At 36.6% G+C, this 144,179-nt stretch overlaps 3 protein-coding genes, 3 long non-coding RNA genes and 3 pseudogenes across 11 annotated transcripts; 3 read left to right on the forward strand and 6 right to left on the reverse strand.

Annotated features, from left to right (window-relative positions):
- Positions 1-3,429: 3,429 nt before the first annotated feature.
- LOC147563341 (pentatricopeptide repeat-containing protein At5g48910 pseudogene) lies at positions 3,430-9,492 on the reverse strand (annotated as a pseudogene). 2 transcript variants are annotated; one of them, XR_015223838.1, is made up of 2 exons: positions 9,306-9,492; positions 3,430-9,190 (listed from the first exon to the last, which is right to left on the reverse strand). The product of XR_015223838.1 is annotated as a pentatricopeptide repeat-containing protein At5g48910 pseudogene, transcript variant X1 (transcript). The 2 variants fall into 2 exon arrangements; XR_015223839.1 differs by having other exon boundaries at positions 7,365-9,186; positions 9,306-9,434.
- Positions 9,493-13,182: 3,690 nt separating this feature from the next.
- Positions 13,183-17,032, reverse strand: LOC147563342 (uncharacterized). The gene is made up of 4 exons (XR_015223841.1): positions 16,906-17,032; positions 15,692-15,825; positions 14,972-15,012; positions 13,183-13,485 (listed from the first exon to the last, which is right to left on the reverse strand). It is a non-coding gene; the product is annotated as an uncharacterized LOC147563342 (long non-coding RNA).
- Positions 17,033-19,357: 2,325 nt separating this feature from the next.
- On the reverse strand, positions 19,358-20,337 carry LOC147563343 (pentatricopeptide repeat-containing protein At5g48910 pseudogene; annotated as a pseudogene).
- An 8,012-nt stretch (positions 20,338-28,349) lies between these two features.
- LOC147563344 (uncharacterized) lies at positions 28,350-29,420 on the forward strand. The gene is made up of 2 exons (XR_015223819.1): positions 28,350-28,829; positions 28,939-29,420. It is a non-coding gene; the product is annotated as an uncharacterized LOC147563344 (long non-coding RNA).
- A 15,848-nt stretch (positions 29,421-45,268) lies between these two features.
- LOC147563345 (uncharacterized) lies at positions 45,269-103,802 on the forward strand. Its single transcript, XR_015223847.1, has 3 exons — positions 45,269-45,465; positions 102,940-103,257; positions 103,350-103,802. It is a non-coding gene; the product is annotated as an uncharacterized LOC147563345 (long non-coding RNA).
- LOC147563346 (pentatricopeptide repeat-containing protein At5g48910 pseudogene) lies at positions 86,660-89,429 on the reverse strand (annotated as a pseudogene). The gene has a single exon (XR_015223830.1). The product of XR_015223830.1 is annotated as a pentatricopeptide repeat-containing protein At5g48910 pseudogene (transcript).
- LOC147563347 (putative F-box protein At2g02030) lies at positions 89,424-91,254 on the reverse strand. The gene has a single exon (XM_086636840.1). It carries the CDS (start codon positions 91,252-91,254, stop codon positions 89,668-89,670), a length of 1,587 nt encoding a protein of 528 aa, XP_086492966.1. The 3' UTR covers positions 89,424-89,667.
- On the reverse strand, positions 91,732-93,477 carry LOC147563348 (putative F-box protein At1g32420). The gene is made up of 2 exons (XM_086636851.1): positions 93,350-93,477; positions 91,732-93,234 (listed from the first exon to the last, which is right to left on the reverse strand). The coding sequence occupies exon 2, from the start codon at positions 93,216-93,218 to the stop codon at positions 91,968-91,970; it is 1,251 nt and encodes a 416-aa protein (XP_086492977.1). The 5' UTR covers positions 93,219-93,234; positions 93,350-93,477; the 3' UTR covers positions 91,732-91,967.
- Positions 103,803-122,200: 18,398 nt separating the features above from the next.
- Positions 122,201-136,732, forward strand: LOC147563349 (uncharacterized). 3 transcript variants are annotated; one of them, XR_015223835.1, is made up of 3 exons: positions 122,338-123,828; positions 126,083-126,139; positions 133,950-136,732. XR_015223835.1 is itself a non-coding variant. In XM_086636871.1 (3 exons), exons 1-2 carry the CDS (start codon positions 123,971-123,973, stop codon positions 125,891-125,893), a joined length of 1,722 nt encoding a protein of 573 aa, XP_086492997.1. In that variant the 5' UTR covers positions 122,338-123,970; the 3' UTR covers positions 125,894-126,139; positions 133,950-134,822. The 3 variants fall into 3 exon arrangements, 2 of the variants coding, with proteins under 2 accessions (XP_086492989.1, XP_086492997.1); XM_086636871.1 differs by having other exon boundaries at positions 122,338-125,477; positions 125,679-126,139; positions 133,950-134,822; XM_086636863.1 differs by having other exon boundaries at positions 122,201-126,139; positions 133,950-135,649.
- The last annotated feature ends 7,447 nt before the right edge of the window (positions 136,733-144,179 follow it).

A 144,179-nucleotide genomic window follows, 5' to 3' on the forward strand; every position in this document is an offset into this window, starting at 1 on the left:
ATAACATGCAGGGAGGTTCTCTGATTTCCTCATCTCCTTCCTCCCTCTGAGCATCTAAGAAATTTGAATAGTTGTTTTACAGAGTTTAAATATCATTTTGGACAGCTACCATACCTTGACTTTAGAGTTGAAATCCTTAAAACTCCCAACTTTTCCTTTTTTTCAATTTTTTAATATTATTGCTATTTCGTTAGGAATAAAAAAAAAAAAGAAGAGAGGTTATTTTCCAAATGGCCTCCTAGTTTATGACCAGTTTCTTGTCTGACCCTCTAATCTAACGAAAATACCCATATAGACCCCTTTTCTTCTTTTCCGCCACCAGTTTGTTAAGATTATTATATTCCCACTTTGCGCTTTCATCATCAGTTTACTCTTTCTCTATTTAAAACTACCGAAATCAAAATCTTCATTTTAACGTTAAGATCAACCCCAAGAAAATAAAATAAGTCGTTAGATTACTTTTCCCGCAAATGGTCGCCAACCGACGACTTTGTTGGACCTTCCAAATCTAGACAAAGTCGTCTGCATCAGAAAAGCCAGATCCAAGACGACTTCATCTGGATCTGGCAGGTTTGTGATGTAGATTGTTGCGGAAGCGTAAAAGTAACGTAATCCACCATTGTTATTAAACTAAACTAATGAAATAAAACTGATGAAATAACGATAAAAGCGATAAAACGATAAACTTGATTAATAATAAATGATAAACTTGATTAACAATAAACTTCATTCATAATATTCTCTGATCTAAATAACAAGGACATACCTGACTCAAACTAGGAACTTAGAAACTTCTAGATAGACTCAAACTAGGATTCCTAAATACCAAAGATACTCAAACATAGAAACTTCTAAACCTAGACTTAGTAGAAAATACTAAAACATAGAAACTCCTAAACTCTAACCCTAATGGTCTCGGCCAAGAGACCCTCTAACTAGTACGGTCGTGAGGCCCAATGACTTGGCCGTGAGGCCCATGTTGATGGTCGCCATCAGTTTGGTAAGCCAAATCGAAGACGAAGGAGGTCTTTTCGCCGACGAGAGTAGACAAAGAGAAGGGAGGAGGAGGAAGAGGAGGGGGAGGAGGAGCAGAAGAAGAACAATAAGAAGAAGGAGGAGAAGGAGGAAGCAGGAGAATGAGGAGAAGAAGGAGAAAAAGGAAGAAGAAAGAAGGAGGAAGAACTGGGTGATAAACACCTTCAAAAATAGAAGGCGCCTCTAAGTCTCTAACCTTACTTCCTCAACTTGCTTTGACCAAATCTTAGGTGAAAAATACATATAACAAACAGGAGCGTTGCCTATCTGTCTTCGTTATAATTTTATATACATCATGATTCATTGGCATAATGGTCATTGAAGGTGACATAATATACCAAATTAACTTTGTCTTTATATATATATAATAATTTGTGGATGATCCTATTGGTCACCCACTCTCTAATAAGATATTAGAACATGGTAATTACATTTTGATGGCAATTTAGAGAATAAGAAGTTTCTTTTTTTAATTCTGAATCCAAATCCAAAGTAAATAATGTGTAATTTACTTGTATAGTTTGAGTACTTGTATGTATTTATTTCTCTGATCAATTCAGATCTTAAAATAATTTTTTTTTTTCAAATTAACCTTGTTTTCAAAGCTGAAAACATATGTATTGAATATGAAGACTTGTTTCAAGAACTCAAGATAAACGCATGTAAAACAACTAAAATTACATATACAATCGTTTTAGATTTCAGATTCAAATCTAAACAAAAACAAACGACACCTAAGATAAATTTTTGAATAAAAGGTTGTAAAGTTTCATTGTAAATTTCACATACAATGGACCACGTTTCGCAAATACTAAATTTTATTGAATTAGAGATTGGAAACATGACTTTGCTTCCAATATTCGTCTCTTGACGTGCACCATAAGTCACATATATTTTTCATTGTTTATGGCGGTAAACCAAAGCAACTTAAGCATAATTAGGCAAGTTATTATACTCATAAGAAAAGGTAAAGTGTATTAGGTAGAGGAGAAAAAGAGGGGAAAGAATTACTTAAGAAACAAAAGGAGAAAAAGGGGTTCTCGCCCGACAACTTTAAAAAAAGAAATGAATTTGTCGGATCTGATTTGTTATGTGGAGATCCCACATTCGCACTGAAGCACCCATCCTATGGTTTTTACATGAATGAGTGATTAAATAACATTCAACGGTCATATTTTCTCATACAAATACCCCGTTCTGTTAATTTTGGGGGGCAAAACCGGGATCAACTCACCGAATTTTAATACTATATATATATGATACATATATCAATTAAGACAGAACTCTTAATTCTTAAATAACACTATAGAATTCTTTTTCTTGGTTTGACAATTTTCAATTCCCATCAATTTCCATGAAGTTGTTCAATTTTTTTGAAATGGGGAGTCGAGTAGAGGAAGTAATATTCTTTTTCTCATTTCTCACTGCCATGTTACTTGTCCAATTACCATTCAAAGAGGTAAATGGAAATCCAATTCCTACCATAATATTCATTTATCATCAACCTTTTGTCTTCCATGTTTTTGTTTTAGCTATCAACTTTGCCTTCACCGGAGCTGTCCTTACCATCACTCTCCGTCAAGACTACCCTAAGGTAGCTAGAGTTTGCAGACGAGTTGCCGTTGCTTTCACAATATCGGCTTTAGGTATATTTAGTTACGCTGTGATACATCTTGCTTATAGTTTTGCACAATCACATATTTCTTTTCTAAAATCACAATATTCATCTTCGTTCCTGTCCTTAGCAAACATCTAAGGTATATATACGTACATATGTATGTACACTATCTTTATAGCTACATAGCTTTCTTTTTTTATTGCCGATGCTATGCGAAGACCAATTGTGGATATAGGGAGAGTTTCATACGAGAAGAACAAAAAATAGTTAAGAGGAAGTTGATAGACCAAGGAAGTGGTTAAGACTTCTCTGCACCCATATGCTATATGAACTGCAAGTAGGGCAGGAGCTCATTTTTCCTTGAGCTTCTAAAGTTGCATGCTAGACTATCACAATTAAAAACTATTTAGGGATGTGGTCGAGAGGCCAGCTTAGGGTTTGCGCAACCTATCAGCACATCTCTTATATGAGGGGTGGTACATATACAGACGACTTACATACAATATACCAGCATCCTTAAAAAAAGCGGACACATGTTCGACTAATCAACCAACTAGTATTTTGCGATCATGTTAATAAGAAGCAGTTTTTCTGTTGAATCTTTCCCTACTTAAACCATGGATTAGTTTTTTTTTAATCTTTCCCTACTTAAACCATCGACTATATGGTGTGGATGTGGTGTACTTTAGTACCAGATACATATGTCTTTTACCCTTTTCGCTTGTACTAAAGCCCTTTCACCACACTTATATGGTAAATTTTTTCTTTGTTTTTAGTTCTGCATTTTGATTTTGCAGCGGGAGAATCTAAGTCAGAAACGAAAAATTGTTGGAAATTGTTTCGATATTTTTACAAAGTTCTCCGCATCATTAAATCGTCACACTTTTCCTAGATGTTCACAAAATAGACCAAGTTCAAATATCATTTAAACTAGTTTCCATAAGTAGCCTCATTAATTTCACAAAATAGAGTTAGTGTTTGTAGTTGTGCTCAACTACAAACATGAACTACCAAACTTATATCGAACGACGATTAAAATCAGATAAATAACTCCATTGCATAAATTAGATGCAACAATTTTATAAAATTATTCAAATATCATATGAAATCTTAATCTCCGCATATCTACAATTGCTTCCGCATAGCAACGGCCTTTTTTTTAGTTGATCCAATTTGTTGTACGCAATTTGTTCGCTTGATCATGTAAATTAGTTAATTCATGAGAATGAAAACACTATGTGTGTGACTTTGTGCAAGGTTATATAAAATATTTGTATGGTACTGGTCGGTTTTCTGCTTTATTTTTTCATCGTAGAATATGAAATTCATGTTTTCAGGGAGACTAGTAAGTAACTTGATGCAAATTAAAATAAAAGTCAATTCCAAACAATAGAAAACAAAAACTCCTCAAATTTATCGGGAAACTTGAACATTCAAAAAAGATAATATACTGACCAAGAGCAATGTACAAAGAAAGAAAAGAGCAAGGCAAACCCTAAAAGAGAGAAACCATCTTATTAACATGAATACCCAACAAAGAAAAAGATAACATGTGTTACCAATTTCTTCTTGAAAGGGTCAAATGACAAGGTTTATGGGAACAAAACTGAGGAGATCAACCAATCTGAATCCAAACGACCCTCAAATCCATTTGCAAAGTCGTTGAAACTGATGGAAAAACTACTCAGCTTCGATTCTTTCAAGAAGAAGTCTGGGACTTGAGATTAAAGGCTAGAGTTTAGATGTCATCAACTTCAACTTGAAGCAACAACCCAAAAGACAAAGAGAATAGAGTTTTCATCTATTTCACTTTCTATAGGCATTGTAGTTTATACATGAAAAAATCGTAAATATAAATCTCAAGTTCGGGTGATTTTCTTCTTTGATAGATTCATTCTCATTCCAGATACAGAGGTGGGTAGTCCAAAGCTACTAAATTTCGATACGAAAAAGAAAAACTTGCACGAGGAAGACACTTTTTTTATTTCAAGCAGATAATGAGCATCATAAAAAATGTGACAAAGAAGTAATTTGTAAGAAAATATATTACCAGTAATCCATACAAGAACACGATCCATATCTGAAATGATGAAATCGATTTGCATCTCTAATAACAATCTCACGATTATATATCTCCGACAGAAGCTTCATCACAGAATGACAATCACTACAAACACGAAGGTTCTTTACCACTCTGATGGTTGTTCTAGGTTTTGTACTGATAAAACCAAAAGCAATTGCCAACTTTTCACTATGATGTCCAAGTGAACTTTGCTTCACCTCTTCCTCTTCGATATCTAACAAAACTTGATTTGTATCAGGTTGATACCCAGCAAGCTTTAGTTTTTCTCCCATTTCGTCTAGCATTTCATAAATCTCTTTCTTCTTTACGTGAGTAATATCTCCGACGATGAACTCGTGAACAACCCCATCCAATTCAATAGAACTACACCCAGGAATTTTCTTTACGCCTCTTTCCCACATCATTTTCCTCATTTTGTGAACTCCATCCCAGTTATCAGAGATTGCGTATATGTTCGATAACAAGACATAACTCGCATTATCGTTTGGTGCCAGTTCGATAAGTCTAAGTCCAGCTCTCTCCCCCATTTCAAAATTTCTATGGATTCTACAAGCACCCAATAAAGCTTTCCACATAACCACGTCAGGCCCATATGGCATAGTTCGAATTATATCCTCTGCCTTATCAAACAAACCCGCACGACTAAACAGATCGACCATGCATCCATAATGTGCTATATCTGGGGTGATCTTGTAAATTTCTCGCATCTTTCTGAAATTTGTAACACCATCTTCGATCAAACCTCCATGACTACAAGCATTTAGAACACAAGAGAATGTTATTGCATTGGGTTTAACTCCCTTAGACTCCATTGAGGAGAAGAGTTCGATAGCTTTTATGCTTTGCCCGTTTGATGCTAGGCCAGATATCATTGAATTCCAAGTATCCACACTCTTCTTCTTTGTTTCTCGAAATGCTTGAATCGCTCCATCTAAGCACCCACATTTTGCGTACATGTTTATGAGTGCTGAACCTAGATTTTCATCAAGCACGATCTTATTCTTGTCGATGTAAGCATGAATCCATTTACCTTGAGCAAGAGCACCCAAATGCGAAACTGCAGATAGAATACTAATTAATGTAACTTGGTTCGCTAACTCCCCATTTTCTTGCATTACCCGAAAAAGTAGAATAGCTTCCTTGAATTCTCCCACTTGCACATAAAAACCAATCATTGTGTTCCAAGAAACAACATCTCTCAGAGGCATTTCATCGAACAGTTTATAAAGTGATTTTCTATCTCTACAATCTGCATAAGCTTCAAGCATGCTATTCCAAGCGACAATATCTAATTCAGTACTTTTATCAAACACCTTTCGAGCATCTAAAATCAATCCAGAGACCGAATAAAGATGGATCAATTTGTTTCTAATATACGCATTTGATCCAAGCCCAAGCTTGATTATCTGAGAATGAATCTGTTTTCCAAATTCGGGAGCTGGTAATTGGGTGCAAGCATTGAGAAGAAAAGTGAAGGTAAAATGATCAGGTTGGACTGATTTCTGAAGCATTTGATCGTAAAGAAGAATGGATTTAAGTGGGTTTTGATTCTTGAGGTTTCCTCTAATGAGGGTATTCCATAAAAAAGGGTAAGGTTCTTGAACAGAATTGAGGATTTTTTCTGCGTATTTGAGACTTCCATGATCTGAAATGGCATAGAACTCGGCAAGTCGGCTAGCTGAGTAAGGGTCTGAGATTTGAGAGGATTTGATAATTAGGGCATGGATTTGTTTGGCTTCATGAAGGTGAGAACAGAGGAGTAAGAGGGAGAGGTTTGTGTTTGGAGTAGGAGTTGGCTTCTTTGTGTTGGGGAGATTTGTGGCGGGAAAAGTGTTTGAAATTCTAACCGTTGAAGTCATTGGGGTGCTTGAAGATCAAGGGGCAAGGGGGACTGGGGAGTGATGACTACTGTATTTCAGAGAAGGAAAATGATTCTCTCTCTCTCTCCCGGAAAAAGGGATGAGGCTTAAGGTCTGAGGTGTACAGATCTGATTTTGCCAATATGGCATCAATTTGATAGATGAATGGGAGGATAAGATAAAGATGGCTAAATTACTGAAAAGAAATACACACCTATTACAGATGAAGGTGAATAGAGCGAATGAATGCGCGTCTGATCGAAGCAATGCGCGTCTGATCAACGCGGAGGAGAATAGAAGTACTCGGCTTTTAAGAATTGCCATGGATAAAGATGGTGGTAAAAGTGGACTACTTTGGTGGATTTGAATCAAATTATTGGTATTTTGTGAACTCTATTTCTGCTGAAACAAACCCTTTTTTTTTAACTATGAGATTGAAGGAAATATTTGAACATTGGGAGTTCAATCTTTTAGTCATCAACCCAAGAATGGTATACTTGAATCTGAAATTGATGTATTTATGGTCATGTAAAACTTTGACTGACATACTACTAACTTTGATGGAGGCGAATATTGGTGATAAAATGAGTGAAAATGAGGGTTCACTTGGTGTTGGATGTCATCCAAGTAGAACATACCATGATCATCAATGACTTGACTAAAATGAATCTTTTACAATAAACTGTTTTTATGAAAGGGAAAATCTCTTTATATAGTTGTAGAGAGATAGCTCGAAAAGCACATAAAGGTACTCCAATGAGTAATCTTCTTCTAGAACAAAGAATTTATATTAAAACAAGATCCTAAATTGATGTAATTACAAAATGTGGTAATTAATAAGAAAACAGCTACATAAAAAGTACTAAGTTACAACGCCAACAACCTTTACGAAGAAGGCAAACAAGGTAGTATTAAGTTAAGCGAAACAGAATGCAAACATAAGTTAAGAAAAGGCTAAAGTTTCTAGACAAAGTGAAGCTGATTCCTCCGCTACCGCAGTAGTATTATAGGGCATTTTGATTGTTAAGGGACAAAAGACTTTCGGAGAAAATAGTAGAAAAGCTATTACTGCGTATTTGTGGAACTGACGATGGGATTGTATTTAAATCAACCTCTGCCCAACTACCCATCTTCCAATTGTAGCAATAAGATATAAATTTATTCTTTCTTGGACCCCAAACAGATGATGTTACGAAAACCTTGTCCTGTGATCCTATGAAAGTATCGAATGTAACACGTTGACATTCCTCCATATAGAAAGGCAATGAGATATTTCTTACTTCACTCCATTTTCCGTTCTTCCTGCAAGAAGAACTATTAAACGTATCATTGATCTCCTCCTCTTTGTAATCATCATCTTCGTATATATACATCTTGAACGTACAACTGTTCAGTTTAACAGCCATAGCTAAACTTCCATCCACTTCAAATAACTTAACAATCTCATCACCAAATACAACCCCAGGGTGACAAGGAATGAAATCAGGGATTGTGACTGTTCTGAACTTCTCACTTCCTACATCAAATGCCACTAAGTACACGGGATGATAATCATGTTTTGACGCGGAACGACAGAGAGAAGTATTGGTCCAGTAGATAACACCATTCACGTAAACAAAATCCTCGTTTAGGATACACGGCGGGACCTCTGTGATCCTTCTCCATCTATAATTATTATTACCTTGTCCCCCAATGGTCAAAACCTCACAAATAAAATAAATGCCCGTGACATTGGACATCATTTGCCACACACAAACCAATTTGTGTTCATTAGTGGCAGGATCAAAACCGATTGCATGGTTGGATGCAAAAACATTATGGTCCAACTTGAAGCAAGGGATACAATTACTGAGATATGGTTGTCCAACTCTCAACGATGATTGAAACCAAGGTGACATTTCTCGGGTGCCGATATTGTATACACGAGTAGCATATTCTCTAGTCTTCTCGATGAGACAGATTAAACCGTTTAGAGGTTTCGAAATAACATCGTAAGAAGACGAGTCAATCTCTCTTACCGTGTCAACCAATAGCTTTAGTTTTGTGTTGTTGGAGTGGGGGCAGCCGCCACCATTGTATTCTTCTTCTTCTTTATCTTTATCTTTGTGTTCTTCAAAGATGAGTTGAGCTGTAATGTGGAATTCCTTATATGGCCAAGAGTCAATGATTAAGGTACCTTCGTAACTCTTTCGCGTTTCTTGTTGTTCCTCGGTGAGTGGTACAGGAACGACCATAAATAGGCGAGGACGTTCTTGTTTTGAACGGGTGAGGTGTATATCAATCAATACTTGATTTTTTTGAATGAATGAGCACCATCTTTTAGAAACAGTCTTGAAACGGCAAAGGGATTTCACTGGGAGCCTACTTAGTATCTCAATTACTAACCAATCACTACTACAAATACTACCAGTACTAGTACATCTAACGATACCAAAAGAAGAAGAAGAAGAAGATGATTTTTTCATCATAATAATACCTTTTCCTTTGGAGGTCTTCTTCTCTCCATTGCCATTAGGTTTAGGTTTCTTTCTTTTGAACGACGACAGTTTAAAAGCACCTTTCATACCTCTAAAAATCATCCCTACCACTCACTACCTGATCCATACCATAAATATATACACAGTTAATTAATAAATCATGTAGAAAAAGAACACTAAAACCCTTGATTTAATTAATTAGGAGAAATTCAATACCATTGTCAGTCACTCACCTTCCCTGAAGCAACTATTATATGAAGAAGAGAGTTTGAAAGAGTATAAAGAACTTAATTCCAGCTGAGAGGTTGATCGCTCGGGTTGGCCAGTCGGTCGTCAATTCCGCGTCTACTTGTTGCTCGGTTAGGTCCGAGCACTGAATTTTTAGGGTTTTATTAGCCCAAGGCCTTTGAAATCTTACCCTTCATTTTTTACGGCTCGGAATTCAATAAAATTGGTAACTTTTTTTTTGTTTTTTTTTTCTTTTTATGTTGAAAGAATAAAATTGGAAACTTGGTAATGGAGGAGTTGTGACCTTCCTTTATGTTGGGGGTGGTCACCGTTAAAATTCTATGTCCGTTAACCGACCGATCAATATGACCCCAAATATCCGACTATTACTAGTGACTGAATAAATCCGTCTTCATTTTCAGAGGTTATAGAACATCAGATTATATAGACTTAAGATGATCGTTCTCTCTCTGAATCCCTTCATTTATATCGTTCTCTCTCTGAATCTTTCCATCCATTCGAAGTTTTGCACCGAACATCGTACTACGAAAGTCTGTATAACTTAGTGTTATATTTTTTTTCTGAATCTTTAGTCGTCCTCACTAGTTTCATTCATACTTAATTATATATTGGTTTCGTTCATACTTGATGGTTCATTTCATATTTGTTGTTTGAGGGTTGTTTAACGCAGACGAAAATAAAGTTATAAGTTTCTGTAAATTGCCAGTGGAAAGCCCAAATTGAGACCGTCCAACTGGCCCGATAAAATAAACGGTCAATGGACACACAATTCTTAAAAGTGACTGTCCGAGACCGTCCGAATAAATAGGTGGTCACCAACATTTTGTGTCTGAGTCGACTGTCCCGATGAAGTTAGAACCCCAGTATCGACCGACCCGAACTGATTTACACCCCTATCTATAAGCACGGAATTGGAAATGGCCGTTAACCGTTCCCCGTGGGTTATCATGGACGAATTAATTATTTTAGAGTTATTTTGCGAAAGGGGCGTATATAAGTACCGGGTTTTGCGAAAGGGGCATGACTATTTATTATTTTGCGAAGGGGTAGTGGACTAGTGTTGACCAGTTAAGTTCTAACACCGTTAAATTTAATACCATTAATCTAACCTTATACTTAAAAATATATTATTACATTTAAGAAACTTATATGATTTTGACACTAAATTTCCAAAGGTGGAAAATTAAGACATCTAACTTGAAAATATTGTTCTTCCCGATTTTGTAGCGTGTTACACATTTAAACAATGAATTTCATAATTTATTAATCTAATACATAATGAATAAATAATATAATCAAGATATATTTATGTGGAGCATAAAAAGAAGTAAAATTTCAACTCGACATAATCATGAGAGAGAAAATGTAATGGCACATAAAGATAAACCTCAGCTTTACTCGGTCTACTCAAATTAAAGAGTTCGAAAGTAAAATGAATTTAAGAAGAGGATTCGTAAAAAAAAAAAAGATTGAAAACAAAAACAGAAAGTTGACAAAAAAAACCTAAGCTCCTCATTTGTCGGCACAATCTCTTTGTAAAACTCAATCAACAACACCTCTATCAAAAACTCGTAGAAGATCGAAGGTGGAAGAAAGAAAAAAAGAAAAAAAACTGAAAGGGCTCTTTCGTGGAAAAAAAAAGTGACGACATAATTAAATTTGATCAATAGATATTAATCATCTAAGTAGAGGGACAGTGATGTTAACTGTTCATGTAATGTGATGTTAAATCTATCATTTATTTAACGGTCAATGCTAGTCCACGACCCTTTCACAAAATAATAAATAGTCGTGCCCCTTTCGCAAAACCTGGTACTTATGTGCGCCCCTTTCGCAAAATAACTCATTATTTTACAGGAATATCAAGCCTAGGTAGCCCCAATTGATCACAACTTTGATAAATTGTGGTTTTGGATTGAAATGAATGACATACCCAGGTGGCACCTAAACAGTACCACTATCAACAGGTTGACAGCATATCTCGGAAACTACAAGCGTACTTATCAGGATGAAGTGCCACAATGGACGAATTCACCATTGCAAATCCTCTTCCTAAAAGGATGAACCTGAAGTTATCTAATACTCAATTAGTCTTGGTTGAATTACGTTTTGAAAAGTTACTCTATTTTTGTTCTTCATGTGGTCCTATAGGTCACACTATTAACTTTTGCCCTATACTGTTACAAGTTGGAAATATGCTTAAATTAAATTTGACCGAAGAACAAAAAGCATTGATTAAATTGGCCATGAAACCTAAATACGTGGACAGTTTTTAAGTTCATTTGTCCACCAGAGGTCATGGTAAAGGATGGCCAGCGCTTTGGGGAAAGCTAAATAGTTTCCGGGGTGTGAAATTTTAAAGGGAATATGCAAAATTTTGAAAAATTTCTGGGGAAGCATATTTTATGGGGAATATGGTTCAAAATAAAAAACTCTCCCCATCACCTCCCTCCACCTCACCTCACCTTCCTCCACCTCATCTTCTCTCTCTTCTCCGATAGGTCGCTGGCCGAAAAATTTTCCGACCGGCGACCATGAAATTTTTTTTTCTCTCACATCTCTCTCTCTCTAAACTCCGGCGAAGGGGGTTTCCCTTCGCCGGAGTTCCGGTCTGTTGAAGAACAGACCGGAACTGTTGAAGAACAGACCGGAACTCCGGCAAAGGGAAACCCCCTTCGCCGGAGTTTAGAGAGAGAGAGATGTGAGAGAAAAATAAAAAAAAAATAAAAAATTTCATGGTCGCATCGGAGAAGAGAGAGAGAAGATGAGGTGGAGAGAGAAGATGAGGTGGAGGGAGAGAAGTGAGGTGGAGAGAGAAGATGAGGTGGAGGGAGAGAAGTGAGGTGGAGAGAGAGAGAGAGCTGAGGTGGAGAAGCTATTTTGCTTTCCCCCTAAATAAAATTGTCAAACAAAATTGACCAATTTTTTACCAAGTCTTCACACCCCGGAAACTATTTAGCTTTCCCCAAAGCGCTGGCCTAAAGGATCGGCTCCTTTACCAGAACTAATTTCTCTCCAACTGTCGGCATTTTGGGATCTGCTCCTGACCGTGAGAATCCAGAATAGGAAATTGGTTATACTTCTTAGCTTAATGCCAATTTAGGAGTTGTTTTGCACCAAATTGATGCTGTGAAGAGAACTCAGTCTTCAACGGGACCCACCCATGCCACTCTGTTTCAATCTCGAGGTTTAGAAGCCACTAATACCGAACTGTCCCCTCCTGACCATAAAATCGAGGAGGAAGGTAGACGTTATACTAAAAGAATGGTCAGGGAACTTGTTGTCGATAACTCAGTGAAAAAGAAAGTCCATGAAGCAATGAATGTTCTTTGATGTCAACAGTTGGTAGTCCAAGTAGTTCTATAGTGTTGACATAAACTCTAGAAAACCCTGGAGGTCTCAGGTTCGAATCCCAGAGAAGGTGGAATCTTTGGTTATTTAATTTGGGAAACCGCCGGGAGATTAGGAACAACTTGTCAAAGAATGCTTTATACCAGCTACTGCCTTGGTGTTCATATCGGAAACAAAGTTATATACTATGTGTGATTTTTCTTAACAGTCTAGGTTATAGATCATCAGGTCCCCTGGAATGGAAGAGGAGGTGATCTTCTACTTCTTTCGACTAACGATATGAATATTTCTATTATCCATTCTGATTTGAACTTAATTCATGCCAGTATTTGTAATACTTATCTCAATAATTTGTGGAATGTGTTTGTCATTTATGGCCCTCCACGTATTCAGTATTGATAGTCTTTTTGGAATAATTTACTGTTTAGATTTTTTTGTGTTACTAATCGGTTATGTTGTATAGAAGATATGAATGCAAATTGTAATAATTCAGAGAAACGAGGGGTAAGCTTTTTTTTTTGTTGAAGGGGTAAGCTTAAACCATCCAAAACCTATTGATTACAGAAAAGCTTTTTACATGACATATTCTTGCTAAAGTGCAACAGCAACAAGTACATGACAAAAATAAAAACAAAAGAATCCTAATATAGTAATTATAGTACTAATGTTCAACTTTTGCCCTTTTGGCCGCCCTAATCCGTGTTCTTCGTGCAATCCGCTTCTGGTTACATATATGCTTCTGAAGGTCCTCCATTATTTGATTAATACTCTTCCTTTCTATAATTCTAAATTCGTTCTCAGTTATCAATGAGACTGCATAAAAATAAAAAGTTAAACAAGCCCTGAAAATATATCTATAATAAAACAGATAATAAAAAATCATGAAACTTACTCTGAATCTCGCCTCCGGAGTGACCATCTTTGGTTGCTACAATCATTGCCTCCTTGAGGGCAAGAATATAGTCAGAGTACGGAGTTTCATCTGAAAAATTATAATTTTGTAGAGCTTCGTGTGCGTATACTCCACCAGTACCTTGACAACAAAATAAATTTTTTCTCCGACAAAAAACTTTACAATCATTTGGACCTTCCTGAACTTTACCATCATTTGGACCTTCCTGAACTTTACCATCATTTGGACCTTCCTGAACTTTACCATCATTTGGACGCTTCTAAAATCGTGACACACAGTACAATCTCGGACTATTGCCAACACTAGGGGTGGGAAAAAGATCCGGAAGACCGCTATCCGACCCGTTCGACCGAGATAAAAAGTGTCCATGGACACCCGATGGTCATAACGGTCATAGTCCGACCGGCCCGAAAGAATTGGCGGACGGTCATGGTCAAAATTCTATGTCGAAGGACCGACCGCTGACCGACCGGTACGAGTGACCGAATAGGTTGACCGACTAAACTGTCCTCATTTTTAGAAGTTGACCGTTGAATTTTATAGACATATGAATATATGATGATCGTTGGCTATAGTCATATAGTCCTCTGGAAGACCAAACATTAGTGCATGGTTTAATTATATCTTGTCAAATGATGATCCACTGTGTTTTTTCTTTTTTATATTTACTTTTGATTTCTTGGCTAAACATCTTCATTTGTAAGTAATTTTGTTTGTGGTAATAAAAATAAAGTTCTGAATTAAGTAAATTTATTGGAAAGTCCGGACCGAGACCGTCCGGTGTCCGACTGGACCGGTAAAATAAACGGTCTTAGACGGTCAATGGACAAAGAATTCTTGAGAGTGACCGTCCGAGTCCGCCCGAGTAAATAGGTGGTCACCAACAGTTTATGTCCGAGTCGACCGGTTCGATGAAGTTAGAGTCCGATACCGACCGCTCCGGACCGATTCCCACCCCTAGCCAACACCCATAATATTAGTGTAACCAGCAACTATTATACTTCCACTGCATTGTGCATTTTCGAGTAACCTAAATGAGTTGGCTATGTCATTAGCAACCGATAGTACTGATGGACCGTAGTCATGTTTAGCACGATAGTCAGAGCACTGTAAGATGTAAATAACTATTGTCAAACCAATACCCGATAACTTTGAAGATTAATTAATAACACTGACACAATTATCAGTAACTTACTAAAATTAAGTTCAATGAACTTACAAAAGTTATGGCTGCATTCCGCACACGAAATAAGTCATATGCATGCCCAGAATTAACACAGAAAATACCATTGGGCTGAGAGAGAGCAAAGCACTCCACCCTTAAACAATGGAATGACGGGTGACCCAGTTGAATTGTTTCCATCGTGGACCATAAAAATACCAAACCTAGATATAAGTCCCATGACCGTTGTTCCACAAGAATCCATCTATATGAAACAAAAATAAAATCAATAAACCAGCAAGTAACAAGACAACAATTTAGATAACAGTTCATATCATGGTCAACAGTTCATATCATGGTTAATAGTTCATATCATGGTAAATAACAGATTCAATACTAGTTTCACACACAAATGTAAATGCAACCAAAAGTGATTTAGATGAGAATCCATTTTACAAACCCTAAACACCCTAAACAGGCAATTAACACCCTAAACAAGCAAATGTAAATGTAAGTGACAGATTCATATCATGGTAAATAACAGATGCAATACTAGTTTCACACACAAATGTAGATACTTTAGATGAGAATCCATTTTACAAACCCTAAACACCCTTTGCTGGCAATTAACACCCTAAAGAGGCAAATGTAAATTTAAGTGACAGATTCATATCATGGTAAATAACAGATTCAATACTAGTTTCACACACAATTGTATATACTTTAGATAAGAATCCAATTTACAAACTCTAAACACCCTAAACAGACAATTAACACCCTAAACAGGCAAATGTAAATGTAAATAACAGATTCAATACTATTTTCACACACAAATGTAAATGCAACCATAAATAATCTAGATAATAATCCATTTTACAAACCCTAAACACCCTAAACAGGCAATTAATAGCAATGGAGAGAGAGAGAGAGAGAGAGAAACATACCTGATTTAGAAGTTAGGATCGAACTTTTCAGAGAGAGAAAGAGAGAGGTTTAGAAGCAGCAGTTTAAGAGTAGAAGAGGGAAGGTTCGGAATAAAACTGCTATGATCCGTCCATGGGTGAAAATGATTTTTAAACTGCAAAAATAAAAATTCAACTTAGATTCATTATAGTTTAACAGAAACACAAACTATACGCAATGATAAACCCCATAAAAATTCATAGCACAAAACCCTAAATGTAAACTATGTAACCATAAATAATTTAGTTAACAACCCTAAACAGCCAATTAACAGCATCAAAATAACACAAGAAATGTGGCTGAGTTTGAGTTTTTTACCACCCCATAATGCCTACGATTCAATACTAGTAACAACAAGTAAATAACAGTTGATCCAATAAACTCAATAATGCCTAAGATTCAATAAACGAACAAGTAACAACACAACAATTTAGATAACAGTTCATATCATGGTTAACAGTTCATATCATGGTTAATAACAGATTTAAAACTAGTTTCACACACAAATTTAAATGCAACCATAAATAATTTAGATGAGAATCCATTTTACAACCCCTAAACACCCTAAACAGGCAATTACCACCATAAACAGGCAAATGTAAATGTAAGTGACAGATTCATATCATGGTAAATAACAGATCCAATACTAGTTTCACACACAAATGTAAATAATTTAGATAGGAATCCATTTTACAAACCCTAAACAGACAATTAACACACTAAACAGACAAATGTAAATGTAAATAACAGGGTCATATCATGGTAAATAACAGATTGAATACTAGTTTCAAACAAAAATGTAAATGCAGCCATATATAATTGAGATAAGAATCCATTGTACAAACCCTAACCACCCAAAAGAGGCAGCTAACACCCTAAACAGGCAAATGTAAATGACAGATTCATATCACGGTAAATAACAGATTTAATACTAGTTTCACATGTAAATAATTTAGATAAGAATCCATTTTACAAACCCTAAACAGACAATTAACACCCTAAACAGGCAAATGTAAATAGCAGATTCATATCATGGTAAATAACAGATTCAATACTAGTTTCACAAACAAACGTAAATAATTTAGATAAGAATCCATTTTACAAACTCTAAACACCCTAAACAGGCAATTAAAACCCTAAAAAGGCAATTAACAGCAATGGAGAGAGATATATAGAGAGAGCGAGAGAAACATACCTGATTTAGAAGTTAGGATCGAACTTTTCAGAGAGAGAGAGAGAGAGAGAGGTTGAGGAAGAAGCAGTTTAAGAGTTCAGAATAAAACCCTAGGGTTTGCTATGATCAGTCATTGGGTGAAAATGATTTTTAAGTCGGCTGATAGGCCGAGCCAGGCTTTTATATGATGGATGACTGGCCCCTAAAAAGAATTTAGATACTAACCTGCGTACTTCAATAGAAATGTCTTTTAGTGTTCCATACTCTAAACAGAAATATTTTGATATGACTTACATCACAATACCCAAAAACAATTAACACCCAACATTTGTAAACAACTGGGGGTATTTTATGAAACCATATCAATCCTATTTCAGAGCCCAGGACACAAAGAAATAACTATAAATAATCATTGAGAAATCTAAAATCAAAGAAATAACTATTAAATTTTCCAAAGAACATGATACAAGTGAAAGAACATAATACAAGTAAAAACCCTTAAAATATGATAAATAACCAGATCTGAATTTTTCAAAGGAAACTCCTCATCTTATTTTCTTACTCTCCTCCCTAATCTCTCTCTCTCTCTCTCTCTCTCTCTCTCTCTCTCTCTCTCTCTCTCTCTCTCTCTATTCAATTATGTATATCTCTACATATGAATAATATGAGATCTGATATATACATAGAAGAATAGAGAAAGAAAGAGAAGGACACATATTATTAGATCCCTCACTCTATCTTCTCCTCAGCAATATGTATCAAGAAAAACACAACCCCATAGTCCATCCTAGGAAAGGATGGAAGGTAGAAGAGAAGGGAAAAAAAAAAAATCTAGGATATGTTCCTGACTGACAAAAAAATCTAGGGCGTAATCTCTCTCTATATATACGACCGAGCAAACCCTAAAGTCGTCATCATGAGAGGAGCCCAAACAACTCCAAAATGGGTTGGGAATAGAAAGGCCGGGTTCGGGCTTGTCCGGTTGAAACTACTTTCGGCTGAAGCAGATCGGCCCACTATCTCTAGATTTTTTAATTAAAATTCATACAAACAACTAAAGTAGAATTTTAAAAAATTAATTAAAATTACAAAATCTCATTCAACAAATCTGCCATCAGTTCATCATGAATAACAAGTAGTGACCCTCAAGCCAGTTCTTTCACTACTCAACCTTTCATTTCCACTACTCAACCTTGTAACTATACGTGTATATATATAACTTGTGACATGGTAATCCATCATAAAAGGTACCTGTGTTTTTTTAACCTTGCAGATTCAACAAAAGATAGATGAAATGGCTGTTAAAGGTCAATACACTACTTTGCTCGATGACGAGGGGTTCACTATCAAGGCATCTCTCCACAGATGCATCTTCAGGCTAATTTCTGCTTGCTGCAAAGGTAAAGATCAATAAGATTTATAAATTATGTCTTAAAAATGGTGATTTTCATGGTCGAGTCATACTTCATTGTGATATTATTTCAGGTGATAAGCTTCTGAGAGCTACTGAACTTGTAAAACTTCTGTCGTCGAAGAAATCAGTGAAAGGAGCAATAAAGCTTGTTACTATCAAGGGTCTTCCAGTTTTGTCAGAACGGTTTAATTCCATACTGGAGGTGACCATGAATATACTATTTCCAATCTTCGATAGTTTTTTTTGCTTTTCGGTAACTAGCATACAACTTCTATCTTCTTAGACTTCTGCTTCTGCTTTATAGGAAAGAATGCTAAATGAAACCCTGGGAGCAATACCTTCATCTTCATACACAACCTCAAACAGGGCAGAGGAGATCACTTGTGTGCCTCAAAACAGAAGGGTAGAACCTGAAATTCAGATACCTCCTCCAAAATTGCCTTCACCTTCGGTTTCAAAGCAACCTGCAGCAGAAGTGGGGGCTAAACTGGGAGAGGATAGGAAGGAACCCAATGGAACTATCGGTACGAAAAAGATAGCACCTGGTACCAATCCTTTCTTCAAAGGGCCAAATGACAAGGTTGGTGGGACCGTGGGAACAAAACAGAAGAGATCAACCCATCTTAAATCAAAAGACCGTCAAATCCATTTGTGAAGTCGTCGAAAACTGATGGAAAAGCTACTCTCTTTGATTCCTGCAGGAAGAAGTCTGGGACTTGAGATTAAAGGTTGGAGTTTAGATGTTATCAGTTTCTACCTTGAAGCAACAACCCAGAAGACAAAGCGATCAAAGTTTTTATCCATTTCACTTTGTATATGAATTGTAGTTCATACATGAAAGAAAAACATAAAATGTAAATCCCAAGTTCGGGGGAATTTTTTTCCGATAATTTTTTTTGCAATCCAGATACACAAGGGCGGGTAGTTCGGAGCTACTAAATTTCGATACAGAAGAAAAAACTTGCATGAGAGGAACAATAGTTTTATTTCAAGCAGATAAATGAGCATTAATTGATCAGTAAAAACTTACAACAATGAAGTAATTTGTAAGAACAGATATTACCAGTAATCCATACAAGAACACGATCCATATCTGAAATGATGAAACCGATTTGCATCTCTTATAACAATCTCACGGTTATATATCTTCCACAAAAGCTTCATCACAGAATGCCAATCACTACAAACACGAAGGTTCTTTACCACTGTGATGGTTGTTCTAGGTTTTGTACTGATAACTTTTCACTATGATGACCAAGTGAACTTTGCTTCACCTCTTCCTCTTCACTATCTAACAAAACTTGTTTCGTATCAGGTTGACACGCAGCAAGCTTTAGTTTTTCTCCCATTTCGTCTAGCATTTCATAAATCTCTTTCTTCTTCGCGTGAGTTATATCTCCGACGATAAACTCGTGAACAACCCCATCCAATTCAATAGAACTACACCAGGAATTTTCTTTACGCCTCTTTCTGACATCATTTTCCTCATTTTGGGAACTCCATTCCAGTTATCAGAGATTGTGTATATGTTCGATAACAACACATTACTCGCATTATCGTGTGGTGCTAGTACGATAAGTCTAAGTCCAGCTCTCTCTCCCATTTCGAAATTTCTAGGGATTCTACAAGCGCCCAATAAAGCTTTCCACATAACCACTTCAGGCTCATATGGCATCGTCCGAATGATCTCTTCTGCCTTAGCAAACAAACCCGCATGACTAAACATATCAACCATGCATCCGAAATGTGAAATATCTGGTTTGATCTTGTAAATTTCACTCATCTTTCTGAAATTTTTAACACCATCTTCGACCAAACCTCCATGACTACAAGCATTTAGAACACAAGAAAGTAATTGCATTGGGTTTAACTCCCTTAGACTCCATCCTGGGGAAGAGTTCGATAGCTTTTATCCTTTGTCCGTTTGATGCTAGGCCAGATATCATTGAATTCCAAGTATCCACACTCTTCTTCTTCGTTTCTCTAATCTGCATAAGCTTCAAGCATGCTATTCCAAGCGACAATATCTAGTGCAGTACTTTTATCGAACACTTATCGGGCATCTAAAATCGACCCAGGTATCGAGCAGGTAATTGGGTGCAAGCATTGAGAAGAAAAGTGAAGGTAAAGTGCTCAGGTTGGTCTGATTTCTGAAGCATTTGATCATAAAGAAGGATGGATTTAAGTGGGTTTTGATATTTGCTGTTTCCTCTAATGAGGGTATTCCATAAAAAAGGGTAAGGTTCATGGACAGAATTGAGGATTTTTTCTTCGTTTTGAGACTTCCATGATCGGCAATGGCGTAGAGTTCGGCAAGTGGGCCAGCTGAGTAAGGGTATGAGATTTGAGATGATTTGATAATTAGGGCATGGATTTGATTGGCTTCATGAAGATGAGAACAGAGGAGTAAGAGAGATAGGTTTGAGTTTGGAGTTGGAGTTGATTTCTTTGTGATGGGGAGAATTGTAGCGCGTGTCTGAAATTCTAACCGTTGAAGTCATTTGGGTGCCTGAAGTTCAAGGCGAACGGCCCTACTGGGATAGAAGACCATTTTTTTTGTCGGTATTACTGGGAAATAAAGAAATTTTTCGGGTGTGAAGTTTTGAGTGAAAAAAAAAAAAAAATTAGAATCTTTTTTACCCCAAACAACCAACTCCTTTACTTTTTCAGCTTCTTCTTCCTTTCACCTACCACCACCATCTCCGACAACTTCCACCATCTCCGTCGAAATCCACCATTTTCGGCGAAGTCCACCATTTCGGGCGACATTTTTTTTTGTTCTCTTCTCCGACGAAGGGGAGGAGCCTCTTACCGTCCCTGATTGAATAAGTGATTCCAAGATCCCAGTTCTTCGGAGTAAAGCGGACTATGACCCTACCATTTGACTCTGTTGATCCGGGTGAGTGAACTACGTCACTGATCATACCCTTATGACTCTTGGTTGATAGATTTTATTGATGAATGACTAATCTACCCTTTTGCCTCGAGTATCCAAAATTCTTTTGCTGATCTCGTTGAGTAGAACCATTTAGACATGTAGGCCTCTTTTATAGACCTACCCGCATTGTCCCAAGGTAGAGGAGGTACTCTGCTATGACCGACCCACCTTCCTCGAACAAGGGCGTAAAGAATTTCTTAATTTGGATAAGCATTTTACTCAGAATTACATTTAGGGACTTTTACGCTAGTCTGACGTTTGTTATAGTAAACTATTTAGCCTAACTAACATCCACGACATAAAGCGTAAATAAGTAAGTAAATGTGCGCGAGAAAGTAAATCAAGTAGACATGGATCCTAGTATGACCCCTAAGCTAGAAGATCTAATCTCCATTGGTTTTCTTCTTGTTTCGCCTTTTGGTTCGTCTTAGATCGCCATCTTTGAACCTCTATTGATTTCTCCCATTCGCCTTTGGATTCCATCCCCGAGTTTCTTCAATGGACTCATAGACCCTAGACTCTAATTACAAGACTATAACGATTCCCAAATCGTATAAACTTGGGATTATAATTAATTACAATTTATGCACCCATCCGTGCTTAGAACAAGAATAAAGAAACAAATCTATGTCCATACTAGTTTCCCGCATTCACATCACATGTATTCATATAATATATCAAGGCTAAGAATTATATATGCATGATAATCCGGGAGATACTTTTGTCGACATCCCATGTCACATTACGGACCTTAAGTCTATTCTCTAAGAATTCGACAATTGGCGCGTTCCGGTTTTATCTTTTATGATTGTATAATCAATCTCAAGAAAAACTCCGTTTTTGGGTATTGAAAGTCCGGGTCAATTTTGGAAAAAATTGGTTTGACTTTTAACGATTTTGAAATCCGTTTTTAAGAAAAACTTTTCGAGTCTTCGGTTGACCCGATTTGATTTTGGTTATATTTTGGTGGGACCGGAAGAAAAGTTGAGACTTTCGTCAAAAACTCCCACTCGAGTCAAGACTCGTATAACTTTGGCCTTTAGACCCTTAGTCACCTTCGGAATAGCCCAAGACCAATTTTTAGTCAAGGCTCAAGACCCGAAAGTCAAGGCCCACTAGCTTGGTCCGGCCCAAAGATGGTCGGGTCAAGTGTAGGCACGACCCAAGACCAGGCCACACTAAGTATGGCCGAGCCAGAAGCATCTGGATGCGTCTCGGGCTCGACCGAGGTCTAGGGCGTGTCCTGGCCACAGCCAGGACGTTTGGCCTAGGTCTGCACGTGTTTGGACCTCAGGCCGAGCCTTACGGGTGTCTCGGGCGGTGCCCGGAACACCCTAGGTCGTCCGGATGCATACCCGATGCATCCTGCCCCTTGGCCGTAGCTCTTGGTGTCTCAGTTCAGTACCGAGACACCAAGGACGTTCCAGACGCGACCATCGCGTCTGGTGGAAGCTACCCAGACGTCTCGGATCACATCCGAGACGTGCTCGGGCTTCCCGAGCCACCAGACGCGTCTGGTGCTGCCTCGAGCATCTTGCTGGTAGCATACCTGGGATGCGTCCTCATCCCGGGTCAGCAGACGCAACCGACTCAGATATGCAGTCCGAGTTGGTCTCGGTCTTCTGACCAAGACGCGTCTCCTGGTGCTGCTGGCCGAGCCGCGTCTTCTGGACGCGTCCTGGCCAACATGCACATGCAGCTCAATTTTAGCAACTTCCATGTTTTTTTGTGTTGCTTCTAAAGCTTTAAAATCCCAATTTTAGAAACTTCTAAAAACCAAATTGTTTGTTTTTAAAACATTCATAATTCAAGAAGAACAAAACTTTTGAAAACACTTTTCAAAACCAAAAATCAATCAAATCGAGTCTTTCGAAACACTTTCAATCATCAATTTTGATTTTCAATTTGAAAACTCATTGAATCCCATTCAATATAATCAAATTGTAAGTTTAAAACACTTTTAAACTTAACTATCCAGCTAATCAAACCTGGATTAGTTCGATTCTTAGCAAAAATAGTTATTTGCAAGAGGCTCTGACGCCACTGTTGGGTTATGGTGGTGTCTACTAATGTCGTATAAGTGGAATCTCAGACATCTCATGTATTGAAATTAGTACGTCCCAAGATCATCATGCATAAACTAATAGTTAAACTAAAAGAAAAGTAGATTAATCGATATTTTTCCTCGAACCTTTCCAATCGATTAAGAAGACAAAGAGCTCCAATTGTCGCTCCTCTACTTGGTACACCGAACGGTGTATTTAATCTCCCTCCTTGAAAGCTCGCTAGCGCTCCAATGGTGGTTTGATAAGAAGAACACCTTCTTGTTTGACTAGTTGATAGCTTCGGAATTAGCTCACTTTCTACTTTCTACTTGATGTGTTAGAGTAAGAAAGCTTAAAGAGAAATTCCACACCTTATTCTCTGCCCTAAGAGTCTTTATATAGAACCCTAATAAGAATCCACCTCCAACTAGATTTCCTAAAAGACCCTTTAATAAGATTTAAGGAAATTGCCGAAAATAGTAACTAGTTGATATTTTCTCAATTCCTTGAGGAGGTGATGTCCAAACCCAGCCAAAATTGGCAGATTTAGTATTACTAACATAAGGAACCGACCCTCCAAAAATCAACCCAATCCAAGCCCTAAAAGTGCCCGAATCGGTTTAGGCCAAAATCTTATTTTCGGGCCTTTTTGCTATCTTTTGCCTAAATTCTCTTTAGGTCTGTGAGATATGTTTATGGAACACTCCCATGGTTATATCATACTCCCACTAGTCATATCATCCAATTAAATACCCATTCTTATGTGTAACCCGATGTAGGATCCGATCGAAGTTAGCCGCGAATTACTTCGTAATTAGACGGTCGTAGTTGGTTTCTTGCTAAACACTACTACCCCTAAATCAATCGGACTTGATGATCTTCTTCATCAATTGTCCTAGCCGAAAAATTGCTCGCATTGCAATCTTGGTCGAAGGACATCTCCTTCAATTTTCCTTTGTGTCTTTCGGCAGTGGAGATAGACGAACACATCTTCTTTCAATGCACCTACTCAATAAAGATTTGGTCAGAAATATTACTTTTGTTGGGAATTCGTAGAAATCTGACCGGAATTTGGTCTGATGAAATCGAATGGTGTGTGACTACTTTTCATGGTAACTTTGTACTCAGTCGTATCGGAAGTCTGGTATTCAACGGGTTCTTTTACCATATTTGGACAGAGCGAAATAATCGAGTGTTTCGAGGGGAGATAAAAACAGAGCAGCAGACCTTTAATGCTATAGTCAGTAATATAAAGGTTAAGGTGTTGTCTTGGAAAAAAAAACTCATTGGGATTGACGGGGCTCAACAGATACTCGAAAGTTGGAACTTGGCAATCCCATTGAGTTTTAAGGCAGCCACATTATGCAAGTGGACTGGTCCAGCTACTGATCAAACCCTTATAAATACTGACGGGTCCCTTGACGAATCAACGAGTGGGTTCGGTGCTATATTGCGAAACTCCCAAGGTGATACTATAGTAGCAGCAGCGGCTAGTACAGAAAGATCATCAGTTATCACTCACGACTTGCAAGGAATTCGGTTGGGGCTACAACTACACATTAAATTGGGGAAACGACGAGTGAAGATTGCAACCGATTCGTCTCTAGCAGTGTTAATGTTGAAGAATGAGGGGAGGAAACCTCCTTGGCAAGTTATCCGATTGGTCAGAGAAATCCATGCACTATGGAGGCAATTCGAAGAATGTGACATTACCCACGTGTATCGCGAAATCAATCAAGCGGCTGACTACCTTTCAAAAATGAAACATCAAACGGGGTTCGTGGAAATGAGGACGAATTTATTACCAGCAGATCTGGAGAAGATAGCAAGGGAAGATAAAAGTGGTATTATAAGAGTTAGGCATAATTGATTTTCAACATTGTTATTATTCTTTGCACGTTCGTCAACTTTGTTGGTTTTTTTAGTTTATGCGTATTGATTTATTAATTCGTTTTAGGTTTCCTTTGTAAAGGGAACCCTTCAACCCGCTGACAAATTCAAATAAAAAAAAAAAAAAACCTTGGCTTGTTGTTTTAGTTGAGCATCTCCAATGCAACACTCAACAAAAACTCAATTAATCCAATGTGTCAAGTATGAGTTGAGATTCTCTTTCTTAGGTGCCACTATTGAGATACTCAATTCAAAATTCTTCTCCAATGCAACACTAAAAAAACTCAACATTTACTTTAGATTTACTCTTGTTTCTTATTTTAATATATAAAACGATAATGTGGACCAATTGAAATACAACAATAAATGTTGAGATACTCAAAAGAAAATTCAATAATTGAGTTTTGTTTTGAGTATCTCAATTTTTCTTGTTGCCACATCAGATTGAGTTTTTAGTTGAGTGTTGCATTGGAGAGTGTTTTTTGTTAAAAACTCAAATAATCATATGTGTCAAATTGAATTTTTAAAGTTGAGTGTTGCATTGGAGATGCTCTAAGGCTTGAAGTTCAAACCCTGTCCCGTGGTATTTAAAAAGGAAACAAAAATTTTTGTTTGACAATTAACATGTATAGGTAAATCTTCAACAAAAAAAACATGTATAGGTAAGTCTTCAACAACAAAAATCATGTATAGGTAAATGATTGTATTTACCCTAGAATTATCTTTTCTAAAATTATTCATACAAATCAAATGTTTTCGTACTGTTTTAAACTTTTAACCCATAGTCAGTTCTATCTAACATATAATTTTGGTTCCATCTGAGATTTGCATACATCCATAATACTCTGTACTATATAATTTATTTGTATTGATAAATTTTTTCTCCAATGCGACTAAGGGGGGGGTAGTGGTTGGGGACATTGGGAGACATTTTCATGTCCCCCAATGTCCGTGTTATTGGTTGGGGACATTTGAAATGTCCCCAAATGTCCGTGTTATTGGTTGGGGACATTTCAAATGTCCCCAAATGTCCGTGTTATTGGTTGAAGACATTTCAAATGTCTCCAAATGTCTGTGTTATTCGTTCGGGACACGAAATTAGGGACATTTCAAGATAAATTGTTTTTGGGGACATTTGGAGACATTTTAGTGTAAATTTGGAGAGCTTTTGGAGAGAAAATGTCTCTCAAAATATGGAAGACACTTGGGGACATTTGAGTAAGGAAGATAATAAAAATAATTATTATTACCAAATCATATTATAATAATATTATCTTATTATTATATTACTACATTATTGTATTATTATTATTATTACTATTATTATTATTCTTATTATTATTATTATTATTATTATATTATTATTATTATATATTTGAGTAAGGAAGGTAATAAAAATAATTATTATTATCAAATCATATTATTATAATATTATCTTATTATTATATTACTATATTATTGTATTATTATTACATTATATTATATTATATTATATTATATTATATTATATTATATTATATTATATTATATTATATTATATTATATTATATTATATTATATTACATTATATTATATTATATTATATTATATTATATTATATTATATTACATTATATTATATTATATTATATTACATTACATTATATTATATTATATTATATTATATTATATTATATTATATTATATTATATTATATTATATTATATTATTATTATTATATTAATATTTAACTATATTAAATAATAAATATTTACCAATTGTCCATCAATGTCCACTGATATCTACAGATGTCTACGAAAGTCGAAAAATATATATTTGGAAATATTAATTAATTTTTTTTATTTCATATGGTAAGACAGTAATAATATTAAAAATAATAAATATCAACTAAATATCTATCAATGTCCACAGATATTCACGGATGTCTACGAAAGTCGAAAAATTTATTTTCAAAGTAGTAGGGCAAATTTATTTCGTATGATTAGACAATAATGATTACATTAAAATAATAAATGTCTACCAACTGCCATCAATGTCCTCAGATATCCACAGATGTCCACAAAAGTCGAAAAATATATTATTGAAACATGAGTACAAATATATTATTTCATATAGTTTGACAATAATGATAATATTAAAATAATAAATGTCTATCAATTATCCTTCAATGATGAGATAATAATAATAATAATAATAATAATAAATAATAATAATAATAATAATAAATAATAATAATAATAATAATAATAATAATAATATCACTACACATTTTGTCCATGGATTCAATATGTTGAAATGTCCCCAGGACATTTTGTCCATGAACCAAATGTCTTGAAATGTCTCTGAGACATTTTGTCTATGAATCAAATGTCCTGAAATGTCCATAAAGACATTTTGTTTACGGACAAATGTCCCGAAATGTCTTGAAATGTCTCTGGAACATTTTGTCTCTGAGTGTCCTCCAATGTCCTGAACCACTACCCCTTAAACATTATTGGTGAAATTTGAATGCTTAGGCCCCCCTAATAATGTATGCAACTTGTTCCAACATGGACATTTGATTGAGTCAAGTCAATGGATGAAGACAAGACCACACAAATGGACAAGTAGGAAATTCTAAATATCTTCCTTGAATTGAGCCTTTACCACATATTTAAACGAAAGTTGGGTCCTCCACCAAGTTGACGAAACTTCTGCTTCATTGAATTATGAATTGGTAAAAATTATTTTTTCAGAGTTCCCCTGTCTTTATCATCAAAAAAAAAAAAAAAAAGAGTTCCCCTGTCTCACTATGTACCACAAGTGGTGCATATAGAACCAACTAAATAGTAGTTTACGACGTATTTGCATTGGAGTTCCAAAAAGTTATGCAAACTATAGGTCAAGTTGGTACATTTTAAGACAACTAATATTAGTCTATTATAAGTGGGTTCTCCCCATTTTTAGGTTATGTAAGTTTAATACATCTGAGTTTAATAATTTTCTTCTATGCAGATTGTAGTAAAACTGAGTTCTCCTTGTTTTACACAAATGATAGTTTGCTTCATAAAATATGTATAAAACCAATATCTACTCCCTCTCTAGAATTTCAAATTGATTAGGAGCCTGTGGACCCAATGGTGAAAAGTGAAACCATCAATAATACAATAAAATATCAATAAAGTTGACTTAGACATTTCATGAAAATGAAATCATTGTGAAGTATAAAATTTTCCTATTTCTCATAAGCTGAAACAACACTAGCTTAAATTAGACTTGGGAATTCAATCAATTCTCCTATTTCTATGGAGTTATTCAAAATTTTCGAAATCAAATGTCGAATAGAGGAACTTATATTTGCTATCTCATTTCTCAGTGCTCTAGTACTTGTCCAACTTCCTTTCCAAGAGGTAAATGGAAACCCAATTCCTACCTTAATATTCATTGACCATCAACCTTCTATTTTCCATTTTTTTGTTTTAGCCATCAACTTTGCCTTCACCTTATCTGTTCTTACCATCACTCTTCGCCAAGACTACCCCAAGTTCGCAAAATTTGGCAGACGGGTTGCCGTTGGCTTTTCCGCGTCGGCTCTCATTATATTGAGTTGGGCCTTGATACCTACTTCCTTTAGTTTTGATACTTCCTCATTTCTTTCTTCGGCTACTCTCATGTAAGAGGTTTGTATCTACTGGATAATCTATTTGTACTTTTGGTAGGACTAATCAACTTATTTCTCTCTCAACTTATTTCTCCCTCGGTACTTACTGGTTCCCTGTTTTTTTATAGTCTATATCTTATATGAGGAGAAGAAGAAAGAGAGAGAGATAGAGTAGCTCATCTGCATATATTGATGGTGCCCATAACTTAGTCAAGAGAAAGTCAACTCACGGGAAGTTCTAAAGACGCCTCCTGTTATTGCTAAACGCGCCTCTTTTACATATGAGCCCTCACAAAATTTGGCTTAAGGGACGCATATAGCAGTAATGGGGGCGACTATGGATTTTCCTGAATGCATCTGATGGAGTAAGGACTTGATCATTACAAATTTACAACTAAGTTGGTTGAGTGAGATGGTGTCTTATAGATTGCTAAATCCATTGGTACCTTAGGTGTTTTGTGAACACCAACCTCCTGATCGACATATCGCCTTATTAGTTGTCCAAGGTTATTTCTGGTTTTTTTCTTCTTTATTGTATTATTTTTTGTTTTCTGGTCGCTTATGATAATATTTTTTCCAAAATATAGAATTTATGAAAATAGTTTTGTTATGGCTGAGCAAAAAGAGCAACGAAAAAACAGTACTTCGATTTATAAAAAGGCATTACTTCGAACAATCAAAACGAAGCCTGATCATTAGGTTGATTTTGGAAAGAGAGAGAATTTAGTAGTGGTGGTTGTGGGCATTGGTGGTGGTGATGGCTAAAAGTGGAGATGGTGGTGGTTGGATCGAGATGGGGGTGATGAATATTGGGATTTTGTGCAGACATTTGAGAGTCTATGATTGTCTCCGACATTCAAACCCAGACATTTGAGAGTCTCCGAATATCTGAGGCATTCAATTTCAGATATTTGAGAGTCTATAAATGTCTGAGGCATTCAAATCTGGACATTTACAAATCCCCGAATGTCAGTGACATTCAATTATAGACAAAATGTCAGCGGACTTTGGTAGACTTCATAGTTTGGTGGATTTTATGAAGGATTTAGAGCAAATTTGAAGATCAATTTGTTTTTACAAAACCAAGAGACATTTTGTCCATGCACTCAAAAATCCATAAAATGTTACTATACTAAATAATCTATATCCACAAATTGTCCATCAATTTTCAAAGTTGTCCACAGATATCTACGGATATCTACGAAAGTCGAAAAATATATTTTTGAAATGTTAGTACAAATATATTATTTTATGTGATTAAACAATAATAATAATTAATATTAAAATAACAAATGTCCACCAAATGTCCATCAATGTCTGCCGATATTCACAGATGTCTACGAAAGTCGAAAAATATATATTTGAAATGTCAGTACAAATATATTATTTCGTGTGGCTAAACAGTAATAATAATATTAAAATAAAATATCCACCAAAGGTCCATCAATGTCTGCAGATATTTACCGATGTCTACGAAAGTCGAAAAACATAGTTTTGAAATGTTAGTACAAATATATTATTTCATGTGATTAAACAATAATAACATTAAAATAGTAAATGTCTACCAAATACCCATCAATGTCCACAGATATCCCGGAATGTCTACGGAGTCGAAAAATATATTTTTGAATTATTAGTACAAATATAATGTGCACTACACATTTTGTCTATGGATCCAATCTCTTGAAATGTCTCCAAGACATTTTGCCAATGGGTCAAATGTCTCTAAGATATTTTGTTTACAAACTCAATGTCTTGAAATGTCTATAAGGACATTTTGTTTATAGACGAACACCCAAAATGTCTCGAAATGTCTACGGAACATTTTGTTTATAAATGTCTCCTAATGTCCCAATCCACTACCCCCTAAGTCTATATACCCTTCACCAAAATTGTGTTTCCAAAGCACCCGCCTTTGGGGAAGGTAGGGATACTATGCTTACAACAAACATACGCATAACAACAAAAGGTGACCTTTTGTCACAGATATAACTTTTTAGCCAGGACAAAATTTGATTGTCCTTATTTTTTTGTAACATGAATGATTGTTGTTATTGTTGTTGTTCTTGTTGATGTTTGTAGTTTGCTCATCTCCGTCCGTCAATATGATTGACCAGGCGGTATACCCCCAACCAAAATTGTATTTCTCTAAGCACTCACCATCCAACAAAGGTTAGGACAGTATGCTTCTGAGAAATAACCTTCACAGGCGTAACAAAAGGTAAACTTCTATCACAAATAAGACTTTTTAGCGACGATAAATTTCTGTTTTTTGTAGTTTGCTCCTCGCCCCTGTCACTTTGCAGAGTCTTAGTCGTCATTGGTATTGTTCTCGTTTTGACACTTAGACCCAAACCAATGGGTACAAATTTTTGTTTGTGAAGGCACCACGATGCCACTCAAAAGACCTCAACACTTACTAAGCTTGAGCGAACACCTGTAGCCTATAATCCTGATGATTTCCATATGGCGTGGGACTATTACACCCTTTTTTTACAACTTTTGTTATATCTGATGCCCCAAGCCTTAGCAGTACCAATATTGTCTCTGTTTTAGACACCAAGCCCAAGCCTAACAGTACGCGATTTTGTTATTGGGGAAGGCGCTGCCAGCCTGTCTAAAGGCATAGACATTGGCGAAGACACAATTCACCCCACCCATCTGAGTACGCATCAACATTGTGGACTCCCGACATGATCTGATATCATAGTGAGGTAGCAGAGTTTTCAAAAAAAAGACCATGTACCTGTTGGGCTTGGGTATTGGTGTCTAAACTAGGGACAATATTGATAACTGCTAAGTCTAAGAGCTTTATAGATGGTATCGCAACCGAGGACGACTCATCGTCGAGAAAAAAATACACCTAATGAATAAAGCAACCTTTATTGTTAGGTGTATTTCAAACGACTCGTCGCCAAAGATGTGGGATTGTGATAGTCTAACATAGGGTAGAAGAGAGTCCAAACTATAGGTCTACGCCAAGCTTAGTAAAAGGTCTTTTGGGTGGGATCGTAAAGTCTTCGCCAGGAACAAGACTCTATATCTATTGGGTTTGTGCCTCTAACTGTTGAGACTTCAGGCGGCACACTATCTATCTCTTCTTCCCAACCTATAGTAATGTAGCAAAAGTCCCCTCTCTTCCCAAACTTTTTCCAAGGGATCTTAATTTACTATTAGAGGTTTTTTTTTTTTGGAAGAAGGTAGAATTGTATTCAAGAATTGCTAAGGTTCAATTACAAAGGGAAAAGGAAAACACTGAAAAAAGAAGGAAAATTACATATCAGCCACTGCATCCCAATTGAAAATCCAACCCGAGAAAATGGTGGAAGAGAACCAAGGCTCATTAACACTCCAATAGTGCGTAAGTCCCTTGATAGAAATGATAACATTTGCAGCGGTTTTGTCCTTGTCCTCGATAATTCTTCTATTTCTCTCTTACCAAAGGCTCCAGATGATGGCAAAAGGAGCAACAAACCTGATGAAGCTATTTATAATTCTTGTTGTAGGAGTAGTTAAGTTGTCGAAGATGTCTTTGGTAAGATTAGATTGTAGCCAAACACTACTAAGTGAAGAAGTAACTTCTTTCCAAATATTTGCCGAGAACGAGCATCTGAAAAATAAGTGTTCTGGAGTCTCTTCCTCCATCTTGCACAACGAACATCGATTTGGAAACGAGAAACCTCTCCTTTGAAGAAGATCACAAGTTGGGAGAGAGTTGAGATAGGCTGCCCAAATGATAACAGAAATTTTTGGAGGAACAAAGCTATACCAAATAATTTTGCTAGGGAATTCTCTGCTAAGATTACCTTGGTTGCTAGCATAAATGAAGTTGTTATGATGATGATAAAGTGACGCTACAGAGAATTCTCCATTAACGTTTGGACTCCATTCTCTAGAGGAAGAATCTTCATTAAAAGAGAACATGGGGTTGGAAATTCTGTTAAATAGATTAGAAGCCTCTATGGCTTCCTCTTCTTTTCAAATTCTGGATAGCTTGAGATTCCAATCAAGAGAATTATTGATACTAACCCTCATATCCTTGATAGAACAATCTTTAGAATTTGAAAACTTCCAAATGTCATGGAATTCCTCTTTGAGAGAAGAAAAACTGCCCAATTATCTTCTCAAAATGAAGTTTTTCACCATTATTGGGGCCATTAAGGAATTTTTTGGGGCCAAAACGAACTGCCGGACACAATTAGGGGCCAAAACGGCCAGTTGGTCACAAATCGGGGGCTAAAACGGAATTAACCCTATATTGTAACTAATTCAACCGTATTGTCCTAAACCAACTTTCATTCTAATTCATTTTTGTGATCAAAACTCCGAATTTGGACGATATATATAATATATATACATCCTTTAGGAACTGGGTAAGGGTAGTTGAGGTTTACTCGGTTCACTCTGTGCCAAAAAATCATGTCTGAAACTGTAAATTAATAACTGAAGTACTTATAAGATTCATCAACAACATGTTTCATAAGAAAACTCATCTCTAAAGTTGAGCAGAAACCGCAAATAAAACAGACTACAACAACAAGATAACTTAATAGAGAAATGATAGAGAACAAGAAAATCCAGACATACTCTAGACATACATCCTATGTGGCTTGATGTGATTCGTTGCCTAGTGAATTAGAACCATCAACAACAAGAATCACATCAAGCCACATAGGATGTATGTCTAGAGTATGTCTGGATTTTCAATTTAATAGTCATACAAACCATCCAACCAGTGCAGAAACAGCTTCTCCTATATATCCACCCAGAGTCCATGAAATTAATCTGAAAAATTGACATAACAATGAACAAAAACAATAGCATCAACTCTAACTGAAAGCAAATAAGTACACGCGTGTTCATGGGTTCTTTTATCATATAATTCTATTTCAAAGGATCAAGTTCAATGGGTGTGGCAAAAAATGGTGAACTTTCGAGGACGAAGAAATGATACGTTCATATATAACATACCATATCCATATATGTAAGATATTTTATGTCAAATTGATCATAATGTATGCTATCACGAAACTTGGCATACGGCAACATGCTTTATTACTATCCTACGCATTAACTAAACTTGGCACTGAACTACTGTCCAATTCATGCAAGAATATGAATTTTAGGTAAGGAAAACAAATCACTTGTTTCATGACATAGTTAATTATCACAAAACCCTAGAATTTAGGGATGAATATATTAATTAGGAGATTACTCTTAAGTTTTGCAATCCATAACACAAGCTTATAAAGCATATTTAACCACTATGTATGACAACAAGTAATCATAGTAATGTATGAAATGATTCTCATGCTGCTTATAAATACATTTAATGGTATGTGATTGATATTTTATGTTCAATCAATTAGAGAAGAAATTAAACTGATTACAGATTGAAATAGCCCTGTGTGTATATATAGTCCTATTGTGCTTATTGCTCCAAGAAAAAAGATTCAAGATTATTTGACATGTAATATATATATATATATATATATATATATATATATATATATATATATATATCAGAGAGATTTGTTATGGCTGTCGGAAGAACACACTAATTAATTAAGGAATTAAAGTACTTATTGATATACATTCCTTTTTTATTAGCATAATTAATGCTTGGCTTTGATGATTAGTTGCAAACATATTCATTTCTAACAATGGTTAATTTTGAGTTGACTTTGATTGCTATTTTATGGTATCTAGAGTAGAAATGAAAGAAAACCCTAATCAACTAACAAAAAAGAAAAGAAAAAAAGAAACAGCTTACCATGCATCACAACCACCAGGTCCATCACCACCGCCAGGCTCGCCACCACCAGGTTCACCACCACCACCGTGAGAAGAGAAGTAACGGGTAATCAGCCAGACGAAGACTGCTATGATCAGGAGGAAACATATACATGGAACGAAGACTAGATTGGGCGATCCCAGCAGTAACGCAATGTTACGGAAGAATAGAAAGAAGATTGAAGAATTTCCAACTTGCTGTATTATACTGGCTATTATAATGGGTAAGTTAGTATTGTTCAAAGTTAACCCTAAAGTAATTACTCCTCCTCCAATAGTAAGTGCAGGTAAAAAGTCTTGAACAAAGTCAGGAAAATAACCCATGATGGATAGAACAAGAAAACCAGTAGTAGAAAGAAGAGTTAATTGAATTGTTGCCAACCCTAATTGGAATTCTCTTGATAATGAAGGAAGAGTGATGAAAGTAGGTATGAACCGGGTATTGACAGTGGGCAGTAAGTTGGCGGAAACCCTATAACAGAGACGATCAGAGACTCGATCATTTTGTAGCTTCAAATCAATGGAATATAGACTACTTGAATAAATTTGACGAAACCAATTGGAGATGCGACCAGACAAAAGAGAGTCCAGAAATGAAAAGAAGGAAAGGATCCAGCTGATGATGATGAAGAAGAAAGTTGACGAGTAGCCGATCGTTTGATCGGACTGTGAAGTATTGTTGATCATCGAATTGATAATCAAATTTCTTTTTTTCTCTCTCTCTCTCTCTCTCTCTCTCTATCTATCTCTCTCCCTAGATTCTCTCTGACATAGAGCCCTAAACAGTGTGCTTACGATCCAGTACTCTATGCTGTTGTATAAATTTGTATTTCTGCCACGTGGCGCTCTTCCATGTTTGCTTGCTCATTAAGCTACTTTTTTTTTTAAAGTCAATACTCTAGTCTTCGGTTATTTGCTCAGACCTTTTATGCCCCTCCAAGCCCTCCCCATCTAACTCAAATACATCTCCAGGACAAATCCATCCAAAATGAACCTCAAGCCCATTAAGTTATAAGAGCATCTCCAATGCAAAACTCAAAAAAAACTTTATTAGTCCTACTTGTCGAGTTCCAATCGAGATTCTCACTCTTAGGTGTCGAAAGTAGAGATCCTCAATTCTTGTATGTCTCCAATGCAAAACTCTAAACTTTTTTTATTTTACTTATGTGGCATGGTTATTTTTGTAAAAAAAAATAATTAATTATTTTGGAAATATACGAAGACTTGATTTCTATTGGTTGAAATTTCAATATTGATGAGTTGGACAATTAGAGATATCTCAAGAGGACACTCTATTTGGAGTGCCCTCTTGAGATATCTCTATTCCACCCTTGACACATCAACTTTAAGTTCTTAGTTGAGTTTTGCATTGGAGATGGTTTGTTAAGAAAAACTCCGAAAATCCTATGTGGCACTCCAAATTTCTAAGATTGAGTTTTGCATTGGAGATGCTCTAAATGCACCCCTTTGTTAGAGCATCCCAAAAAAATTTGCCTCCTTATAACAAAAAACGGGAGGTCCTTTTAGGATTTCTTAGGAAATTATAATGAGATTCAGTCTTAAGATTTTCCTAATCGACCGGGGGCACCCTTGTAAGTTCCAAAAGGGTGCCCTGTTTAAAGGCGCCTCCCAAGCACGGTTGACACTATTCAAATAACTTTGACTTACCCAACAAGTGAGAGTTTGGTATAGTTTGTTGAACTTAGATTATAAAAGTATAAATAAAATTGTTTAATTGGAGTTTAGGCTCTATTAGGATTTTGGTGGACTTTAGGCTCTCTAGGATTTAGGATGGCCTTTAAGGGGTTAATCAGGGGGTTATGTGCTTTTTTAAATCAATTCGAGGTAGAGAAATGTTATGTACACTTACCATTTTTACTTGCCACACTCACATCTCCTTTGACTTCAACAAAATTTACCTTAGATGCGAGTGTATATAACAAAAATGGTGAGTGCATTTAAAATTTCCCTTCGTTGTATTGACTATCCTAGTCAATTTTTAAAGAAGAAAAAGAATATTGACTTCAAAATCCTAGAGGCACCCCTTCTTTTTTATCTGTTTTTCTTCACCCATTATTTACAAAACTAGGAAGAAGATGACGGTTAAGATGAACAGAAATAAAACTTAGGGAAGATGACGGATAAGATGAACCGGAAGAAAACTTAGGGAAAAAGAAGATGATGAAACCAAGAAGAAAATGAAAAGATCTGATTTTCTTTTTCATCTTCTTCGTCTACTTCTTCATCTCTTCGTCTAGAGATTCATCGACTTCATGATGTCCATCATCTCCATTTTGGAATGGGGCGGATCTAAAAGTCTCGGCGGGAAAAATTGTCTACAGACCCTTTTCTATAAGGGAATGTCTTTAGCAACTTTCAATCATTGGGGCGTCCAGGGAAGACATGCGCTTAAGCAGAAACTGGAGGTGCTAGTGGGTGAGGCAGCTTCCAATTTTATTCTTCACATGTGATAGTTAAAGATGCTCCTTCAATTTTATGCCCGAACCACAAAATAATAAAGCATAAGAATTAGCCGCCAAGCTAATCTTCTATGTGTGGTTCCAATTTTATTTGATATCTCTGGAGAGCCGTAGCAACAACAAAGAATTAATTATTTTATCTTTTCTTTTTGTGCATGGGCTTTTGTTTTTCTTTCGATGCAATTTTGAAGAAAATTGAAATGAAGGAACTCTAGATATCGTGATGTACTCGAACTTTTGTTATTAAGAACAATATATGTAATAGGTTAGTTTAATCCATTCAAAAATGTGGAAGAGATAAATGAAATGAAAGGTTACTTACTTCGCTAATGGAGGCAGTCAATCAATATAGATTGACCGAAATCTGATTCAAATCCAGTATAGCACCAATAGGGATCAAATAAGACATGATACCGTGGAATTATATGAAATATACGATCGACCAATACTTATCGAATTTGAAAAATAGTTTGATCCTCTTATTCTCCAACCGAGAGCTCCATGAATCAAGATCGTAATACATATAGATAAAAATGGTCCAACAGCATCAAGAAATTTGGAAACATTTGGGAACACTTCCTTTGTGATATGTGATTCTGCTACCCCAGAGGGGATGAGAATGGTACTGCAACTCAAAACCACAAAATATATGGACTAAATAAAATGGAGGTTCTTTGATTTCATCTCTTTCTTTAGATTATATAATTAAGAAATTCGAACAGTTGTTTACTTTTCTTATTCAGAGCAAGAACATGTTACAGATTTTAAAATTCATCTTGGACAACTACCTGCCATTGACTTTTACAATTGGAAATCCCTACAACACTCTACCTTGATTTTTATTTTGTTGAATGTTAGTACTATTTCATTAGACAAAATATGAAGATACTTTGAAGCTCATGAGTTCAACATCCAGTTAGACCCATTAGAATTATACCAGTCTTGAGTGATAAGGTTTGTTCTAATGAACTTTGATGATTGGTCGAATAACTAGTTAATTAGTCTTTATATTTATATGATCAGTGTTAAGTTTGAGGTTATTCAATTCAAAACAAATCGGCAATGAGTGGAGAAGACTTGAACATTATATTCTTGCGTGCTACATAAGTCTTATTCCACATTAGATTAGGGAGATGCTAGAGTGCCCAGTTTTTTGGGCATTTTAATGCCCAGCTGATGTGGAATCACTAAAAGACAAGGTTTTTTCAAAGTTTGACTAGGGTGTGGACCGCTTTTGTTTCTAAATGAGGAAATATGTCACCCTCTAAGTACCAATTTCTAAGTCACTCTATCATTTCCCCATTAGACTATTCTCAGACGGGAAATGCTACAATGACTTAGAGGATGACATAATGACGTGGAGTACACTAAAAAACAAAAAAATTTCAAAGTTTGACTACCATGGGGACCGCTTTTGTTTCCAAATGAGGAAACATGTCATCCCTAAAGTACCAAATTCTAAGTCACTCTATCATTTCCCTTCTCACACGCCCCCTCATGTGTGGCGTGGTTAGCCTAACACGTTTTTTTTTCGGTAACGTGGAGCACATATGGTTTTAAGCCTATCACGTGTGACCCTATCTTTGATCCCATGTTAAGTTTGTGGTCATCCAAATCAAAATCAATAAGTAACGATCCCATACGCTCCATACATAGAGTGTGGTCCACGTTGTATAGAACCCAAACTTGACAATTTAGTCGACAATACTTGTTAAGTTTCTTCGGTGACCCTATCTTTGATACCATGTTAAGTTTCTTCGGTAACGTGGAGCACATATGGTTTTATAGAACCCAAACTTGACAATTTAGTCGACAAAACATTATGCCAAAAGACACAATCATCAAACCCTCGTCGAATGATATGACAAGTTGGTATCCACGTTGTATAAGAGTGTGGTCCACAAGGTTACCCTTGTGTTAGCGACGATCCCATGCGCTCCATACATAGATCGCATGCGGTAGAGAGGGTCGAATCAACCACAAAACTCCTACAATCCTCCACCAACCCCATCACATACAAACAATCAAAAGTGATATGACAAGTTGGTGTCCACGTTGTATAAGAGTGTGGTCCACAAGGCTATCCTTGTGTTAGCGCCGACTCCATACCTCGATCGCATCCGGTAGAGAGGGTCGAACCAACCACAAAACTCCCACAATCCTCCACCAACCACATCACATACAAACAACCAAAAGTGATATGACAAGTTGGTTTCCTCGTTGTATAAGAGTGTGGTCCACAAGGCGTCCCTTGTGTTAGCGCCTATCTCATATGCTCCATACCTTGATCGCATCCGGTAGAGAGGGTCGAACCAACCACAAAACTCCCACAATCCTCCACCAACCACATCACATATAAACAACCAAAAGTGATATGACAAGTTGGTTTCCACGTTGTATAAGAGTGTGGTCCACAAGGCGTCCCTTGTGTTAGAGCCGACCCCATACGCTCCATACCTCGATCGCATCCGGTAGAGTGGGTCGAACCAACCACAAAACTCCCACAATCCTCCACCAACCACATCACATACAAACAACCAAAAGTGATATGACAAGTTGGTTTCCACGTTGTATAAGAGTGTGGTCTACAAGGCGTCCCTTGTGTTAGTGCCGACCCCATACACTCCATACCTCGATCGCATCCGGTAGAGAGGGTCGAACCAACCACCAAAACTCATATAACCCTCCACCAACACCATCACATCACACACACATAATAGCACCGCACCACAAATATTGACTCTAATAAATAATCACAAATAAGTTCACCAAACCATTCAAGCTAACAACACATGACAAGTCAAAAGGGATGATGCTCATAATATCACGTGGATCACAACCTCAAACAAACAAATAACAATAATAGTTAACAAATATAGACTCACCAATATAAGGTATCATCTACCTAGGAAATACATTGCTTAAAGAATGGAAATCATGTGAATTATCTCAATAAATTCGTTCATTCGAGATTGTCTTGACACCTTACACAAAAGAAACTATCATAGCTCCTCACTCGGAACTCCGATTGATACACCGTTTGAAGCATTAGAAAGTATATGAATACCCCTTTACAACCGTATAGGAAACACACCCAAATTCATTAGCTATCAATACCAGATTCAGTTTTAATATAAATTAAAATACAACAGGGATTATTCTAACACCTCGTACGAAAACTATTATAACTCCTCACTCAGTACTCCAATTAATGAACCGTTTGAGCCAATAGAAAGTAGACAAGCAGACCTTTCTATCCATATAAGATATATACCGAGATTCATCATCAATCAATACCAGATTCAATTTTAATCCAGACCAATATACAGTAGGGACTGTTCTGACACCTAGTACGAAAACTATTATAACTCCTCACTCGGAACTCCAATTAATTCACCGTTCGAACCACTAGAAAGTAGACAAACAACCATAAGATACACACCGAGATTCATCAATCAATACTAGATTCAATTTTAATCTAGACCAAAATATTGCCCTATATAAATGTTTTACGGAATTTAAGATAGAACTAATATCTAAATCATTCAATCATTCTTTATAAAACTTATGTGATTAACAATACTAAACCTATCATGGAATAAATTGAAAAAGCCTACAAAAGAATTAGGAGATAGGAAATCAACCTTTTTTTGCCTTAGATGACATCAAGACCACAATTATGCCTCTTTCCCTCTCTAGAGAACTCCATCTTCGGCCCCCCAAAAGGGGCCCCCTACAACTTAAGGTGCTCCCCTATTTTCCAACAAGTTGCTGGGGTTGTTCAATAGCGGAAAAGATAAGGAGGCACCAGATCAATCATTCCAGCTAGCATCGAAAAGGAGGATTTGATGGATCATATTTTTCCTTTGAATTACTCATATATATCCTATGAATTTCATTTCGCAGTTGTACCTCTTTTCTTTATTCATTCTTCTTTCACTAAGGAGTGGCTTGTTGAAGATTAAGAAGATATACCAACTATATCGTAAACAATACATAGATTTCTTCAATTTGTTCATCAAAATCTTTTCCAAAGAATATCATTTCTCTTTCTCTCTCTAAGTTTTGTTCTAGATCTACAAAAATATTCTACACCTCTTTTTATATAATCAACTCAAGCAACCCTATTTTTCCTTCTAACCCACTTCTATTTATGATACTCAAGCCCACACTAACTTACTCTTCATATTAGGTCCAAGCCCAAATTGACTTAGAGTTTTGTTATTTACACCTAATCTGATATAAATAAGAAAATAGGAGTGTTACAGAATATCTGGTTCAAGATGGGTAAATCAAGTGATCATATCCATCGTATTACGACGAGCCATTTCACGAGAAAATATTGAATCTTTAATAGGGTCAAATTTGGATGATTGAAGATCGTATGGAGGTGGGTTTGATTCAGAAATTGAGATGGTTTTGTGGGGTTGATTGGATTGGTTGAATTATTTTTGAAGACGGGATTGAAATTCCGTCAAAAGATGATTCTTTTTCTAAGATGGTGATTTGGGTTTGGTTTGTATGAGAGAAAGAATGTTGTTCTGGCTGCCATAGTTTCTATGGTTTTGACTTTATCTTCAAGTTGAAGATGAATAGAAAAGGTGAAGAGAAGAAGCGCATGGAAGAAGAGAAGTGGACTTTGCGGGTCAAAATAGGTTGATCGAGTTTGCCGGGTCAAATGATCAATTCTTTCTTAGTCAAAACGAAGACATTTTCGTAATTTAATATTCATGGGTAATTTGGTCATAAAATTTAGTTTTTCACATAGTTCTGACAGAATTTTTAATAACGGAAGGAGGAAAACAAAATTACAAATTAGTGTGGTGGGTAAACTCAATTACCAATTAGTGACAAGGGGGCAAACTCAAAAAACCCTTATATGTTTGATTGCTAGAGTCAAAATTAACTTTGAAGTTTCTAATTGAGTTATGGTCCTTCTACTAGTAAATCAAACGAGTGTATCATTTTCGCAATAGATTAACTTCATGGATGAAGGACTTTTAATTTAATCTAAAAGAGAAGTGAAAATTTAAATATAAGCTTTTTAAATTAGTGATTTTTAGATATATATATGTATATATATATATATATATATCTAAAAGGGAATAGGGTATATGGGTTTTAGGCCCAAAATAAAATTCTAAAAGGGAATAGGGTCATATCTTTCCAGAAAAAGGAATTTTAGTCTTTTTGCCCTTTTGGACCCTGTTAACCTCTTATCGATGAAACATGTTCCATCCAAATCCTTCCACCATTCCCGCCAAAACTTCTTGAGAGTCAGGCGACAAAATCGAGCAACCCAACAAAACACATCTTTTATCAACCAAAAATTAGAAAATACTCTGGTCACATTCTCTCTTTCTTCGTCTTTTTTTTTTTACGATTTCATCTTCAAACTTATGTTTCAGCGTCTGTCCCATTTCACAAATTGTTTATTACAAAACATATTTTGTATCATTCAATTCATGTGTGTTTTGTTCATAAACATGTCGTTTCATATTATGTTTTGTATTATGATTTTCCATATTGTGATTTAGAAAACGAGATTTCCAGTCATAATAATGTGCAATTTGAAACTTATCTTTTTTGTTAATGTGTTTTTTCATCTACTGAAGTATGTTTTTCGGTAGACAACCAAAAACTGTTATGTTATATTTTCAACCAAACAACTGATAAGTTTCAAGCTAAAAAATATAAATTTTGTTGTGCGGTAAAATAAATATTTTCATCTGCCAAACATATATTGATTACTGATAGTTATATAAAACATACACAATAATGGAAATAAGTTGGAACATAATGTGTTTTATTATAGCAATAATAAAAATTTTCCTTTGCATTTCAACGGTGCCCAACCATGGATTTTCAATTCAACGATGCCCAATCATGAACTCGCCAACTGTAGTCTTCTACAGGGAAAACTGCAGCGACACGCTTTAAATCATTCTTCACAAACCTGAAATTGTGACCTGTGTTTATACTTTATTGACGAAGGAAGAACCCAAATGCCTCTACTGAGATTGATGATTCGTGGGATAATCTCTGAGCACTACTGTAACTGACAATATAAAATGAACTATTATGATAACATGAAGCATTATGATGATTACAAAAATGAAATATTTAACACGCAATACTAGAAATGTTGAATGAATTGTCCAACTTATGGTACATGAAGATGAAGAAGTGAATGTTCGATCTCTTTAGAGGTCAAGGGTTCGAGACACACGCTGAACAAAAAAGAAATGTTCCTTCTCTACGAAACCCTAAAGTTAATCCATATAATTACCCTAAACCCTAATTTTGACTATTAGATTGTTGGATTGGGTAGGATTATGATCAAATGTTGCAGGAAAGTTGAAGGTCTAGACAATGTGGTTGACATTGTTGGGACTGCTGATGATGGGGCAAATACCGTTAACATCTCGACAGGGGCTTCGATTGGATCATAATCGAAGTTAACTAAACGCAGTAACGGCGGTTTCTGGGTATTTTGCTTCTTCAATATCGTCTTTTACTTGTTTGAGAGGGTTTCTAGTGAGTCTCCGTACTTAAAAGTTGTTCTTCTAATCGCGGATTACTAAATTAAATCAAAGGAGCTTAAATACATCACTTACTAACTTGCCCAGAATCAATAAGAAAAAGAACAGAAGATATTTATTTTTAAGTATGGTCGCCGACCAGACAATTTCACCGGCAACCTTTTGACGGGTGGTGAAAATGACATAGCATTGCCTTTAACCAAATATGATCATAAGGAATTGATTAAGTCAAGCTTGTAAACATTACCTTTAATAATAAAAGACGCTGTCTATAAAAACTCTCTTTTTGTTCTAGTCTCTTATATTTTTCTTTTGATCTTTTTTCTCTTTTCATCTTCATCATCTTCTTCATGATTTGTTCATTTGAGGAGGACCTACATTAACGGAGGTTTGTATTAAGATATGTTCCTCACGAATAAAAGTTTATTCGTGAAGAATATATATAGTTTGTTCTTTAGACAAAAGTTTTCAGAACTTCAAAAAGGAAATTAATGAGGTCAATTCCGTTTTGGCTCCCATATTGTGACCAACTCACCGTTTTGGCCCAAAGGATCGATCAATTTTTTTATCCAATTATCCTCGGGTCTAAAATGGAATTATTTCTGAAAAAAATGATAAACACACAAAAGCCACATAACCTATTTCTATCTCCTCCACTTCACCTTATCTCTCCTCCATCACATGTCCTCTCCACCTCACCTTTCTTCTCCGGCGAATGGTGACCGGCCGGAATTTTTATTCCGGCCGGTCACCTTTAACATAAAAAAAAAAAAATTTGTTCTCTCTTCTCTTCTTCTTCCACTCTCTCTCTACCTCCACACATTTATTATGATACATTTGTGTATTTGTACGAGGAAAAAATAAATATTTAAAAAAAGTAGACTTTTACCTACTTTATGTTAAGTTTGATCCTTAAACCTAATATATATACTTTTTAACTTTGAACTAATCGCTCACGAACCCCGTTGAAAAGTTTTTGCCGCAAAATAAAAGAAGGGTCATCTCGTTAATTTTTCTAACTGAGGGATTTTGACGGAAGCTAGTCTTATACTTTAGGGGCCAATTGAAGAATAGAGGAGTCCGGAAACAGGCCAACCACTTCCACTTTCTGAATTTTTCTACAAAGACTACACAAACGGACAAATAGGAATTAAGTCTCCTCCTTGAATTAAGCCTATACCAGATATTTAAAGGAAAGTTTGGTCCTCCACCAAATTGACCAAAAGTCTACCTCATTGAGTTTTGAATTCGAAACATTAACTTTTCAGAGGCAGAGCTCTTTACAAAATGTTTACATGCAAAAATTGAGAAAGTTATTCAAATTAGGTTAAGTTGGTATGTATTAAGACAACCCATATTATGCTATTATAGGTCCCTTTTCTCTGCGTTTTTAGGTTATGCAAGTTTTACTATATCTGAATATAGTAATTTTCTTCTACACAAATTGTAGCAGAATTGAGTTCTTCCTGTTTTACACAAATGATAGTCTGTTTCGTAGAATATACAATATTTAAAATCAATATCTACTCCCTCTCTAGAATTTCAAATTGGGAGCGTGTGGACCAAATTGTGAAACTATCATAATACAACAAAATATCAATAAAGTTGACTACTTGACTTAGACATTTAATAGAAATTAGTCAAATTACACCATTATGAAATATTAAAATGCAATACAAATATACCAAGTATGTTAGACCATTAGGATCACACATAATAGTTTTCATAAGCTGAAAGAACTCTAGCTTAAATTAGACTTGGGAATTCAATCGACTCTCCTATTTCTATGGAGTTGTTCAAAATTTTCGAAACCAAAAGTCGAATAGAGGAACTTATATTTGCTATCTCATTTCTTACCGCTCTAGTACTTGTCCAACTTCCTTTCCAAGAGGTAAACGGAAACCCAATTCCTACCCTAATATTCATTGATCATCAACCTTCTATTTTCCATTTTTTTGTTTTAGCTATCAACTTTGCCTTCACCGTATCTGTTCTTACCATCACTCTTCGCCAAGACTATCCCAAGTTTGCTAAATTTGGCAGACGGATTGCCGTTGGCTTCTCGGTGTCCGCACTTGTTATATTGAGTTGGGCCTTGATACCTACTTCCTTTAGTTTTGATACTTCATTTTTTTCTTCTGTTGCTCTCATGTAAGAGGTTTGTATCTGCTAGATAATCTGTTTGTACTATTATTTTTCTTTTCATTAGTATCTATCTGTTATAACTAAAAGTCGCGGAAGCTATCGAACCTATCCTAGAAATTGATCCGATTATGAAGATTAATCGAAAAGCTAAGTCAAAATCAAATATGCGAACAGAATTTAACGAGGTTCGGCTTTAAAGCCTACGTCCTCGGGCGAACAAGAAATCTTTATTGAAGGATAGATGAAGACGACTAACACAACCCGCAAGTTCGTCCCAAGATGGTACCGTATAGTAATAACCTTCTATACTAAATCTTCGACGACCGAGAAATTTAACACCGCTCAAAAACTATGAAAAATTTCTCTCACTCTTGCTCTCTCTCTTTAGCTCTCTCTAAAGAAGAGTTGTTGTTGCTTGTGTTGGTGTGTTGATTACAAAGCACTCAACCCCTATTTATATATATTATAAGCCAAAAAATTGGAAACTGCCTATTGTGCCAAAAAATTGGAAACCATCCCAATTTGGAAACTGCCTATTGCTGCCTCTTAAACCTCCTCTTCAATTTTTAGAAACTGCCTCTTACAATTCTCCACCTCGTACACAATTTGATATACTTCAAATTTTGGACGAACACCAGGATACTCCTTGTAAGATATATCTTCCTTTTGTAACTTCATCCGACTGCACCATATGACCATGGTTGCCTACGTACCCTTTTACACGATCAAGCCTACCGTAGTTCTACCAACCCTTCACATAAAGATTACCTTGTCGCCATTACGCCCTTTCGGGCAACTTAACACGAGCCGATTTGCAGCAATTCCAGACAATGCTGAAACTTGCTACACGTCACCACTTTAGTCAACATGTCCGCGGGATTCTCATCTGTGTGTACCTTCATGAGAGAAACATCACCTTCCTCTATGACATCTCGTACAAAGTGATACCTGACATCGATATGCTTAGTACGAGCATGATGAATCTGATTCTTCGCCAAGTGGTCGCACTTTGACTATCACACCATACATCTACGCACTCCTGCTTAATCCCTAGGTCATCCAGAAGACCCCACAACCACAATGCTTCCTTCACACCCTCGGCCATAGCCATATACTCGGCCTCCGTAGTAGATAACGCAACTGTAGATTGTAACATCGATCGCCAACTAACTGGAGCACCATGTACCCTAAATACATAACCAGTAGTAGATCGTCTTCTATCTAGATCGCCAGCATAATCCGAGTCAACATAACCGCTTACCTGACATGTGTCTCCACCAAAGCACAAACCCGTATCAACAGTACCCTTCAAGTACCTCAAGACCCACTTCACAGCTTCCCAATGTGTCTTCCCCGGGTTTGCCATAAACCTACTAACCACACTGACCGCCTGTGAAATATCCGGACGAGTACACACCATAGCATACATCAAACTGCCAACTGCACTAGCATACGGTACACGATCCATATGATCCTTCTCCACCGTAGTAGTGGGAGATTGTTTTCCCGAGAGCCTGAAGTGTGGTGCCAAAGGTGTTGACACCGCCTTCGCATTCTGCATCCCGAATCGAGAAACTACTCGTTCGATGTAACCTTTCTGATTCAAGTACAGTTTCTTACTTGACCGCTCTCTTTTAATCTCCATTCCCAGTATCTTCTTTGCAGCGCCCATGTCTTTCATCTCAAACTCTTGACTGAGTTGAGATTTCAACTTATTTATCTCCACCATGCTTCGAGAAGCAATAAGCATGTCATCCACATACAAAAGGAGATAAATAAAGTCACCTTCGCGAAGCTTCTTGATGTATACACAACAATCATAGTCACTTCTGCGAAAACCATGCTTTAGCATGAAAAAATCAAATCGTTTGTACCATTGGCGAGGGGATTGTTTCAATCCGTAAAGAGACTTCCTCAAACGACATACTTGATTTTCTTTACCCTCAACCTTGTATCCCTCAGGTTGAGCCATATAAATTTCTTCTTCCAAATCTCCGTGCAAGAAGGCGGTTTTAACATCGAGTTGTTCCAGCTCAAGATCACTGTGAGCAACAATACTCAATAGCACCCGAATAGAAGTATGTTTCACGACCGGTGAGAAAATCTCATTGTAGTCGACCCCTTCTTTCTGTGCATAACCCTTGGCCACTAGTCTTGCCTTATACCTTGTACCCTTGATTTCGGAAGAATCCTCTTTCTTCTTGTACACCCATTTACAACCAATAACAGACTTACCTTCGGGCAATGGGACAACCTCCCATGTCTTGTTCTTGTGAAGAGACTCCATCTCTTCTTGCATAGCAACCAACCAACTCTCTCTTTCCGCCGCGGTAATAGCTTGTTTGAAGGTGACCGGCTCGTCGTCTTCCACCGAGAGTGCATACTCAACCACATTTGCCTGCCCGTAATGCCTAAGAGGTTTGTCTGACCCTAACCTCTGTACCGGCTTATATAACCGTTTCGGCCTAGTGTGTACCGAAACATCCTGCTGTTGTTGTTGTAAAACTTGTGTACCTTCCCCTTGAACCTCCTCATGATCGGGTTCATCAATTTCCTCATCCTGAGTATTATCCTGATGCTCCACCTGATCATGATTCCTAGAAACCCGTTGGTCTTCGGCTTCTACTTCCACTACTTGAGCTTTAGTAGACCCAACATCACCACAACTAGGCACCGTAGCTTTCGCCATAGCTACCATAGATGACTCATCAAACACCACATCTCTGCTGATTACAAACTTCTTGTCTTCCGTACACCATAGCCGATAACCCTTGACTCCTGTAGCATATCCTAAGAAAATTGCCTTCTTTGCTCTATTGTCAAGTTTGTTACCTTTAACATGGTAATAGGTCGTACAACCGAAAACCTTAAGTCTCCCGTAATCTGCATGTTCACCTGACCACACCTCGTAAGGTATGTCGCCATCTAAAGAAGAATGTGGAGACCTGTTCACAATATAACAAGCTGTAGCAACAGATTCTGCCCACCATTCTACGCCTAATTCCGAATTGGAGCGCATACATCTAGCCTTCTCAAGTAGTGTACGGTTCAATCTCTCTGCGACTCCATTCTGCTGAGGTGTGTTTACTACTGTCCAGTGCCTCACAATGCCTTCCTGATTACAGAACTCCTTGAATGCCCCATCCGTGTACTCGGTCCCATTATCCGACCTTAACGTCTTCAGCTTTCGACCAGTTTTGTTCTCAACCATTGCTTTCCACACCAGGAATGTGTTGAATACCTCATTCTTATGCTTCAGAAAATAAAGCCAGACAAATCTCGAATGATCATCAACGAATGTAACAAAATACCTGGAACCACCCTTGGAAGGTAACTTTGCCGGTCCCCAGACATCGGTGTGTACGTAGTCTAACACCTCTTTGCTCCTGTGCTTGCTTGTAGAGAACGTCACCCTGTGTGCCTTCCCGAACACACAATGCTCACAAAACTCCATGCAAGGCTTCTTCATGTCCTTCAACAAGCCTTTCCCGCACATCAAAGATAGACCCTTTTCTGACATATGCCCAAGGCGCATATGCCAAAGCCTCGTACTAGCCGTTGGATCCCTTCCACTGATTCCTACTGCTACATCTCCCGTAATTGTTGTCCCCAAAAGTTTGTATAAATTACCGTAACGAGTACCTCTCATTACCACCAAAGAACCCTTAACGACTTTTATGGAGCCATTCTCTATAATTATCTTACAGCCGTTCCGCTCCAACACACCAAGGGAAATTAGATTTTTCCGCAAATCGGGTATGTGTCTTACGTCCGTCAATGTTCTCACCACTCCATCGTGCATCTTGATCCGTATTGTTCCGAGTCCCACAGTTTTACATATACTATCATCACCCAGTATAACTGTACCACCATCTATACTCCTATAGGTAGTAAACCACTCCCTATTTGGGCACATATGGTGTGACGCCCCTGAATCAAGCATCCACTTATCGAAGATCTTCTCAGACACCTCTGTCACCGAGAAACATTCGTCCGCCTCTTCTGACACATATCCCGCCTCTTGCATCTCTTGTTTCTCCTTGTAGCCTTCGTTCTTTTGCTTCAACTTTCTCTTTGGACAAGCCGCTTTAAAGTGGCCAAGCTCACCACAACTAAAGCACGTTTTCTTGAAAGAGCCTCTAGATTTGGATCTAGATTTCCCGCCCTTTCCCTTTCCCCTTTCATTACTCCTCCCCCTCGTTACAAACAACCCTTGTGCTTGTTCTTTGTCTACTCCACCCGACGCCATACTGCTAGTAGCAACCTTACGAAGGTCATCCGCTAATAGCGAATTTCTCGTCTCTTCCATGCTTAGACTATCACCAACAAGCATCAAAGTTTGAACAAGGTTCTCATAGGATTTAGGCAATGAAAGTAACAATATGAGGGCTTGGTCCTCATCCTCAACCTTAACATCAATATCCTTCAAATCTGAGATAATCCTGTCAAACCTATTCACATATTCCTGAATAGAAGAACCCTCTTCCATTCTACATGTGAATAATTTGGATTTTAAGTAGACCCGATTCGTTAAAGTTTTCGTCATGAAACTGCTTTCTAGCTTTAACCACACACCCGCCGCCGTTGTTTCTCCGTCTACTAGGAACGCCACGTCCCTCTCAAGACACAACACAATGGTAGCCCGTGCTTCGAGATCTAACTCCTCCCAATCCTCATCTGACATATCTCCTGGTTTCTTTCCCGTCAACGTCTTGTGTAATTTCTGTGAGATTAACAGATTCTTCATCTGCATCCGCCAATAAGAAAAATCGTTTTTCCCATTGAACTTCTCTATCTCATATTTCCCTGATTTGACCGTACCACTTCTTGATCCCATCTTCTCTTCGTTCAATCTCAACAAGGCTCTGGTACCAATTGTTATAACTAAAAGTCGCGGAAGCTATCGAACCTATCCTAGAAATTGATCCGATTATGAAGATTAATCGAAAAGCTAAGTCAAAATCAAATATGCGAACAAAATTTAACGAGGTTCGGCTTTAAAGCCTACGTCCTCGGGCGAACAAGAAATCTTTATTGAAGGATAGATGAAGACGACTAACACAACCCGCAAGTTCGTCCCAAGATGGTACCGTATAGTAATAACCTTCTATACTAAATCTTCGACGACCGAGAAATTTAACACCGCTCAAAAACTATGAAAAATTTCTCTCACTCTTGCTCTCTCTCTTTAGCTCTCTCTAAAGAAGAGTTGTTGTTGCTTGTGTTGGTGTGTTGATTACAAAGCACTCAACCCCTATTTATATATATTATAAGCCAAAAAATTGGAAACTGCCTATTGTGCCAAAAAATTGGAAACCATCCCAATTTGGAAACTGCCTATTGCTGCCTCTTAAACCTCCTCTTCAATTTTTAGAAACTGCCTCTTACACTATCTCATTGGAATATTACCCTTATTCTTTTGTACTCTCTTACTTACATTCCTTTCCTTCTAAATTACAATGATTATAGAGGGACTCCTTGGTAATACTCCCAAGCGTACTCCCCCTCACAGGACAAGGTCATTTTGATCTTTTTACAATTTTTATCTGAAAAGCCAAAATTACCTTGTCCCGTGAGGGGGAGTACACTATGGAATATGCCTAAGGGAGTCCCCAATTCATTTTCTTTTTAAACTATCCAAAATGGAGTAAGGAGAAGAAGAAAGAGAGAAACATAGTAGCTCATCTGCATATATTGAAGGTGCCCAGAATTTAGTCAATAGAAAGTCAACTCATGGGAAGTTCTAAGGAGGCTCCCCATTATTGCTAAACGCGCCTTTTTACACATGAACCCTCACGAAATCATCATAAGGGGAGCATATAGCAGTAATGGTGGCCGACTATAGATCTTCCTGAATTCATCTGATGGGTACTTTAGGTGTTTTGTGAACGCGAGCCTCCAGACAGATCGGCTTGTTAGTTAACGAAGGTTATATCTGTTTTTTTCGATGGTATTATCTTTTATCTTCATTTTTCTTTCCAAGATGAAGAATTCTTGAAAACATTGGTTTGATGGGCTGAGCAAAAAAAAACACGACTTCGAAAGAACAAAACGAAACCTAATAATTATTGTCTATTAAATAAGGGGTAAAACATGTTCGTTTCTGGACTCAAAATTAGATTGTCCTCTAAGCCCATTGGGGGCAAATCTGATTGACAAAAGTATATATATTCCTTTCTTGACTCAGTATGTTTGTGACAAATTATCCTATTAGGCGTAACAAAAGGTATATTTTGTCACAAATAGGACTTTCTAGCCACGATAAATAATTGTTCTTGTTATTGTTTGTAGTTGGCTCATCTTCCTCCTTTCCTCCCTAAATCTTATTGACCAAAGCTTGTATACCTCCAACCAGATTATATTTCTTAAAGCACCCACACCATTCGACAAAGGTTAGGACAGTATGCTTCTGACAAATAGCTTTCATAGGCGTAACAAAAGGTAAACTTCTGTCACAAGTAACCCTTTTTGGCCGTGATAAATTTGGAATTTCTACATTTTTTGTACTTTTCTTCTCGTCCTCTTCTTCCCTCTTACATAAATAATACCTCTCCCTCTGTAACTTGGTGAGCCTTAGCTGTCATTGATATTGTTCTTGCTTTGACACCTAGGCCCTAACCCAACACGTACAAAGTTCTTCTTTTTAAGAAGGCGCCAGGAGCCCATTAAAATATCTCGACACTTACTAATCTTAAGAAAACACCTATAAGCTATTTTTCTGGCTCCCTAGCGGTGTGAAAGTCATTCTTGATTAATTTTTTTGGAAAATCTAATGCCCCAAGTCTTAACTGTTACCGACATTGTCCCGCTTTAGACACCATACCCAAGCCCAATAACACATTAATGTTTCTTTTCTTTTGGAAAGGCTTCATGTACGCGTCTAAAGGCATCAAAATTGGCGAAGACACAATTCACCCTACCCATTGAGTACGCACCAACATCAGCGACTTGCGACATACTCTCATACTGTAGTGAGTTTGCAAAGCTTTAGACAAAAGCAACACCCCGTACATGTTGGGCTTGGGTATTGGTGTCTAATAGGAACAATATCAATAATTGCTAAGACTTAGAAAGTCATAGATGGTATTAGAGCCGAGAACGGTTCCTCGCCGAGGGTGTGGGGTTGTCATAGTCCAGCATTGCGTGGGAGAGAGTTCTAGAGCTTGGACTATAGGTGTACGTAAAATTTAATTAGTAAGCATCGAGACATTAATATTTTGGTGGGATCGCAGACCGTTCGCCTATTAGGCTTTTGTCTGAATGTCTAAAGTGAAGACACTATACCTATTGGGCTTTTGTCTGAATTTCTAAATTAAAGACGCCATACCTATTGGGGTTGTCGTAATCCAATATTAGTAACTGCTAAGACATGAGGCGCCACACTATCTATCTCCTCTGCCCAGCTTATCCTAATGTAGCAAAAGTCTCATCTCTCCCCAAAGGGATCTTAATCTACTACTATAGATTGAAGCATTCAAATAATTTAGATCAAGTAACCAAAAAATGGGCATCTATATATGCACAAAACAAAGTGTATATATATGAGAGAAAACATATATGGATATCAAAGAAATGCATGAGATCAAAGTCATGTATGAGTAGATTAAAAGTTTGGGGCTGCCTTGCATATGTTAGGAAACCAGATCCTAAGAGACCAAAATTAGTTGTTAGAGCCTACAAGTGTGCTTTTATAGGTTATTCGCATAATAGTGTGACATATCGATTCTTAAATCTAGACACTTTTGAAATTATAGAATCTGTAGACGTAGAATTCTTTGAGCATTTGACGAGGTCTAGTGCTAATGATAACAGTATAGTAGATCCTATAAATTTGTCTAATTCTGAATCTGTAATTAGTGGGAATAATATGGATGAAAATCCAAAATCTCGTGAACCTCCTGAATTAGAACCAAGGAGAGGTAAGAGGGCAAGAACTGAACGTTCATTTGGTCCTGACTTCATCACTTATCTCATAGAAGGTGATAGAAGTGAAGTAACAGACGTTACAAAGTTTGTTTTGAATATTGATAATGATCCGATTAGCTTTTCTGAAGCTATGAATTCCAGAGATTCTAGTTTCTGGAAAGAAGCTATAAATGATGAAATGAATTCTATCTTATCAAACCAAACTTGGGTATTGTCTGATATAATCGAGCTTTGAAGTTTCGTGTACAACATCATATATTTTTCTGGTTTTCCATTTCAAATTATTAGCAATATATTCCAACATCAAGAAACCTGATAATATATGGAATTTTCATTCCAAACTAGAAGAAAACTATTGGGAGCTAGTTAGCAAGGCAGTAGGCACAGACAAACACTAAACAAATGATTCAAGAACTAAATATGTTATAGTGATTCAGACATGTTGTCCTCTACCAACTTTAATTCTACTCCATCTTGGTGATTAAAACTCGGAATTTGGGTGATAAATACACCCTTCAGAAACAAACTAGGTAATGATTTGGCCCTTACTCGGTGTAGTAGGTTTTAGGGTTCACTCTGTGGAAGGATGTAGTCTTAAACTCTAAATCAATAACTAAAGTACGTACGTATAAGATTAATTTAGAATATGCTGCATAAGAAAACTCATTTCTAAATCTGAGTCAGATAGATAGATATTGTCTATGCTCAAGTTGAGCAAGAGCTACAAATAAAACAGACAACAACAACAACAACAAGATAACTTAGTCGTCATACAAACCATCTAGCACATGAAAACATCAAACTCAAATAGCTCTATAACAAGCATTAAAGATCTCATGTTTGTGAAGTCATGAAAAACCAGTAGTGTGCAAGACTACTGAGAAAGTTCAAAACCAAAGTCGACTGCTCCTATCCATCCGAAGTCCACGAAATTAATCTGAAAAGTTGACATAAAATAATGAGCAAAAGCAATAGCATCAACTCTAATTGTAAGCAACACACTCGGCACTTATGGTTGATGGGTTCTTTTATCTTCCAATTCTATTTCAAAGGATCAAGTTCAATGGGTGTGGCAAAAAAAGGTGAACTTTCGAGGACGAACAAAAGATCTGGTCATATATAACATGCCATATATGTAAGATATTTATGTCAAATTGATCATAATGTATGCTATATTGAAACTTGGCGTACGACAACATGCTTTATTACTATCGTACGCATTAACTAAACCGCACTGAACTATTGTCCAATTCATGCAAAAAGTTACGCGTTTTACGCAAGGAAAACAAATCACTTGTTTCATGACATAGTTATCACAAAACTCCTAGAATTTAGTGATGAATATGTACAGGAGATTACTCAAAAGTTTTGCATTCCATAACATAAGCTTATGAAGCATATTTAACCACTCAATAAATAAGACAACAAGTAATGTACGAAAATGATTCTCATGCTGATTAAACTGAATATATATAGATCAAAATAGCCCCATATAGTCTTATATATTGTGCTTGCTCCAAGAAAAAAAAATCGAAAACTTATTTGTCTTGTAATTTTTTTTTATCAACAAATAAAAAAAGAAGACGAGGGCTAAATGATTATTATGCTTTCTCGTAAGAACACACTAATTAAACAAGATTAATTAAGGAATTCAAGTATTTATTTACATTCCTATTTTGTTAAAATAGTTAATGCTTAATTGGTCTGATCATTAGCTGCAAACTCATTCATTTCTGAAAATGATTAGTAATTAATAGTTAACATGATCTATATTGGGATAATTTATTTTGTAATCTTGGTGATGACTCTTTGTCATCATTTTTCCATGAAATCACTACTCTATTATTCACAAAAAAGGATGAAAGAGAACCCTAATTATTTAACAACAAAAAACAACAGATAGCTTACCATGCATCACCATCACCACCAGGTCCACCGCCACCTCCAGGTCCACCACCACCACCGCCACCTCCAGGTCCACCACCACCACCACCACCACCAGGTCCACGGGTAATAAGCCATATGAAGACTGCTACGATCAGGAGGAAACAGACACACGGAATGAAGACAAGAAGATAATTGGATCCTAGCAGTAACCCAATGATACGGAAAAATATAAAGAAGATTGAAGAATTTCCGATCTGTATTATAGTGGCGATCATAACAGGCAAGGTAGTAGCATTCAAAGTTAACCCTAGGCTGATAACTCCTCCTCCAAAGGTAAGTGAAGGTAAAAAGTCCTGAACAAAGTCAGGAAAATAACCAATGATGGAAAGAACCAGAAACCCAGTAGTAGAAAGAAGAGTTAACCTAATCGTTGCTAACCCTAATTGAAATTCTCTTGAAAGTGAGGGAGAAGGTATGAAGGGTATGAATCTGGTGTTGAGGCCAGGGAGGAAATTAGCAGAAAGATTGTAACCGAGGAGGCCACCACGATGATGATGATGATGATGATGATGGGAGTCACTGCCGGAGTCGGAAGATGGGCGAATATCATTTTGAAGCCCTAAAACGATAGAATATAGAGTAGTAGAATAAATATCATGAATCCAGTTTGAGATACGACCAGACAAAAGATAATCTAGAAATGAATACAAAGAGAGAAACCAGCTGATGAAGAAACCTAAGGAGCTGCTGATTGGCGAACGGTACTGTGATGAAGTGTTGTTGTTGATCGGTTGGGGATTTGTTATTGCGTCTACTGGAAATCTATTTAGATTCTCGCCGCCGTTTCCCATATCTTATTTGTTACAGATATGCTTACTCCTAGATCTTCTCAAACACTAATGTCTGAAGTTTCTCTCTCTATCTTTATAAGTACAACAGGGTGCTTCTTCTAGTAGTGAGTAGTAGTGACCCATCTTTTTTACACATGAGTGCCAAGAGAGAGATGGGGCGCCTTTAGAGGAATCCGTATGTATTGTTGACCTAGAATATTTCAACCCTATTTCTTTTTTTTTGAAATAAGCTTTCAATAATATAGAATAAGGTTTCTTACAAAGGATGTACCCGACTAGGACCAAACAGGAAAAGAAACCAAATGCTAGAGTTATCTGAAAGGACAGAAGAAACTAACTTCCGTCAAAAAGGCTAAATTGCCAACTGAGCCAGTTTATGTGCCTCAACGTTAAAATAACGGGGGCAAAACTGTATTTTCACACGAGCTTGAGAAACCCTAGTATTTAGGGTCCTTATCTCACCCAACATTCTCCACGGGATTTCGAGCGAGTTGTCTGAAAGGAGATCAACCATGATCTTCGAATCACCTTCAATGATATATGATCCCTCACCCAGCTCTTCCATTAAATCCAACCCCAGACTGAAGCTCATCATCTCACTGTGGAGAGCTGAAGTCGCCGGAAATCTAAGTGATTTTGTTCCTAAGACCCGACCGTCACTATCCCTCGCAATAGCTCCTGCCGCCGCCGATGGAAGTTTGTAGGCTCCGTCTACATTGATTTTAACTACCGATCGAGGAGGAGGCATCCAAAGATCGTCCTGCATGTGAACTAAATCCATTGATGAAGGGAGATTGGAAGGGTTAGTATTTACCTCTTGTTTGATCGTCCACCAGCATCGCATTAGATCAGGAGATTTCGAGCTGAAGGTCAATTCATTGCGAACTTTCCACCATCCCCAAAGCAGATGAGTATATAGCAACCAATCTATAGATCTACTTCCTTCATTACTTAAAATCTTATTCAAGTTAAAGATCGGATCTTCCGAAAGAGCTAGTAGTATATTATTGTTAGTAATCATGATTAGTTCTTTGAATTTGGGGCAAGATCCGAAAAGGTGCCTGATATTTTCCATTTCATTCAAGTTACAAAGCTTACAAATAGGAATAACAGTAGGATTATACTTACCAATGTTATCTAAAGTTGCAATCCCATTATGTATAAGCTTCCATATAAACTGTTGGATCCTAGGGTTCATGGTCGAGTTTTTCCAGAGTTTAGACCAAGGAAAATCGTGAATACCATTCGAAAGATTTGGTCTAGGCCTAAGCTGTTGATAGCATGATTTACTAGTGAATCGACCATGGTCTGTGGGGGTCCAAATTAGTTTATCTTGATTAGATAAATGATCAATATAGACAGATGCTATGGCTTCAATTGAGTTTTGCTCAAAATATGTATGCAGAATATTATAGTCCCAATCAGTATTGTCTGTGTTTCTAAGATGTCTAACCTTATATATATTGCTTGGGAGGTTCTGAATAGTACTAGGGATTTTATTAGGCATAGTTAATAGCCATGGGTCCGAAACAATATTAACTGTGTTACCATCACCTATAGACCAAATAATATGGTCCCACATAAAATCTCTAGTATGAAGAATTGCTTTCCAAAAGGAAGTAGAATGGTTAGGAATATCCACAGTCCAAAAGTTACCTGACTTTATGTATTTAGACTGAAGTAGTTGTACCCACTTTTGAGTTGGGTCCGAGAGGATTCTCCATGTCATCTTTGCTAGCAGGGAATCATTTACTTCTTCAAGAGAACGAATCCCTAAACCACCATTCTTCTTAGGAGAACAAATAGTCTGCCAGTTGATAAAATGAAGCTTCTTTTCTGAAGTTGAGTGGCCCCACCAGAAGCATCTCTCTACTTGTTCAAGTCTCTGAATTATAGTTTTTGGTACTTTTTGGTAGCTGAATGAGTATGTACCATATGCTCCCAGAATTGATTTTATTAAAACTGTCTTGCCTGGTTGAGATATTAGTTTTGACTTCCAATTTGATAGAGTATTCTTGAACTTATCCGTTAACCAGGAGTAACTATCTATTCTGTTCCCAGGTTTCAGGAGAAAGGAACCCAAATACTTTGCCTGATTAGTCATGATAGGAGCTTGAAGGGAGCTAATAAACTGAGATCGAACTATTTGAGGAACCCTTTTGCCAAAGTAAATGGAAGATTTGTTAAAATTAACTCGCTGACCAGAAAAGTTGGAGTAGGTGTCAAGGATCTCCATAATGATGTGAAGCTGTGTGGTATTAGCCCTCCCAAAAAGGATTAGATCATCCGCAAATAGTAGGTGAGATATAGAGGGGCTATTCTTATTAATCTTGTAACCACTGTATAAACTGTTAGCTTCATAATAAGAAATGAGAAGGGAGAGTGACTGAGATACTAGGAGGAACAGGTAGGGTGACAAAGGACAACCCTGCCTGATTCCCCTAGAAGCAACTATACTCCCATGAAGTGAGCCATTAATCTGAATGGAAAACTGAGGAGTAGAAATGCACGACAAAATGAGACGAAGAAAGTTACCTGAAAGACCAACAGCCCGAAGGACTTGGTGCAAGAAGTCCCAATTGACCCTGTCATAGGCCTTGGCCATATCAATCTTGAGTGAGAACCCACCATTTCGAGCCTTAGAATTATGCATTGAGTGAATGATTTCCTGGGACATTACAATATTGTCCATAATTTGTCTAGATGGGACAAAGGCATTCTGTGTCCACATGATGCATTGGTCCAAAAAGGGGCTGATCCTGTTCGCCACTATTTTCGTGATGAATTTATATATTGAGTTGCATAGTGAGATCGGCCTGAAATCCGTGGCCATACTCGGTTGTCTGATTTTGGGAATGAGTGCAATAGTGGTAGTGTTTATAGCCGGATCTATCTGTCCCGAAGAAAATACATCCTGAATATACGAAACAAGGTCCGGTCCTATAACGTCCCAACAATGTTGATAAAAGTGAACCGGTAAACCATCTGGACCAGGACTCTTGATGGATCCCATTTTCATTACTACTTCCTTAATTTCCTCATAATCAGGCACCCTTGAGATGTAGCCCATTTCAGTGTCCGGGATCACATGATATGCATTTAAAATCTCAATTGGAGCTTGGGTCACTGACTCTGCTTGAAACAAATTCTGAAAAAAAGAAATCAATTCATTAGTTATTTCTTGCTCATTAATTGAAACATTACCATTAGATAATTTTAGCTGGGTGATTCTATTTTTTACTCGACGGTTTGACATCGATCTATGAAACGCTTTTGTATTCCTATCACCATTGTGGGTCCAATGTTGTTTAGACCTTTGTTCTAGTTTTGTCCGATGGACATCCTCCAAAAAAAGTAGTTGTTCTTGAAGCTCACTTTCTATAGCCAGGGAGTCGTCTGTAGGAGGAAAGGACTGTATGTCAAGTAAACGCTTCCGAATTATGTTCAGTCTATTAGAGAGAACTCCAAAAGCCTTTTTACTCCAATTAGTAAGACCACTCTTAACTAGGCAGACTCTTTCATGAAAAGGGCCAGTTGTTTCCTCCCAATTATGCTTCAAAGTATCCAAAAACTGATCATGCTTAGTCCAAAAGGTTTCATATCTAGAAATAGTATTCAGAATTTTACCTTCGACATGAAATTTAAGTAATATGGGGGCATGGTCGCTATTGTATCTAGGGAGGTGAAAGAGGCCTGAGAACGGATGGTCTAAAAGCCAGGAATGGGAACAAAGGGTCCTGTCTAAACGCTCTCGCGTTAAATGAAAAGAAGATCTACCATTGGTCCAGGTGAACGCCGGGCCATTAAACCCAATATCTATAAGGCCCGATTGAGTCACAAAGTCCTTGAAAGTCTGAGTAAAAGGAGTATTCGAACTCCCACCCCATTTTTCCGAGGGATAAATGATATTATTAAGGTCTCCAATACAGCATACAGGATTATGATTATTAATAATTAGGGGCAATAGATCGTCCCAAAAGGTACGACGATCAGTCACTCTAGGAGGACCGTAGATACATAGTAGATCCCATGTAGGGGAGTTTTGAAAATTAGAGATAGTAATATGAATAAGATTATTAGAGGTAAAATTAACATTTCAACCCTATTTCTTGTTCTTATTCTTTCTTTCTCTCTCCTAAAGTACCTTCGTCCTATTTTTATCACTTTTTCAACTCTACTTTATATACCTATCTTGCTATTTCTTTTTCTTTTTTTGTTGAAACCTATCTTGCTATTTCTTAAAAGGAAATGTTGAAGTGGCTAATCCTTGCTGGACGGATTGTTTAGTGACGGAAGAAATCTATCCAATAAAAATTTGCCACATCAGCGTTCGTTCGGTGATGTAATATTTTTTGGATGAAATATCACACCTCATGGGAGAATTATCAAAAGAGAGAGAATTAAAGGTGAGAGAGAGAGAGAGAGAGGGGGGGGGGGGGGGGGCAGAAGTGTTGAAAATGTGTGAAGAATATGAGTCAGTATAAAAGAGAAAAGAGATCCAGGAGGTAAGGTGGGGTAAAGGGCTAGGTTCCACGAAATTAAGGTGGGGTAAGGGGCTAGGTTCCACGAAATTATGTTAACAATGACAACGTAAGTACTCACAACGTGACATGTGTCCGCCATCCGAGGAAATTGTATAAAATCATATCTTATATGCTAAGTAAGGTTTAGCATCATTTGTTCATGAAGTGATTTGTGAATGACATCGTCAAAATGAATTAACAACGTCATTGAATACCTCACACAATATTCTAGAGATTACTATATGTCTATCATTTTTTAGTGCAGCGGTTGAACATCTCTTTGCTTGAGCCCACGAGATCATGAGATCAAGTCTCGGTGTAGGCTCGCTTCTAATCTAAGTAGGCTCGAGAAGGGTAGGCTCGCTGCTTTGTTCATAGTCAAATTATATTTTTCTATAATGAAAATGCAAGTGATGGGGTTTGAATCTAAGACTCTTATGTCTCAACACAGGGTAGTCTCTGCTGAGCCCTATTGAGCTAACTCATCTACAGGGTAGTCTCTGGGCAACTAACTCATCTACAGGGTAGTCTCTGGGCAACTAACTCATCTACAGGGTAGTCTCTGCTGAGCCCTATTGAGCTATCGGCCCATAAGAGGTTATTTCCCTTGGGCGCCTCAAGACATCCTGCTTTCTACTATTTCTTTTTTTGTTGAAATAGATAAGAAAACGAGAGAAGCTGAGAAGAGAATGCTCATGTTCACTCCCACAAGGACCCTATGACAACAAAGGATGGGAAACCCTAGCTGGTCCCTTTCTCAGGTGAAAAGTGCTATTGGCCTAAAAAATGGGGCTGACCACAGACAAAGTGTTGATGTGGCTGGTTTCTATTGACCGAGCCACATGGAGAGATAAACAATCAAACTAATGGGAGTCCCATATCAATATTTGGCTTGCGATGATGATTGCTTCTATTTTTGGGGCCAAATGACATTTCCCTTATGAAGTCGAGCGTGTGATGTCAGGTGACGATTACCTCGTCAAATTTTTAGGTTTCGAATTCGCCTATAAATCATACCCTACGTTGCATATTAATATTGCCATACAATATTCAAACATCAAGCATTAAAATGTTTGGTTAAGCTATAAGTCGAGATAATCATTTTCGTAAAGAGTTTGACTTAATAGATCCTTGTGTCATCATACATAATTGTGTGCACAAAATGTTGGTTTAATACGTGACATGCTGATGCGTCTTCACTAAAAGACAAAAGAATTCAAAATTTTACTACACGATCTACTCTTTTAACTGATAGTGTCATCAGGTCACAAATTAAGTCAAGATCTTTTATATACTTAGTATTTCTCAAAAAATAATGTTAGGTCGACAAGTAAATTCTCGGAGAATTTCTCTTTGAGCTTTTAATTAAACAGGTTAAAATTATTTTGAAAATAATTGAAAAAGCAACAAACATTTCATAATTATTATTTAGGTCGAAATATATAAAAACAAAAGACCATTTTGTGTAACTAATTTCTCAATTTTTTCTTTAAACTTTAATTGGATATAACATTGTCATCAAATGTCAAATTTTGATAAACTTCTATATTTAAAAATGAATTTTCATTAGCTTAATAACAAGATCCACGTTCAAAATTATTATTTTTTTTCTAGAAATAACTAGGTTTTTTTTTTAGTTTTTTCTGCAAACTGGGTTTGCAAAACGTAAATTCCAAACTGCGATTGCAAAACATATATTGCAATCTTGATTAGCAAGTTTTGCAGAATGTAATCTCGAGTTGTAGATCTTGTAACTCGATTTGCAAATTTTGCAAATTAACTTTGTAGATTTTGCAAATCTGCAAATTAAAATTGTGCAGTCATGCGAGTAGTCAAAGCGAATAAAATCGAAACGCTTAAATAAGTGTTTGAGGCGATCCAAACTAGGATGTCCTAATCGTTTGTGCCAAAGGTCAAGCGACTTATGGAGAGTAAGTGCTGAAGATTTATGGCGTAAAATATAGAGGTCGCCAACCTCATCAGCCTGTCCAATCAGGTGAGTTGTCAAAACCTCTGTAAAGACACATAGGGACGGTGAGAAAGTCGCAAGACAGTTTAAAGATTTACATAATTGTCTTACAGAAATCAAATTAAATTTGAAGTTAGGGATGTGATAAACATTTTTGATATGTAAGGAGTCGGGAAAAACTACTTTATCGATATGTTTAACAAGAAAGGTACTCCCATCAGGAATTTGAACGTAAAGTGATGGAGGAGCAAGTTCGTACGAACTAAAACATTGTAAAGAGAAACAGACGTGGTTCGAAGCACCACTATCGATAATCCATGAAGTAGGATGAATAGAGAGAATAGTTCCCGAAAAAAGTGTCGTAGCTGTAGAGCTAGGGTCATCAGTATCTGTGGCAGGAAAGAGAATCGTTCTCAATGAAGGAGAAGGAGCAGAAAATAGGAGTCGAAAAAATTTAGTTGAAAGACTAGAGAGAATAAGTTTTAAAAATCTTGTAAGTAAAACACAACGTACGACAATGGTCGTAGGATCATTTCTGAAAAGATAATCATGGTTGGGAAAACCAGAAAAGTCAAAAATGAAGAAAAGTAGGAAGAACAAAAGAGATTTAGTTACGTTTGACCTGAAATGCATTGTCGAAAACATATGTAATGAGAAAGTACTGAAAGGATTTGGAAGAAGGGACAACTCAAATAATGTTGTCGTTATAGTCGACAAGAAAGTCATTGTCAAAAAAATGTCAGTGAAGAATTGAAGAAACGACAACAAAAATAATGTTGTTGTGTTTAAAGTTGGCAAGAAAATCATTGTCGGATATTGAATGAATAAAAGAGTCTAAAAAAAATGAGGCTAATAAACACTACGACGGTTCTGTACAAGACAAAAACGTGACAAAGTGTCTCAAAAAAAATATCAGTGAAGGATAAACTCTTAAGGACACCAGAGAGATTTGGAACAAGGATCCCGACCCTTCACGGTGATTCGAAACCATTTTTTTTAATCATTGTTAGATAATATTTATATTGTTTCCTAGTTCAGTTAAGGGAAACTAGGAAACCCTAAACCTTCTCTATAAATAAGAGAGGATTCTAGGAGTTAAATCATTCGATTACTATTCGATTATTGTAACGAATCACCACAGTTGCGGTTAATAAAGTATGTAGCCATTCAGGCTTTATCCGAGGATGTAGATCGTGAATATCCGACCGAACCTCGTTAAATGTGTGTCGTCTAATTTATGTTCATCTATCTCCGATTATTATATAATCGTAAATTTAACATGGTATCAGAGCAGGTAGTTCAATCCTGATTCAAGCTTCCGCAATTTTCCAATATTTTTTTTAAATGTTGTGATTATATAATCGATCAATCTCTTGGTCGACTTTTTTCAACACCAAGTTTGTGTCTTGTGACTTCTTTTTTTTCAAGCTTCATTGAGCAACCGAAACCACCTGAGTTGACACAAGAAGAATGCATTTTCTCTGTCCAAATAGAGCACCACAAGAAACAACACTAGCAAAGAAGTACTCCCTCCCATGGTCACACTATTATTAGCAAAATAAGAAGAAAGGCCCGTATATCCAATCCAGCCGAGCCATTTTCCTTTTCGGTGGAGAACTAGAATTTGTTGCTACATTAAGTGATCATCTTCTTTGTTCATATCATAATTGGGATATCAATCTTCAAGTCATGTTCAAGACCCATCATCAAGTGAGTTTTTTTCAGCCTACTGAAGTCGTTGATTACGTAGGTTGTTCCGTCTAATCAAGGCGATTCAAGTCACAATTTTGGATGTGATATCACTATTTTTTTTCAAGTTGGACACTTCACATCTTCCGTGCTCCAACTTGCGGGAGGGTATTGAGATACGTGTGTAAACACGTGATATAAGAGGCGGATCGAGATGAGAAGATCCGACGATCAAGACTATTGCAAGATATTTGAAGATGTGTGAAGATCTAGAATATTCAGTTTCATATATTATAATATTTCTTGTAATAAATCTAATATTATTGTTAGATAATATTTATATTGTTTCCTAGTTCAGTTAAGGGAAACTAGGAAACCCTAAACCTTCTCTATAAATAAGAGAGGATTCTAGGAGTTAAATCATTCGATTACTATTCGATTATTGTAACGAATCACCACAGTTGTGGTTAATAAAGTATGTAGCCATTCAGGCTTTATCCGAGGATGTAGGTCGTGAATATCCGACCGAACCTCGTTAAATATGTGTCGTCTAATTTATGTTCATCTATCTCCGATTATTATATAATCGTAAATTTAACATCCTGAATTTTTTTTCATCATCATCAAATTAGTTAGGATTTCACATCTGGTTGCACATAAACATCATCTAAGAGGATATGATAGGACTCGATCAAGTTCACTTGTTGTGAAATTCATCTTTGTTGAGCAAGACAAGGAATAGATAGACTGGGTTTGATTCTCTTATAAACACAACTATACACATTGAAGCATCAATAAAAAGACCAAAAGAGAGATAAATTGAAGAAGGCGATGAAAAAATCGGTTGGTGATGGTGGTGGAACTTGATTTCAAGCAATAGCTGACTTAAATATGTTGAAATATATTTCTATATGTTAAGATATCTCATATAATAATATTAGGAAATATCAAATATTAGTAACTAGTAAGAATTAGGAACTTGTAAATATATTAGCATAAAACTATTAGAAACTAGTATGATATTAGGAACTAGTAAAATTAGAAATTAGTAGTGTTGTAACTCTATAAATAGAGTCTTATATTTCTTTTGTAAACCATCAAGGAATAAAACAAGTTCTTTAATCAATTTCAACTTGGTATCAGAGCCAAAGGTCTTAAATTTGTTTTGTGAATATATATTGATTGAAAGAGAAAGAAGCTTCATCTTTATATTTTTTTTTCCAGTTTAGTTAAAGTGAAAGGCTACTGATGCTTCCGCAATAATGACTCGCAATAAGGCAAATTCAAATTTTTCTAAAGTTGTTGGTCAATCTGACAAAACTACTTATAAGTGTACTCACTGCAACAAAATTGGTCATACCAAAAATCATTGTTATGAACTGTTAGGCTATCCAGAATGGTGGGATTATAATCGAAAGAAAAACTCTAAGAAGACCCTGGATCCAATTGTTAAGCATGCTTCATCGACAGTAGCCACTACAGGTAATGTAGGCAAGACTTTAAATATGTCTACACATGTTTCGGATAGTACTTGGATAATTGATTCTGGTGCTACAGATCATATGACTTTTGATTCCAGACAGGTTTCAACCATTAACCAATTCACAAAACAAATTTAAGACCCTATTTGACTCTTATGATAATTCCACCAAGCAGTTCTGTCATTTAATGGCTTCCATAGGTGAGACTAAGCTTGTCAATGGATATCCAAATATTCGACAACCGATCCGCATCTGTATTCGAATTTAAAAAAATATCTGAAATTTCGGATATCCGATACGAATTCGGATATCTGCTTATCAGATATCGGATACGGATACACTAATATTCGATCCGATAAATATCCGTATCCTATAAGTAATATAAAAAAATAACAAAAATTTAAGTTTATTCATAATAATATATAAAATGTATGGTTGAAATTTATCATTTAAACCTAATGGTTAAAAATTTCAATTTAAAATTTTGTCAAAGTATCTGATAAGCTATCCGATATCCGTAAGTAGTATCAGATTCGGATAATCATTTATAATATCCGTTGGATAATTAACAGATATCGGATACGGATATGCTTATGTCCGATCCGATAAGCTATCGTTTACAGTCCTAGGTGAGACTAAGATGGATCATGTAGCATTCATGTTTTATTGATTTCTTGTACTTCTTTTGTTACTTTATAAATTTTATTTGGTCTTGATAAAATGATATCTATCTAATCTCTTCATTTTGTAGGTTTGATGTTGAGGCAGACTGGGATCTGCAAAGAATTATGGCACATGACCAGTCACAGTTCTAATTTTGTCCTTCATCCTTGAGAAAATCGTCAGAAGTGTACCAACAAAGAAATCAATAAAAAATCGGGTGGAGACGGTCTCGAATTCAAGTAACAAGCGACTTAAATAGTCGATGAGATTTAGAAATTGAGCTGAATCAGAGAAGAACCAAATTGGTTGGTGATGGTAGTGGTCGGACATGATTAATCGATGATGATAACAGGAAATAGATCGGTGAGTTTATAGAGAGATGAAGACGAGAGGAAATGATTTACTGAAGAAGAAGATAGTTGACTGAGTTTAAAGAGAGTGTTATAGAGTCGGTTAAGTTTAGAGAAAGAGAAGAACCGGAAAAAAAAAAGATAATTTAAGAAGGGGTAGTTTTGAACAAAAGATAAATATAAAATAACCTGATTACTAATTATTTATATTATTTTAAATTTTATGTATAATTACCAATAATATTTGGATAACTTTAGTAAATGGAACAATATACATGTTTTTTTATATGAATAAATTTTTTGACCCTAAGAGCAACTCCAGCCCCAGCCGGGCGGAGGCCATAAATTCGAATTTATGGCCTCCGCCCGGTGCTCCAAGCCCAGCGGGGCGGAGCGGAGGCGGAGCGGAGGCGGAGCGGAGGCGGAGCGGAGGCTAGAGCTCCTCCCTCAGTCGCCCCTAACATTAGGGGCGACTCAAGGGAGGCCCAAGTGACCGTTGGGGTCCCCAACGGTCACTTGGGGACAGATCTTGGCCGTTGGTTTATCCAACGGCCATATCTGCTTGTTTTTTTTTTGTAATAAAAATATCAAACAATTAAATATAAAATAAAAAATAACTTAAAAATCAAAACCACCGTGAATAATATCCAAAACACAAAACTAATAATCCGACGATCATAAACACATTACTAATAATCCAACGACCAAAAGTTATTCATTGTCATCGTTTGATCTCGTATTCCATAAGTGTTCAATGAGATCTGCTTTCAATCGAGAATGAGTATCTTGGTTTCTAATTCGACCTACACGTTCAAGCGCTTCGTCCGATAAGTCTTCTCCACGCTCTATCGGACCCATTTCACATCCCTCAATTTGATTATAGCATTTGAACTTTCGTCTTCAATAATCATGTTATGCATTATGATACAGGCCTACATAATATCACTCATGGTCTTTACGTCCCACCAACGTGACGGTCCCCGAATAATTCCCCACGAGCTTGCAGCACACCAGAAGCTCGTTCAACGTCTTTTCGAACCGACTCTTGTCTTTTGGCATAATATGCTTCTTTTGGACCATGGGGATTAGCAATAGTTTTAACTAAAGTACCCCATGGAGGGTATATCCCATCAGCAAGATAATAACTCATATTATATTATGTGTCATTAACTACATAATTAACTAGGGGACTCTCATTGCTTAACAGTTTATCAAAAACTGGTGAACGTTCAAGAACATTAATGTCATTGCAGGATCCAGGCATCCCAAAAAATGCATGCCATATATGGAGGTCTGACGATGCAACTGCTTCTAGGATGATAGTTGGGGTTTTGACATGGCCAGTGTACGTAGGATCCGTGCCATGAGGCGGGACATTTACTCCATTCCCAATGCATACAATCAATACTCCCTAGCATTCCAGGAAATCCTTGCGATTCACCAAGTGCTAGGAGTCTAGATATATCTAAATCATTCAGATCTCTCAAGTATCTAGGGCCGAACACATGGATGACTCCGATTAGAAATTCTCTTAAAGATTCAATGACAGTAGACTTATCAATCCGACAATATTCGTCTTGTGAGTCGGCCGCACATCCATATGCAAGCATCCTCGTTACAGCTTTTATTTTTTGATGAGGTGAGCATCTCTTTTGCCCAAATGCATCAACTCTTTCAGTAAATCTGGGGTTGTATCCCCCAACAGCATTTAGAATACGCAAAAATAAACCACGATTCATCCTGTAGCGTGTGCGAAACAATGTGTCATTATAAGTTCGAGTTTCATTGAAATAGTCTCTCATGATGTTTTCATGACCGAGTTGTCTATTATGATCTATAGTTTGCGACCCAAAACAGAACCAACATGACGAGAACGTCTTCGTGTAGCGTTATTTTCCATTTTTTCTAACATTCTACGATCATCGTCATCTCTTTGTCGAGCCCATTCATCTTCTTCAAACATCAACATTAATAAAGTAAAATTGGAATTCATGGGATTCAAAGGATTTATGGGATTCATAATATTCATAGGATCCATGGTAGAGAAAGAAGAAGATGAAGTTTGATGAGAAAGAAGAAGATGAAGTTTGATGAGTTTGTAGAGAAAGGGAGATGTATTTATAGAGAAATATGAGATATTTAATATGGTGGTTGGATAGTTAATAATATTTAATATGGTAGAAAAGAGTGAAATTCAAATTTTCGGCCTCAAGAGAGGCTAGGGCTGGAGCTGAATTTTAGAGGCTGAGCTGAGACCAAAAATTTTGGGTGAAAAAGTGGTTTTTTCGGCCTAAGACAGGCTGGGGTTGGAGATGCTCTAACAATAATATTTTATTTTTCTTGAATTAAGAAATAGTGTTAGGTAGATAATTGCTTTCTGAAAGAAAAGAAAAAAAAGTACTCCTTCTCATCCGCCCGGTGGATATAAAACTTTTTAGGAGCAACAATTAGATGAACTTACACGCATAAACAATTTAGTAGTGATAGATTGTTTGGGAAAAAAATTCAAACCACGGGCCAAAATTTCTTCTTGATCTAGGACACAAATCAAAAATCAACTTCAACTGTTGATTTGAAATTCCCTCCAAAATCTTCTTAAGATTTCCCTTCCTAGATCATTTTCCTAAACAATTAATTATTTTATCTCTGTTTGTTCACGAACTTTTGTTTTTCTTTCGAATGATGTAGCATATTTGAAATTACTAGATAGTGTACTCAAACTTTTGTTATTAAGAACAATATATGTAATAGGTTAGTTTAATTAATTCAGAAATGTGGAAGAGATAAACGAAATGAAAAGTTACTTACTTCACTAATGGAGGCAGTCAACCAATATAGATTGATCGAAATCTGATTCAAATCCAATATAGCACCAATAGGGATCAAATAAGGCATAATACCGTAGTCTTATAATGAAATATAGGATCGACCATTATTTATCGAACTTGGAGAAAAGTCGGAAGAAATAATTCGATCCTCTTATTTCTCCACCCGAGAGATCCATGAATAGGGATCCTAATACATACAGCTACTGAGCTACAAATGATCCAACAGAAGCAAGACTTTTGAGAAACATTTGGAACACTTCCTTTGTGATATGTGATTCAGCACCCCCAGAGGGAATGAGAATGGCTACTGCAACTCAAAACCACAAAGTTTATGGACTAAATAAAATGGAGATTCTTTAATTTCATCTCTTTCTTTGGAGTATCTAATTAAGAAATTCGAGTAGTTGTTTACTTGTTTTATTCAGAGCAAGAACATGTTACAGATTTTAAAAGTCATCGTGGACAGCTACCTGCCATTGACTTTTGGAATTGGAAGTCCCTACAATCCTCTACCTCACTTTTCATTTGATTTTTTTTTTGTTTAACATTAATGCTATTTCATTAGACAAAACATGAAGATACTTTGAAGCTCATGAGTTCAACATCCAGTTAGACTTATTTGAATGATACCAGTCTTGAGTGATGAGGTCTGTTCTAATGAACTTTGCTAATTGATCCAGTAAGTAGTTAATTGGTCTTTTATATTTACACGATTAAAAGGCCAAAAACAGTTTTGAAGTTTCTAATTTGAGTTGTAGATAATGGGGCAATGCCCGGCCACAATCCGGGCGGAGTATGTAGCGGGCTAATATTTAGAGAGAGAAAGTGTTGTTTGAGTTATGGTCTTACTGGGCCACAATCCCGGCCGGAGTACTTTCTCCCTCTAAACATCAGCCCGTGGCACCCGGGCCGGGATTGTGGTTGGGCACTCTATGAGGGCTGTTTGAGTTATGGTCCTTCTACTAGGCCATCAAACCTTTGGAAACATTTTTAACTACATTCTAGTACCCTTCTAAAGTAAACCTGTTCTTTTTTTTTTTTTTTTTTGTTGAAAGAAGTAAACCTGTTCTTGTGTGAATAAATTTCCTCAAAAAATACTTCATAAATGAAGGACTTTTCATTTAATTTTATTTTATTTTTGTTTGTTGAGCTTTACTTTTATTTGATCTGGAAGAGTAGAGAAAATTTAAACACAAGAGTTTTAAACTAGTGATCTTTTGAAATATATACATATATAGTCAATAGTTCTAATGTTATATAAGTAGTGGTGTTTAGGCCTGAGTCAGACCCGAATTAATTAAATTATGTAAACAAAAAAAGTTATTATTGCTAAATGCATGATAATGGCTTGAAATGCTAGAAAACCAACAAAAATTCCCCAAAACGTGTTACATCCTTGGAGCTTGACAGGTACATATTTATTTAGGTGATGTAACACAAATGTCTTTTTTTTTTTTTTTTTTTTTTGGAAGTCGACTACGATCTACGTATGTCGTTACATTTGGCACTTGATACATCATAGATGTGATAAGCTCGATAACCGCCCACTCAAACACTAACAGGACCGGGCCTATAACCCAACTAGAACATGGCCTAAAGGCCAACAACATTATTTACACCTTAATAATTCCAATTCAAATAACCAAAGATTCCACCTTCTCTGGGATTCGAACCTGGGACCTCCAGGGCTTTCTGGAGTTTATGTCAACACCTTGGAACCACATGGGCTACCAACTGTTGACAACACATATGTCCTTTGAAGTTTGAACCCATCACGTTTGACCGTCATGTAGTGTTAAGTTTGTAGAGATTAAATTCAAAACTAGTTGACAACTTTATTTACGTGGTATTTTTCTCACATCACATAGAACAATTATATGACAATTCTAATAGGCTCGGTTTTGGGGAATAAAAAAAATAAAGACTAAAGTGTCGTTTGGCAACCAAAAGTAGAAGTACTTTTGCTTGTAGTAGAAATTCTTTTGCTTTAAAAAAGTAACAAAATTTCAAAAGTATATTTGCCAAAAATGTTACTTATAAGTAAAAAAGTCAAAAAGTTAGTTTGGTAACTCAATTTACTTTTGATAATTTTATTTTTCTTTCTCATAGAGAGACTTGATTTTAATTTAATTTGTTTATGATTTCCACGATTACTCTCGTATACGAAGTAGTGGTGATATTGGTGGTAGTGGTGGTGCGATGAAGGTATGGTTATGGGGCGTGGTGGTTATTGAGGTTTGATGGTGGTGGTGGTAGAGGTATGATGGTGGGAGCGATGGTGGTTGTGGTGGAGGTATGGGTTGTGGTGGAGGTATGATGGTGGCGATGGTGGTGGTAGAAATACGGTGGTGGTGATGGTGGAAATACGGTTGTGGTTGAAATACGGTGGTGGTGGTGGTGGTGGATAAGGTACGTGAGAGGTAGTGACGGAGTTATGGTGGTGGTGGTATGGTAATGGTGGTAAAGGTGGTGGATAAGATATGTAGGTAGTAATGACGGAGGTATGGTGGTGGTGGTGGTGATGAAGGTATCGTGGTGGTGAAGGTATGGTGGTGGCGGTGGTGGTGGTGAAGGTACCGTGGTGGTGCTGGAGCTACGAGGTGGTTGTTGTCGAGGTATGGTGGTGGTGGTACGAAGGTGGCGGTTAAGGTGTGGTGGTGGTAGTTGAGGTAGGGTGGTGGGGGAGGTGCAATGCTTGTTGTGGTGGTGGTGGGGATAGAATGGTATGGTGGAAGTTTAGTTGTGGTAGTGGAGCGAAGATAGACAAAAAAATCGTCAAGTAAAATTCATGCATGTCTCAAACAAAAGTTACTTAATTTACTTTGAAGTCAAAAGCTAAAAAATTTAACTTTAAAAGAAGGTCAAATTTTAACTTAAATGAAGTCGGTAATTTTTGCGTACCAAATTAACTTTTTGACTTTTCTACTTAAATAAGCAAAAAAGTAACTTATTTTAGTGTTGTCAAACGAAACCTAAGTCAACCGTGGGAACAAATTTATGGTTCAACCCAAAAATTCACTTGATTGAACTTTGCTCCCTAATCTTCATCTCAAACAAACTTATCTCTTTCTACAATCTCAGATAAACTTCAAATCTAAAAATTCTCATCATCTTTTTAAGAATTGTAAACAGATCTGAAAATTCTCATAATTTTTGAGTTCATTTAGCAATTCTAGATCTGCAATTGTAATCCCTTTGAAAAGTGGAGTTAAGATTTTTTTAATACTGTTGCTTTTTATAGAGGTTTAATGAAATCCATCTTCTCGTCTCCCTTTCTCTCTCTAAAACAATTAATCTTGTCATTTTGTTGTTTGGTTTTGTTTCCTTGGGCTCCTTGTTTTGAACCTCTAGTCTTGGTCCTCTTCTTATTTAAATAACAGATATTAAAGTTCCTTCGAAGTTTTACGATTTAACCTTTCATCTTCATAATTATTTTCTTTTCTCATTCTTCTCCAACAATCATACGGTTTCAATCTGTTTTTCTCAGATCTGTTCTCACTACTACTTCTTCACTAGATATTTTCTCTTACAGCATTAGGTTTTACTTAGTGAAATTACAATGAAGTGAACGAGAGATAGAGAAGAAGATAGGAGACAGAAAAGGTGGCAATGGTGGTTGGTGGTCGGAATTTGTAGTGATGAGAAGATGAAGATTAGGGAACAAAATTCAATCAAGCAAATTATTAGGTTGAATAATAAAGATGTCAGGCAAGTCAATCTTAACTGACTTAGTCTTTATGTCTCGGAAACTTTTCTTTATTCTCCAAAATTGCGGCCCTCTAATATTGTCGTGGTTGAACAAATCCATCATATTTTTAATCAGAAAAATATAATTCCTTTTCTAGAGATAACTAATTTTTATCTACAATTGCTATATCAATTGTTTTTTTAGATGTCAACTAGTTATGGCCTCCATGACCTAAGATCTTGTGAAGATTCCATGTTAGAATAAAAGATATAAACTAAAATAAATGACACAATAGTTTACGTGGTTCAGTCGGATGATCACAACCTACGTCCACGGAGAAAACCATTAATGGCTGCTTTATATTATCTCCACAATCGTGGGATTGATTGGTTACAGACTCAGACTCAATGCAACTCAATGATAAAATACATAGAGGTCACTTCTATTTATAGAGTGACTTGGGTGTCTTATTATCCTAGGAATCTATCTAGGATAAATACAAATAATATCTTCTACATCTTGGACCGTTGACTTTGATATCTTCGGATCTCTTCTATATCTTGGACCGTTGACTTTGAAATCTTCGGATCTCGATCCTTATACTCTAATACTCCCCCTCAAGTTGGACTACGGAACATGTGAAGTATCCAACTTGAAAATTGAACTTGGAAAAGATGATTGTTGCTCGTATATGATTAGATTCAAAACTTGAACTTGATTTTTGTTTTCCGTTTAATGTCGAACAATTGTCAGTGGTGCTGAATTCTTTGTCGTCAACTTGAACTTTTATTCGCACATAAACTTTATATAATATTCTTTGTCTTTTGTAAGCTTGCATAACATTCTTTTCTTCTTTTATTCTTTTCCTCTTTTCTTTCTAGAGCTTGAATAACATTTGGTGAGGAGGAGGTCAGCTTCAAATTTATCAACTAATGAGGAGATGATACCATATGTAGTTGATGATGGAAGAGAGGAACCGATAGACATAATGGATTCATCTTGAGGACCCATGAAGAGGATGATGAAGACAGTGTCACAAATAGAAAGAGAAAGGTGACATAGAAATTTGTCACAACTATAAACAGTTGAGAAAAAGTATTAGTAATAAACACGACGTTTCCTGTATAGAGCAGAAACCGTGATAAAATATTCACAACAGCAAAGATAGTGCCGTAAAAGAGACAGTGACAGAACTAAATAAAATATCACGAATATTGTGAAGAACAACCAAGAGGTAATCGGAACACGATTGATTAGCCTCCATAAGCGAGAAGAGGAGAGTTGAAGCCAAGAATAAAAAAAATATATAATCTCTATGAAAATCACACATAGTGTGAACATCTTGACAAATGTGAAGATGTAGAATACATCTGTGAGGTAAAAATCACCATGATTGGATGGAGAGAGAAGCATCCATAGATGTGGTGCTCTTATTAGATCTATTGATATGCTATTGATCAGTGATCTTGACTAGATTGTTATATTAATGTCGATTCATTGTTGGTGCACAAAGAACCTCACTGATTTAAATATTAAAGTTTAGTTATGAATCTGACTTTAGGTTTTCGTTTTCATGATGAGATATCATGTGGAAAGGAGGTTGCACGATTGAATACCCAAAAACTTGGACTTTGATTTGGCTTATAAAGCATGATGTTCATAAAGAGAATTGATAACTTGATTCCTATGATTCAGAGAGATGGTTTAATTACAAACACATAAAGACATATTCTGATTGCTATTAATATTAAAAGGCATAGTTTGTTTTCTGTGCACAAAAGAGAAAAGAACTTCTGCAGAAGTCATCTTTTGAGAAAAAAAATTATCAATGAAAGTCTCATAAAGAGACGATGACGATGATCGCATAGTTCGAGTGCTATGGAGAGAAGTAGGATCTTATTAAGTAGTTACTGAAAAAGGTGAAGAATGGAACACTATAAACGATAAGAAGACAACTTAGATGAATAAGCCAAAGTGAAACAAATTTGTAGAACTTGTTCCAGATTTGCTTATAAACTCGAGAAGATGAGTATATAGTGATAAAAACATCATAGGAAGTCGACCGATTGAATTAGATTATATCACAACAAAAAGTTGGAAATTTAGAGATTACGAATAAATTGACAAAAAGTCGATCGATTGATAAAAGATCAAACTCATTCGAAAGTTAATGGATTGTTCATAGCCATCAGAGATTGCTCAGTATCAATGCTAATGTAAAGAATGTGGATTTTCAAAGTTGAACTAAATGACCTTACAAGAACCCATTGCTGCACCAATGAATAGTACCTTGGGAGAAAAACCAGAATACTCTTCTCAATGTATATGTGCAATATCAATTCATGAATGAGTTTATGCACTTCAAGGTTTATCATGCTCACAGAAGAGGCGGAAGTAACAAATGAAGTTGATGATAAAACCCTAGAAACGATCATCTCGATTTTGAGATGATGATAATCACAAGGTAGCTTGGAAAAGGAAAAGAAAATCGGCAAAGCGAATTGATTAATCATACAAACCCCATGTGAACTTGTCCAAAACGATCGGAACGACCGATTGATAAAAGAGAAGACCGGAAAAAAATCGATCGGCAAAAGAGAGAGATAACTGTCATAAAACGAGAAGAAGAAATTAATTGATGTGTCACCGAGTGAGGTAAAATCAATGGTGGGACAGTGGAAGTTGTCCAGAAACACATGAGATACCGATTGGTGATAGGGAAGATCGGAAAAACTATCGAAAAATAAATAAATCTAGTGTTCATTGCAGCAGCTGGGTTTGTAAATGTTTTATACCAATGACTAACACCACCAAACCTTCTTCGAAAAATCAATCATCATCGCTGCTACTACGACTAATAGAACCAGATACTACTACGACTAATAGAACCAGATTTATCTGAACTCACTGAAACACTTTTCAGTGCACCATCAAAGGACGAACATGAACCAAACCAAAAAGAATGCAAAGGATATTCTCTAACTACAAAAGAACAATTGAAAAAATCTTTCATAAGGAGATTTTCCTGAAGCCATTAGAGAAGCAGCATCAGAGAAGACGAAGTAATCAAAGTCACTTTAGCTAACCTCCATATGGGTATCTTGCCATTCTTTATAGATTATAAGAAGGATACAAAGTACTGCTAATGAATAGTAGCAGTGAACCAAAACCCTTTGACACCATTTGTTACAAGAACAAAGACAGTTTAGAGAGAGAGCAGAGTGGGAGTCAGAGACTCTACGAGATTTGTATTAAATTGTTCCAGGCATAGAGAAGATTCAACGACCGTTTAGCTTGCATGATCGAACAACAAAGTCGTATAATTGACTTGTTTCGTTACAGTTACCAACACAGCTAAAACACATGAAAGAAACAAAAGAAGTTTCATTGAAACATTTTCACAAACACTTCATATACATAGAAGTAGGGTTACCTGTATAGGCATTTGAATTCTGAAACTCTATTTTTAAAACATTGAACTCCCACATGTGGTCATGCCGTGGCAACAAACCAAGAGGTTGTCGATTAGAACTTTTCTATAGATCTTAATACTTTAATAAAAGTAACAAACCATATATAAGAAACTGCAGAATCATATGGAGATCCTTGGTATTGGACTATCCAGAAACACTTGGATTTTGATTGATGAAAATCTCAGAAAGAGTTTATGATGATGATGGTTCGCAAGTGGATATTAGATTGACACAAAAGCGAGAAAAAAAAATTGAATCGCAAGGAAAGTACATTGGATAATACGGAAGCTTGAAGGAGATGATTGATGAAATTATTATTAGGGTTTTAACTTCAAAGTGTTGAGTTTAACCGAGTATAGTATAACCCTCTTCTGGGATTGACGGAAGTCGAGAGAGAGAAGTCGAGTGAGACAGGAAAGGTTTAAGAAAATCCCTCTTAATCTTTGATAAAAAAACGAGAGAGACAGAGAGGTTTAACCGAGAGAGAGAGACTTATAATCTGATTCTCTTGATTTGAGTATAGTGCAACCTTCGGCTAAGAGATTGAGCCGTTGATAAATACATATGAAATGATGAGAGAGTTGATGATAGAGAGAGACTCGAGATTGAGTCAGTGATAAATACATCAATTAAAAAAAAATTGTGGAACGTGGAAGAGAAACCTGCTCTTGATACCATGTGAAGATTTCATGTTAGAATAAAAGATATAAACTAAAATAAATGACACAATAGTTTACGTGGTTCAGTCGGATGATCACGACCTACATCCACGGAGAAAGCCATTAATGGCTGCTTTATATTACCTCCACAATCGTGGGATTGATTGGTTACAGACTCAGACTCAATGCAACTTAATGATAAAATACATAGAGGTCACTTCTATTTATAGAGTGACTTGGGTGTCTTATTATCCTAGGAATCTATCTAGGATAAATACAAATAATATCTTCTATATCTTGGACCGTTGACTTTGATATCTTCGGATCTCTTCTATATCTTGGACAGTTGACTTTGATATCTTCGGATCTCGATCCTTATGCTCTAATAAATCCTTAAAACTCCCAACTTTTCCTTTTTTTCAATTTTTTAATATTATTGCTATTTCGTTAGGAATTAAAAAAAAAAGGTTATTTTCCAAATGGCCTCCTAGTTTATGACCAGTTTCTTGTCTGACCCTCTAATCTAACGAAAATACCCATATAGACCCCTTTTCTTCTTTTCCGCCACCAGTTTGTTAAGATTATTATATTCCCACTTTGCGCTTTCATCATCAGTTTACTCTTTCTCTATTTAAAACTACCGAAATCAAAATCTTCATTTTAACGTTAAGATCAACCCCAAGAAAATAAAATAAGTCGTTAGATTACTTTTCCCGCAAATGGTCGCCGAAGAAGAAGGAGGAGGAAGCAGGAGAAGGAAGAGGAGAAGAAGGAGAAAAAGGAAGAAGAAGAAGAAAGAAGAAGGAGAAGGAGGAAGAACTGGGTGATAAACACCTTCAAAATTAGAAGGCGCTTCTAACCATATTTCGTTAACTTGCTTTGACCAAATCTTAGGTGAAAAATATATATAACAAACAGGAGTGTTGCCTATCTGTCTTCGTTATAATTTTATATACATCATGATTCATTGGCATAATGGTCATTGAAGGTGACATATACCAAATTAACTGTCTTTATATATATATATATATATTAATTTGTGGATGACCCTATTGGTCACCCACTCTCTAATAATATATTAGTTATATTAGAACATGATAATTACATTTTGATGGAAATTTAGAGAATAAGAAGTTTTTTTTTTGTTAATTCTGAATCCAAATCCGAAGTAAATAATGTGTAATTTACTGGTATAGTTTGAGTACTTGTATGTATATATTTCTCTGATCAATTCAGATCTTAAAATAAATTTTTGTTTCAAATTAGGCTTGTTTTCAAAGCTGAAAACATATGTATTGAATATGAAGACTTGTTTCAAAAACTCAAGATAAACGCATGTAAAACAACTAAAATTACATATACAATCGTTTTAGATTTCAAATTCAAATCTAAACAAAAACAAACGACACCTAAGATAAATTTTTGAATAAAAGGTTGTAAAGTGTCATTGTAAATTTCACATACAATGGACCACGTTTCGCAAATACTAAATTTTATTGAATTAGAGATTGGAAACATGACTTTACTTCCATTATTCGTCTCTTGACGTGCACCATAAGTCACATATATGTTTCATTGTTTGTGGCGGTAAATCAAATCAACTTAAACATAATTAGGCAAGTTATTATACTCATGATTTAGCAAAAGAAAAGGTAAGGTGGATTAGGTAAAGGAGAAAAAGAGAGGACAACTTTAACAAAAGGATTACTTAAGAAACAAAAGGAGAAAAGGGGATTATTGCCCGACAACTTTAACAAAAGAAATGATTTTGTCCGATTTGACTTGTTATATGGAGAGTGCTTAAGTGAATAAATAACATCCAACGGTCATATTTTCACATACAAATACCCCCTTCTCTTAATTCTGGGGGGCAAAACCGGATCAACTCATCAACTTTTAATACTCCTATATATGTTCCATATAACAATTAAGACTGAACTCTTAATTTCCTGGTTTGACAATTTTCAATTCCCATCAATTTCCATGAAGTTGTTCAATTTTTTTGAAATGGGGAGTCGAGTAGAGGAAGTAATATTCTTTTTCTCATTTCTCACAGCCATGTTACTTGTCCAATTACCATTCAAAGAGGTAAATGGAAATCCAATTCCTACCATAATATTCATTTATCATCAACCTTTTGTCTTCCATGTTTTTGTTTTAGCTATCAACTTTGCCTTCACCGGAGCTGTCCTTACCATCACTCTCCGTCAAGACTACCCTAAGGTAGCTAGAGTTTGCAGACGAGTTGCCGTTGCTTTCACAATATCGGCTTTAGGTATATTTAGTTACGTTGTGATACATCTTCCTTATAGTTTTGCACAATCACAAATTTCTTTTCTAAAATCACAATATTCATCTTCGTTCCTGTCCTTCGCAAACATCTAAGGTATATATACGTACATATGTATGTACACTATCTTTATAGCTACATAGCTTTTCTTTTTTTTTATTGCCGATGCTATGCCAAGACCAATTGTGGATATAGGGAGAGTTTCATACGAGACGAACAAAAAATAGTTAAGAGGAAGTTGATAGGCCAGGGAAGTGGTTAAGACTTCTCTGCACCCGTATGCTATATCAACTGCAAGTAGGGCAGGAGCTCATTTTTCCTTGAGCTTCTGAAGTTGCATGCTAGACTATCACAATTAAAAACTATTTAGGGATCGATGTGGTCGAGAGGCCAGCTTAGGGTTTGCGCAACCTATCAGCACATCTCTTATATGAGGGGTGGTACATATACAGACGACTTACATACAATATACCAGCATCCTTAAAAAAAAACGGACACATGTTCGACTAATAAACCAACTAGTATTTTGCGATCATGTTAATAAGAAGCAGTTTTTCTGTTGAATCTTTCCCTACTTAAACCATGGATTAGTTTTTTTTAATCTTTCCCTACTTAAACCATCGACTATATGGTGTGGATGTGGTGTACTTTGGTACCAGATACATGTCTTTTACCCTTTTCGCTTGTACTAAAGCCCTGTTAATTTTAATGTTATTTTATTTAAACTCAAAATTGATTTAATAATTAAGTTATTAGTGAGTTAAGTTAGTGGGTAGTTATTTTCTTTAGTTGATTAAGTTAGTGGGTTAATGGATGAATTAGTGGAATCATGTTACTAGTGGTCTTAGTTAGTGGGTAGAATTTGGGTCTATAAATAGACCAGTCTTTGTAGTTTATTTTTATCAAATCAAATCAAGTCAAGTATTCAATTCAAGTTAATATCTTCTTTATTCTTCTTTGTTTGTGCAAGTATTTTTAATTTCCAACATTTGGTATCCGAGCTAGAATTATTTTGTGATTACTAACCGAATTACAAAATGAATGGATCAATCCAACCTCAGCTTCCGCGATTTTGTGGGAAAAATTTTGATCAATGGTGTATCCAAATGAAAGCATTATTTGGCTTCCAGGAAATTTGGGAGGTTGTCGAATTTGGGTATGTAGAGCCAGTTGATCAGGCAGCACATGAAGCTCTCTCTCAGGTCCAAAAAGATAGTTTGAGAGAGAACAGAAAGAAGGATAAGAAGGCATTGTTCTTTCTCTATCAAGCTGTTGATGAGATTGTCTTCGAGAAAATCTCAAGAGCTGAAACAGCTAAAGAAGTGTGGGGCTTGTTGCAAAGATCCTACAAGGGTGATGAGAAGGTAAAAAATGTAAGGTTGCAGACTTTACGAGGTGAATTTGAATCTCTTAATATGATTAACTCTGAAAATATTTCTGATTATTTTTCTAGAGTTCAATCTATTGTTAATCAATTGCGGGTTAATGGTGAACATTTAACTGATCTTCGTGTTATTGAGAAAATCATGAGATCATTAACAGGTCGTTTTGACTATGTTGTTGCTGCAATTGAGGAAGGAAAAGACCTCTCAACTATGTCAGTTGAAGGTTTGATGAGTTCATTATGTTCTCATGAACATAGGATAAACCAGAGAGCTGCTGCAGGGTCTATTGAACAAGCTTTTCAAAGCAAAGTGACTCTGCTTGAAAAAGGTGGTTCTAATGGTGAAGAGAGCCATGGTAAGAAATACAAAAAAATTGGAAGGTATGAAAAATCTAAAGTTAGATGTTTTCGTTGCAAAAAATTGGGTCATTATAAATCAGATTGTAGAGTTAAACTTTCCAAAAAATATTCTGAGCATGCTAATTTTGTTCAAGATGATGTAGAAGAGGAAGAAACTCTTTTATTAGCCTGCAGAATCGATGAAGATGATTATTCGGATGAAGGTTCAGATAAAGACTCTGGTGAAGATTCAGAAGAAGAAAGTGAAACATTTTTATTAGCCTGCAGTCTTAATGAAGATGATCACTCAGACAAATGGTACTTGGATACAGGGTGCAGTAACCATATGAGTGGTAAGAAAGAATTATTTCACCAATTAGATGAATCAAAACGTGGAAACGTGAAATTTGGAAACAAATCCAAAGTGTCAATTATGGGTAAAGGTAACATTGTTATTTCTTTGAAAGATGGTTCATATGATTATATATCTAATGTCTATTATGTTCCTAGTTTGCATTGGAATTTATTGAGTTTGGGACAGCTTTCTGAGGAAGGAATCAAGATAACAATTGATAAAGGGATCTGCAAACTAGAGAACAAGGATAATGAGATCGTTGCTATGGTGAAAATGACAAAAAATCGTATGTTTCCATTATCTTTACAGACTCCATTGCATTTTTCTTTTAATGCAATTGTTATGGATGTAAATTGGTTATGGCACTTTCGTTTTGGTCATCTTAACTTTAATAGCTTGAAGTTATTGGCTCAGAAAAATATGGTTACTGGATTACCCGTAATAGATGATTCTAACAGTTTTTGTGAGGGTTGTGTTCTTGGAAAGCAACACAGGGATCCCTTTCCAGTGGGAAAATCTGGCAGAGCTACAAAGCAGTTGGAACTGGTGCACTCTGATATTTGTGGTCCTATTGAGGTGGAATCAAGTGGAGGTAATAGGTATTTTATTACTTTCATTGATGATTACAGCAGAAAAATCTGGGTTTATTTTTTGAAACAGAAGTCAGAGGCATTTGAAGTATTCAAGGAGTTTAAAATCTTTGTTGAGAAGCAAAGTGGATATTTTTTGAAGGTACTCAGAACAGATAGAGGTGGTGAATATACCTCTAACCAATTTTCTGATTTTTGTAAGGAACAGGGAATTAAACATCAGCTTACTGTAAGTTACTCACCTCAACAAAATGGAATTTCAGAAAGGAAAAATAGGACAATTGTTGAGATGGCAAGGAGTATGATTAAAGGTAAGAACTTACCCAAATTTTTATGGGCAGAAGCTGTTGCTTGTTCTGTTTATGTTTTGAATAGGTCTCCTACCAAAAGTGTTTTGCATAAAACACCTGAAGAGGCATGGAGTGGTTTTAAACCAAATGTGGAAGGGTTAAGAGTATTTGGGTGTATTGCATATGCCCATGTCCCGGATGAGAGAAGAAAGAAATTTGATGACAAAGGTGAAAAGTGTATTTTTGTTGGTTACAGTAATGTTAGTAAGGGATATAAATTGTTTAATCCCAAAACAAACAAAGTTATTGTAAGCAGGGATGTGGAATTTATTGAAGATGGAGTGTGGGATTGGTCAGTTGAAGAAAAACAACAAATGGGTATCAATATTGATACTGAGACAGTAGCTTCAGATTCTCAATTAATTGAGAATACACCAAATTCTCTTGATACTCATGATACTTCAAATTTAGAGTTGCGTCCCAGTTCATCTCGTACTCGAGTTATGCCATCAAGGTTTGATGACTATGTTGTAACCAATGATAATGATGATTCTGACGAAGATTTTGCAAGTTTTGCATTTTTTGCAGATTGTGATCCTATCACTTTTGAAGAAGCAGTAAAAAATGTGGGGTGGATTTCAGCTATGGATGATGAAATTCATTCCATTGAAAAAAATGATACTTGGGAATTAATTTCTCTTCCTGCAGGAAAGAAATCCATTGGGGTGAAATGGGTTTTCAAAACCAAGTATAAACCAGATGGTCAAGTAGACAGACTGAAAGCGAGATTGGTGGTGAAAGGGTACAAACAAAAACCAGGTATTGATTATTATGAAGTTTTTGCACCTGTAGTAAGACTTGATACTATTCGTATGGTTATTGCTTTGGCTGCCCAAAATAAGTGGAAATTACATCAAATGGATGTAAAATCTGCTTTTTTAAATGGGGTACTTGAGGAGGAAGTCTACATTGATCAACCTCCTGGTTATGTTAAAAGAGGTCAAGAAGAAAAAGTTTTAAGGTTGAAAAAGGCTCTTTATGGATTGAAACAGGCACCGAGGGCTTGGTACACTCGTATTGATACATATTTTCTGGAAAGTGGTTTCGAAAAATGTCCTTATGAGCCAACTGTCTATATCAAATTTAATTCTCATGGAAATATCCTTATTGTATGTTTGTATGTAGATGATTTGATATTTACAGGGAGTGATACAACTATGTTTGAAGAATTCAAGGAGACGATGACTAACAAATTTGAGATGACAGATTTGGGACTTATGTCATATTTTCTCGGTCTTGAAGTCTTGCAAACAGGGGAAGAAATTTTTGTATCACAGAAAAAATATGCTGCAGATATCTTGAAACAGTTCAAAATGGAGAATTGTAATGCAATTAAGACTCCAATTGAATCAAGACAGTGTTTAGACTATAACGGTAAGGGTGAATTTGTGAATCCAACTTATTATAGAAGTTTAGTTGGTAGTCTTCGTTATTTGACTTCTACTAGACCTGATATTGTGTTTGGAGTGGGATTGATAAGTAGATTCATGGAAAAACCTAGTCAGATACATTTGCAGGCAGCAAAAAGAATTTTGAGGTACATCAAAGGTACCCAAACTCATGGAATTTTGTACTCACCTACTGACAATTTTAATCTGGTTGGTTTTACCGATAGTGATTGGGCAGGTGATATTAATGACAGGAAAAGCACTTCTGGTTTTGTATTTCACCTTGGTTCAGGTGTATTTTCTTGGTCATCAAAGAAACAACAGGTAGTTGCACTCTCAACTGCAGAAGCTGAATATATAGCTGCAGCCTCATGTGCCAGTCAAGCTGTTTGGTTACGACGTCTACTCGATGAATTTAGTAAGAAGCAAGAATCACCTACAACTATATTTTGTGACAATAAATCAACTATTGCCTTAACAAAAAATCCAGTATTTCATGGAAGAAGTAAACATATCGACATAAAATATCATTACATTCGTGAGCTTGTGAAGGATAATGAGATTGATGTGAAGTCTTGCAAATCAGAAGAACAAATGGCTGATATTTTCACTAAGCCATTAAAGGTTGATTCATTTTACAAGTTGAAGATCATGATGGGCGTTATACCGTTTGAGTTTAAGGGAGGGTGTTAATTTTAATGTTATTTTATTTAAACTCAAAATTGATTTAATAATTAAGTTATTAGTGAGTTAAGTTAGTGGGTAGTTATTTTCTTTAGTTGATTAAGTTAGTGGGTTAATGGATGAATTAGTGGAATCATGTTACTAGTGGTCTTAGTTAGTGGGTAGAATTTGGGTCTATAAATAGACCAGTCTTTGTAGTTTATTTTTATCAAATCAAATCAAGTCAAGTATTCAATTCAAGTTAATATCTTCTTTATTCTTCTTTGTTTGTGCAAGTATTTTTAATTTCCAACAAGCCCTTTCACCACACTTATATGGTAAATTTTTTCTTTGTTTTTAGTTCTTCATTTTGATTTTGCAGCGGGAGAATCTAAGTCAGAAACGAAAAATTGTTGGAAAATGGTTCGATATTTTTACAAAGTTCTCCGCATCATTAAATCGTCACACTTTTCCTAGATGTTCACGAAATAGACCAAGTTCAAATATCATATTTAAACTAGTTTCCATTAGTAGTCTCATTAATTTCACAAAATAGAGTTAGTATTTGTAGTTGTGCTTAACTACAAACATGAACTACCAAAATTATATCGAACGATTACAATCAGATAAATAACTCCATTACATAAATTAGATTGCAACAATTATATAAAATTATTCAAATATCATATGAAATCTTAATCTCCTGATATCTACAATTGCTTCTGCATAGCAACGGCCTTTTTTTTAGTTGATCCAATTTGTTGTACGCAATTTGTTCGCTTGATCATGTAAATTAGTTAATTAATGAGAATGAAAACACTGTGTGTGACTTTGTGCAAGGTTATATAAATATTTGTATTCTACTGGTCGGTTTTCTGCTTTATTTTTTCATCATAGAATATGAAATTCATGTTTTCAGGGAGACTAGTAAATTGATGCAAATTAAAATAAAAGTCAATTCCAAACAATAGAAAACAAAAACTCCGCAAATTTATCGGGAAACTTGAACATTCAAAAAAGATAATATAGTGACCAAGAGCAATGTACAAAGATAGAAAGAAAAGAGCAAGGCAAACCCTAAAAGAGAGAAACCATCTTATTAACATGAATACCCAACAAAGAAAAAGATAACATGTGGTACCAATCCCTTCTTGAAAGGGTCAAATGACAAGGTTTATGGGAACAAAACTGAGGAGATCAACCAATCTGAATCCAAACGACCCTCAAATCCATTTGCAAAGTCGTTGAAACTGATGGAAAAACTACTCCGCTTCGATTCTTTCAAGAAGAAGTCTGGGACTTGAGATTAAAGGCTAGAGTTTAGATGTCATCAACTTCAACTTGAAGCAACAACCCAAAAGACAAAGAGAATAGAGTTTTCATCTATTTCACTTTCTATAGGCATTGTAGTTTATACATGAAAAAATCGTAAATATAAATCTCAAGTTCGGGTGATTTTCTTCTTTGATAGATTCATTCTCATTCCAGATACACAGAGGTGGGTAGTCCAAAGCTACTAAATTTCGATACGAAAAAGAAAAACTTGCACGAGGAAGACACTTTTTTTATTTCAAGCAGATAATGAGCATCATAAAAAATGTGACAAAGAAGTAATTTGTAAGAAAATATATTACCAGTAATCCATACAAGAACACGATCCATATCTGAAATGATGAAATCGATTTGCATCTCTAATAACAATCTCACGATTATATATCTCCGACAGAAGCTTCATCACAGAATGACAATCACTACAAACACGAAGGTTCTTTACCACTCTGATGGTTGTTCTAGGTTTTGTACTGATAAAACCAAAAGCAATTGCCAACTTTTCACTATGATGTCCAAGTGAACTTTGCTTCACCTCTTCCTCTTCGATATCTAACAAAACTTGATTTGTATCAGGTTGATACCCAGCAAGCTTTAGTTTTTCTCCCATTTCGTCTAGCATTTCATAAATCTCTTTCTTCTTTACGTGAGTAATATCTCCGACGATGAACTCGTGAACAACCCCATCCAATTCAATAGAACTACACCCAGGAATTTTCTTTACGCCTCTTTCCCACATCATTTTCCTCATTTTGTGAACTCCATCCCAGTTATCAGAGATTGCGTATATGTTCGATAACAAGACATAACTCGCATTATCGTTTGGTGCCAGTTCGATAAGTCTAAGTCCAGCTCTCTCCCCCATTTCAAAATTTCTATGGATTCTACAAGCACCCAATAAAGCTTTCCACATAACCACGTCAGGCCCATATGGCATAGTTCGAATTATATCCTCTGCCTTATCAAACAAACCCGCACGACTAAACAGATCGACCATGCATCCATAATGTGCTATATCTGGGGTGATCTTGTAAATTTCTCGCATCTTTCTGAAATTTGTAACACCATCTTCGATCAAACCTCCATGACTACAAGCATTTAGAACACAAGAGAATGTTATTGCATTGGGTTTAACTCCCTTAGACTCCATTGAGGAGAAGAGTTCGATAGCTTTTATGCTTTGCCCGTTTGATGCTAGGCCAGATATCATTGAATTCCAAGTATCCACACTCTTCTTCTTTGTTTCTCGAAATGCTTGAATCGCTCCATCTAAGCACCCACATTTTGCGTACATGTTTATGAGTGCTGAACCTAGATTTTCATCAAGCACGATCTTATTCTTGTCGATGTAAGCATGAATCCATTTACCTTGAGCAAGAGCACCCAAATGCGAAACTGCAGATAGAATACTAATTAATGTAACTTGGTTCGCTAACTCCCCATTTTCTTGCATTACCCGAAAAAGTAGAATAGCTTCCTTGAATTCTCCCACTTGCACATAAAAACCAATCATTGTGTTCCAAGAAACAACATCTCTCAGAGGCATTTCATCGAACAGTTTATAAAGTGATTTTCTATCTCTACAATCTGCATAAGCTTCAAGCATGCTATTCCAAGCGACAATATCTAATTCAGTACTTTTATCAAACACCTTTCGAGCATCTAAAATCAATCCAGAGATCGAATAAAGATGGATCAATTTGTTTCTAATATACGCATTTGATCCAAGCCCAAGCTTGATTATCTGAGAATGAATCTGTTTTCCAAATTCGGGAGCTGGTAATTGGGTGCAAGCATTGAGAAGAAAAGTGAAGGTAAAATGATCAGGTTGGACTGATTTCTGAAGCATTTGATCGTAAAGAAGAATGGATTTAAGTGGGTTTTGATTCTTGAGGTTTCCTCTAATGAGGGTATTCCATAAAAAAGGGTAAGGTTCTTGAACAGAATTGAGGATTTTTTCTGCGTATTTGAGACTTCCATGATCTGAAATGGCATAGAACTCGGCAAGTCGGCTAGCTGAGTAAGGGTCTGAGATTTGAGAGGATTTGATAATTAGGGCATGGATTTGTTTGGCTTCATGAAGGTGAGAACAGAGGAGTAAGAGGGAGAGGTTTGTGTTTGTAGTAGGCGTTGGTTTCTTTGTGTTGGGGAGATTTGTGGCGGGAAAAGTGTTTGAAATTCTAACCGTTGAAGTCATTGGGGTGCTTGAAGATCAAGGGGCAAGGGGGACTGGGGAGTAATGACTACTGTGTTTCACAGAAGGAAAATGATTCTCTCTCTCTCTCTCTCTCCCTCTCTCTTCCGGAAATAGGGATGAGGCTTAAGGTCTGAGGTGTACAGATCTGATTTTGCCAATATGGCATCAATTTGATAGATGAATGGGAGGATAAGATAAAGATGGCTAGATTACTGAAAAGAAATACACACCTATTACAGATGAAGGTGAATAGAGCGAATGAACGCGCGTCTGATCGAAGCAATGCGTGTCTGATCAACGCGGAGGAGAATAGAAGTACTCGGCTTTTAAGAATTGCCATGGATAACGATGGTGGTAAAACTGGACTACTTGGTGGATTTGAATAAGTTATTGGTATTTTATGAACTCTATTTCTGCTGAAACAAACCCTTTTTTTTTTGAAGTATGAGATTGAAGGAAACATTTGAACATTGGGGGTTCAATCTTTTAGTCATCAACCCAAGAATGGTATACTTGAATCTGAAATTGATGTATTTATGGTCATGTAAAACTTTGACTGACATACTACTAACTTTGATGGAGGCGAATATTGGTGATAAAATGAGTGAAAATGTGGGTTCACTTGGTGTTGGATGTCATCCAAGTAGAACATACCATGATCATCAATGACTTGACTAAAATGAATCTTTTACAATAAACTGTTTTTATGAAAGGGAAAATCTCTTTATATAGTTGTAGAGAGATAGCTCGAAAAGCACATAAAGGTACTCCAATGAGTTACTAAATCTTCTTCTAGAACAAAGAATTTATATTAAAACAAGATCCTAAATTGATGTAATTACAAAATGTGGTAATTAATAAGAAAACAGCTACATAAAAAGTACTAAGTTACAACGCCAACAACCTTTACGAAGAAGGCAAACAAGGTAGTATTAAGTTAAGCGAAACAGAATGCAAACATAAGTTAAGAAAAGGCTAAAGTTTCTAGACAAAGTGAAGCTGATTCCTCCGCTACCGCAGTAGTATTATAGGGCATTTTGATTGTTAAGGGACAAAAGACTTTCGGAGAAAATAGTAGAAAAGCTATTACTGCATATTTGTGGAACTGACGACGGGATTGTACTTAAATCAACCTCTGCCCAACTACCCATCTTCCAATTGTAGCAATAAGACATAAATTTATTCTTTCTTGGACCCCAAACAGATGATGTTACGAAAACCTTGTCCTGTGATCCTATGAAAGTATCGAATGTAACACGTTGACATTCCTCCATATAGAAAGGCAATGAGATATTTCTTACTTCACTCCATTTTCCGTTCTTCCTGCAAGAAGAACTATTAAACGTATCATTGATCTCCTCCTCCTCCTCTTTGTAATCATCATCTTCGTATATATACATCTTGAACGTACAATTGTTCAGTCTAACAGCCATAGCTAAACTTCCATCCACTTCAAATAACTTAACAATCTCATCACCAAATACAACCCCAGGGTGACAAGGAATGAAATCAGGGATTGTGACTGTTCTGAACTTCTCACTTCCTACATCAAATGCCACTAAGTACACGGGACGATAATCATGTTTTGACGCCGAACGACAGAGAGAAGTATTGGTCCAGTAGATAACACCATTCACGTAAACAAAATCCTCGTTTAGGATACACGGCGGGACCTCTGTGATCCGTCTCCATCTATAATTATTATTACCTTGGCCCCCAATGGTCAAAACCTCACAAATAAAATAAATGCCCGTGACATTGGACATCATTTGCCACACACAAACCAATTTGTGTTCATTAGTGGCAGGATCAAAACCGATTGCATGGTTGGATGCAAAAACATTGTGGTCCAACTTGAAGCAAGGGATACAATTATTGAGATATGGTTGTCCAACTCTCAACGATGATTGAAACCAAGGTGACATTTCTCGGGTGCCGATATTGTATACACGAGTAGCATATTCTCTAGTCTTCTCGATGAGACAGATTAAACCGTTTAGAGGTTTCGAAATAACATCGTAAGAAGACGAGTCAATCTCTCTTACCGTGTCAACCAATAGCTTTAGTTTTGTGTTGTTGGAGTGGGGGCAGCCGCCACCATTGTATTCTTCTTCTTCTTCTTTATCTTTATCTTTGTGTTCTTCAAAGATGAGTTGAGCTGTAATGTGGAATTCCTTATATGGCCAAGAGTCAATGATTAAGGTACCTTCATATCTCTTTCGCGTTTCTTGTTGTTCCTCGGTGAGCGGTACAGGAACGACCATAAATAGGCGAGGACGTTCTTGTTTTGAACGGGTGAGATGTATATCAATCAATACTTGATTTTTTTGAATGAATGAGCACCATCTTTTAGAAACAGTCTTGAAACGGCAAAGGGATTTCACTGGAAGCCTACTTAGTATCTCAATTACTAACCAATCATCATTACGACTACTACAAATACTACCAGTACTAGTACATCTAACGATACCAAAAGAAGAAGAAGATGATATTTTCATCATAATAATACCTTTTCCTTTGGAGGTCTTCTTCTTTCCATTGCCATTAGGTTTAGGTTTCTTTCTTTTGAACGACGACAGTTTAAAAGCACCTTTCATCCCTCTAAAAATCATCCCTACCACTCACTAACTGATCCATACCATAAATATATATATACACAGTTAATTAATAAATCATGTAGAAAAAGAACACTAAAACCCTTGATTTAATTAATTAGGAGAAATTCAATACCATTGTCAGTCACTCACCTTCTCTGAAGCAACTATTATATGAAGAAGAGAGTTTGAAAGAGTATAAAGAACTTAATTCCAGCTGAGAGGTTGATCGCTCGGGTTGGCCAGTCGGTCGTCGTCGTCAATTCCGCGTCTACTTGTTGCTCGGTTAGGTCCGAGCACTGAATTTTTAGGGTTTTATTAGCCCAAGGCCTTTGAAATCTTACCCTTCATTTTTTACGGCTCGGAATTCAATAAAATTGTTAACTTTTTTTTTTTGTTTTTTTTTCTTTTTATGTTGAAAGAATAAAATTGGAAACTTTTTTTTTGTTAAGGAATAAAATTGGAAACTTGGTAATGGAGGAGTTGTGACCTTCCTTTATGTTGGGGGCCGTCACCGTTAAAATTCTATGTCCGATCAATATGACCCGTCTAAATACCCGTCTAAATACCCGATTAGTACTAGTGACTGAATAAATCCGTCTTCATTTTCAGAGGTTATAGAACATCAGATTTTATAGACTTAAGATGATCGTTCTCTTTCTGAATCCCTTCATTTATATCGTTCTCTCTGAATCTTTCCATCCATTCGAAGTTTTGCTCCGAACATCGTACTACGAAGGTCTGTATAACTTAGTGTTATCTTCGTATATATACATCTTGAACGTACAACTGTTCAGTTTAACAGCCATAGCTAAACTTCCATCCACTTCAAATAACTTAACAATCTCATCACCAAATACAACCCCAGGGTGACAAGGAATGAAATCAGGGATTGTGACTGTTCTGAACTTCTCACTTCCTACATCAAATGCCACTAAGTACACGGGATGATAATCATGTTTTGACGCGGAACGACAGAGAGAAGTATTGGTCCAGTAGATAACACCATTCACGTAAACAAAATCCTCGTTTAGGATACACGGCGGGACCTCTGTGATCCTTCTCCATCTATAATTATTATTACCTTGTCCCCCAATGGTCAAAACCTCACAAATAAAATAAATGCCCGTGACATTGGACATCATTTGCCACACACAAACCAATTTGTGTTCATTAGTGGCAGGATCAAAACCGATTGCATGGTTGGATGCAAAAACATTATGGTCCAACTTGAAGCAAGGGATACAATTACTGAGATATGGTTGTCCAACTCTCAACGATGATTGAAACCAAGGTGACATTTCTCGGGTGCCGATATTGTATACACGAGTAGCATATTCTCTAGTCTTCTCGATGAGACAGATTAAACCGTTTAGAGGTTTCGAAATAACATCGTAAGAAGACGAGTCAATCTCTCTTACCGTGTCAACCAATAGCTTTAGTTTTGTGTTGTTGGAGTGGGGGCAGCCGCCACCATTGTATTCTTCTTCTTCTTTATCTTTATCTTTGTGTTCTTCAAAGATGAGTTGAGCTGTAATGTGGAATTCCTTATATGGCCAAGAGTCAATGATTAAGGTACCTTCGTAACTCTTTCGCGTTTCTTGTTGTTCCTCGGTGAGTGGTACAGGAACGACCATAAATAGGCGAGGACGTTCTTGTTTTGAACGGGTGAGGTGTATATCAATCAATACTTGATTTTTTTGAATGAATGAGCACCATCTTTTAGAAACAGTCTTGAAACGGCAAAGGGATTTCACTGGGAGCCTACTTAGTATCTCAATTACTAACCAATCACTACTACAAATACTACCAGTACTAGTACATCTAACGATACCAAAAGAAGAAGAAGAAGAAGATGATTTTTTCATCATAATAATACCTTTTCCTTTGGAGGTCTTCTTCTCTCCATTGCCATTAGGTTTAGGTTTCTTTCTTTTGAACGACGACAGTTTAAAAGCACCTTTCATACCTCTAAAAATCATCCCTACCACTCACTACCTGATCCATACCATAAATATATACACAGTTAATTAATAAATCATGTAGAAAAAGAACACTAAAACCCTTGATTTAATTAATTAGGAGAAATTCAATACCATTGTCAGTCACTCACCTTCCCTGAAGCAACTATTATATGAAGAAGAGAGTTTGAAAGAGTATAAAGAACTTAATTCCAGCTGAGAGGTTGATCGCTCGGGTTGGCCAGTCGGTCGTCAATTCCGCGTCTACTTGTTGCTCGGTTAGGTCCGAGCACTGAATTTTTAGGGTTTTATTAGCCCAAGGCCTTTGAAATCTTACCCTTCATTTTTTACGGCTCGGAATTCAATAAAATTGTTAACTTTTTTTTTTTGTTTTTTTTTCTTTTTATGTTGAAAGAATAAAATTGGAAACTTTTTTTTTGTTAAGGAATAAAATTGGAAACTTGGTAATGGAGGAGTTGTGACCTTCCTTTATGTTGGGGGCCGTCACCGTTAAAATTCTATGTCCGATCAATATGACCCGTCTAAATACCCGTCTAAATACCCGATTAGTACTAGTGACTGAATAAATCCGTCTTCATTTTCAGAGGTTATAGAACATCAGATTTTATAGACTTAAGATGATCGTTCTCTTTCTGAATCCCTTCATTTATATCGTTCTCTCTGAATCTTTCCATCCATTCGAAGTTTTGCTCCGAACATCGTACTACGAAGGTCTGTATAACTTAGTGTTATATTTTTTTTTTCTGAATCTTTAGTAGTCCTCACTAGTTTCATTCATACTTAATTATATATTGGTTTCGTTCATACTTAATGGTTCATTTCGTATTTGTTGTTTGAGGGTTGTTTAACGCGGATGAAAATAAAGTTATAAGTTTCTGTAAATTGTCAGTGGAAAGCCCAAATTGAGACTGTCCAACTGGCCCAATAAAATAAACGGTCAATGGACAAACAATTCTTAAAAGTGACTGTCCGAGACCGTCCGAATAAATAGGTGGTCACCAACATTTTGTGTCTGAGTCGACCGCCCCGATGAAGTTAGAACTCCAGTATCGACCGACCCGAACCGATTCACACCCCTATCTATAAGCATGGAATTGGAAATGGCCGTTAATCGTTCCCCGTGGGTTATCATGGACGAATTAATTATTTTGCAGGAATATCAAGCCTAGGTAGCCCCAATTGATCACAACTTTGATAAATTGTGGTTTTGGATTGAAATGAATGACATACCCAGGTGGCACCTAAACAGTACCACTATCAACAGGTTGACACCATATCTCGGAAATTACAAGCGTACTTATCAGGATGATGTGCGACAACGGACGGTTTTTGGGAGAGTGGGAGTTGAATTCACCATTGCAAATCCTCTTCCTAAAAGGATGAATCTGAAGTTATCTAATACTCAATTAGTCTTGGTTGAATTACGTTTCGAAAAGTTACTCCATTTTTGTTCTTTCACGTGGTCGTATAGGTCAAACTATTAACTTTTGCCCTATACTGTTACAAGTTGGAAATATGCTTAAATTAAATTTGACCGAAGAACAAAAAGCATTGGTTAAATTGCCCATGAAACCTAAATACGTGGACAATTTTTAAGTTCATTTGTCCACCTGAGGTCATGGTAAAGGATCGGCTCCTTTACCAGAACTAATTTCTCTCCAACTGTCGGCATTTTGGGATCTGCTGTGACGCCCCGTGTTCCGAATCACGGTTTGCCAGGCAGTTTATAAAAGAAACTCGGCCTAATACTAACTCAAACCAGTTTCAAATATAAACCCAAGCCAAAACTCTAATCACGGGTTACAAATCGAGAACAAACACAGCGGAAAATCAAATATAGTTTAAACCTTTCGAAAATATGCTCGGAATATATATGTAACCCAAAAATAGTTTTCATAAAGATAAAAACAATTTGAATTCATGTATATGAAAAATTCACAGACGAGACTGAATTTGGACAGAGTCTCCTCTATAAATTGAACATATCAAACCTGAAAAACCTGTCAAACATTCATACATATCTCATAAACTTCTAAATATCAATAGCATCAAATAAAAAGTGATAATGTGCATACTATTTACATGTGTACAATCGCAAATAAGTGAGAGAACGATCCTAACTATTCTAGATGATACATATATAATATTAACGTTGTGATTATGTTGAAAATATAATGGAAATTACAATCTTACATAATGTGAACCGTCGAAGTAAACTATGTCACTCCGGGTCACCAATACCTGCAACTGAACAACAACAAATAGGAATGAGATAACCCGAAGGTCAGCTCAGTAGGATACCTAGACATCCTACCCGAACCACACACATCAACATTTTAATACATTCATAGTTATAAGTGTTACATATATACAGATATATACAGAGATATCAATATGCACACGAAGCAAAGCAATATAGCAAGATAATTCTTCTAGCTTACCAAGATCACGACTGAATACGCCCTCAGTCGGGGTCACCTACTATTCGGCTAGGAAGAACCGTTCGGCCTTTGTTAGTGCGTAGGCAGGCGGCGCCTTATCGAACGTTTGACTACTGCAGTGTACACATGGATCCACGTAATACCCCGGTAAGAGCTTCCGTAACTCTCCCTTCGTCATCATCGCCCATCGGGCTGGCTTGTGATCTCAATACGCATCGAATAGTAAATCTCACCCAAACAATGATACGCTTAGAATATGTCATGACTTACCCAGACGACTATAAGAGCATCGTCGTGTAGCAGAGCCATATACCCACGGCGATACAATTATCTCATCTTGAGGCGCGTCTTATCTCCGGCCAGATCTGACGCTTCCTCGCAAGGTAACTCATTGACCATTCGAAGAATACCCAAACATATACATGAACCTATAATAGTATTAAATGATCTGATAGGCTCCCAAAGCTACAAGAACAGAGCCCTCCTAAAGGTCCCATCAACCCAAAGGAGAAGAGCGTTCTCATGTCTCAAGGTAGGGTAAACCCAGTTTAAAGCCAAGCTTTTACAAGTGTCCACTTTCAGGGAATTAGTATTTTCTTATTAGGAAAACTCGGGTAAACACCCTCTCTTATTTCGGTGAAAACATTGTAAGTATCAATCACAACAGAATTCAAACCACACACACCAGTGGTTTAGTAGAATAAATAAACAAGCATGGCATTGGGTCAGTCCCCTAATCACTCCAAGGGTCGGAATACCCCAACTCTCATCCTCTCCGGACCCCATTCCGGGTAAACTAGAATGGTCGTTACCAAACGGCTGGCCACGCACCGAGTGTAACCCTTGACATAATTCATGGCTAATCTATAATAAAACAGAAATAAAAAATCTACCCCAGTCCGAGATCTTTTAGGTCTAATCTTGCTAGAAGATTGTTGTTTCAGGGGTTCCTGAGATTTTTTTAAGGTGTTTTGAGATGTATGAAGGTTGGTAATCTTGATCGAATACTTTATAATCTTATTTTTGAAGAGAAATATCTATTTTGGGTGTTATCTTGATTGAATCATCATTAAATTAGGTAGACCTCTGAAATAGATTAGAGAAAGTCGAGAGAGAAAGATAAGGGTGCTCGGACGCCTTTCGCAAAAGAGAGAAAGAGTACGAAGAGCAATTGCGTGGATGCCTTCAGTCACTTTCAACTGACCATCTGTCTAAAGAAAGGCACCCAAGTGACGCTAAAGTCCCACGTGGACAATCTGATTCGGCCGATATCTCTATTTCAAATTTGAGCATGATTTTACCTCAATTTTTTAGGCAAATTCTCGTAGCTGTTGAAAGTGTACGCCAAACCCTCCATGAGTGTTTGACTAGTGATTACATACTTAAATATGTAGGTTTTTGTGGAAATCAAAAGCTAATAAACCAACTTTGTTAGTAGGGGAGTACCATCTCCTAATAAGATAAACTGCACAAGGATAATTTATTATCTATATATAAAACAGAAGGGAAAACGAGACAAACATCCTTTTTCAATTATGGATATTGTTTAGGGGTCAATTTTATATTTTTATCCTCTCTGAAAAATTTCTGCTTTTGGTCCCCATTTTATATTTTAATCTCGGTCGTTCATTTTAATTAAGAAAACTTTTAACTATCCAGATCACCTTTTTGATCCGCGCCCTTTTACAACTTCGTTTCTTCTTTGTGAAAGCCCTAACGCCTTTCTCCCCATCTCCCCTTCAGTTTTCTTTAATTATTTGTTTTCAGTAACCCCCCTCCATTTGTAATCTTCTTTAATATTTTCTTGACTCTCCCCATTAGTCACCTAAAAAAATAGATTTTTATCTAATACTCTTTGCCTGCATCACCAAATACTTTCACTTGTTGAAGAGATAGGTATGCACAGAGTCAGAGACCAAAATCAGACCCATTATCGACGTGAAGGAAGAGAGAATTTGATCTTGTTTGGCGTTAAATTAAAGCTTTTCAAGGATTAGGGGTTCACGATACTTCTCATATTCTTTTTTATTTGTTGTAATTTTCTTTTGAGTTCTTCTAAGGTGTAGTTTGAGTCTTCTTTATTTTCTAGGTTTTGATAAATTTGATGAATCTTCTGTCTTCAGGATCTACTCTCAATCTGCCACTACACAATCTGCCACTACAGTCTTTTAAATTTAGAAGATGAACATGTCAAAGGAGCTCCTAAGATAGATTTTCTATATCTAGCCCGTTTAAGTATTTATTTAACATCTATTCATGATTTAAGTAGTCTGTAGTTATGCGTGTTTAGGAGAAAGGTTTAGTAAGTTGAGTTTATTTTCGTATGCTGCAAGTAGATAGGTATATACTTTTAACAACAAAAAAAAGTAGATAGGTATATATGGTGTTAAAACAAAATAATGACATTAATTTGGTCAGACATAAATATTGCAGCAAACTTTACTCCACTTTCATAGCATTTACGCAAGTCGAGTAATCAATTATTTTGCATTGTTTGGCAATTTATCCACGTTTGATTTTCCTGCTGAAATTTGAATCATCGATCACAAGATATTCGATTTTCTTGTATTTTATTTTTCTTGCATCTATAAAAACTATACATTTGATGGTCTTATTTTTCTTTAGAAATTTTAAGCTGAGTTGTCTCATCATGCTTTATCATGGGTTCTTTTTTTAAATTGGTTTCTCTTTGTGATAAATTTGTTTTTTTTTTCTTGAAATTGTCAACGTGTCTAGAACCTTTGACCTATAGGGTGGAAGACTAAACCTCTTACCACTCCAACCAATGGTTGTTGACTTTGTGATAAATTTGTTTCACTCCACGTGCATAACTACTTTTCTTTCCTCTCTAACAATGCAACTATGTGGAATTTGTTAATAACAATTAAATGGCCATCGTGAAAATGGGCGGTGATCAATTTTGTATCCAATTATCGACTAAAAATGTGTCACCACCAAATTTTTTTCACATGAAATCAATTTCATTTTATTCATTGGCAAATGTCGTTCATCCTGAGAAGACACTGTTTAATTGTATAGATAAATTTTATTGTAATTGAACGTAGTTAAGTTAGGTTTGATTTTATATTGGTTAATGTATATAGTGGTGGCATACTTTTATTTTTTTATGAGATAATGGTGGCACACTTTTTGTTGAAATAGGCTGCTATTTATAAACTAAAATAAAATATCCTTACAGTACTTTTTAATAAGAAAATAAGGCACTTGCTTCCATATCTTTTCTTTTTTCTTTCTTCTCGCCCACTTCGCTAAAGCATCTGCTTGAGAGTTCATCGTTCTATTTATATATTGGAAGGAGACACCCTCAAAGCTTCTCGTCATATTTCTAATGTTCTGGATGTGGATCTTTGATTGCCACCCTATCGAATGCTTTCGATCTTTGATGTGTTGTATGAGGTTGTAGCTGTCACTTTCGATGATAATGTGCTTGTAATCTCTATGTATTGCCCATTCCATACCTTTGCAAATAGCTATAGCTTCGCTCTCTTCGCTGTTTCTAGCTCTAGTGTAAGCGGCCGCGGCTTCAATGAATGTAGCCTTGTGATCGTGAATAATTAATCCCGTGCCTATGCTTTCATCAATCTTCGTGAAGGAGGCATCAACATTGATTTTTAAGAACGGTTCTGTTGGGGGGGACCATTTTCCGGTAACTTTATTTTTTTCCTTTATAATTTCATTATTATTTTCCGGGTAATTTTGTATAGCGTTGATGATGCTTGATGTCTCGGTTTTGGTTCTTTGGAAGCAACTATTGCATCTAGTTTTCCATATAATCCACAGAATGGGTTTTATTTGGATTGTTTCATCTATAAGTAGAATTGTTCCACGCGAAAATCCAATCTTTTATAGATTCAATGTTGCCTGAAATGATATTAAAGTGGAACCAGATATTCCTGGCCACCGGACAATGAAGAAGTGCGTGTTCCATTGTCTCTATTTCATTGCATATGTGGCAGTTCATATTGTTTCCTATGTATTTTCCTATTCTGCCTTTAACCGGCAGCGCCTTGTTGCATATTTTCCAGAGAAAGATCTTAATTCTGGGGATAACAGGCAGCCCCCAAAGAAAATTCCAATTGGTTTGATCGGGATTCGGGTCGATATTTCCTCTTCTCAAGTGATTGTATAACGATTTGACCGTAAAGTTTCCAGATTCAGTTAAAGCCCATTTCAGTTCATCGTTACCTTCCTGATTGATTGGAATTGTTCTTATCAAGTTTTTGGTATTTTCATCAAAGATGTCCCGTATTATGTTTTCGTTCCATTTGTTATTTTCTATAAGTTGAGAAACTTTTGTTAGATCTTGAACACTATATTTTTACTTCCTAAGTTTGTAAGAGCAAGACCATAATAGGATGCAAATTTTTGGGCAAAACATGTTTACGGGAAAAAATAAGATCATGTAAAAAAGTGTTTAACAAATTCCGTGCCATTTCATCAAAAAAAATAAAATAAATAATTATACTCTCGTAAGATAATAAAATACACTGAAATAAAATTATAGATATAGTGAAAGGATGAATTATTGGTACAAATAATGGCAAAATAAAATCCTATATAATCACATCTAAAAGAAGTTGAAAGCTATCTGACATTCAGACACAACCAATAAAACTAAATTTGTCCAAAGCGATAATAAGAGAGATATAAGGTGTAAGAATTAGGGGATGACATTTGCTCAAGATAGGATATTCATATTCATTGCTAGAGATATTTTATAACATCTCTATCGGATGTAGGGCGGCAGATAAGGAGGTGCGACTGTTCCTCTTGACTTCGCTCCGCCTTCTTTAATATTAGTTAGAAAATATATGTGTGTAGGTAGGTGTATTACTCTGTCATAAAAATAGGGGTAGCTTAGGGGTTGTTGTATTATTTTTTTTATTTTTTTTTTGTTAAGAGTAGGGGTTGTTGTATTAGGTAAGGCATAAGAGGTCTTAGGTTCAAACTCTCTCACATTGTCTTGACAACTAACATTGACTTAACAACTAACATGTATAGTTAAACTATTGTATTTACACTAGAAATTGTCTTTTTCAAAATTATTAATGCAAATCAATTTTTCTTTCATGCCGTTTTAATCTATAGTAGTTCTATCTAACGTATAATTTTGGCTCCGTCTTCGATTTGATATATACATCTATAATACTCTGTACTAAATAATGTAGTTGTATTAATAATTTTCTCTCATTAATTATTGTATTTGCAATCTTTTTTCATTCGGTACAAAACTTCGTATTTTCTAGGATTTGGACGGAATCCACCACTCAGATGCTACTCAGGTGTGGCCCTGGGCCAAAGCGAACAAAGCGTTGCTTCGGGCCACCGGCTTTTGGGGGCCACCAAAGTCATTAATTTCTTTAAGAAATATACAAGAAGCCCAACTCTCTAAGAAAATTATAAGGGCCTCATTTAACAAAGGTTAAGTAAAAAGGGCCACCAAATTTGATGATCTTTAAATGATTGGTGGGCCCAACAGTTTGCTTGGCATGAAAAAAAATGTTTTTTGAAATTTGAATATCCAAATCATGAAATCCCAATATCCTTTTCTTTCATCAAGCCAAAGTGTCAACCCGGACCCGAGAACACCCTCTTCTTCTCCACTACGGGATGGGAGATCCATTGTCATCTACTCATCTCACTTAGTCACCTAGTCACCTTCCCTTCTTGAATTCTTCAAAGTCATTGAGTTATTGTCTTATTTAAGATAGAATAAATCTTATTTTCTACTATTTATTTACTTTTTCTCTCTCTCCTTCTTATTATATATAAATATATGACCTTTAGATGTTGTAGAGTTTATTAAATTCATCTAAATCTAAATTTCTATTTATTTACTCCCTCTCTTTCTTGTTATATATTATAACAAAATTGACAATATATAGATGGTGTAGGGTTTATTAAGTTAGCGAAAAACTATTCATGAAAACCTAATCTTTAATCATAATTACTAGAAGCTTTAGAAGAATTGGTGGAGACAAGTGATGATTCAAAAACAGTTCATGATGCCGAAAATATATTAGAACAAGACTTGTGAAAATTTTGAATTCCTTTTGAGCTCGGTTATTTGGCATAATATATTGTTTGGGGTAAACTCTGTTAGCAAAACACTTCAAGCTGAAGAAATAACTATCGATGTTGCATTAGAGAAATTGAACGGACCCATTCGTTATCTTGAAGATATAGAGAAGTGGGGTTTGAAGACATGATTGAAGCTAAAGAGATTGCCATTAAGATGGTAGTTGAAGCAACATTTCGGAAAAAACGTATTATTCGAAGAAAGAAACAGTTTGATGAGAATGTGTGTGAAGATCCACCAATGTCGGCTGCACAAGCATTTAGAGTTAATTATTTCATATACATATTAGGTTATGCTCTTTGTTCATTTAAGAGCAGATTCGAGCAATTTCAGAAGTACAATAAATATTTGGTTTTCTGTTTAAGCTAAAAAAGTTAAACTCCCAAGATGATGGTGATTTGAGAGATTCATGTGTTCGCTTTGAAACCTTTTTCAAGCATAATGAGTCATATGACATAGACGGACTAGACTTATTTTCTGAACCGAAAGTGTTGAAGCGTCTTTTACCAAATGAGATCAAAAGACCATTTGAATTGATAGATTATTTGAAAGATAAGAAAGGTTGTTACCCGAACACATGGGTTTCTTATAAAATTATGTTGACTATACAAGTTACCGTTGCCTCTGCAGGAAGAAGTTTTTCTAAGTTGAAGTTGATTAAGTCTTATATTCGATCTACTATGTCGCAAGAAAGGTTAAACGGGTTAGCTATATAATCTATTGAGAAAGATATGTCTAACAATCTTTGATTATTCGACGATTATTAGTGACTTTGCATCGAAAAATTTCAAAAGAACAAAATTTCAGTGATTGTAATCATCAAAAAAAACTATTTTGTTTATAAATATGATGAAAATATTTTGCAGTACTTACGGTTTTCATGTAATACATTTTACAATTTGATAGAAAGGGCCACATTTTCAGACCTCGCTTCGGGCCACCGAAAAGTCAGGGCCGGCCCTGATGCTACTTGACATTGGTGAAATTTAAATGTTTAGGGCCACCCTATTTAAATATGCAACTTGCTCCAAAATGCACACATTTGATTGAGTCAAGTCACGGGAGAACGACAAAGACTACACACAAACCGACAAATACAAATATCTAAATCTCCTCCTTGAATTGAGCCTTTACCACATATTTAAATGAAAGTTTGTTCCTCCACCAAGTTGACGAAAAGTCTATCTCATTTCTCAGCGCTCTACTACTTGTCCAACTTCCTTTCCAAGAGGTAAATGGAAACCCAATTCCTACATTATTATTCCTTGATCATCAACCTTCTATTTTCCATTTTTTCGTTTTAGCTATCAACTTTGCCTTCACCGTATCTGTTCTTACCATCACTCTTCGCCAAGACTACCCCAAGTTCGCAAAATTTGGCAGACGGGTTGCCGTTGGCTTTTCAGCGTCGGCTCTCATTATATTGAGTTGGGCCTTGATACCTACTTCCTTTAGTTTTGATACTTCATTTCTTTCTTCGGCTACTCTCATATAAGAGGTCTGTATCTACTAGATAATCTATTTGTACTTTCGGTAGGACTAATCAACTTATTTCTCTTTAGGTACTTACTGGTTCCCTTTTTTTTGTAGTCTATATCATATATAATGAGAAGAAGAAAGAGAGATATAGGAGCTCGTCTCATCGTCTGGATATAATGAAGTTGCCCTTGAATCAGTCCAGAGAAAGTCAACTCACCGGAAGTTCTAAAGACGCCTCCCATTATTGCTAAATGCGCCTCTTTTACACATGAACCCTCACAAAATTTGGCTTAAGGGACGCATATAGCAGTAATGGGGGCGACTATGGATATTCCTGAATGCATCTGATGGAGTAAGGACTTGATCATTACAAATTTACTACTAAGTTGGTTGAGTGAGATGGTGTCTTATAGATCACTAAATCGATTGGTACTTTAGATGTTTTGTGAACACCAGCCTCCTGATTGACAGATCGCCTTATTAGTTATCGAAGGTTATTTCTGGTTTTCTTCTCTTCATTGTATTTTTTTTTGTCTTTGGGCTGCTTATGATAATTTTTCTTTCAGAAAGAATTTGTGAACAGAGTAACGAAAAAACACTACTTCGATTAATACAATCAAGGTCAAATTTAATTCACCAAAGTCCATATGCCCTTCACCAGAATTTTATTACCACCTTTCATGAAGATCGGGATACTATGCTTACGATAAATAACCCTATCACGCGTAACAAAAGGTGAATTTTTGTCACAAATAAAACTTTTTAGGCATGACAAACTTTGATTGTTCTTATTGTTGTTTGTAGTTTGCTCTTCTGCATTGGTCAATCTGATTGACCGAGGCTGGTATTGCCCCCAACCAAAATTATATTTTTCTAAGCACCCACCTTCCAACAAGGGTTAGGACAACATGATTCCGAGAAATAACCTTCATAGGCGTAACAAAAGGTAAACTTCTATCACAAATAACACTTTTTAAGCCCCGATAAAATTTCTATTGTTTGTAGTTTGCTCCTCCTCCTCTTGTGTTCTTTTACAACAACACTTCACCCATGTAACTTTGCGAGCCTTAGCCGTCATTGGTATTGTTCTCGTTTGGATACTTAGGCCCAAACCAATGGATACATTTGTTTGTAAAGGCACCACGAGGCCACTCAAAAGACTTCAACGCTAACTAAGCTTGAGCGAGCACCTATAGCCTATAGCCTATGGTCTAGGTGCTTTCGTATGTGCTTTTCATATGGTGTCGCATTATTACACCCTCAAACTAATTTTTTAAAAAAAATTTGTTATATCAGATCCCAAAAGTTAGGAATTTAAGTGGGTTTAAGTTAAGTTGTGGGTTTTGGATTTGGGTTTGTGGGTAGGAATTTAAGTGGGCTTAAGTTAACTTTTGGGTTGGGTTTGGGTTTGAGTTGGGTGAAGGTTAAGGGCTAGGGGGCCTTACCTAGATATGCCACTGCATATATGTAAGATGTTTTATGTCAAATTGATAAAAATTAGGCACTAAACTAATATCCAATCCATGCAAAAAACTATTTGTAAGTATAAGATGAAGCATAAACAAAATTAGGCACTAAACTAACGACTAACGAGGGTGTACCTCTATGGGGGTTGTTTTACATAAGGAAACCAATCACTTGTTTCAGCATGACATAGTCACTCCTAAGTTTTGCAATCCAGGACATGAGCTTATGTAGCCAACTCATCATCTTCTCCGGGAAGGTCGCCGGCCGACCAATTTTCCGGCCGGCGACCTTTAAACCTAAAAAAAAAAAAAAAATAAAAAAAAATTTCATCTCTCCTCTCTCTCTCTAAAAAAAAAAAAAAAAAAATTATTTTTTTAGAGAGAGAGAGAGAGGAGAGATGAAATTTTTTTTTTTTTTTTTTTAGGTTTAAAGGTCGCCGGCCGGAAATTGGTCGGCCGGCGACCTTCCCGGAGAAGATGATGAGTTGGCAGGTTTTAACGAGGTGGCAGAGAGAGAAAATATGTTGGAGGAGAGAGAAAAGAAATGGAAGAGAGAGAGTAACGGTGTTATAACGGGAGGGGGCCATATGAGCATTTCTTGTAAAGTAGGGGGCTAGGCAGGAAGCTGGTCACAAAGTAGGGGGCCATTAGGGAAATAACTGAGTCATTAAAAAAACTCATTAAAAAAACTGAGTCAGATAGATAATTGTCTCTGCTCAAAGATGAGCAAAAACCACAAATAAAACAGATTACAACAACAACAAGATAAGTTAATCATACAAACAATAACTAGCACAGAGAAACATCAAACACAAATAGCCCTAAAACAAGCATTGAAGTCTCATGAAAAATCAGTAGTTCGAAACCATAGTCTACGACTACCATCCAACCAGTACTAAAGCAGCTGCTCTTATTCACCCACAGTCCATGAAATAAATTAATCTGAAAAATTGACATAAAACTGAGAAACATAAGTAATAGGATCGTCTCTAACTGTAAGCAAATAAGTACACGTATGGTTCATGGATTTTCTTATCTTATAATTCTATATCAAAGGATCAAGTTCAATGGGTGTGGCAGTGGTATAAAAGGTAAACTTTCTAGGACGAAGAAAAGACTGCTCATTTATAACATACCGTGTATGTACTATGTAGGATATTTTATGTCAAATTGATCATAAGGTAAGATATTTCATGTCATTTTCAACAAAAAAAAAAAAAAAAAGATATTTCATGTCATATATGAACCAGGACTTTTGTTACGGGGGGCGAAACCATTCTAATCGAAATTGATTGTAACAATTCCTTTCAAAATTATCGCATACAAATATCAATTTAGATCATTCAAATCATGGTCATTCATGTGTAAGAACTCTAGGCGGTGGATGTTAAGTTTGCGGTCATCCAACTCAAAACCAATTGGCAATGAGTGGAGAGGACCTATTTTATATTCTTGGTTGCTAGTTACCCATTCTCCCATGTGGGACTATTCTCACACGCCCCCTCACTTGTGGGGTTTTTTAAGCCTAACACGTGTGTTTTTTTTCTTTACAGGTGACGTGGAGCACGTGCGGCTTTTAAGCCTATCACGTGTGGGCCTAACTCTGATACCATGTTAAGTTTGTGGTCATCCAACTCAAAACCGATTGGCATTGAGTGGAGAGGACCTATAGTTTATATTCTTGGTTGCTAGTTACCCATTCTCCCATGTGAGACTATTCTCACAGTGGAAGCTTTAACTTAGATCGGATAGGAATTTAAGATGGGGAAAGATCATCCAAATTTAGATCATTGCTGGGTAAATTCTAAGGGGCTGGCCGGCTGGGTGGAAGTTGGGACTAGGGATTAAGTCTTTGTGGGGCATCATTAGCCCATTTCTCCTCTACTAGCAGTTAGGAATTTAAGTGGGTTTAAGTTAAGTTGTGGGTTTTGGATTTGGGTTTGTGGGTAGGAATTTAAGTGGGCTTAAGTTAACTTTTGGGTTGGGTTTGGGTTCGGGTTTGAGTTGGGTGAAGGTTAAGGGCTAGGGGGCCTTACCTAGATATGCCACTGCATATATGTAAGATGTTTTATGTCAAATTGATAAAAATTAGGCACTAAACTAATATCCAATCCATGCAAAAAACTATTTGTAAGTATGAGATGAAGCCTAAACAAAATTAGGCACTAAACTAACGACTAACGAGGGTGTACCTCTATGGGGGTTGTTTTACATAAGGAAACCAATCACTTGTTTCAGCATGACATAGTCACTCCTAAGTTTTGCAATCCAGGACATGAGCTTATGTAGCATACTAGCATACCTTTAACCACCCAATAAAACTGTAACTAATGTATAAAATTGTTATGATGGTGCTTATAAGTACATTAATTTTATGTGCATGATTGATATTTTATGTTCAATCAATTAGAGAAGAAATTAATCTCATGAAGATAGATTGAAATAGCCCTAAGTATATAGTCCTATTGTGCTTGCTCCACTTCTTCCCCAAAGATTCAAACTTTATTTGTCTTATGGGTAACATAGTTACATTCCTATATGGGTAACATAGTTAATGCTTAATCATTAGATGCAAGCACATTCATTTCCAAATAGGATTAGTACATATATACGACAAACTAACATGATCTATTTTCTATTGCTTGTTTATGGTATCTTTTTTTTTTGATGAAGATTGTTTATGGTATCTAGAGTACTAGAAATGAATGAAAATCATACGTACCCATTTATTAAACACAAGAAAAAACAACAGTTAGCTTACCATGCATCACCACCACCTCCAGGTCCATCACCACCACCACCACCACCACCAGGCCCGCCACCACCACCACCACCGTGAGAAGAGAAGTAACGGGTAATCAGCCATATGAAGACTGCCATGATCAGGAGGAAACAGATACATGGAATGAAGACTAGATTGGGTGATCCCAACAATAAGGCAATGTTACGGAAGAATAGAAAGAAGATTGAAGAATTTCCAACTTGCTGTACTATACTGGCGATTATAATGGGCAAGTTAGTATCATTCAAAGTTAACCCTAGAGTGATAACTCCTCCTCCAATGGTAAGTGCAGGTAAAAAGTCTTGAACAAAGTCAGGAAAGTAACCGATGATGGATAGAACAAGAAAACCAGTAGTAGAGAGAAGAGTTAGTTGAATTGTTGCTAACCCTAATTGAAATTCTCTAGATAATGAAGGAAGAGTGATAAAGGGTATGAATCGGGTGTTGACGGTGGGCAGTAAGTTGGCGGAAACCGTATAACGGAGACGACTGGAGCCTGCAGGATCATTTTGTAACCCTAAATTGATGGAAAGGAAAGTAGAATAAATTTGACGAAACCAGTTGGAGATACGACCAGACAAGAGAGAGTCGAGAAATGAAAAGAAGGAAAAGATCCAGCTGATGATGATGAAGAAGAAACTTAACGAGTAGCTGATCGTTTGATCCGACTGTGAAGTATTGATGATCAAATCAGGAGAAGGTTGTTGTGGGAGCTGAGGATTTAAATCTTCAGGCAGTTTCTTATTGGGATTCTTTCCGTCTTCCATTTTTCTTTGTAGTAATTCTTGTCCTAAATTTTCGCTCTCAATTTAAAGTTAACAAACTCTCCAAATGTTATGAGTTCAAACTTTCAGTCTTTTAGAGAGGTTGTTGTGGGACCTGAAATATCTGTTTTCCGTCTCTCTCTCTACCCCACATGACTGGCCACTCAATTGGCTGCTATTGGGCCCAACTTTTGGAGCCAACCATGGGGGTGTCTAAATGGTGACGTGGCCGGCTCCGATTGCTCACCCCTCTTACTTTTTCAAATCGGTGACCAATTGAAGTCGACGACGTCATCCCCGTCGTCATCTGATCATCTTTCTTGACTATTAGTGGGGATTATCTCCACACTTCCTTTGTCCATCTCTGCTTGTCTTTGTCACACACAAACACACACTCTCTAAAAGACTGAAAGTTTTCCACATCCACCTTTTATACGTTTTTGTTTTTTGTTATTTTCCAAATAGCCCCAAACTTTGTGACCAGCTTCCTGCCTAGCCCCCTATTTTACAAAAAATACCCATATGGTTTCCTGTTTTAGTTATTGTTAACTTTCCGTAACCAGTCATCATTTCTCTCTTTTCCGGCCAGCGACCATCAAATCCGCAAAAAAAAAAAATAAACTTTTTTTTATCTCTCCCCTCTCTCTCTTTAAAAAAAGAAAAAACAATTTCAAAAAATTTCTCTCTAGATCTGGAGGAGAGAGAAATTATTTTGAATTTTTTTTTTAAGAGAGAGAGGAGAGATAAAAAAAAAAATTGGGTTTGAAGGTCGCCGACGACTTTCGTCGGAGAAGAGAATGAAGTGGCGATAACGTGAGGTGGCAGAGAGAGGTAATGAGATGGAAGAGAGAGAAATGATGACTGGTTAACGGTAACTGAAAAAGGGGGTCATATAGAATTTGGGAAATAACTCTTTTTTTTTCTTCAAACTTTAATAATCCTCTCATTCTCATATGTCCTTCTGGCTTTTTATGGACGACATAAAAAGTGTTTGAGGGCCCTGAACTGAATTTCAACGTGAAATTCAGCTACATTCTGATGCCGTCAAAATTTGTCCAATCAATCAAAAAAGAATTTCGATAACCTAATTCCAATCTTGTCTGTACTAATATTTTCATTGCCCCACTAGGGAAGGAAACAAAAGAAGATAGCAAAAAGAGAACAGTTATAACAAAGTAAGAGAGTAACACCAGAAAGAAAAAGAAAAATGTTTGAGCCACCAAAAAGTACTTTCATGAAATTTGATTAGATGGCTTAATTCCCTCCAATTTCTGTCTCTTAGATAGATCAGGGAAAACCCAGCCATTCGTCTAGACTTCACATCCAGTTTGCTAACAAATTTTAGATGCCGTTATCAGGGCCAAGAGTGTTGAAAAGGTGAGAAAATATGGCACTAGTAGAACCACAAAAGATAAGAGATTGCTTCCAAAGGAAGCCCGATTAGAAGTTTCCAAGATTATACTAGATTAGGTGAATGGAGAAAACTCGAAATTATCCTTTGTTGGTAGGGTAGGGAATTGGTTTGGGTTCTTGGAAATTCATATTGACAATGACAATTTACGTGTTGAAAGCTTGACATGTGTCCTTACGATCCAGGGAAGTTCTGTGGGCAATTACTAAGTCCAGTTTTGCAAATAAAATCCCCTTCGTGATTGTCTTCCAAATTTTTTCAAGAAAAAATCCATGTTACCACCACCTAAGCCTATTTACAAAACAACATGGAGAGATATGATACAAGAAGACCAAGAGTAAAAAAAAAAAAGAAAAAAAACTCAGTCAATGAAAAGGAAGATATTTGTTAACAAAATTTAGGTTTTCGTAACTATTCGTGTCTCATAATACGGTTTCTCTATTATTTTTTTCTCGCTTTGTTGTATTCTTCTTCTTCTTTATTCCTCTTCATGGTGTTAATATAAACTCCAAAATCCTGGAGTCACTATGTTCGATCCCCGGAAGAACTGCAGTCCCTAATTATTGAATTTGGGCTAAAAAGATATAAATAAAATAAAGGTATGAATGAATTTTCATGCTCTTAAGATAGCTTTAAGGTAGTTAATGATGTATCTATGTCATAATGAATGTACTTACTCTTGGAGTCAATATACGAAAAAAAAAAATTATCATAATAGTAAAGATTATCATAATGGTGTCGTAGCCCATTTCACCTTTCTCTCTATTACTAGAAGAAAATTAATTGAAAAACTTTTCTCTTTGTAAAATTTTGATTAATAAAGCTAGACTAGGCCTATTTTTTTTTTTTTGTTGAAATAGACTAGGCCTTAGCTCAACAAAAAAAAAAAAAAAATAGACTACGCCTATTTCTCTCTTACTCTTGGAGCCAACTTGCACTTTTTGACTATTATCTCCACTTTCTTTGTCTCTCTACCTATCTCTCTCACTCACACTCTAAAATACTGGAAATTTTCCACATCCACTTTTTTAGGTTTTCTTCCCTTTGAACTTCCAATCCTCTTTGCATCTTTCCTTCCCACAGCTTTTGGGCGACATAGAAGGTGTTGGAGTGACCTGTATTTCCAATTCGGCTAGATTCGGTCGAATTTTTTCTAATCAATCGAAAGAGAAAATATAAGTGAAATTCAACTGTCTAAGTCAAATTCCAATCTGAAATTTTGACAGTACTAATATTTTTCATTGTACACAAAAGAAACAACAAAAGAGAGAATAAAAAGTATTGATCAAAAATGGCTTAATTCGCCCAATTTCTCTCTTTTAGATAGATTAGGTGGAATCCAGCCTTCAATCTAGATTTTAAATCGATTTCATAGACAAATTTTAGGTGGCCGTGTTAGGGCCAGGAGTTGAAAAGGACAATAGGGTTTAGGGTTTTTGAGCTGTTGGCACTTTATTGAAAAGGACAATAAAGTGGGGCAGCTTTAGAAATTTGGAAGATTAGATTGGTGAAGGGGTATTTCAACAAAAAAAAAAAAAAAAAAAAAGATTGGTGAAGGGGTCTTTCAACAAAAAAAAAAAGAAAAATTGGTGAAGGGGAAAATTGAAATTATGTCTTTGTTGGTAGGGGTGGGGAGGGGATTGGGTGGGTTCTCGGAAACTCATATTAAAAATAACAATGTGGGTGTTTAAAGCTTGACATGTGTCCTTAGGGCAATTCTTATGAAAAATCTTATCTTATATGGGAAGATATAATTTCTTTGACAAAGCTGTGGTCCCTTTAGTCAATGGTTTCTCCCAATAAAGATCTAGAGAAGTTCTGCCGGTATTACTACTTTTACTAATAAGTCTACTTTTTGTAACTAAAATCCAATTGATTTTATGATTGTCTGCCAAAACTTTTCTAACAAAAAATCCAGCCACCTAAATCTATTTTTCTCAAAAAAAGGATGAAGTTGAACGGTTACACTTCTAGTTACTAGCAGTTAGAGGGCAGTTAGAGGGTGAAACAATACACCAGTTCATCCCTTTTCTTGGTTTTTATATGTCTTTCTTGTTCCCTTAAGGGGTTTTCATCATCGAGATATAGTCTCTTCTCATCAATTTGGTACCACTTAGCATTCTCTAATCTCTCGTCTCATTTCTTAAAATATGGATGAAGCAGATCAACAATTCCTGCAACAGTTTGCAGCCTTAACAACGGAGGACAACCCTCCGATGATGGTCGACGGAGCAGACTTAACTCCATCATTGGATGATATAATCAAATGTGGTGTTCTGTGGTTTCAAAGCCCCAGACGTATTGAAATTGGTCAAGCTTTACAACGCATTTCAAGAGTGTTACACGGTCCCAACAAATTTTCTCTTACTGAAGTTTCTGATAATACTTTTGTGATCAAGTTCGTTACGGCAAGTGAATTGGACATTGCCATTGAAAGTGCTCCATGGGTCTTGAATGATGAACTTGTTCTCATTCAGAGATGTTGTAATGATCTTGCTCCACAAGACCATGTGTTTGATAGAGCATGGTTTTGGACTCAATTCCATGGAATACCCCTTGGGCATTTAAACAGTACGGCAGTTAATCGTCTTGCAGGTTCTATTGGTACATACGACCCAAGTACGCCGGAGGACGCACTCAAATGGAGTGCATATGGAAGAGTTAAAATTGAATATAACATTACCAAACCCCTTAAACCTAATGTTTATCTGAAACTCTCAAACACTAAGTTAATTTTAGTGGAAATTCGGGTGGAAAAACTTCCAAGATTCTGTTCCTCATGCGGCCTAATCGGACACACAATTAAATTCTGTCCGATTCTTATGCCTTTCCGTGATCTGTTAAAACTTAATATCACTGAAACTCATAAAAATATGGTGCTCAAAATCTTGGAACCTAAATACGAAGACTGCTTCAAAGTCCCCTTCTCTCTAAGAGGACAGTCCAAAGAGTTGGATTCCTACATTATGGGCTCAAAAAATTCGGAAAGGGATGCCCTGTCGGACAATATGAACACAAACCCTGAGTTTGATCACTTGAAACATTCTCTGGCTACTAACTTTGGTGATTTACTTGCTTCACTATCTCAGGTTAAAAGATCTAAAGTGTCTTCGGGAACAGAGTCATCCTCTCGCATCACATCATTGGACATATCTCATTTCGAGGAACGTGATCATAATCACAAAAGAAAACATGGGCAGGAAACGTCGTTGGAAAATCAAGCATCTAGGACAGTGAAACATTACAAAAGATTTGATCGAAAGGACTCATCCAGTCAGTCTAACTCGGAGGCACCGACATCCCTAATGCCGATGGAGCAATGAGTTGCTTTGCTTGGAATTGTCGGGGTTTAGGGAACACCCCGACAAAGGAGACATTAATGCAGTTCCTTCTATCTATTAAACCTGATTTAGTTTTCCTCTCTGAAACTCGTTTACATTCCTCTGTATCACTTACTTGTTTGCATAAAGTAGGGCATGTTTACTCTTTTACCGTCCCGGCCATTGGTCATAGTGGGGGACTTCTACTTAGTTGGACAGATAATATTAAAATTAATGTTCTTTCCAGTTCGTCTAATTTAATTCATACCACTATTACATCTGCTCACTCTAACATTAGTTGGGACCTTTTATGTATTTATGGACCCCCTAGAAGTCAGGATAGAGCCCCATTCTGGAACTCTGTCCTCACACTCATCAATTCAATAACTAATCCAGTTTGTTGTATTGGTGATTTAAATGCTTTAAGGTCTCCTCTAGAGAAAATGGGTGGATCTAATTACATTCCTTTTTTATCTCAGTTTCAATCTTTCATCCACGACGCTGGTCTGATGGACATTGGATTCAACGGCCCGGGCTACACCTGGACAAATAATCAGGCACATCATCATTTAACGAAAGAAAGGCTGGATAGGGTACTTTGTACCACACCCTGGTTATCTGAATTTTCGGAGGCCGGACTTTTTCATTTGCCAAGATACAATAGCGACCACGCCCCAATATTATTTAAACTCAAGGCAAAAAGACCCACATTGAATTTTTCATCAAAATTCGAGGTCTTCTGGACAAAAAACGAAAAATATGCTGAGGTCTTTGAAAATTCATGGAACACAAATGAGGGATCGTTTTATAACAAAATATCTAAAGTAAAGGAAGAGGTTTTTGATTGGAGTAAACAAACATTCAATACGATGAAAAATAGGTTACGTATTCTTCGAAAAAGATTACTAGATATTCAAAAACTTGACTCCACAGAGGCATTATTATTGGTCGAGAGCGGTATTCAGGAGGAAATTATTCATTTAGAAGAAATCCGAAGATTAAAAGCTGAACAAAGGTCTAAAACCAACTGGACTCACAATGGGGACAGAAACACAAAGGCTTTTCACTCGTCTATGACTCAAAGAAGATTTAAGAATAGAATCCAGCACTTGACCACCCAATCAGGAGAACAGTTACATAACCAGGATACTATAGCCGAGGAGTTAATAAGTTTTTTTCAGAATTTGTTTACTTCATGTGAGGTCAGTGACCCACCAACAGAAGTAATGAATGCATTTCAAGTTTTATCGGACGAGGCCATGAACGACATCTCAAGGATTCCAACATATGAGGAGATTAAAGCAGTTGTTATGAATATGGGGGCGATAAAAAGCTCTGGACCAGATGGATTCCCTTGCTTTTTCTATCAACATCACTGGGACACAATCGGACAGGATCTGGTTAACTACATTCAGGAAATATTCGAATCAGGTTGTATTCCTCCTTCCCTTAATTTAACAACCATTGCTCTAATCCCCAAATGTAAGAACCCGAGTTTCGCATCTGACTTTCGACCGATATCACTCTGCAATACTTTGTACAAATTCATCACTAAAATAGTGGCTAATAGAATCCGACCCCACTTAGAAAACAACATATCATGGACCCAGAACGCCTTTTTTTCCGAGAGACAAATCCTCGATAACATAGTAATCACACAGGAGTTAATTCATTCCATGAAAAAATCAAAATCTAAGAAGGGAGCATTTTGCCTCAAGATGGACATGGCAAAGGCCTATGACAGGGTCAACTGGACTTTTTTAGAAAAAGTTTTGAGGGCTATGGGTTTTAGAGGTCAACTCCTCAATTTGATAATGTCTTGTGTTTGCACACCCTCCTTTAGTATTAACCTGAATGGTCAGTCAGTGGGCAATTTCCAGGCCTCTAGAGTCCTGAGGCAAGGATGTCCTTTATCTCCTTACCTTTTTATCCTAACCTCCCAAGCCTTCTCTCTCCTTATTTCCCATTATGAATCTCAACAATTGTTTACAGGATACAAGATAAATATAGCTAGCCCCAGTGTCTCTCACTTACTTTTTGCCGATGACTTAATCATTTTTGGCATTTGTACAAATTCAAATTTGGAGGCAGTTATAGAAATAATGAGTAAATATGCAGGACTCTCGGGTCAATCAGTCAATTACGCCAAATCTTCATTGCTTTTCAGCTCAAGCGTCCCAGCTTCCATGCAAGACTCGTTCATTGCGGCCTTAAATGCTCCGGTGATGACAGAGGAAGCCAAATACCTAGGATCAATGTTACTCAAGCCAGGGAACAGGATTAAAAGTCATAAATGGTTGATTGACAAATATCATTCGGCACTATCGGGATGGAAACAAAGATTTACATCTCAAGCTAAAAAACGGTTCTCATAAAATCGGTTCTAAATTCTTACTACACTTTCCCATTTAGTTACCAATTAATTCCCCAGGGCACAATTCAACAATTAGATAGACAACAGCGCAATTTTTGGTGGGGTCAAGTAGATTCTGAAAGAAAAATGCACTTTATCAATTGGGAGACTATTACAAGATCAAAGCTGGAAGGAGGACTAGGGATAAGATCCCTAAAGGAGGTAAATGAATCTCTTATAGCTAAACTCACATGGCGGATGTTAACACAAACACAGACTATATGGGTAAAAATCATCAAGGCAAAGTATTTTAAAGCAGATGATTTTTGGACTTCACCAAAAACACTCTCTTCATCACCACTTTGGTCAGCAATCATAAACACAAGAGAGACTATGAGAAACAATTGTCTATGGATAGTTGGTGACGGTTCATCTATCAAGATCAGAAGTGATCCATGGATTCCTAACACTACAGACAATCTTCCTAACATGATAAATCCGATGCCTACGAATATTTATTGGGTATCGGATCTTATCCTTCTCAACCCAAAAAGATGGAATACCAGATTACTCGAGGCTTATTTCGACAATTCAACAGTACAAGCAATAACACAAATTCATATTAATGATGATCTAAACCTTGACAAACTCATTTGGAAGCAAACAGAGCATGGAAGATTCAGCCCAAAATCATATTACATGGAGATCAAAAAGAACTCATCACCAAATATTTCGAATATACAGTTCCCATGGAGGAAATTTTGGAAAAAATCAGTGATGCAGCCAAATATACAACTATTTGTGTGGAAACTAATTCATGATGGATTAGCAACAAAACAAAATATTTGGAAAAGAAAACAAGATATCAATCCGTGTTGTCCAGTCTGTAATTCCGAAGAACCAGAAGACATCAATCACTTATTCGGTTCATGTTCGAAGTTTAGAGAACTCATTCAAATCACAGGGGTTACACAATTACAACAGTTATCAACAGATCCAGTTAGAAACCTAGAAATCTTGCTCAATAACCAGCATAAGGAAGAGGAAGTGTGGTTAATATATACATACCTCCTTTGGGGGTGGTGGAAGGGCAGAAACTCGGTGGTTTTCGAGGGCAAGCCAATGGATGTGAATCGTTGCTGGCTTAACATTAAAATCTCTCTCAAATCCTTACCAAATCTAGCACATGCATCACCAACTATTAACACTTCTTTCTTGCAGGTAGATGAATGGATACCTCCTCCTCATGGAACACTAAAGATCAATATAGATGGGGCTTTTAGGGTTAATGGAGCATCGGCGGCAGCAGTTATTCGTGACTCAGAAGGAAGCATCATCTTCTCCGAGAATACAACTTTCAATCCCATCTCTCCTCTTCACAGTGAAATCTCGGGGGTGATATTAGGTTTAGAAACGGCGGAGCTTATGGGCATCAACGAATTTATAATAGAGATGGACAGTAGGGTTTTGTGGGAAATGCTGATGGATAGAAATCCAACGGTTCCGTGGCGAGTTTTATCTCTATTCGAGGGCCTTCGTGGGTATGCTGCAAATTTCTGTGTGACTTACACGTTTTGTTTAAGGGCAGTTAATTCATTAGCACATGACTTAGCTTCTCTAGCTTTAGTCCCTGAGTAACGGGCAATGTTAATTATAGTCCTAATGTTCCCTTTGGTTCTATGTAACTGAATATTATTATTTAATGGTAATGCTCCTTCACTAAAAAAAAAAAGGATGAAGTTGGAGAGATATGATAACGGAAAAAAAAACAAGAGAGAAAGAAAAACTCCAGTGAATCATAAAAGAAATATAAATGAAAAACTATTGCCCGTCCGTAACTATTGTCTCACAATATGATTTCTCTATTGTTTTACGGCTTCCTTGGGCAGGAAAGATTGGTAATTTGGTGAAATGAGGATAATTTTGTATATGGTATGGTGTAGATAATTTGGTGGTGAGCATAAAACTTCCCTAAAAGCCCACCAGAAAACAAAAGGATGGCAGGGAGGAGAGAAATAAAAGCTATCTTTCCCATTCTGACGGTAAAAGAAAATGTTTTTATTTTCTTCGGAAATTGACTACGAACAACAACAGTCATTACATTTGGTATTGATACATTAAAGATGTGATAAGCTCGATAAATGTCATTCAAACTCTTATAAGACTGGGCCTATGGCCCAACTAAACAAAATAAAATGTTTTGGCAAACAAGAGTGATACAAGTAGCTTCTTGTTAACTTCTTTGGTCTCTCTCCCCTAATAAGACAAGGGACATGTTGGTCCTTTCATTCAACATAAAGACCAAAGTTCCCCTTGTCTTATTTACCATGTAGGCAAGGAGGTCAGCTAGAGAGTCATCATCAAGCTGTAATTTTATCATTTTTGTTGGGCAAAGGGATCTCTTTTTCTGCCTTTTCTTTCCCTCTTTTGCTTTTATTTTCTCTCTTTCTATCCCCTTTCCTCTTTTCTCTCATTAGACTGGAAGGTTCATGCATGCTTACTGCACTTAGGCTAGAGGGTTGGGATTTCTAAAGTATGGCATTTGGCTGAAAAAAGAACGCCGCACTGGTGTCACCTGTCCTCGAGTTCCGAATGGAACATAGTCAATACACTTCAACACAAATAATCATGAACCCTACATGATATATTAAAGTTTTGACGGCGGAGAGGGTTTACTCGGTGTCAAAGAATGTTATCGGCAGTAACGACTTAAGTACTTATAAGATAATTAGGATCAAACTGTTAGACAATAATTTGGTTAATTGTCCTTCTCGAATATACAATTCGACGTTGATTTCGTTCGACAAATTACATGGACAAAATAATGATGATAGGTATAATGTTATGACCGAGTCGAGTATTGGATACTCTCTCCTTAAGACGTTATTCGTCCCGCAATGGTGCTAAACCGGGTTGTGTATACGAATCGTCTCCCAGGATAAAAAAAAGTCTTACCTTCATGAAGCGCAGCACTTCGTTTTTCAATAAACTTTTAATCAAATATGCAGAGAACTCTCTTGATCACTTGAACTTCTAATGCAAACTCTCAATGAAAACTAATTGATTTTTCTATATCGAAAATGAAATTTGAATTATGTCTCTCCTGATATTTATCCAACCAAGGCAATGGTTCATTGTTGCCAACAATCCCCCACATGAATTAATATTTATTCTATATAAAGACTATGCAAACTGACAATGCATATAGACTAAGAGAGTTCATATGGAAGTTGTTGCATCAGAAGAGAGGTGGCTTTTGGCTTTGAACCTTCCTTAGTATATGACTACCGGACTTACTAATTGATTAGTGAACATGATGTCTTGAACTATTCAATTTTCACAATAAGTCGATACAATAGCCAACACACAACTTCTTCCATACATATTTGATTCTTTTGTTGTGTCCTTTTCGGCCTGGACAATTCCTGGATTCATGAGTGTTTTAGAGAATTCCGCCCTAAGGCATTCTCATAAAACCGGCATCAGTTCTACGCTCACATAGGTGATGTCCTATGAAGAATACCCTGATGAACCCCACTTGTTTACACAAGAATATAGGCATCATTAAAAGCAGCGCTTATCCTATCACCTGACAAGCAACACTAATACTTAGGAACGGGTAAGAGAATGACTCTTTCAGTGTTACGAGCTAGTATTTCACATTTGTGTTGTCTCTTTTGAATCTAGATCTTGGGATCTCCAGTCAACTAGGTTGAGTTTCTATTGCGATCTACTCATTTACTTTAGGCTTTAAGCCCATTCCCCTTGATAGCTTGTACATTTGCTCTTTCGATAACTCTTTTGTCAACGGATCCTCTAGGTTATCCTTTGATTTTATATAATCAATTGTTATAATTCCACTTGAGAGCAAATGTTTAACGGTATTGTGTCTTCGACGTATGTGTCAAGATTTTCCGTTATACATTTTATTATGTGCCTTGGTAATTGCCGATTTACTATCGCAATGTATTTTAATAGCAGGCACCGGTTTTGGCCAAATTGGAATATCCTCTAGAAAATTACGAAGTCATTCAGCTTCTTCTCCGGCTTTGTCTAAAGCAATAAACTCCGACTCCATGGTTGATCTTGCTATGCAGGTTTGTTTTGAGGATTTCCATGAAACTGATACCCCACCTATAGTAAAAACGTATCCGCTTGTGGACTTAGAATCGTTTGTATCTGAAATCCAATTTGCATCAGCATACCCTTCCAGAACTGCAGGGTATTTAGTAAAATGTAATCCATATTCCTTAGTATACCTTAAATATCTAAGGACTCCTATTAAAGCACTCCAATGGTGTATATTTGGATTGCTCGTAAACCTGCTCAATTTACTTACTGAATATGCAATATCAGGTCGTGTACAATTCATTAGGTACAACAACCTACCAATTATACGAGTGTACTCTAACTGGTTAGTACTATGTCCCGTATTTTTAGCTAGATAGACTATCGTCTACTGGAGTTTTAACAACTTGATTATCATTTTTGTTGAACTTCTCTAAAATTTTCTCAATATAATGTGATTGAGGTAAAACTATTCCATTAGAAGTTCGACGTATCTTGATTATAAGAATTAAGTCTGCTTGACCTAAATCTTTCATATCAAATACTTTTGATAGCATTTTCTTCGTAGATTTGGTCATATCTAAATTGCTACCCATTATTAACATGTCATCTACATACAGGCATAGAATTATAACTCCGTTGTTAGTAGATTTAGTGTAGACACATTTGTCACACTCATTAATACTAAAACCATTTGACAACATGGGTTTGTCGAATTTTTCATGCCACTGTTTGTTGCTTGCTTTAGCCCATACAATTTGATCTTACTAATTTACAAACTTTCTTTTCTTGACCGGGTACTATAAACCATTCTGGTTGTTCTATATAATTTTTTCTTCTAATTCACCGTTCAAGAAAGTTGTTTTAAGATCCATTTGATGTATTTCTAAACTATATAGACCTGTTATAGCAATTAGCACTCGAATTGATGTGATTCTCGTAACAGGAGAATATGTATCAAAATAGTCTAATCCTTTTGCGACAAGCCTTGCTTTGTACTTGTCTATAGCACCATCCGTTTTTAATTTTCTCTTAAAAATCCTTTTATAACCCAATGGTTTACACCCCGGTGGAAGATCTACTAACTCTCATGTATGGTTCTGAAGGATAGACTCAATTTTGCTATTTATGACCTCTCTCCAGAATTGAGATTCAGGAGAAGACATGGCTTCTTTGTATGTTTGAGGCTCTTGTTCTAATAAATATGTGACACAATCAGGACCGTATGTTCTGGCAATTTTTTGTCTCTTGCCTCTTCGGGGTTCCTCTTTATTTCCTCCTGCTTGTTGTTCCTGAACCACATTCTTTATATCATCTTTGTTTGTATTTTCATCGTTACTAATATTCTCAAATTTCCTCTTTTGAGAATTTTTCTCATCGTCTAATTTACATGGAAATATGTGTTAAAAAATGTAGCATTTCTTGATTCCATTACCATATTAACATGTGAGTCTTGAATTTCAGATTTATGTATGAGAAACCGGTATGCACTACTATTATGTGCATATTCTATGAAAATACAATCTATAGTTTTTGGTCCAGTTTTGACCTTTGTTGGTGTAGGAATCACCACTTTTGCTAAACACCCCCACACTTTAAGATATTTATAAGAAAACTTTTTTCCTTTCCATAACTCATAAGGAGTTATATCCTTTTTCTTATGAGGCAACGTGTTCAATATATAGTTTGCTGAAAGCAAAGCTTCCCCCCCCCCCCCCCCCCCCCACAAATTTTGGGGTAATCCCAAACTTATAAGTAATGCATTCATCATTTCTTTTAAAGATCGATTTTTTCTTTCAGCGACTTCATTTTGCTGAGGCGAATAAGGAGCTATTGTTTGATGGATAATACCACTTTCGGCACAAATATTAGCAAATGGTAATTCATATTCACCACCTCTACCACTTCGTAAAGTTTTGATCTTTTTATCGAGTTGATTCTCAACTTCACTCTTATATATTTTAAACTTTTCTACGGCTTCATCTTTACTTCTTAACAAGTAAACATGACAATATCTAGTACTATCATCTATAAACGTGACGAAGTATTTTTTTTCCCCGCCTCTTGTTTGAGCCGTTTTTAAGTCACATATATCACTATGTATCAGTTCTAACGATTTTGTGTCTCTTTCAATTGAACAGAAAGACGACTTAGTCATTTTAGATTCGACACAAACTTCACATGTATGATTGAAATTTAAATCGAATTTAGGTATAAGGTCCATGTTAATTAATCTTCTTAAAGAATCGTAATTAACATGTCCTAACCTCTCATGACACTCAATACAAGAATCAACAATATAAGCGGAATTATTAATTTTATTAATCTTAGGAATAACAGTCATTACATTCATCTTAAATAGATGATGTGATGTGAAAACATCACATTTAGGTCACTTAACTTAGATGAATTAGTCCATTTTATGCTTCAATTCTAATAAGATATGTTTATATTCATGACAAGGTACCATAAAAGAACTATGCAAGGAAATGAGCTAAGGAGACCCTAGAAGAGTCAAAAGCACTTAAAAGAATCTAAGAAAAGGTCCTTAAAGTCTAAGAGCAAAAGGGAGCAAGTAAGGAGATAAAGACTCACCAAGGGTATTATGGTCATTTGCATCTAAGAGGGTCAAAATATAATTTGAGAAAGTCTATGAAGTCTTTGGAACATGATTATCACTTTGGTGAAGACAAGAGATGAAAAGCATAAGAAATGAGCAAGTTAGGAGACAAGGGCAAAATTGTCATTTGCACCCTTTGGTCAAGTTAGAGAGCCCATTATTCAAGTTAAAATGAAATGGAGTCATTGAATGAGTCAAAATAACTTGAAGAAGTCAAGCTAGACAATGGAGTGACTATAACTACTAAGGAAGGGCAAAGTGGTCTTTTGGGGGTAGGAAATAGAAATTAATGCCCTAACTTGGTCTCTAGACTTCATCTTCTTGCTTATGTGCTGAACTTTAGAGAGAGAAAATGATAATGGAGGCTAGGGTTCATGGAGATTTAAAGATCTAGAGAGGGAAAACAAGAAGAAATCAAAAGGAAGTGAAACAAAGAAGGTAGAGAAGGTGAAGAATGGGTTGGCTATGCTTTGGTGCTCTTGGCCATGGCTACCCAGCTCGGCCAGCAGCTTTTTCAGCCCATTAATGGCGTGGGAAAGCTTGTTTTGCATAGGGTTTGATCGTCCAAACACCCCTCTTGCTTCCCTTGAATTCCTTTGTTTGTATCTTCTTCTTCTTTTGATTTCTAAGGTTTTTTAAGCTATTCTTAAGGTTGTATTGAGTTATTTGAACTTGCTTGTGATGAATTTTAGAGAGATAAAGTACTTAATATGAGTGATTCATGTTATTATGCTTTGATTTGATTATCTTTATGAATAACTACTCTCATTCTTGATTCAAAGTTTATAAATAGTCCTTCTAAAGCTTGATTACTAGTTGTTCTTGCTACATACACCCTAGAGAGAGAGAGAAATTAAAATAAAGTGAGTATGATTATGGATTTTATGGTGTTTATAATGTTAATCACACTCTCAATTGTGCTTGAATTCAAGAATTTCTCCATGTCTAGCTAAACCTCTTGTTGAGGATTATGATGAAATCTTGATATGTTTATTTATTTGTTTGTTTGATTAGATTAGTATGTTTGATATCTCTATCATGTTAGGTTAGTCGGTTAAACTTGTTTCATGTCTTATGTCAAGCATATGTCATATAGTTACTTGTTAATCGATCTTTCCGATCTAGACTCGATGTTAATGGAATATGATGACCCTTTGACTAGTTATGACCATTAGGTATATCTAGCACTTAGAGCATCTAATTTAGAGTCGAGAAGACTCAAACTTGAGAATCGACCCAAACAAGCATCTACGCAAATATATCTCGATGGATTCCCGAATCCTTAACCTCCCTCATATTTAGAATAAAACCCTAGCCTCCCAAGAATCTTTAGTTAATAGTTCAAGTTTACTTATTTCTCTTCTATTTCTTTCTTGTCAATGCCTAATTAAAACCCCCCCTCTTTACTTTATTTGTTTCTATTTTTTTGTCTAAGTTAGCCTTTGACATCTAAATCGGTGGATAAGATCCTTCGATATCTGAGTTACCAACCTATCCTTGGATCGACCCCGGCTTTACCGGGTTACTACTTGATACCTCCGCTTGGGTGTGCAACCTTTCGGGTGCATCAAGTTTTTGGCGCCGCTGCCGGGGATAGGTCTAGTAGTTTGAATATCGTTTGTCGTGTTGTTCATTAGTTTGGTGTTATTTGTTTACTTAGACGTTTTCTTTGTTTATTTCCATAGTTTCTTCTTAATTTTTTTGATTTTCTCTAAGGTACTCATCCAAGGAGCTTTAAAGGACGAAAGTTAACAAGTTTGGGGATATAAAGGGAGACACAAGAAAAGGGAAAAGGATCAAATTATGGTAACAAACACCACCTCTAGTATCGTTCCCTAACCTTTAACTATTTGAGCGGCTTAAGTGCATTTGCATCTTGTCTATTATTGATAGTAGTAGTTGAATTGAACACTTGTGATTGCTTGCATTTTGCTTTAATTGTGCTTCAATGGATGTTTATGGGAATGATAGTTGGAATGATGGGTGTGAGGTTCATCGACCGCTTAGAAGTCTTAGAGACTACCTTGAACCTAACATGGCTAGCATACCTTCATGCATCATATTTCCGAGTAATGAGTGTGATTTAGACATAGACCCTGAGATTATTCCATTACTTCCTATATTTCGAGGCCTAGAGAATGAAGATCCATATTTTCATTTGAGAGAGTTCGATGAGATTTGCTCGATACTCCCAATCAATGGAGTACTTGAGGAAGTCGTTAAGCTCAAACTATTTCCATTATCATTAAAAGAAAAGTCAAAGATATGGTTTCATTCTCTAAGGCCTAGGACTATAAGAAGTTGGGATGAGATGACTAGGGCGTTTTTGAAAAAGTTTTTCCCAATCCATCGAACCAACACCTTAAGAAGAGAAATTATGAATTTTGAGCAACACAAAGAGGAGACCTTCTTTGGGTGTTGGGAGAGATTTAAAGACCTCCTTCTCGCATGTCCACATCATAACTATGAAATATGGAGGGTCATCGGGTTCTTTTACGATGGCTTGACCTCCAAAATGAAACACTTCGTGGAAGTGATGTGCAACGGAGGGTTTATGAGTAAAAATCCTAATGAGGCTTGGGAGTATCTCGACCTCTTAACGGAGAAGACCCAAGATTGGGACACACCCGTTAAGAGTGACGGAGATAGAGCCGAAGGAAACCATTACTCAAAAGGAGGCATATGCTTTTTAAAGGAGAACAGGGAAGTAGAAGATAAAATTGCCTACATGGCTCGGAAAGAATTTATAGATATGCATGATGGTGATTTAGCGATTGATAGTGTCTGTAGCATTTGTGCAAGTCGAGAACACTTAGCGAGTAAATGCCCTACTATTTCTCTTTGTCGAGATGTCTCGCTAGGATGCACAAATGTCGTAAACACTCATATGAAGCCCGTAGGTTCGAGGAGTGATGTCTTTACCAATGATTATGAGAATCTTCAAGAGCCCTTAGTTAGTTCTTATGCGTCTCATCATGAGAGGACTCTTGAAGATGTTTCGAAATCATTTTGTGAGGCAGAAACTCAGATTAGCCAAAACACCTTGCACGCCCTTAAAGAGATGGAGGAAAAATTGAAAGACATCGAGAAAAGGGTTTCACAACCGCAAACTCCAACAGATCTCAAGGGTATAGGTGAGGGTAATACACCTAGTGCTAATGTTAAGTCCAACTTCATTCTTGGAAGTGATGAAATGATTAGATTGGATACTCCTATGAAGGTAGACATACCCGAGGATCGTACAAATTCTGAGAGAGGAGATGGACATAACGAGGTTTTAAAGTCGAAATCTGAGTCTGAACTAGTTGATGAACTTCATTCCGCTTTTCATAAACAATTGTTCCTTACTCGTGATATGAATTTGCTTGCATTGATAGTTAAGAGGGACAATACTACTAGTGCTCAGGAGAATCATAATGACATGACTAGTTTTTTACCTGAGACCTTTGTAGCTAGTAAAGATGGACGAGATGTGGATGCCCTCTTGAGCGGGGGTATAGATTTCCCTAAGGACACATATGATATCGAGACAAGAATAATGTTTAAAGGATTGGTTGAACCCTCACTTAAGGAAACTTCTGACTTAGTCTTAAGCCTTATGGGCAACCCCTTAGGTTTTAGTTCGACATCTCAACCAATATCTCATACATATGTAGATCCTTTTAGTGAAATGCATGTTTTCCCTGTTAGTATATCAAACTTTGTTGCATTGTCATCATCCAAGTTTGGGGATTACCTTTTATTTTTTACCGTCTCACTTATGTACCAATGCCATTACATTGTTGTGAGACGGTTCTTACCGGTTACATCTTTTCTTTGGGAAGACCCTCAAACCTTTCGTCTTTTGTTATATGATTGGTTGGTCTATTGAGGTGGGACCTTGATGTTTGTGGGTAGCATCTCTGAAAACCCTCCACGAGACAAAACTCGTGCTATCGTGCATACGAGAGACTCAAAGGCTAGTTGCATAGCTTGATGCAATCGAGTGATCCTGCGTGAGTGGTCATTTTTATATAGTCATGCTTATGTTTCATTCTTATGCTATTTCTTGATGTGTTAGGAGTGTCTCGCTTTGTATACTTTTGAGACGTGGTTCGTTCCAAGTTTGGGGATGGCGGTTGATGAGACATGAAAATGTCCCATCTGAATCTCTTAATTTGGGTTAGTTAGTCCAGCTCGAGCGGTTACTCTGATGAATTATTTGATTTTCTTTCTCAGGTCTCATTTACGGAGTTCGATGCGAAAACTTCGTGATAAAGACATACTTGAGGGGCATTTTGGTCATTTTAATGACAAGGGTATTCTGGTCAATATTAGTTCTCATGTGAAACTAGACTCCAAGACGAACTCGTGGGCGAAGACGGAAGTCAAATCGGAGCCCGAACAAGGAAAATAGAGTAAGTCAAAGTTGAGTCAAAATAAGTTGACCAAATGCCCGACATATGGTGGTCAGTGACACGTGGCGAACAATCTGGCGGTGAGGGACAAATTCTTGGTACACTGGTGGGCAGTTGGGATATTTCGGGAATCAGTCCAAGCGCTGATTCAGTGCATTGCTACGCATTATACTCCCATGGTCCCGGGAAAATCCAGTGATCCCTAGGCGACACGCAAGAACAAATCTGTCTGACGGCCTTCACACTTTGATGCAGTTTAACCCGATACACCGCTATGCACCAAATCTTCTCACACGGCTTGATCCCAAAATTTTGGGAAAAATCTTTCCTTTCCTCTCACTCTCTCAACCACTCTCTTATAACCGAGAAGAGAAGGAAGGAAAGAAAGATACTGGGAGAGAGAAGAAAGGAAAGAGAGAAGAAAGGAAAGAAAGAAAGAAGGAAAGAGGGCTGTTGAAGATGGATTGGGGATCAATCCGAGTATGGAAAGAAGATTAGAGATGATTTCCTCACAAGATAGAAAGAGGGATTTCGATGGTTCTTCTTCTATATAGAGTGACAGAGAGTTTAGTAGAGGGCATCTCGGTTGGGGGGTCAAAGATCAACATCTCTCCACGGCTGAGAAGAGGAGCTCGGCCATTAACAGTCAAAAACCCGAGAGCTCGGTTTTGGAGGGGACGGTTATAGCATCATCTTCTCGACTGGGGGGTCTTCCTCTAGTAGCTCAACCAAAACTGAATATATTAGAGAGAGTGATGTAGAGAACACTCGGTTTTGAGCAGAAATCATTATCTCTCGGCTGAGAATTAAGAAGACATTACACCATTATCATCTCAATCTGTTTTTTTTCTTTTATTCTTTTTTTTGTTCCTTCTTCTTGGTGAGAGAGAGGGAGATTACAGAAAGAGAGAAAGAAATTGTAGAGAGAGAGAGATTGTAGAGAGAGAGAGAGAGAAATTACAGAAAGAAGTTGTTCTCGGATTGATTTTGTTATTCTTCTTATTCTTACTTTACTGTTTGTATTAGTGAGAAAGAGAAAACATAAAGAGCAACTAGAGAAAGATAAAAACAGAAAGTTAGAGAGAGAAAGAGAGTTGAAGAAGGTGAGAAAATAATTTTCTCACAGGGAAACCGTTTCCGGGAAGACGAGAAATTCGTTTTCCCTGAGGGTCTGTTTGGCAGAATTTTGGGAAAACAGAAGGAAAATCTTTCCCTAAGGCCCTGTTTGGTTCTGAAATAGCGAAAAAGTTAAGTTTTCTTCTCCCGCTCTTTACTTTATTTTCCAATTTCTTTTATTTAATGTCCATGAGTAACTAATTCTCTATCTAGGGTTTTAGATGAAGTTCTTCATAAGTAATTTTATCGATACGATTTATTAATATTTTTATTGCTTTTCATGATAAAATCTTCCGGATTTTTAGACCATTCATGGACTAGAATCTGAGTTATATAAAGAATTTGTTATTTAATTAAATCATAATGAATCATTGTTAGAATTATTATAAGGACGGATTCGACAACCTTAGGTTTCTCCCCCATTTCCTGAATTCCTTGTATCATTTGTAATTATTTTCTTTTCGTAAATTTATTTTTAATATTTTATTCATTTCAAAACCAAAACCAAATCATTTTAAAATCCTATTACTTCCTAGTTTTAGAATAGATTCAACTAGTCTCTGAGGAACGAACCGGTCTTACCGGAACTATTACTTGACGCCCGTATAGTTGCGGGTGGTGACTTATTTAGGAAACTTTCTAGGCCCATCAAGTTTTTGGCGCCGCTGCCGGGGACTATGTTTTAAATTTATTCTAATTTTGGAAAGTTTTTATTTTTGGTAAGTTTTGAATTTTGGATACTTTGACTTGCTTCTCTGTTTTTGGTGTGCAGAACACTAAGGAGCTGAAGAGGAGGCGCAACAAGGAGGAGAACCTCAAAAGAAGAAATTTACTGTTTTTATTTTTATTTTTTTGTATTTATTTTGGTGAGAGAGAGACTTAGACTTTTTAGTACTTTCTTTTGTTTTGACCCTAAATTGGAGGGCTTTTATAAATTGTAACCGAAAATCCAACGAAGCCTCGGGTTCGAACACTTGAGGGAAGAGTGGCCCGGTCGTCTACAAAGGTCATCGCCCGTCTTGAACGGGAGGTAATTTCTCTGACCACCCACGAATCCCCTGTTAGTGGGTACTTTTCATAAGATCTTCGTAGTGCTTCCTCGGTTTTCGTGTTAAAAAAAAATAAAAAAAAATGGACCAATAGAAAGGAATCAAGTGTAGTTTTTGCAAGTGTCAATTCCCATCTTGTGATCGTGCCTGACCATCATGGCGCATTTTTCTAATGGTTGGATGTACCCTGTTGATGATGATGACCTTGATCTAAAGGGACCCGTCATCAACCGAACTGATATAACCTTAAGAGAATACCAACAGTTGCGTAAAGACTGGCTTAACCAACGTGGTACGACTCTAAGAGATTATCAACGACTTAACGAGGGAAATAGGCTAGTTGAGCCTAACCGAACTGGTATGACCCTAGGAGAGTACCAACAGATGTGTAGAGACGAGCCTAACCGACCGGGTATGACATTTGGGGATTATCAACGAATGTCTAGAAACAAGCCTATTAGTGAGTGGAGTAAACCAGAACCTGATCGATCTCGTATGACATTAGGAGAACACCGACAAATGTATAGAGATGGTCAAAATAGTGATGGATATGGTCCGACATCAAATATATATGAGAGACCTTATAGTCCACACTATTCTGAGACCAATGACTTTAGAGGCAGGTATGATCCTAATATGTACGGTGGGAGTTTTTATCAAGAGTCTTCTTTTAATTACACTAGTGAGCCTTATTATGAGGAGACTCTTGAAGATAGATCTCGATCAGAGTCCAAGAGTCGTCTTATTGAGATGATGTCACAATTTGCGACTCAAACGACGCAGGAGATTGAGTCCTTGACTCAACAGGTAAAGATGCTTAAGTCACAGTTGTTCGCCGACGAGGAAGGGGTTTCACCACCCCAAACTCAGGAAGGTACTAGGTACGATGACGAGGTTAATACGTCTAACCCTAGTACTAAGTTAAATGTCGATGAATTTACTGATAATATCCTAGAGCCTGAAAGGTCTGATGACCTTGTTGTCTTGCTTCCTCCACCTATGTCGCCTCACCATGATAGGGCTACACTAGACGTTGATATCCAGGATGATGGCTCTATGAGCAAGTTTGGGAATGACACTATTCTGAACTTTCCGACATTTGACACTTGTAAGGAGTCAGTCTTAGATGAAATCTTAGGAAGGCATGACACTATAAATGAATGCGAGGCCGCAGATGTCTTTGAGGACATTAATGACGCTAGAGACATGTTGGATAGTTTGTCAGACTGTTTACCTAAGGAAACCATGGACCTTGACGTGGTCCCCGAACATATTGCCTTACCCTTAGAGTCTAGTTTGACCTTTCACATGGTCTCAGACTCGGTTGTTGATCCCTTTTGGGACACTTCAGATGTCTCCTCGAGAACGTCTATGGAAATAGTGGATATTCTATCCACTAAACTTGCAGATAACTTTCTGCCTTCGACGGATATATTGGCCCTTCATTGTTATGTCGATCCTTTCGATAACTTTCTAGACATTGGTCCTAGCATTTATAGTTACTTAGTGGGCTGTGCATCCACTAAGTTTGGGGATTGCCCCTCTTCTTTGATAATCTCACATGCACTCTCTGCAATTCACAAAAATGTGAGACTATCGTTTACTGAAAAATTTGTGTTCTGGGTGGACTCACAGATGTATCGAATATTGGTTTATAGTTAATCACATATCTGTAATCCAGTAGGTTAAATCTTTTCTATTTTTTTGAATCATCTGTTTCGTCTGGCTGAAGACGTTAAACTTAGCGCTTTCTGGGAGGCAACCCACGCTTAGGACTTCTGAATCAGGTAATATCTTTCCCTTCACCCTGTTATTTTTTTTGCATAGTCTTCAGAACATTGAGGACAATGTTCGGTTTAAGTTTGGGGATAGGGGAATGAATTTTTGCTAAGTCCTTATTTCAAAAATTCAAAAGGGTTCAAAATTTTTCAAAATTTTAAATTTTTGGACTGAAAATGTGAGTCTAGTTGTTTTTTCTTGTTAATGGTCATAGAGTCTAGCTGGTTGTACTATACTTTTGCTAAAGGTTTTTCCACGAATTTCGAGTCTTGAAGTTGTCTGTGCACTAGCCATGTGAGCGTTAGATAGGTGAAGAGTTGACTTTTCTGAGAGAACTTAATCGATCATTAGCGGAGACTTAACCTATGTGAGATTCTGAGCCTTTCTTGTTGTTTTGAGTGATCTCTTCTGAGCTAATTCCGAGTAGAGTGAAGAGCTACTCAACCTCGCAATGTTTAAACGAACTCATTTGATCTCCTGAGTTCAAATTTTACAACCACTAGGGATGTCATCAGGAAGTGAACCTTTCCCTTGTAGTCTGGAAACTTGAAAACAGTGTCAACTAGAGGAAGATAGAAATCCATTTGTTAGAACCCTGAGAATAAGGCATGAAGCAAAATGAAGAGAATTTTACCCAAGGAAAGAATAATGTGAAGAAAGTCCTATTTGTGTTTGATTACCAGAGAAGTACCAAGAAAAAGAAAAAAAAAAAAAAAAAAAAAAAAAAAAAAAAAAAGAGAAAAAGAGAAAAAAAGAAAAAGAAAAAAGAAAATAGAAATAGAAAAAAAAAGAAAGTGTTTGTTTAGTTGTTTTTGTTGATCCCTTGAAGTAGTTCTTGAAGATTTGAAGACGTCGAGTTCTCAGGAGTTCTAGTCATATCATCACTAGTGTCTATCGACCTCTAGGAAGCATTGTTAAAAAGTATATCAGGTGAGAAGAGTTGGTAAGCTTCCCCATTCCATATTAGTGGTTGTTTCCTTTCTATGAGATCAGTCGTTCACCAAACTTTTAGTCCATCTTTTGTAATGTGTTGAGTTTCTGTCACACTCATACTCTCACATTGAGTGAACCATTTCTGAGTGACTTAAATTTTTGAGTGTATGACCATGAGGCAGTAGTCGAGGCGAAATGTATTGAGAGGGTAATCAAAGTCTTGTCTGTTCTAAACCGAAATGATATTCATATTGGCTGGTCACGTGCACTTCGAGTCTTGATTACTAGTGAAGAGATTTTTAGCGTTTGTATGGTTTGATTGACTTAGATTTCATTTCTATTAACTTTCGAAAGTCTACCGGATAAACAGTTTTAGTCCACATCATATTTAGACCCTTCTGCATTTTTGAAATTTTTGAATTTTGTCGGTATATTCACTGGAAACCCTCACGAGACAAAACTCGTCCTCTAGGGTAATTTAGAGGTTTAACGGCTTGTTGCACGTGCTAAGTGCAATCGTGATTCCCTACGAAAGTGGTGAGGTAAGTTTAGTTTTATTTTTCTGTTTTGCTCGAGGACTAGCAAAATCTAAGTTTGGGGATGTTTGATGAGACATGAAAATGTCCCATCTGAATCTCTTAATTTGGGTTAGTTAGTCCAGCTCGAGCGGTTACTCTGATGAATTATTTGATTTTCTTTCTCAGGTCTCATTTACGGAGTTCGATGCGAAAACTTCGTGATAAAGACATACTTGAGGGGCATTTTGGTCATTTTAATGACAAGGGTATTCTGGTCAATATTAGTTCTCATGTGAAACTAGACTCCAAGACGAACTCGTGGGCGAAGACGGAAGTCAAATCGGAGCCCGAACAAGGAAAATAGAGTAAGTCAAAGTTGAGTCAAAATAAGTTGACCAAATGCCCGACATATGGTGGTCAGTGACACGTGGCGAACAATCTGGCAGTGAGGGACAAATTCTTGGTACACTGGTGGGCAGTTGGGATATTTCGGGAATCAGTCCAAGCGCTGATTCAGTGCATTGCTACGCATTATACTCCCATGGTCCCGGGAAAATCCATTGATCCCTAGGCGACACGCAAGAACAAATCTGTCTGACGGCCTTCACACTTTGATGCAGTTTAACCCGATACACCGCTATGCACCAAATCTTCTCACACGGCTTGATCCCAAAATCTTGGGAAAAATCTTTCCTTTCCTCTCACTCTCTCAACCACTCTCTTATAACCGAGAAGAGAAGGAAGGAAAGAAAGATACTGGGAGAGAGAAGAAAGGAAAGAGAGAAGAAAGGAAAGAAAGAAAGAAGGAAAGAGGGCTGTTGAAGATGGATTGGGGATCAATCCGAGTATGGAAAGAAGATTAGAGATGATTTTCTCACAAGATAGAAAGAGGGATTTCGATGGTTCTTCTTCTATATAGAGTGACAGAGAGTTTAGTAGAGGGCATCTCGGTTGGGGGGTCAAAGATCAACATCTCTCCAGGGCTGAGAAGAGGAGCTCGGCCATTAACAGTCAAAAACCCGAGAGCTCGGTTTTGGAGGGGACGGTTATAGCATCATCTTCTCGACTGGGGGGTCTTCCTCTAGTAGCTCAACCAAAACTGAATATATTAGAGAGAGTGATGTAGAGAACACTCGGTTTTGAGCAGAAATCATTATCTCTCGGCTGAGAATTAAGAAGACATTACACCATTATCATCTCAATCTGTTTTTTTTCTTTTATTCTTTTTTTTGTTCCTTCTTCTTGGTGAGAGAGAGGGAGATTACAGAAAGAGAGAAAGAAATTGTAGAGAGAGAGAGATTGTAGAGAGAGAGAGAGAGAAATTACAGAAAGAAGTTGTTCTCGGATTGATTTTGTTATTCTTCTTATTCTTACTTTACTGTTTGTATTAGTGAGAAAGAGAAAACATAAAGAGCAACTAGAGAAAGATAAAAACAGAAAGTTAGAGAGAGAGAAAGAGAGTTGAAGAAGGTGAGAAAATAATTTTCTCACAGGGAAACCGTTTCCGGTAAGACGAGAAATTCGTTTTCCCTAAGGGTCTGTTTGGCAGAATTTTGGGAAAACAGAAGGAAAATCTTTCCCTAAGGCCCTGTTTGATTCTGAAATAGCGAAAAAGTTAAGTTTTCTTCTCCCTCTCTTTACTTTATTTTCCAATTTCTTTTATTTAATGTCCATGAGTAACTAATTCTCTATCTAGGGTTTTAGATGAAGTTCTTCATAAGTAATTTTATCGATATGATTTATTAATGTTTTTATTGCTTTTCATGATAAAATCTTCCGGATTTTTAGACCATTCATGGACTAGAATCTGAGTTATATAAAGAATTTGTTAATTAATTAAATCATAATGAATCATTGTTAGAATTATTATAAGGACGGATTCGACAACCTTAGGTTTCTCCCCCATTTCCTGAATTCCTTGTATCATTTGTAATTATTTTCTTTTCGTAAATTTATTTTTAATATTTTATTCATTTCAAAACCAAAACCAAATCATTTTAAAATCCTATTACTTCCTAGTTTTAGAATAGATTCAACTAGTCTCTGAGGAACGAACCGGTCTTACCGGAACTATTACTTGACGCCCGTATACTTGCGGGCGGTGACCTATTTAGGAAACTTTCTAGGCCCATCAGTGGTGGATTTATTATCAACTTGGAACTCGAATACATAAGTCTTGGTAGTAGCACTCTTTATCTCCTCCGGCTATGGTAATATCCTTCCACTCTTCTCTTTAACATATTATACCTCTTATCTTTTGGTGAGTATATGCTTATAACATTGAGGACAATGTTAGTTTTAAGTTTGGGGATGGGGATATGACATTTTGGCCTCATGACCTTGGATTTCAAAAGATTAGAGAGTTCAAAAATTCGACCAAATTTGAAAATTTTTTGGGTAGATTTGGTATGACTCTAGTGGTATTCTTAAGTATGTTGATGCATGTGTGTCTTTCTCGATAAATCTTATGCATGCTCTTAGTCTTTTCATGAATGTTAAGTCCTTTAGTGTTCGTGTGCTATCATGTGAGTATCATCTTAAGGAAGAAGGAACACTTCTAAGTGACCTAAAATAGTCATTAGTGGAGACTTAAACCCATGTGAGATATCTGAGCCTTTCTATTGCTTTTGAGTGTACTCTTCCGCGCTAACTCCGAGTAGAATGAAGAGCTACTCAATTTCGCAACTTCCCAAAGAGCTTAGACGATCTCATGAGCTCAACTTCCTTAGCCACTAGGAATGACATCAGGATAGCGAATAAACCTTACTCTTGTAGTCCATGAAACCCGATAATAGTGTCAACTTTAGGGAAACAGATACTCCACCATCCATTCATCATACTACTCCCGAGAATGAAGACATGAAAAGTAAAGAAGAAATAATGTGAAAGCAAAGTGTGAAAGTAAAAGTGATTTGTTGAGAATACTAGTTTGTACTTTTGTGTTTGGTGTTTGGTTATGTGTGTAAAAAAGTGAAAAGAAAAAGAAAAAAGAAAAGAAAAAAAAAAAGAAAAAGAAAAAAGAAAAATAAAAAGAAAGAAAGTTGTTTTTGTGTAAAAGTTCATGTGAACTTTTGAGTGTTTATGTAAGTGTTTGGAATAAATAAAGTATTCAATGCAAAAAGTCAAGTTAAAGGTGGTTTGAGTGTTCTTTTATCATTGAAGGCGTCGACATTCTCGGGATTTCATCATCTTCCATTCCATCACTTGTATCCGTTTACCTTTAGGAGGCATTATTAGAGGGTAGAGTGGGTGAGAAGGGTGAGTGAGCTTCCCCATTCCGTTAGTGGTTATTTTCATTCCTAAGAGATCATTTCATTTTAGAACTTGATATCCTCATTTAATTTTTGTATATGTTGAGTTTACTTTATTCCATGCTCACATATGAGAGTAAACCATTATAATTCGTTTTTGAGTGATTTCATGTTTAAGAGCGTATAACCGTGAGGCCAAAGTCGAGGCAAAATGTGCTATGATAGGAAACAAGGTTTTGTTACTTTAGACTTGGATGATGCTCATGATGATGGAATACTTGCATTTGAGTATAAAACTATTAGTGAGGAGACTCTTAGCATGCTTTTGTATTTATCGGTTTGATTCATATGTTTGACATATTTAAATCTCTCACTTGTTGATCATCACCTTATTTGCATCGATAGTTGAGCTCTTATATCCCTTGGAAATTTAGAACTTTGTGGGTGTATTCACTAGAAACCCTCACGAGACAAAACTCGTCCTTTAGGGGTAACCTAAGGGTTTAAAGGCTTGTTGCATAGGCTAAATGCAACCGGGATTCCTCCGAAAGTGAGTTAGATTTTTTGCTTTGTTGTGTAATTTTCTATTGTTTGCTTGAGGACAAGCAAAGCCTAAGTTTGGGGATGTTTGATGTGATGTGAAAACATCACATTTAGGTCACTTAACTTAGATGAATTAGTCCATTTTATGCTTCAATTCTAATAAGATATGTTTATATTCTTGACAAGGTACCATAAAAGAACTATGCAAGGAAATGAGCTAAGGAGACCCTAGAAGAGTCAAAAGCACTTAAAAGAATCTAAGAAAAGGTCCTTAAAGTCTAAGAGCAAAAGGGAGCAAGTAAGGAGATAAAGACTCACCAAGGGTATTATGGTCATTTGCATCTAAGAGGGTCAAAATATAATTTGAGAAAGTCTATGAAGTCTTTGGAACATGATTATCACTTTGGTGAAGACAAGAGATGAAAAGCATAAGAAATGAGCAAGTTAGGAGACAAGGGCAAAATTGTCATTTGCACCCTTTGGTCAAGTTAGAGAGCCCATTATTCAAGTTAAAATGAAATGGAGTCATTGAATGAGTCAAAATAACTTGAAGAAGTCAAGCTAGACAATGGAGTGACTATAACTACTAAGGAAGGGCAAAGTGGTCTTTTGGGGGTAGGAAATAGAAATTAATGCCCTAACTTGGTCTCTAGACTTCATCTTCTTGCTTATGTGCTGAACTTTAGAGAGAGAAAATGATAATGGAGGCTAGGGTTCATGGAGATTTAAAGATCTAGAGAGGGAAAACAAGAAGAAATCAAAAGGAAGTGAAACAAAGAAGGTAGAGAAGGTGAAGAATGGGTTGGCTATGCTTTGGTGCTCTTGGCCATGGCTACCCAGCTCGGCCAGCAGCTTTTTCAGCCCATTAATGGCGTGGGAAAGCTTGTTTTGCATAGGGTTTGATCGTCCAAACACCCCTCTTGCTTCCCTTGAATTCCTTTGTTTGTATCTTCTTCTTCTTTTGATTTCTAAGGTTTTTTAAGCTATTCTTAAGGTTGTATTGAGTTATTTGAACTTGCTTGTGATGAATTTTAGAGAGATAAAGTACTTAATATGAGTGATTCATGTTATTATGCTTTGATTTGATTATCTTTATGAATAACTACTCTCATTCTTGATTCAAAGTTTATAAATAGTCCTTCTAAAGCTTGATTACTAGTTGTTCTTGCTACATACACTCTAGAGAGAGAGAGAAATTAAAATAAAGTGAGTATGATTATGGATTTTATGGTGTTTATAATGTTAATCACACTCTCAATTGTGCTTGAATTCAAGAATTTCTCCATGTCTAGCTAAACCTCTTGTTGAAGATTATGATGAAATCTTGATATGTTTATTTATTTGTTTGTTTGATTAGATTAGTATGTTTGATATCTCTATCATGTTAGGTTAGTCGGTTAAACTTGTTTCATGTCTTATGTCAAGCATATGTCATATAGTTACTTGTTAATCGATCTTTCCGATCTAGACTCGATGTTAATGGAATATGATGACCCTTTGACTAGTTATGACCATTAGGTATATCTAGCACTTAGAGCATCTAATTTAGAGTCGAGAAGACTCAAACTTGAGAATCGACCCAAACAAGCATCTACGCAAATATATCTCGATGGATTCCCGAATCCTTAACCTCTCTCATATTTAGAATAAAACCCTAGCCTCCCAAGAATCTTTAGTTAATAGTTCAAGTTTACTTATTTCTCTTCTATTTCTTTCTTGTCAATGCCTAATTAAAACCCCCCTCTTTACTTTATTTGTTTCTATTTTTTTGTCTAAGTTAGCCTTTGACATCTAAATCGGTGGATAAGATCCTTCGATATCTGAGTTACCAACCTATCCTTGGATCGACCCCGGCTTTACCGGGTTACTACTTGATACCTCCGCTTGGGTGTGCAACCTTTCGGGTGCATCAATAGACCTTCACTTAAATACCCCATTCTCACGTACATCTCATTCTTAGTAAGAATAAAATTATCAGATTCAAATACAAGTTTAAAGTCATTCTTACTTAATAAAGAACCAGAAACTAAATTCTTTCGGATGTCGGGTACATGAAGCACATTTTTCAGAGCTACTTCCTTGCCAAATGTGAATCTGAGTACGACTGCCCCGTTGCCTTCAACTCGGGATGTTGCTGAATTTACCATAAATAAAAGTTCAACATTTTCTACCTATTTATAAGATGAGAGTACTCCTTTATAGCACAAATATGACGAGTAACACCAGTGTCTACCCACCGTTCTCTAGGATTATTTACCAAGTTTACTTCGGAAATAACGACACATAAATTAATCTCTTTCACATCATCAGACAAGTTATCTATCACTTTGTCTTCCGTCTTTCTTTTCTTGTGTTTTTTCTTCCAAGTTTTGGAGCGACAATCTTTGGCAAGATGCCTTTCCTTGTTGCAGTTGTAACAAGTCCCTTTGAACTTCTTAGAGTTCCCATGATATTTTTCTTTACTGGAAAATTTTCTTTTCTGTTTCACCCCCCTTCAACTACATTCACTTTTGAGATTTCAGAAGGCTTCTCATTTTTTTTTTCTCGGCAAGACGACTATCTTCTTCAACTCTCAATTTTAAAATCAAGTTTTCCAAGTTCATTTACTTGCGTTTATGCTTAAGGTAATTTTTAAAGTCTTTCCAAGATGGTGGCAATTTTTCAATGATTGCTCCCATTTAAAATGACTCACTAATCACCAATTTTTCTGCCTTTAATTCTTGTAAAATTATTTGGAATTCTTGAACTTGGCTAATGACAGTTTTAAGGTCTGTCATCTTGAAATCCAAGAACCTTCCAATGATGAATTTTTTCACTCCGGCAGTTTCAGACTTATACTTATTCTCTAATGATTCCCATAATTCTTTTGTCGTTTTTATCGGACTATAAACGTTGTATAAAGAATTATCGAGACCATTAAGAATGTAATTTTTGCAAAGAAAATCAGAATGCTTCGAAGCGTCTACTGCAACCACATTTTCAAAATCCAACCCATCTTATTTGAGAGTGGTTGCTTCTTTGTATAAAAGCCTAGCTAGGTTAAGAGTGGTCAAATAGAATAACATCTTTTGTTGTCATATCTTAAAATCGACACCAGTAAACTTCTCAGGTTTTTCTCCGTGAGAAACATGAGTTGGGGAGACAGGAACATTGTTTCCAGTAATACTTGCCATTTGTCTGTCACGTACACAATCGTAAAGAATCATTATGTTTTAGGATGATAACACACAACCTACCTTCTATATCAGTTCAACGTCCAAATAAATTGGAACTAACAATTGTTATGTAGCAATCACAAATTCTTGGGCAATTATGTGGGCATCAATTGTTGTAACTTCTGATATTAATAGAACACTACTAAATTACAGTCTCAATTGTGTATATACTATGTTTATATAGATATATAATCCAGTCTACATGTAGTGTAGTCCGAGTAAAGCCAAGAACAAATCAATGTAGCAATTTACAAAACAGTATAGTAAAGACAATTGACTTAAGTATGACATACCCACAACACTACCAAATTACAGTCTCAATTGTGTATATACTACGATATTCTCTTCTTAACAATAAATAATAACTTCAAATGTAAATTAACCAAGTGTTGCTATGAAACAGTAATAGAAACTCAAGTTCGTGATCTAACTATAAAATAGATGTTCATGTGAGTGCCTATCCAAACACTATGCATTTACGTCCAATAGCCAACAGTTACTTTGGTTCAAGTGACTAATAAATGATTATCTTATGCTAATTGACTAACAGATTCAATTGTAATGGTTTCAATGATTTCTAATGTAACCAACCAAGTGATATTGCCAGAGAATTAAAGAAGACAGAGACAGCAAACAATTTAAATTCTCATGCAAAGATAACTAAGTCGGAACATAAGGAAAAATGCTTATTCTATTTTTAGTACTAACTATAAGGCCGAAAAGATGAGATCAGATACGATGTTTGTCGAGCGAAGTCCGATACACGTAATAACGTCTTAAGATTGTTGGACAATATTTGGTTAATTTTCCTTCTCGAATACACAATTCGATGTTGACTTCGTTTGACAAATTAATTACATGGACAAATAATGATGATAGGTATAATGTTATGACCAAGTCGAGTATTGGATACTCTCTCCTTAAGACGTTATTCGTCCCGCGATGGTGCTAAACCGGGTTGTATATACGAATCGTCTCCCAGGATAAAACAGTCTTACCTTCTTGAAGCACAGCACTTCGTTCGTCAAGAAACTTCGAATCAAATATGCAAAGAACTAATTTGTTGATCACTTGAACTTCTATTGCAAACTCTTAATGAAAACTAATTGATTTTTCTATATCTAAAATGAAATATGATTTATGTATATATAGAGATGATGGTGACTATATGGAGAGACATAATCCTAGAGATGTGTTTCTCCTAATATTAATTCAACTAAGGCAATGGTTCATTATTGCCAACACAAACATGTTGCATAATTAAGAAAACTCATCTGTAAAACCGAGTTCGATAGATAGATATTGTCTCTGCTCAAGATGAGCCGGCACCACTAATAAAACAAACTACAACAACAACATGATAACTTAGTCATACAAACCATTTAGCACAGAAAAACATCAAACACAAATAGCTCTAAAACAAAGCACTAAATTTCTCATGTTTGTAATGAAAAATTAGTAGTTTCCAGGACTATATACTGAGAATGTTCCAAACCAAAGTGGGCGTACAGACTACCATCCAAGCAGTGCAGCTGCTCCTATCCATCCACAGTCCACCAAATTAATCTGAAACATTACCATAACAATGAGCACCATATGTAATATGATCAACTCTAATCATAAGCAAATAAGTACACTTTGGTTATATTGCTAAGGGTCAAGTTTGATGTGTATGGCATAAACAAGGTAAACTTTCAAGGATGAAGAAAAGATCTCTTCATATTCATTTCTAACAATAATGTATAAATATAAGAAGGCATTTTGATGAAGGAAAACAAATCACTTGTTTCATGACAGTTATCACAAAACCCCAGAATTTAGTAGTATTGAATAGAGATTAGGAGAATACTCTTAAGTTTTGCAATCCATAACATAAGCTTTATGTAGCATATTAGACCACTCACTAAACAAGACAACCATAAGTGATGTATGAAATGATTCTCATGCAGCCTATAAATACATCAATTGTATGTGATTGATATTTTATGTTCAATGAGAGAATCTGAATATGAATTGAAATAGCCCTACATATGTAGTTCTATTGTGCTTGATCCAAGAAAAAAAGTTCTAAAACTAAGAAGTTAATCAATTGTTATGGTTGTTGAAAGAACACACTAATTAATTAAGGTTAATTAAGGAATTAAAGTACTTATTGATATACATTCCTTTTTTATTAGCATAATTAATGCTTGGCTTTGATGATTAGTTGCAAACTGTTATAACTGAAAGTCGCGGAAGCTATCGAACCTACCTAGAAATTGATCCGATTATGAAGATTAATCGAAAAGCTAAGTCAAAATCAAATATGCGAACAGAATTTAACGAGGTTCGGCTTTAAAGCCTACGTCCTCGGGCGAACAAGAAATCTTTATTGAAGGATAGATGAAGACGACTAACACAACCCGCAAGTTCGTCCCAAGATGGTACCGTATAGAATTAACCTTCTATACTAAATCTTCGACGACCGAGAAATTTAACACCGCTCAAAAACTATGAAAAATTTCTCTCACTCTTGCTCTCTCTCTCTAGCTCTCTAAAGAAGAGTTGTTGTTGCTTGTGTTGGTGTGAATTACAAGCACTCAAACCCCCTATTTATATAGGATATCCACCGTCATAACAAGCCCAATAATAGGAACATGGGTTTCTAAATTTTGGGTAGTTTCCAATTATGAGCAATTTGAGTCCAATTTGGAAAAGGATTACTAAACCTCCTTTCTCACCAATTACCAAATTAAAATTTAGAAACCGCCAAATTAGAAACCAAGTATTTTGAAACTGCCTCTCACAATTCTCCACCTCGTACACAATTTGATATACTTCAAATTTTGGACGAACACCAGGATACTCCTTGTAAGATATTTCTCCTTCTTGTAACTTCATCCGACTGCACCATATGACCATGGCTGCCTACGTACCCTTTTATAGGATCAAGCCTACCGTAGTTCTACCAACCCTTCACATAAAGATTATCTTGTCGCCATTACGCCCTTTCGGGCAACTTAACACGAGCCGATTTGCAGCAATTCCAGACAATGCTGAAACTTGCTACACGTCACCACTTTAGTCAACATGTCCGCGGGATTCTCATCCGTGTGTACCTTCATGAGAGAAACATCACCTTCCTCTATGACATCTCGTACAAAGTGATACCTGACATCGATATGCTTAGTGCGAGCATGATGAACCTGATTCTTCGCCAAGTGGATCGCACTTTGACTATCACACCATACATCTACGCTCTCCTGCTTAATCCCTAGATCATCCAGAAGACCCCACAACCACAATGCTTCCTTCACACCCTCGGCCATAGCCATATACTCGGCCTCCGTAGTAGATAACGCAACTGTAGATTGTAACATCGATCGCCAACTAACTGGAGCACCATATACCTTAAATACATAACCAGTAGTAGATCGTCTTCTATCTAGATCGCCAGCATAATCCGAGTCAACATAACCGCTTACTTGACATGTGTCTCCACCAAAGCACAAACCCGTATCAACGGTACCCTTCAAGTACCTCAAGACCCACTTCACAGCTTCCCAATGTGTCTTCCCCGGGTTTGCCATAAACCTACTAACCACACTGACCGCCTGTGAAATATCCGGACGAGTACACACCATAGCGTACATCAAACTGCCAACTGCACTAGCATACGGTACACGATCCATATGATCCTTCTCCACCGTAGTAGTGGGAGATTGTTTTCCCGAGAGCCTGAAGTGTGGTGCCAAAGGTGTTGACACCGCCTTCGCATTCTGCATCCCGAATCGAGAAACTACTCGTTCGATGTAACCTTTCTGATTCAAGTACAGTTTCTTACTTGACCGCTCTCTCTTAATCTCCATTCCCAGTATCTTCTTTGCAGCGCCCATGTCTTTCATCTCAAACTCTTGACTGAGTTGAGATTTCAACTTATCTATCTCCACCATGCTTCGAGAAGCAATAAGCATGTCATCCACATACAAATAGAGATAAATAAAGTCACCTTCGCGAAGTTTCTTGATGTATACACAACAATCATAGTCACTTCTGCGAAAACCATGTTTTAGCATAAAAAAATCAAATCGTTTGTACCATTGGCGAGGGGATTGTTTCAATCCGTAAAGAGATTTCCTCAAACAACATACTTGATTTTCTTTGCCCTCAACCTTGTATCCCTCTGGTTGAGCCATATAAATTTCTTCTTCCAAATCTCCGTGCAAGAAGGCAGTTTTAACATCGAGTTGTTCCAGCTCAAGATCACTATGAGCAACAATACTCAATAGCACCCGAATAGAAGTATGTTTCACGACCGGTGAGAAAATCTCATTGTAGTCGACCCCTTCTTTCTGTGCATAACCCTTGGCCACTAGTCTTGCCTTATACCTTGTACCCTTGATCTGGGAAGAATCCTCTTTCTTCTTGTACACCCATTTACAACCAATAACAGACTTACCTTCGGGCAATGGGACAACCTCCCATGTCTGGTTCTTGTGAAGAGACTCCATCTCTTCTTGCATAGCAACCAACCAACTCTCTCTTTCCGCCGCAGTGATAGCTTGTTTGAAGGTGACCGGCTCGTCGTCTTCCACCGAGAGTGCATATTCAACCACATTTGCCTGCCCGTAATGCCTAAGAGGTTTGTCTGACCCTAACCTCTGTACCGGCTTATATAACCGTTTCGGCCTAGTGTGTACCGAAACATCCTGCTGTTGTTGTTGTAAAACTTGTGTACCTTCCCCTTGAACCTCCTCATGATCGGGTTCATCAATTTCCTCATCCTGAGTATTATCCTGATGCTCCACCTGATCATGATTCCTAGAAACCCGTTGGTCTTCGGCTTCTACTTCCACTACTTGAGCTTTAGTAGACCCAACATCACCACAACTAGGCACCGTAGCTTTCGCCATAGCTACCATAGATGACTCATCAAACACCACATCTCTGCTGATTACAAACTTCTTGTCTTCCGTACACCATAGCCGATAACCCTTGACTCCTGTAGCATATCCTAAGAAAATTGCCTTCTTTGCTCTATTGTCAAGTTTGTTACCTTTAACATGGTAATAGGTCGTACAACCGAAAACCTTAAGTCTCCCGTAATCTGCATGTTCACCTGACCACACCTCGTAAGGTATGTCGCCATCTAAAGAAGAATGTGGAGACCTGTTCACAATATAACAAGCTGTAGCAACAGATTCTGCCCACCATTCTACGCCTAATTCCGAATTGGAGCGCATACATCTAGCCTTCTCAAGTAGTGTACGGTTCAATCTCTCTGCGACTCCATTCTGCTGAGGTGTGTTTACTACTGTCCAGTGCCTCACAATGCCTTCCTGATTACAGAACTCCTTGAATGCCCCATCCGTGTACT

Source organism: Eschscholzia californica, unplaced genomic scaffold, assembly GCF_041429995.1.
Source record: "Eschscholzia californica isolate CP2 unplaced genomic scaffold, dmEscCali1.0.p SCAF_1, whole genome shotgun sequence".
NCBI classification, from domain to species: Eukaryota; Viridiplantae; Streptophyta; class Magnoliopsida; order Ranunculales; family Papaveraceae; genus Eschscholzia; species Eschscholzia californica.

Excerpts from the sequence above, each read along its gene's own strand:
- LOC147563347 (XM_086636840.1), bottom strand. The coding sequence starts at position 91,254 with ATGATTTTTAGAGGGATGAAAGGTGCTTTTAAACTGTCGTCGTTCAAA.
- LOC147563348 (XM_086636851.1), bottom strand. The coding sequence starts at position 93,218 with ATGATTTTTAGAGGTATGAAAGGTGCTTTTAAACTGTCGTCGTTCAAA.
- LOC147563349 (XM_086636863.1), top strand. The coding sequence starts at position 123,971 with ATGGATGTTTATGGGAATGATAGTTGGAATGATGGGTGTGAGGTTCAT.